The sequence below is a fragment of the Erpetoichthys calabaricus genome, chromosome 8, assembly GCF_900747795.2.
Source record: "Erpetoichthys calabaricus chromosome 8, fErpCal1.3, whole genome shotgun sequence".
NCBI classification, from domain to species: Eukaryota; Metazoa; Chordata; class Cladistia; order Polypteriformes; family Polypteridae; genus Erpetoichthys; species Erpetoichthys calabaricus.
The window spans coordinates 106,721,082-106,865,260 of NC_041401.2; the positions used below are offsets into that span (position 1 = coordinate 106,721,082).

The 144,179-nt window shown below is 38.0% G+C and overlaps 1 protein-coding gene across 1 annotated transcript; it reads right to left on the minus strand.

Annotated features, from left to right (window-relative positions):
* Positions 1 to 55,231: 55,231 nt before the first annotated feature.
* On the minus strand, positions 55,232 to 114,494 carry LOC114656579 (solute carrier family 22 member 6-A-like). The gene is made up of 10 exons (XM_051930252.1): positions 114,068 to 114,494; positions 102,461 to 102,564; positions 88,837 to 88,991; positions 76,189 to 76,357; positions 72,377 to 72,500; positions 70,982 to 71,097; positions 70,423 to 70,637; positions 63,024 to 63,132; positions 59,717 to 59,923; positions 55,232 to 55,347 (listed from the first exon to the last, which is right to left on the minus strand). The coding sequence occupies exons 1-10, from the start codon at positions 114,470 to 114,472 to the stop codon at positions 55,257 to 55,259; spliced, it is 1,695 nt and encodes a 564-aa protein (XP_051786212.1). The 5' UTR covers positions 114,473 to 114,494; the 3' UTR covers positions 55,232 to 55,256.
* Positions 114,495 to 144,179: the final 29,685 nt, after the last annotated feature.

The window sequence follows — 144,179 nt, forward strand, 5'->3', positions numbered from 1 at the left end:
TATGATGTGAAGTTCCATCTCAAATAGGATCATCAACCAGAAATTTAAATGCCATATACGGGATTAGAAGATCTGAAGTTAAAGGCAGAAACTCTTCAGTCTCTTAGTGCTAAAATGAATTCATACAAGATCAATGGTGACAGAAAACGACAAGAATATCCATCAGTAATAAAAGTTCATAAATGTCAAGTGGTGAAATTTGGCTATTGAAAAAGCTACTAAAGATAATTAGACAATGCTTTTTGAGAACTATAGTCTCTTCATCAGGGCTTAAATTTCAATAAACGTGTAAGTTTAAATTTTTAAACTTCTAAATTTCTTTTATGTAGCGCTTTGAGATTTGCTACAAATGTAAAAGTACCTTATAAATAAAATGAATTATTATTATTATTATTATTATTAAGGGTTTTTAACTACTGAATACTTTTATCACTATAAAATATATGTATTATAAAAGCAATAAAAAAGGTAAAAGTGTGCCACCTTAACAGCATTTGCATGCAGTATGCCCTGCAATGGTGTCTTAGCATACAACACTGTGTTTAAGTAAAACATCATACTCTACTTACAATAATCCAGTTAAGGGTTGGGGTGCAATGTCAGCATTGTGCATTCACACGACCATATTCAATCATACTGAATCAATTTAGTGCCACCTATCATAATAACACGCACATGTTAAGAATGTTGGAGGTTAACAGAAATTTCCAGAAAAAAATATTAATATGAAGACACTTGGAGAACAGGCATACTTCACAGAGACTGTGATTTTTGGGCTGTGACTCCAACTAATTGGTACACCACTATTCCAACCATTTTCCTATTTACCAAGAAAGAAATCTTTGCTTCATTTCTTATCGTATTTAATAATACATTTTATTGTGTTTTGCATGAGTTATTAAAGTGCAAATTGTTGCTTTTCTGAACTGATTGCAATTTACAGTCACATACTGTATATAAGTGTTGTCACTTACGTCCTGGCATCAAACATCTCAAATAAATTGTCTTTGCCTGCAGAATGACTGCTTTTCATAAAATTTTGATCCTGATAAGAGATGAGATAATCAGTTGTTTTTCAGCTCACACTTTAAATGTTCCACTTTAAATCACTCGTAATTACAGTCCAACATGATATATGTTTACATAGTCAGACTCTCTAATGCTATCATAAAACAATAACAGTCCTTAAAGATCTGTTACACTCCGAGTGATACCGTCCAGATATATCTGCCAAGTGCATTCAGACCACAACCAGATTTAATTGAGTATCACTTGTGTACACAATATCAATTTGAAACAGATGAAATCTGTAAAATAAGAGTGGTCGTTCATTTCTTTTGTTGGCAGGCGTTGACTTTTCAGACTAACTACTTCCATTAAGGTTGAGTGATTGCATCTATCAATTCATCCATTTATCTGAATGTACTTCATGGCCTCCATTACAGTTCATTATACTTATATGTTTAAAGTACTGAGAAATAAAATAAATTACATCCATAAGAAGCATTAGAAAATAGAAAACTGGTAGAATCAGAGCAAAAATAAGCAACAGTAGAGTGTAGCACAGATGCAAAATGTTCTTTGATGAAAATGAGAAAGAAAATAATAAATATTTTTTAATTAGGTCTTTTACATAATAAAAATATTGGTAACATTGAAATTGTTATTCCCTAAAACTTATTTTTAAGCTAGATGTAAAAACAAATTGAAAGGAAATCACATGCATTTTTCTCTGAAATATCGTAAGTGTCAAGGAAAATCGTTTGTTTACCACTGGAAGAGATAAGCACAGATCAGATAAGATAAACTTTATTAATCCCATATAGAAATTGAGATGCATACAGCGGCCAAAACATAAAAAACAAGAATACAGAATCACAGAACAAACAATACAGCCAATCAACTAATCAACTGATAAATAAGTAAATGTAAATAGTGCAGAGATTTCAAAATGAACTTGCCAAATACTTTGGGAGGAAACATTGAATTGTACACCATGGTGGAATGAGCCTGTGGCTAAAAGTGGTCCAAGAGAGTGCCTCCTTTAACTTTAACCTTTAACTTTAGCCTTTAACTGATGTACATATTCTTGCATTACTATTCTTACACACTAATAACATAAACACCTAAAAAATAATACAATCTTCTGTTTCAAGCCATTATAATATTAAAAAAAGACATAAAATATATTGTACATGTAAATTAAATTGTATGAATACATTAAACTATGCTTACAAACCTTTTTACAACTCCACTAAAATTGTAATGGGTCATGTATTTATTATGAAACTTTTATTCCTAACGTCCATCCAGTCTTTCATTTTCTAATGCTGCTTATCCAGTTAAGTTTTTGGGAAGTGGGAGTCTATCCTGTCAGCATTAGTGAAAGCTACAAAAAAAGTACTGAAAACAATAAACAATTATTTTACACATGAATAATGAGAAGATATCAAAAGATAATAAATACAATCAAAAACCTAACAGCAATACTGGGGTAGCAAGTAATAAATTATTAAAGGCTCAAAAATACCATCAAAATACTTGTAATATTCTAAAAAGTTATTATGTGATGCTCCACTTCAAGTAAGGCCATCAACCAGTAAATCAATGCCTTATATGAGATTGGAAGATCTGTAGTATGAGGCAAAAGCTCTTTCGTTTCTTTGTGCTAAATAGAGTTCATACATGATTGGTGGTAATAAAGAATGATAAGAATGTTCATCAGTAATAAATAGTTCATAAATGTCAAGTTTGTTTTTTTCCCCAGCAGCAGCACAACCCTGTATTTTTTACATTTTTAATGTATGCTAACATTTAAAGTGAAAGCATATGCTAACAATATATGCTGCGTCCCAAGAAATGTATGCATTTTCACATTGACTCAAGCTGTATTAAGATATCTGTAGTTTTTGGGGGTAGGGCAGTAGGGATGTGTTATCAGACTGTCAAGCTGATGAGCCATTAGTGAGAACAAAAGGATTCAGACACCACTTTGTGTAGCCTTAGCAGTTATAGTACTGAAAAACTGCATGGCGCTTCAAGTGTTAAAGACATATTATCCAATATTCCAAAAAGGTGTGATGTGAAGTTTCATTTCATGTAGGATCATTTACCAGAAAATCAAATGTTACATATGGAATTAGAAGATCAGGAGTAAGAAGCATAAGCTCGTCAGTCTCTTAGTGCTGAATAGATCGGTGGCGATAGAAAACAACAAGAATATCCATTTGTACTAAACAGTCAATAAATGTCAATTGATGAATGTTGGTAATTGAAAAAGCTACTATAGAGAATTAGTCAATGTTTTTTCAGAACTATAGTTTCAGGGCTTGTATTATAGTATGATAAAGATGTAAGTTTGTTTTGGTTTTTTTTTTAACAACCCCGCATTTTTCATCATATAATATATGCATTATAAAAGAAAAAAAAATGAAAAGCAAAGGTAAGTGTGGTATCCTAAACAGGGTGTGCTTACAGTATATCATGCAATAATGACAATAGTAAGTGAAACTGTATTTAAATAAAACATCATACTATGCTTATAATGAGTAAATATATAAATACAAAAGTAATTGGTAACAAAATATTATCAAATATAGTAACAATATTATCAAAAACTCAAATAGCATTGCTTTGTTCCAATGTTTACCTACAAAGGTTACAGAAGAAAAAATGGTTATGAAAGAACAGAAAACAAATAAAAAAGGAAAAATGAATTGCTTGATTTAATAATCAAATTAACAAATGACAATGATACAACACATCAAAGTACCACAAAATTGTACTTGAGGAAAAATGTTAACATTTGGCCCCCATTACAGCACAAACTACTGCCTTTACTCCTAGGATACATTTTATCAGAAGCAGGACTAGTAACCTCACCGAGACTACCGGAAGTCACAGAACCCTAGATCCTCAATTTTGAAATCCACCAGATTTGAAATATGCATCTCTGCAATGTAGTGCAATTCAATTAACGTGTGAGTATTCTCACGGAATTCTCTAAAACAACAGATATTTTGTAAAATGTGTGTGTATGCTACTCTTGTGTTCTAAAATTCTGGTTCATATTGTATTTTGTTTTGTTTTGATTGGGATAATGGATAAAGACAAAATCGTATGTAAACTTTACCTTGGGTGTTACAGTTAGAGCAGTGGAAAAGGTCAATGACACCTTAATATTTAGGACATTGCCCTTGTAAGCACTGGTACAGCTTAAACAGGAAAAATGTACTGTATATACCAAACTGCCTCCTTATTTTACAGCACTTGGCAAAGGCCAGTACAAACTACGTACTATGAGCTAGTCCATCACAGGGTCCACTCACACACAAATACACACATATACTTACCTACTCACAATCATACCAAATTAGAACTGTAAATTAACCTAACATGCAGTTATGTAAAATCAGTCATCTTTCATTTGTAATTATTAAACTTGTCAGGGAGTGTTTCAAAGCTGTAGCAGCCTCAATATTGATGCACAATGTATCCCAATTACTGGAAGGTTTAATCTGCATAGTAGTGGATAGACAGGCAATTTAAACTAAGAAACTGAATACATTTTATGAAAGCATAGTAGCAATAAATAAAATGTGAGAGGCTGATGGGGAGCTGAGAAAGAGAATCAATAGAGAATAACAATTTACTGTAAGACTGCTGCTAAATTAAATATGTTCATTGTGGAGAAATGAAACGGATATTATTACAGATTATATTTGAAACTCAACACATTTTGCAAAATTGATGCCTGTAAACGGCATAACAGTTTAGCTGCTACATTTTCCTAGAAAAATAAAAATGCAAATCATGCCATAGCACTCATTACAAATAATTTGTTAAAGGTCTGACATAGTAATGCCCTAGTCTGGAAATGGTGCTACTTTGTATTGGTCGTGGCTTCCTTCAGTCTTGAATCAATTGAACCCTTGTAATTAATTTGTGGTTCTTTTCAAATCAGGCATTTTTAAAAATAAATTTGGTGGAAGTATATGTTTATTAAAATATTTTTCGTGATTTTATATAAACCATTATATTAGTTTTTAAAGCTGTCCATCACAATTTCCATAACTGCCTCAGATTTTGTTATCAAGTTTATTAACTGTTAATTAAGCAAAATATCAACTTTGTTCCAATAGAAATTAAAAATCAAAAAAAGAGATCTCCTTAACAACTTTTTGGTTTCTCCAAGTCCACAATGAGATCAGAAAGAAATAAAATGAAGGCACTTTCTTTTGTCTCCTGTTTTTCAGAAAAAATGCCCCAGTAGTCTCACATGTGTCTGCTATTGAGTTTCAGCAGAGATCTCAGCCAAGTTATACAATGGCCTCCGATTTTCCAACATCTAAAATATTTAGCATGTTTATAAACATTCAAAGACATAACCCTCTCACATTTGATGATGTGAATTACTATTATCATCTGGTCCATGCTATCCATTGTGGAAATAAAGAGAAACAGTCATAACAAGGATTGGGGGTTCAAAATGTTACCCTGTTTCATGATGAATTTTATTGCTTCCAAATACAACTAAAGGTATTGAACTGTGCAGAGGATGTTCCAATCCTCTTTAGAAACTGGTTGTCAAATGAACACAAACTTGTGGTCTTTGAGCTGCTTATATCCTGAGGGGACCAGTAGTAGCAGGCTTTCTGGCAACTGGGTCTATGTGATGTCACTATTCTGCCAGTCTCTTTTCCTCCACTCTAAAGGGGAACAGTGGAAAGCTGTTACTGACTACGTAGCCTTTTTTGGTACATCTTTTTTTGTTGTTGCGGTTGATTATTTTACTGTTAACACTTGAAACACAATTAAATCAAACAAAAAAGCCTTTTTTTTGGGCCCTTCTTCTCATTTCTAGCCTAGTCCTTTAGAGCTATATAATGATATTTCCTTAGCAGTACAGACATTCTAAAAGGTTTGTCACACTTTGAGCTTCATTATTTTTGTGTATACATTAGGGTCATATTTCTGTGCCTAAAACTGCACAAATAATGTTACTGCCTTGGTTCAGTTATTTTACTGTTGCACTATGTGAGCAGTGTCTTGAGTTTTTTGCAGTTTGAAAGTATCTGCATTGTGTGTTCAGTAATATATAATTAAATGTATAGACAGTTGTTTGTGGGAATAAAACACTTTACTATAATTACAGATCTGTAGTCCTTTCTTCTGAAAAAAAATTATTGTTTGCTCTGATTTATATTGTGTGCTCCAATTAGATAATGTTCATTCTGGAGGAACAATTATGAAGTTTTGAAAGAGATCAAAACAAGACTAGAAAGATCTCAAAAAAAACTAACATTTCAAACCAATTTCTCAATTTTGACTCCTTGTACCTCAGTTGTACCTCATGTCTTCTTTTTATCTGAAGTTATTTCTCCTAATGAATTTTAGGAGAAATATCTGTGACAAAGTTGATTCTTAAATGAAATATAAATGAGAATCTCTATTAAGTCTGACGAGACATTAAAGATCAACCTTTGATGAGTAAATTTTCTTACAGGTGATTTGTAAATGTAAAAAAAAATCACATTACTCTTTCTTTTCATCTTTTATTCAGATTGCACACATTCTGTAAGCTGTATTTTTAGCACTGAGTAACACGATTTTCACTGTACATTTTAAAGATTTGTCATAAAGCAATACACTGAGGAATTATTGAGAGTAATGGATTTAAATGGATTTAAACACCAAAATCACAGTCAAAGTTGGGCATTTTCATTTGTAAATAAAGCGGTTTGAATGCAAGTAACGTTTAATAGTAAATTCATGCACAAGGCACCTAGTTAAAACATGTCCACAGAAGTAAGCATATTATTATTGGAATTATTTAACTGAATTACTAAACTGTTCTGTTACATTAATAATCTTAGTCTAATTCGGCCCCGTCACAATATCCTGAACACTTAAAAAATTTTAAGACAGTGAATTTGGGAATAAGCAAAATAGTATGACAGTTTTCTATACATTAACTGCTAATCCTTAAAGATGACTGCATTTTATTTAAGTGCAGATTAGGCGTAAGCACATAATGAATGTGTTATTATTCTACTGAATATCATTATTAGTGAAAATGTCTCATAGTAATGGGCCTTGAAATACGTAATGGACACACTCTAAAGTTTAGGAAAAAGTTAAATAAAAAAATGGTACATCAGGTTAATTATAAGCAATTCCATGATTTCTAATAAGGGTTATGTACATAAACATTGAATGTTTACATAAGTATAAGCAACAAAAAATAACTGATCATTATTCATAAAATATATTATTGACATACTTTTAACTGTATGGAATATTGTTTTTTCACTTATTTAGTGCATGTACAACCATAGAACCCAAGCTGCAGTCAATGAGGTTTGATTCTACCACTGTGTCCTGGATAATGGAATACTTAACTGGTAGACCACAGTTTGTGTAGCTTAAGGACAGTGTATCAGACATGGTCATGAGTAGCACACGGGTTCCACAGGAACTCTACTGGCTCCCATCCTGTTTACCCTGTAGACCACAGACCTTCAATACAGTACTGAATCATGACATCTGTAGAAATTTTCCGATAGCATAGTCATAGCAACAACAACATTTATTTATATAGCACATTTTCATACAAATAATGTAGCTCAAAGTGTTACATCAAGCTGTATCAATGGTGGGTAGGACACCAGTGTAGAACTTTGTTGAACTGTGCAAACTGAACCACAAACACCTCAGTATTAATAGACTATAGAGATAACCATAAACCTAAGGAGGGTCAAGCCCACTCTGCTCCCATTTCTCATTGATGGTGAAGATGTAGAAGTGGTGAGAACACACATACAACATACATTGGGTTGCATATGAACGACAGGCTTGAAAAGAGTACCAACAAAGAGGATGTATACAAGAAGGGTCGGAGTCTCCTCTGTTTTATGAGGAGTTCGAAGTTGTTTCGTATATGCAGGCCACTCTTCTACCAGTCTGTAGTATCCAGTATATATTTGTATATGGTAGTGAGCTGGGGAAATGGCATTAGTGTAGGTGATGCCAACAGATTAAATACAGTAATTAAAAGGGCTAGATCAATCTTGGGAGTCAGGTTGGACACATTGGAGGAAGTGGAAGAACACAGGTCACTCAGGGAGCTGCTTATTATCCTTGACAATGATTCTCAACATCTGTATGAGATTTTGGCTAAACAGAAGACCACCTTCATCAATGCCTATTTTGATTCAAAAAGCACTATTTGGGGTTTTTGTACCCTCAGCCATCAGTCTCTACAATTAGTCGCCAATTGGCCAAGGAGGCATTTTTCCGTGTTTGCTGAATGATGCTGCGCTGGTCTAGATGGTATCTTAACAGATAATGATCCCATGTCCAATATACTGTGCCAATGACATCCTGTTCTGTACAATTGTAGCTTATAATTATGTGTAATTCTAATCACTTTACACTTAGTAAATACCTACATTGTATTAATATACTTCTAGATAATTAGATTATTATAATTCTTGTTATATGAATATTTGTGTCTTTGTTTCTGCTGCCGTAACCCAGAGATTTCTTTCGGGATTAATAAAGAATCTATCTGGCTCATTTGAGGTAAATGGTAACCCACCAGGGCAAGGGGTTGCTGTTACTAACTCTGTTTCCTTTTCTCCCACAGTTCCCAGAAACCTCCCAATGAGGGAAATTAGCTCTGCCTCTTCTGGTCCTCCCATTATAAAAAGACCAGGTGCCTCCACTGACTTATCTTTTGATGAGTGAACGCTCTAGGAAAGCCTTTCTTTGTTCAGACAGCTAGAGTTAAAGCTGAATTTATTTTCTGTATTGTACCCTGCAGGCTTATGTGAAGTATTACCAGAAGACACCTATTTAAGTTTCTAGAGAAGTTTCAGAGAATTAAAAGGGAGCACCTGGCTGATTTAAAAAATATTTGTGATTTGTTCCGGCTCTGTTTGAACTTGTGTTCGGCCAGCTCACACTATCTATCTATCTATCTATCTATCTATCTATCTATCTATCTATCTATCTATCTATCTATCTATCTATCTATCTATCTATCTGTCTTAACCATTTGTTAATGCAGCATATTTAGCTAAGTTTTTTTCTTGGGGAACAGAAAATTATGGATCTGATTTATTTGGCAAGTTTGAAATCCTAGTGACTAAAATTGTTTCATTGTCTGTTCAGAACAACTCGCTTAAAATACAGATTATTTAAACAATTGCACTATATAATCTGTGTTAATAAGTGTTTTGGAAAGTTTTTTTACTTTAAAATGCCACTATAAATACTTACTTATAAATACGCTCTAACTACCGCCAGGTTTTTCCTGCTATGCACCTGTTTTTCTCCATATCATGACTTAACATGTTGTATATTTCCTTAGTGGCTTCCAATATACCAGTTATTTGGTGATGTCAGTAATTAAACTGCTAAGATTGCAGTTTGTAATAAATCATTAGAACTCTCTGAACTTAGTCTAAATCTACCCTAAACATAAGCAAATTAGAAGATGCAGCAAATGCAAAAAAAAAAAAATAAAATAAAATGTGTCTGAGAAATGGAAAACTCTGGAACCTTTTCAAAATGACATTAATGTTCACTTGTGCATGGAGCAAAGAATGCCAGATTGTGTGCATTTTGTGAGAAGTCATATCTTTTGATGTTAATACATGAATGTTATCACTAATAATTGCTGTAAACATGCCAGAGGGTTCAATTGGTGCCTGCTAGCATATTCCTGTTAGTAATGAACAATGAGGCTGAGTCAATGGAGTAATACTATACTGATTGGGGAAAGTAAGAGTAATGTTTTAATTGGTAATTTGCAGCTTTTCTTATGGAAGTATTGATTTGGCAGTCCCTAAAGTGCCATGCTGGTACTTTTGAGAAACATTTTTAAGATTCTTGCAAAAGTTGTGGACTAGTGTTTTTAAAGTCAGCATTGAAAATATACATATTAATGACAAGTGTTATTATAATTTTAATAATGCTTACATGAATTAAACATATGTCATTTTTAAAATTGTATATCATTACTCTTCACTCTTCAGTAATAATAATACAGAAGCTGTATGACCTTCAAATTTATGATGGTATTTTTGTTTTATTTTTTTTTATAAGTAACTTGCTGTTAAAAATATCAAGTGTCAGAACTGTTTATATTTTCTACCCCCTGGCACTGACACATTATCATTATTGATCTGTCTCACTGAACCATTTCCAAGCAAAGGTCAAACCTGAACTTGTTACTGCTAATTGTGAATGCACCCTTGCTGCATTTCAGACTCTGTTTGCTATGATGCATCTAACCTTTAAAAGAGACACTGTGTTTTTTAACAGTTGCTTCACTTGTCTGTTATATATCGTAAATTTATAAAATTCATAGTATTTACAATATTGTACAAGGACAAACATATTAGTAATTGTTTTATTATAAAACCAACCAAATGCAGTGCATATATCTTAAAAATAAACTTCAGTTGTTTCATTTATATTTCATGAAACAGAGTAGCCTTGCTTCATAATAATATAAATTGTTTAAGTTATACTTGATAATACTTATTAAGATGTAGATAAATGCCAGATGTGATGGTTAATTTATACTATTTGATAATAATAAATCCATAATGTGCTGCAAAAGTAACAACAGCAATAATACAGCAGGCAGAATGTAGCATCTTAATATTAGTTAAAAAACAAGAGAAAGAATGGAAATTGGAGTTGCGCTGATTATACTTGTATGGTTATCTCCAATTTCCAACTTATGTTAAACGAAGACTGTTCAAAACCAATTTTTAATATATTTTGCACTCACCTAGTGTCATGTAGAAAACTCATATCAATAAAGTAACACTACTATGTAATGTTTCAGCAGCAAAATTTCAGCATCATAAGTAACCAACCATACATGGAATTTTCCATTACATCTATCCATCCATACTTTTTCATACCTTGGTTTAGTCCCAGTCCTAGCAGCATCAGGCCCAACACAGGGCCATTTGAAGAACACCTAATTCAGTTTGTTACATGTTGCACTGTTCCTGTCTTTAAACACCCTTTCTTATTCACTTCTTCAACCTTAATATAAAGTTGAGGCAGTCACTTTCCTGAACTCACCTCCAGCTGTGGGAGCTGTGGTTGGAACCTTGCTTTCTCATTTTTGAATGACAGACTGAAAGCGCCACAGCAGATTCCACATCAGGGGGCTTTTAAACCCAGCTACATTGATTTAAATTCTGCAGCCTTTTTGCATTTCAGCTATTTTTCTTTTCTCACTTTCACTCTGTTAATTTCCAAAACAAACTTGTCTTGTTCATACCCATTTAGTACTAACTTCTGCAGGTGACACACTCTCCTGGTATTAGGTTCTGAGTTGTAATGCTCTAACAAATTGTCTATTATATATTTTTATTTTCAAAGAATTGATCTTTTTGAGTAAAGATTGTCTAAGCACTCACTTCTAACTCTGCTTTATTTCTCATTTCGAAGCTGCAATGAGAGTGATAGGAAAAAGAAAGCTAATGGAAATATGTAAAATGATTAAAAGTGTGCGTGTGCTGCAAGACATTTCACAGATCCTATGCAACTGCACTCTTGCTTTTACTGATACGAAATGGTGGTGGTGGGGGAGAAGGGCTACTGAGAAAAGGCAGCACACAAGCACACATCACTAAATAGAAAAGGGGAACACTCATGATGTGCAGCTGAAATCCCCCTTCCCAGCATTAAAAATTAACTAGCAATGCAAAGTGTGCCAAACCTGTAAGAACATTTAGTTTTCCCCAAGTGTTACAATTATTACTTTATAGAAAGTGGGATATTTGAATCTATAATGTTTGCATTTTAACGTTGCATACAATGCAAGTGTCCATATAACTGCTAATAAATCATGTTTTAATACGTATTAATGTTTTCATATGACACAGTGTAGACACATTCCACATGTATATTTTCAAACATGACTTCATGCTGGTCTCCTATCAATTAATTTATCTTGAAAATGACACACAGCAGCAGGATCGAGTAATACACAAATAATAACTGTTAGATCGGTGCCTTTTCAATACTGATGGTTGCCTGTAGCACTTGTTTATCCTTTTGGTATCACTTTAGAGTAGTTACCCTTCAGTATGTATTACTTAAGTTGTAATTACCTATATAATTACAAAGTAACTAGGTGTTATTATCTTGTACTTACTGTGTAATACAGTGTTACAGTATAATAAAGTACTTAATTGTAATTGTTATTCCAGAATTTTTATAAGTGTGTATATATATAAATTGTGGAATAACAAATACAATTGAGTACTTAATTATAATGTTACACTGTAATACATAGTAAGTACAAGGTAATAACACCTAGTCACTCTGTAATTACAGAGATAATTACAGTACATGGTAATTACAGTGTATTTGGGACACAATCTAAAATGATACCCTTTTTTTAAATTAGGATAGTTATATATGGAATAATGCACAAGATCATACCCCCTACATTTCATGTAGTCCATCATGGACATTAGAGACACGTTGGGTACTGATTTGCACTCTTACTGGCTTTCTGAAAAATAATGACATTTTCAGCTGCTTGCATGAAGCTTCTAAAAATGATCCAAAATTAAAAGTAAAAAAAAAACCCTAAATTTGGGAAAATATCTTTTAAAATACCCAATGTGAAAGCCACTGATATAGATATTAACCTTCTGCAGAGGAATATAGACAGGAGCAGCACCAGAAGGGGTTGACAGGGATAGCAGTGAGGGGCAGAAATTGTTCTGAAGGGAGCTGAGAAAAAAGATACACAGTATGATGCATTTATGGCAAGCATTTCATTTCAGAGTTAAACATATTTATATTTAAATGAACTAAAACAAATTTCTCCTAAGAGTGTGTGAAAAAAAAGTTTAATTTAGCCTGTGGTGGCCTAAAATTATAATGTGTATTGTTTTGGGTTTTTTTGCAGTGGCTTTGGCATTTTCAGGAGTAGCTTAAATCCCCACAAGCCCACACACCCTGAACCTAAATACAGACCAGCATGAAAAACATGTATTGTACACATGCACTCAAAATCAATGAAGCACTTAAATGAAACTTGTCTGCAAGCACCACAGGTGACTCTCCACGAGTGATCCACTTACTCAATGTTTTCAGTTTACTAAATCCCAATGAGCAAGGCTTCTTAACTAACACTTCCATTAAATACGTTGAAGTCTAACTAGCTCACACTTTCACTTTGCTTATTCTATGTAATAAGATAGGAACATATGAAAAACGCATGGTCCACCCAAATAACATTTAAGATAATGAATTGCATTGTTCAGGTAGACTGAAATAGACAACCAATACAGACCTACTAATCTAAACAGTGGATGCTTAGATGCACAGGAGGTTTGCATTATTTGTATCATAAAAGATAGAAAAAATGGCTACTTACAATCCGATGATCAATTCTATTTTAAGAACAGAAAACCATCCAATATTGATGTTCTGCCTGATCTGTGTTATCTCTAACAGAAAAAAAAACATTTGTTCCCTCTTTGTAAATTATTTTTGTTTGGCAAAGCATGAGATACATATATAGGAATATTGCAAAACCTGGAGACTGTGGTTGCACAATTTACTGAAAATCTTGTGGCAATCCAATCCTTGTGATCTTTTTAATGTTAATCTGCTGCTGTTGATTTAAACCTACTGAGCTTTAGCAGTGTTTTCATTTTTGGAAACACATAACAGACTAAAGAAATATAAGCATCTTGTAATGTTCCAAACAGTAATTTCATGGGAGCAAAACTAGTATAGAGTTGTTATCATTCTTGGCTGTTGCTTGCATCAGTTTGTTGCGCTGATATCTCATGGATCCAGTGTTCTGTCTTTGAATCCTGCATCAGGTCATTTTCTGTTTAGTTTGCATTAAATGTGACTGTATAGGTTTCCTCCCACATTGCCAAAGACATGAAGCTTAGGTTTGACTGGTGATTCTAAAATGCCCCCATGTGCATAAGTGTGCTTTGTGATAAATTGACATCCTAGCCAGGTCTGTTTTGCCTGCCTTAGTCCTATTTCTGTCAGTATAGGCACTGGTCCCCTGTGATCCTAAAATGGATTAAGCAAATTTCAGAAAGTTATATCATGTTATATCTTAACCAATCCACAACCATGACCATGGTCACATTCAAAATTCTCTTATTTTAAATGTACTGCCATTATAATTAATTATTCAGGGCCCTTTCTGTTATAATGTATAATTCATCATTGTACTTGCCTAGTTTGTGTATTTCTCCCTCCTTAAAATTATTTTTGCCATTTATTTTCAAACTAAATGTACATCTTTATATCTGAACATTGAGTAACTTTTGACTCCAACAAATATAATGTAGACAATAGTGAAGAAAAAGCTTACTGCATAATTTCTGTCTTTCTCTTGTCACAAAAACAACCAAGAGAAATCAAAAAGGCTTGGGGCAGACACCCATATAATGTGCCCTGCCTGCAAAAGGTAATGGTTGAGAGTTGTTCACAGGTGAGAGTCCAAAACAGAACTGAATTAGGTTGAGATAATCGTGGACTTCAGAAAATCACATCCTACCCACATCCCACTCAGCATCAACGGTTTAGATGTGAAGACTGTTAGGAGTACAAAGTTCCTCGGTGTGCACATAACTGAGGAACTTATGAGGACACATAACACCTCATCACTAATCAAGAAAGCTCAGCAGAGACTACACTTCCTGAGGCAGCCGAAGCAAGCAAATCTTCCCCTTTCCATCCTTACCATGTTCTACAGAGGCACCATTGAGAGAGTTCTGACTAGCTGCATCACGGTCTGGTATGGCAACTGCAACATATCCGACCGCAAGCACCTGCAAAGGATAGTGAAGACAGCAGAGAACATTATTAGGGTGCCTCTCCCTTCACTACAGGACATATTTTACAAACACAGTGTCCGCAAGGCCTGCAGCATTGTGCAGGACTCTTTACACCCCTGTGGTGTTGTGGGTCCACAGCTCTCTCAGCAAAGGGCAGTTTTTAAATGAATAATCACCACGCTCGCAGCTTAGCGAGTGGGCATGGTAGTTGTGGCTAAAGCTAGGTCTCAAGGCAATCTGCGGTGTGGGCGTTTCTCACCTAAGTGCACAGATGAGAGACTGCCCACAACTGTGATTGCTCCAGGGAATGCTAATGTGCAGCAGCTGCTATGCCCTCTTGATATGAATAGAAGCATGAGCCGGCTAGAAGGGAGGAAAATGGAAAAGAACAAGAAAGGCAAGAAGATGGAGGTTGCTGGAGAGCGAGGAGCAGGAGAGAAGAGAGAGAGAGAGAGCCGATGCGAGCGAGTGAATGCTTGCAGGCAGCTGAACAGAAGCCTGGGTGTTAGGCCGACACCTGGGAGTCGCAGTAGTGGTCGCTCCCGCTGAGTGATCGAATAGCGGGAGTGACCAGTGAAGGGTGACTGGCCGCGTAAGGCCAGGATGGCAGCGGGAGTCGGGAGGCTTGGTGGAGAAGTCCTTGACATGAGCGTCCTGGTTGTTAAGGACTCCAAGTCTCAGGCCTGGGATGAGTGCGTGACCGAAGCCAGGATCGGGAGGCCTCCAGACCTGTGTGAATGAGAGGGCAGCTGCAGAGAGAGCGTCTCGCCTGCTGCAGGGCCCAAACGGGAGAAGCAGGTGAGACGCTAGTGTAAAAGAAGCACCGGGCTTGTAATTGTTTTAAAGGACTGCTTCCAGCATTGTTTTATCCTCATTGTCTTTTAAAGGATTGTTTTTGTAATTATTTTAAACCTCCACATTTCTTTTATGGATTATTTATTGAACTTTGGACACTGCACTGTTGCACTTTGTTTTTGTTGTTTGTTTAATAAAGCACTTTGTACTTTTTCTTCATCCCCTTGCTATGTTGTGCCTCACTGTCTAGCTCATCAATAACATTACCGACGGTGTAGGGTTCAAGGGCTCCCTAACAGCAGATGGGAGCATGGAGCTGAACTCGCATTGTCACAACCCCTCATATGGACTTTTCACACTTTTGCCATCCAAGAGAAGATACTGCAGCATCAGAGCCTGATCTGCCAGGCTGTAGGATAGTTTTTACCCCCAAGCTGTCAGACTCCTTAACACTTTGCTGCCCCCTGGGATCTTCCACTCTGCCTCCACCACCTCTAAAAATAGAACTTTTATACATGCAAGCCACTGTCCTGCAAAGACTAATGTGAATGTAAAAAAGAACTGAAAATCTCATACTGACCTTTAAGTATTTTGACGCTCTTGATATCCTTCTGCTGTGAAACATTCTAACCTGTCATTGTTTACACATGTCTTAAAACATATATTATCATACACTGATAATTTCTATATTATCATTAGCTGTTATTTATTTATTTATTATATTACATATCTATTGACTATATTTATGTATCTAGATTGCAGATACCATACATTGCATCAGTGTTCATATTGCTTACTACACGTCAATATTGTTGCTACTTCTTTGTCTTGTCTTTACACAATGTCTTGTCTTGTTTGTGTGTTAATTTTAAATTTTGTTATTTTTAATTCTATTTTTAATTTATTATTTGCACTTCATGTTGTTACACTGTGGACCCTGAGCTTCGCAATTTCATCTATCTGTATACTTATATATGGTTGAGATGACAATAAAGTTTGCTTTGACGTTTTGTTAAAGATGGTGGCTTTATATGCAGAGAACGGAAGTGACGTCATCAGTAGCACCAGAACCGGAAGTGACATCATCAATGGTCCCGGAACCCTACGGGATTTCCTGTGGATGGTCTGCAAGGGATTGAGGAAGAAAGTCAGTGCACCTCACCGCCCCCTGGTCTGGCTTGGAATTACTATCATTGGACATTTAGCTGTCTCTGAATCGCACGTGTGTGATACTCTTTTAGGTCTGCTTTTAGCCTGCAATATATGAGCAGGGAAACTTTGCTTTCGCATAGTCTAAACTTAACATAACTTTTTTAGGTTTTGTTTTTTATTGTTCTTTGTGCCAAACCTTTAATACTTTGCCATCATTTAAGTAATGCTGTGATATCCTGTGTAGTGGGAAAAGTGGCCCCAGCCTACACTCTGGACATCTGATAGTTTATGAACCGAACTGGATCAGTGGAGAGATGAGACAAAGACAAAATTGAAGGGTGAATGGTGTAAGTTTATTTACAAGACTGCTGTACAACAAAAAAATGCAATAGTGTCAGGTGGGTTTTGAGGCACAGTCCTTCAACACTGACACTTCTTCAGAAATAAATAAAAACAAAAAAGAGAAAAAATATGGTGTATTTACAAAAACTGCGCATTCCTACGAAAACTGTACGCATACTCCAACAATGAAGGTAGTCTTCCTTTATCTCTGGCTCAAGAGACTCCTCCAACAGGAAAAAAATGCACAAGATAAAAAACCAAGTGTGTTTATATACAAAAAGAAAAAACAACTGCACCAAACCCCAAATCAAAAACTATCCCAACACAAAATAACTATATATACCTCCACCAAAAATTATTACTAGGAGATATATAACTATATATACAAAATAATATATACAAAGCCGCCAAAATCACTACTGCTCCTCCACTAGCTCAGCAGTGCTTAATCCCACCTCGCCTTTAGGTCCACTGACGACACCTGTTGGCCGGCAACTCCTTAAATATAACTGGCAAGATTGTCAAGCCTGTCTACCCCCACGCACCTATCCAGGTAGATGCTAGCACGTTCACGCCATGCACTGCGGCACGCCCTGAGCAACTTTGTATTTAAACTCGAACCCCTGCTGGTCGCACAGGTATAAACTCCCCTGGACAGCCAATGGGTATGATGAGAGCAAGCATACCAGTGGCCTACTCACCAGTAAGTAAATTCACTTATTTACAATACGGGATCACCATCTCTGACTCAATTCTGTTTACATAAGCAAATGCCGACTTTTTCTTTCAGGCACGCTGCACCTTAAACTGCCTGAGCTGGGAAGGCTGCGACGACACCGGCATGTAAAACTGAACACATACAGTGGAGCCTGTACTGGCCATTATATCGGCTCCATGTGTGCTCAGACACACCACGTCTCACAGCGCTCACCCGCTAGATAGCCCCGCGTTCCCGCAGCAGCGCCTTCAACACACAAACAGTAAGTGCACTTCCTTGTAACCTTATAAATACAGCTACTTTAAAGTTTAAAGCTTCTTTAACTTAAAATTTGCTCAATATAAAACGACCTAACGAAAGCCACATTGACATGGTATCAGTTGATCAGACTAGACTTGCTAACGGCAAAATAAATAATATAATAAAGAACACATATTTTTATGGTAACCTGGGAATTATGGGCGAGGCTAGATGTAGTCCTGGGATGTCTTATCAGAAATGGGGTGAGAGAGAAGAAACTGTTACTGACAGCACCCCCTCTTGTCCCAAGGTGGTATCATTTACCTTCCTAGAGCCTAGAAAGTGGTCTCCAGGCACGCATGTGTGATAGAGGGAATAACAAAAATTTATTTTATGCCTAAGCACATAAATTACACATTCATTAAAATTAATAGTACTACACTAAAAAAAGATTTGATAGAGTTTAAAGTAAGCATCTTGCTTAAGCTGTAATTTAATCCTAAAACTCCAAGCTGAGGAAGTCTTCAATTTATTAACTTTTTTTTAAGAATTTAGTGAAAATTTTTGTCAAAAGTTTATTTTTGCTTAATGGACTGTTTTTTATATTTAGAAAATTCATTAGAAAATCTATTATTTCAGTGTCATATCTTACATTATTTTTAATTTAACACTTGAGTTCATTAAATTATTTTAGTAAAATAGTGCATCAATTCAGTTTATGAAAAGCAATCAACTTTCTGTTTCAGGCAAATGTACCAAATGGAATTTATTAAAGTTTATTATTAAATTTACGCCGTGGGGGTGTCACTTGTTGAGAGAGAATGCTTCTTGGAGTTGTTTTCTTTCTTTAAAATATTTTAAATCATATTGACATCTGTTCTTTTGTTCCACCTGTCTAACTTTAACAGACTGTAAAAGTACACCTAATGGAAGGAGTTCATATTAAATACTACTATAGGAAGGAATAGGAAAATATTTTATTTTTAGTTCACAAAATATCTAACTTTTCATTTAAAAATAGCTCCTGTAGTTTTATTTCTCCCTGAGAGACAACTGATAATAACGATAACATTTATTTATATAGCATGTTTTCATACAAATAATATAGCTCAAAGTGCTTTGCAAGATGAAGAACGAAAAAAAGAAAAAAATATAAAAATTTGGCTATGCTAATTAACAAAGAATAGAGTAAGGTCTGATGGCCAAGGAGGACAGAAAAAAACAAAAAAAAAACTCCAGATGGCTGGCAAAAAAAACAAAATCTGCAGGGGTTCCAAGGCCATAAGACCGCAGAGCCCCCTCTAGGCTTTCATCCTAACATAAATGATGTAATCAGTCCTCATGGTTTTCAGGCTTCACGTAGAAGAATTAGACAATGATGGTCATGTGGATATCTAGCCTTCAGTCCTTCAATGTAGGGACTGCATGTGCTTTGATTGGGTGGTGGTGGCACAGATCACCACCACAGAAAACCGGAAAAAGAACAGCAGAGAAAGTAGGCGTTAGTACTGATTTTGGAGACATGAAAAAAAAGATAATTAAATGCTGTAAAGTTTTTTCAAAAATAAGTCCAAAAAGACACAAAAAAAGGTTTGGGGACCGTCCCCGTATATTGCCCTAAGACAATATCAAAATAAAGAAATGATCACAAGTCTTTTAAATTCAGAACAAATGACAGTTTTACTTTTGAAACATGATTTTTTAAATACAGAAAGGATTATGGGAAAAGGAAATGGTTGGCATCAAAACAGGAACCGGAAATAACATCATCAGGAGGAGTCGGAAGTGATGTGATATTGCAGAGTTGGAAGTGAGGTTAGTGGAGATGGCCGGAAGTGACGTAATCGGCGGCCATCTTGAACCCGGAAGCGGGGCAATTATTTTTCCTCTGGTTTTCTGTAAAGAGAAGAGATTTAGGTAAGCACCATGTGACACCCATATCTTGCGATATTTCACTCACCTTTAGGCTCTTTGACTGCCTCCTAATCGCACGTGTGTGACATGACCCCCCTCTTAGCCCAGACCCATCGGGTTGGGCGACCTGCACCGATAGGTCGTGGACCCAGGAGAGAGCATCCGCATTGGCCTACGATAAATGACACTAAAACGGTAAGGTTGCAAATCCAAAAAACACCTAGTGACATGTGGATTCAACTCCTTATGAAGGGACATCCACTGTAAAGCGGCATGATCTGTCACGAGAGTAAACTCATGTCCCAATAGATAATACCTTAAAGATCTTATAGCCCACTTAATCACCAAGGCTTCCCTCTCCACTGCAGCATACTTGGTCTCCCGGTCCAGCAGTTTCCGGCTAAGGTACATAATGGGGTGTTCAGCACCATCGACTCATTGTCTCAGCACGGCACCCAACCCTGTGGCCGATGCGTCGGTCTGGAGGATGAAAGGAAGAGAAAAGTTAGGAGATCTCAAAACAGGTGCTGACGTAAGGGCCAGTTTTAAGTCACTGAATGCTTTATCAGCCGAGCTATCCCATACCACTTTTAAAGGTGCTCGTTTCTTTATGAGACTAGATAAGGGCGCAGCAATTTCGGAGAAATGAGGTACAAAACGGCGATAGTAGCCTGCCAACCCCAAAAAAGCTTGCACTTGCCTCTTAGATATCGGACGGAGCCAATTAATGATGGCATCTATTTTATTACATTGTGGTTTAACAGTACCCCCATCCACCAGGTAGCCTAAATATTTGGCTTCAGAAAATCCAAAAAAACATTTCTTTGGATTAATACGAAGCCCAGCTAACGCTAGCGTGGAGAGAACCGTTTTAACCTGCAGTACATGATCCTTCCATGTGCCGGAATAAATGATTACATCATCCAGGTAGGCGGCACTAAATTAATTGTGGGGCCGTAGCAGTGTGTCTACCAGACACTGGAAGGTAGCTGGCGCCCCGTGCAAACCAAAAGGAAGAACCCTGTACTGCCAATGTCCACTCGGTGTACTAAATGCGTTTTTTTCTTTAGCGGAGGTCGTTAAGGGAATTTGCCAATACCCTTTCGTCATATCAAGAGTAGTTAGGAAGTGCGCATTCCCCAGTCGATCGAGTAAATTATCCACTCGTGGCATGGGATACGCGTCAAACTTAGAGACCTGATTAAGTCGACGAAAGTCGTTGCAAAACCTCCATGACCCGTCAGGCTTAGGAATTAGGACAATTGGACTAGACCAAGGGCTATAGCTTTCTTCAATAACCCCTAATTCTAGCATTCGCCTAATTTCCAACTCTACTTCCACTTTCTTTGCCTCCAGGAGCCTATAGGGTTTTTCTCTGACAATTACTCCAGGGTCAGTAATGATGTCATGCACAATCAACGCAGTACGCCCAGGAATTTCATCCACAACTTTGGGGACAGACAAGATAGCATTTTTGAGATCTTGTCATTGTTCTGGCGTCAAGTCGGGGCTGAAATTAAGGTGGGCTTGAGAACATAAACAGAGAACGAGGAGGGATCTAGTTCCCTATCCTTCCACGGCTTCAACAAGTTAATATGATATACACATTCGGTCGGTCGACGATTGGGTTGTTTAACCAAATAATCGACAAGACCTTTCCTTTCCTTAATTTCATAGGGACCTTGCCAAAGGGCTAATAATTTGGAATGAGAAGTTGGGACGAGAACCATAACACGATCACCTGGGACAAATTCCCGGAGGGTGGAGTTACGGTTATAATAACGCGACTGCGCTGCTTGGGCTCTTTCCAAATTTTCTTTTAGAATAGGTCTAATTTTCTCCAATCTATCGCGTAATTGCGCGATGTATTCGAGAATATTTGAAGTAGGAAGGACCTCCTCTTCCCAACCTTCTTTTAGCATATCCAATAGACCTCTGGGTTGTCTTCCATAATAATTCAAAAGGAGAAAAACCCGTAGAGGACTGTGGGACTTCCCGGTATGCAAACAAAACGAGAGGGAGTAACTGATCCCAGTTTCTCCCATCCTCGTTAACCACCTTGCGTAGCATCTGCTTTAACGTCTGATTAAAACGTTCCACCAATCCGTCAGTTTGCGGGTGATAGACTGACGTTTTCAGGTGTTTGATCTGGAGTAATTTAGCCACCTTGATCCTTGATCCTTGATCCGTGAGAATCTCTTTGGGGATCCCAACACGAGCGAATATCCCTACTAGTTCCCGTGCGATATTTTTTGTATTAGCTGAGCACAATGGAACAGCTTCAGGGAATCGAGTGGCATAATCTACTAGAACTAATATTTAAAGGTAATTGTAATTAGGTATTGTAATTATGATCCAGTCTGAACATGTTTGTTTTAAGTAATTATTATTATCCTTTTTGCTGTTTCAAATTATTTATTCTTTTCATGAATGCTACTCTGTTGTTTATAATAACAGTGGCATTGTTAAACCACGAGAACCTGAAACCCAACTGAAGTGCAACAACTTGTGTTTGATTTTTGAAAATAAAATAAGGCTACTTTCACATTGCAGTTTGGTTCCTATTTTTCATTGATATGTGACACAGATATGGTCATCTTTGAGAAATGTGATCAGCAAAAAACAACGTGGAATCACAACAGTTTGAAAAGGATTTACAGTCATCCCTCACCTACCGCGGGGGTTACATTCCAGAACCCCCCCGCGAAAGGTGAAAATCCACGAAGTAAAAACCATATGTTTATATGGTTATTTTTATATATTTTAAGCTCCCACACTTATAAACATTTCCTGCACAGTTATACAGCATAAACCCTTTGTATTCTCTTAGATATTAGGTAAGATTCATTGAAATTATGTATGTAAACACACTGTTTATATACAGTAAAACCTAAATACTGTATTATAGATAAGATATCGAGCGTCTCCGATATCACATATGTTACATGTTATGTTACAGCCATTACGATAGACAGGCCACCAGCAATAAATAAGTACAATGCAAGAAAAATTGTATACTGTACAGTAAAATGTGTGTACAGTGACACTAAACATACGTACATGTACTAAGTACTGTACATAGAAAATTAATTATGGTTACTCACCAACAATGACATGATGACTTGTCCAATAATGATGAGTTTAATTTTACTGCACAATAAAGGAGAGCGTTACAGCTCTTCTAAAGGAGCCTCTTCAGGTGATTGTGTAGCACCGCCGTTGTTCTTCTTCTGGCAGTCTTCAATCCAAATCCCTAAAGCAGATTCCATCCGGACTACCGTCTTATTACATCCACTTACAACTCGTTTTGCACCCTGGTTAAAGGACACTGTGGTCGTAGATCTTATATTCTTTTCCTCCTTTTTAAATAAAAAGAATCATGGACTCATTGATACTGTAATGGCATCCTACAGCAGTATAGCTGTTCCCTTCCTTCAACATATCCAAAACTTTTACCTTTTCTGCAGTCGTTAGCATCTTCCATTGGCGCTTGGGCACGGCCCCTGAAGCAGTAGCCGGAGCAGATCGTTTTGGAGTCATAACGAAGGGCTTGACTATGCACAAAGATAAACACAAAACAGCACAAAAGTTAACTCTTTACACAGCGAAACACATTGTATGTTGAATGAGCGAGACGAGACTTCCTGGTTAACGCAGCGGAATCGAATTCTGTGCTCCATCACTGAGCCAATCAGCACACAGGAACTTAACTGCATGCTCTGATTGGGTAGCTTCTCAGCCATCTCCCAATAGCGTCCCTTGTATGAAATCAACTGGGCAAACCAACTGAGGAAGCATGTACCAGAAGTAAAAAGACCCATTGTCCAAGCAGAAGCCCGCAAATCAGCGAAAAATCCGCGTTATATATTTAGATATGCTTACTTATAAAATCCGTGATAGAGTGAAGCCACGAAAGTCAAAGCACGATATAGCGAGGGATTACTGCACACTACTTTCATAACCACTGTTTACATCCAAAACCTCTGTATTTTGCTACCACCACTCCTGACTCTTTTCTCGTGTCCACATGTTTCTATATACAGATATGTCAGTGATAGATGCACTCAAAGCAAATCTATGATTTTTCGTTTTCTGCTTCATTTCCTTGCCATCGTAAGCTGGTATATTCACAGATACCTTGTGAAACAGCAGAGCAATGAGCATCTGTTCAGATTTGGATTTCCTGGAAAAATAAGACATAAAGCAAAAACACAAATCTGAATCAGTCACCTTTAGCTACAGCATTGAACACATCCTAAAATTCTTTTGATTGTTCAAACAAAAGCATGTTTTTTTTCGATTGTTCAGTAACAGCATCCAAAAAACAATAAATACAGAAAAACTCTAGATTTAATAATGTTTAATCGGGGTTTACTTGGTGGAGAGAAAGTGTTTGTAAAACTGGAGGGAGTAAAAGGCAAAAATGGGAATATATAAATAAAACCAAAGCAAATAATGTTATACTATTTAAACTTTATTAAATAATGTGCAGTAATTCTGTTAAGAATTTTCTTCCATTCCCATTGTGGCCCTCCTGGCTGGCATCACTTAAGTATGTCAGTATAGATTCATGAAAAATTGATCAGACTGAAATTTACTTGAATTCAAGACCAAAAGTTGTTATACTAAAACTACAAGCCTGTTGAAACCATATGGCACTCAAACACAAGTTCATAATTTTGCTGTCTCTATTGCAAAAATAGGAATGCGTTTTATGAAGAAGATCGAATACCTTGAATATTGTAGACATCAGCATGTTTTTTATGTTATTATCCCTTCCCTGGATGATACCTGTGATGTTATAAGATATATCATTTGAAAAAAAACAGCTTCTGGAAGTTTGTACCCTTAGGAAGTCATTCAATAAGAAAGTAGAATCGGCTGCTTAGAACACTGAATTTTCAACAGCTTTTAATGCAATTAGAATTCATTTCAGAGTTGTCCAGGTTAACCTTTCACAGCCTGTCTCCCAACCCACATAATTTGCTTATTGATATACCATCATTGCTCATCAACTGCCAAGTGTTAATAAACTGATAAACACTGATTTTTTAAAAAAGTATTTGCTTTTAAGCAAAATTCTCCACAATATTCATAAAGAACAGCTGCTACTTTTCTTCTTTTGAAAACATGGTCTTTTCCTGAGTTTCTTTCTTTTTTTACAATTCCTGTATTGGATTTACTGTACTTCAGGTACTGCACATGCAGGTGCAGTGTGTATGTTTGTCCATTCATACTGAAGCAAATGCTGTGCATTATCCTTAAGTGTATGTCTGCTGTTCCTCAAAAAATGATAATATGAATCATTTTCACCATTTGGAGTTTACTCCTCAACACCTCTCTCATTGCATTAGTGATGTGTTCCTCTAGTCTTTTAGTAGTAAAGGCGCAAGTGACAACTTACATTCATGGGGCGCTGCTCATTTGGCTCAACTTGACAAAGCACTTACAATGTCAAAGATGGCTCATCTCTGACAAAGGTTCTTTCTTACACAAGTATGTCTAAAACTCAAGCTATTTGTTTTTCTTTTATTTTGGAGACATGTACTTTAAATTATACATCATTACATTGGTTAATGTCTCACCTAGATGCTCTAAATATATTAACACATAACATAAACTTTTGATAAACACTGGGCTTGCAGATTAGTTACTGACTTGACAATGTGAAAACTGAGAGGCATGCTAAATTAATAGGCTTACACCTTGTTTTGTTATGAATGATAGTTTTTAAAAACTGAAAAATGGTGTCAAACTTTATACGTTTTGTAGTGTCATTATTTTCATGTATACAGTGAAGAATGAAATTCTTATTTGCATGTGCTAATCAACATACAGTATATCACCACTCTCTAGTGTTAAAATTAGTGAGTTTTATTATCTTAACCTCCTTAATGTTACATTTTTCTTTAAAAAACATATAAAAAGCATTACATTTTTTGGTTTGAAAAATTACATTTTTATTAAATCTATTCTTTCTACTGTAAAACGTGAAAAACACTAAAAGTACAAAGTCAGAAGTGTAGAAAGTATAATAGTGATATGAATAATAATAATAATGATTAATAGTAATAATAATAATATGAACAGCACACTGCACATGTGTGAGAGATGCAAGCGTCACTTTTGGATCCACCAGAATCACTTTTGGTTTCATTGACTGTTTCAGTTTCACCACCTGAAGACAGATTCACTTCGTCATCACTGCGAGGCAGAGAGCCGTTTCTTACAAGATGCCATTATGAGGCTAGGAGAAGATGCATCTACACCATTGCCCAGGTAGCGCTAGGCCCTGATGCTTATACAAGACACGCCTATACCGTTGCCTGAGTAATGCTTGGCAGAAACACTGTTGGCATTTTTACAGCCCAAGTAAACTTTGGGTTTTATGTGAGACGCGTCTATACAGTTTCCCAAGTGACACTCAGGACTAACGCTTTTAGCTCTGTTTTCACCGCCCAAGTGATGCTTGTGTCTAACACAAAGGAGGTTAACTTAAAACTTCTGTTGTCCTTCACTGAAAATTCTCAGAAAAATATTTGCTGTCTGGCTGCAAAGATAAGGCTCTCAAGACAGAAAAATGAACTGAACTGAACAGTACTGTGGTGTGAATAAATGTAATCCTTTTTGAATAAATATGGGAGTGTGCTCTGTGAAGGAATGGAGCTCCTTTCTTACTTTCTTTCTGATGCTGCCTTCGATAGACTTTTGTCCCTTGCGGCCTTCTTGCTGGAGTAAGTGGGTCTGTAAAACAGGTGAATGGATAACACAAATCTCATTAAAATATCCATCCATCCATCCATTATCCAACCTGCTATATCCTAACTACAGGGTCACAGGGGTCTGCTGGAGCCAGTCCCAGCCAACACAGGGCGCAAGGTAAAATATTATTGAAATAATGGATAATTTTTACATTACTGTTAGTAACATGATCGTTTTAATTGTTTTTACATTATTTCTTAGTTTTTCAGTCCTGTCTCATTGCCATTTTGTTTTCCATGGATACAGCTATATCATTTTACCAGGGATTCTTCAACTGATTAATCTGAGGACCCCAATAAGAAAATTGTTATTGTACTGGAATCTAAGAAGAGAATTAATACTGCAGTAACAGCAAAGCCAAACATGGGCAAAAAGCAATGGTCATATAATAAAAAACAGCAAAGTTTGTGTTTCTATTCAAACATAACTCTCAAATGAACATTAATAAAATAGAAAATAGGAAAGTGGAAGGATATATTGTTAATAAAACAATATAATAATTGTTTTATTCAATAATTCAAAACAGGTAATACATTCCTAGGCACCATTTCCACTGTAATTATTTTATACAAAAACAATTTTCACACATGTGTGCATGGGAGAGAGTTTACAGGCTCAAATAAATGTGTTTCTCAACTAGACCAGGGGTTGGCACTACCTTTTAACTATTTTCTCCCTTTCCCCTGCAGACCAGCAGAACATCCTGTGTACTAACCACTCTTCACAACACTCAACACTTTCTCATCCGGGCATTCAGAACCCACCTTTCAATGATATCACATCCTCTTCCAGTCGTCCAGAACCCATTTCTCCTCTGGTCATCACGATTCTGCCTTTCAAACATCATCATTTCCTTAATCCCACCTCTCCCTGTCAGTTTTATAACGACCCTCAGTCTTGTTGTGAACTCAAGTCTGTGAAGACATCTAACCTTATCGCTTTGCTTGATTACCAAATATATGGAATCCCCAAATCTTTACTTGTTTCCTTGCCTAGTTTCACAATCTTTAAAATGTGAAGAATGCACATTTGAAAAGTAATTACTGAGTTTGTTTTTTTTCCAACTGAATGCTTCAAAAAACTGTCTAAAAACTGTCATGTCATGTCCAAGGTTTTGAGAGGGGTGATGCTGTCATTGGCAGAAATATTTGTTATGTGTTCATCTCACAGAAACAAATGCTCTCTGCTACATTATGTATAGGCTATAGCTCAGAATGTAGTATTATATCATTTTAAATATAGGGGGTGGTGTATTACTCAAGCATTCATGTCTTGACAAACTAGGGTGTGTTTACTACACAGTCAAGACGCGGTCCATAACAAATACATCTGAGATCTAGTTCTGGATTTATAGCAATAGCATACATTGCTAGTCACATGACATGATGGTTGTCAAGCTACCTCTATAAAATATGGTGGCATCCTTATGGGAGTTGCTCAAATTCTCTGTAATTTAGTAGAGGCTAAATGGTGAAACAACCCAGATTTTTTCAAAATAGATTTCCAGTTATAACATTAGGAATGATTTCAGACTTTCAATTTTATTTAATGGTTTTCATACTCTGTCTCTTTTTGAAAAGCAATAACAAAATCTACCTGGATTTTGACTGCTCATTTGCTTTGGAGTTTTCATTTCCTCATCAGTTAATTTTTCTCTTTTTTGGAGCAGTCATTACAATCAGGATCAATTACACAAATGTGCATATATAATATGTGCAGCTGTAAATGATCCCAGGAGCATTGTGCGCAAGTTATAGACATAGTGTCCATCGATCATAGGGCACACTCACCTGAAATTTTCAATTTCTTGCTCTCTTCAATACAATGAAAACATGCAGAATCACACATCATAGCAAAGTATAATTCTCAAACTGCTTGATGCACTTAAGAGATATGAGGAGCAGAGTCTATCCTTCAATATTGAACAAACAGCTGGGATACAGACAGGATATCAGTTCATTGCACAGTCCACTCTTACACATCCCCAAACAAGACCAATTTAGAGTTGGTAATTAGCCTCACCTGAATGTCTGTGGGATATGAACTGAAGTGCCTACGACAAAATCTTTGGAATAAAGGAGAGACAGTGAAACTTCAACATAAACACAGATCGAACTCAGTAATGAAATCCAAAACACTGGACAAATGGTTCATCAAATGTGAACCAAATTAAACAGGTATAGAAGTTAGGGAGTTTGTCATCATTTGTCATCACCAATATAATGTTTGCAGACATTCCACAGTCTGGCTAATATCTTTACTGAATGTGTGTGACATATTTAGTCATGCTAATCGGACATAAAACCACAGTGAAAAGGAACAAGGTGAGGTAGACAGTACCATGCCGCACCAAAGGAGGTGGATGTGAGCCCAACAGCTGCTTGTTGCTGCTGTTCTTCTACACAGAGGCTCTAGGCGCCAATAAGTAAACAATATCAAAAAGTCAAGTGGACTGTAGCGGCCCGTTTATTTTTATTTTTTGTTCCGACTAACTGCCAAAATAGAAGATTAAGATTTTTAAAACTAAAGGAAAATAAGGAGGACATTTACAACAAAGTGATGGAGATTTTCGTGGAGAAGGAAAGGCGCATGGACTTCATTTACAAATAAAGGTAAGACCATAAACGGTTTTCAATTTTATAAAAAGTGGGATCAGACTCAAAATAAAACAATCCAATATTTAAAAAGTAAATTTTGACCTTAAATAAAATATTCTTTTGCTTTTCTTGTTATCCTTTTGTTCAACAGTCCGTATTAAAATTGATTAAAGCATCAGAATTAAAAGCTTTTAAAAACAACTAAGGAGTCAGTGCCTCACCAGCCATGAACCTCACTGCATGTCACAGTGTTAACAAGATACTCTCTGTTAGTCAGTCATTCTCCAACCCGATATATCCTAGCACAGGGTCACGGGGGTCTGCTGGGGCAATCCCAGCCAACACATGGCGCAAGGCAGGAACAAATCCCTGGGCAGGGTGCCAGCCCACCAAAGGGCACACACGGGACAATTTAGAATCGCAAATACACCTAACCTGCATGTCTTTGGGAGGAAACTGGAGTACCCGGAGGAAATCCACACAGGGAGAACATGCAAACTCCACACAGGAAGGACCCAGGAAGCGAACCCGGGACTTCTTACTCCGAGGCAGCAGCACTACCACTGAGCCCCCGTGCCGTCCCTCTCTGTTAGTCATTTTCATTATTTATCAGCCTGAGTTGTGTGAGGGTAGGCTGTTGGGTGAATGTGACTTTTATAAATAGGTCTTTATAAGTGGGTCTTTTTATGAATGGGTCTTTATAAAGTCTGTGATTGATGTAGTGAGGAGGTCAGTCGATTGACAGAGCGAGAGTGAGAGACAGCGAGCAAAGCACACCAGGCGTGTGAGAGCTGGGTGGCTTAGCAATTGGCTGCATCATAGGTGCAGATGGATGATGCCATTGGCCAATAAAGCCTCCTGAAAGGAAGAACATTGTTTTTGTTGATTTTGGGTTATTTTAGATGCCAATTTTGATTTTTTTTTTTAAGGTTGCTACAATATATTACCCGTAGACTTTGTTTATGTCAGTGTAAGAGCCTTTGATTTTTCATTTTGACTTTTCAGTTTTCTTTCTAAAAAATCACTGGAGAAATATTTTTCTTTGTGTATATTTTTGTTAATTTTTATTGTAAATACTTATTACACCATGAAATATGAGTTAAAGTTACTGTGTGGAGTCCATCCATCCATCCTCTTCCGCTTATCCGAGGTCGAGTCGCAGGGGGAGCAGCTTGAGCAGAGATGCCCAGACTTCCCTCTTCCCGGCCACTTCTTCTAGCTCTTCCGGGGGAATCCCAAGGCGTTCCCAGGCCAGCTGTGAGACATAGTCCCTCCAGTGTGTCCTGGGTCTTCCCCGGGGCCTCCTCCCGGTTGGACGTGCCCGGAACACCTCACCAGGGAGGCGTCCAGGAGGCATCCTGATCAGATGCCCGAGCCACCTCATCTGACTCCTCTCGATGCGGAGGAGCAGCGGCTGTACTCTGAGCCCCTCTCGGATGACTGAGCTTCTCACCCTATCTTTAAGGGAAAGCCCAGACACCCTGCGGAGGAAACTCATTTCAGCTGCTTGTATTCGCAATCTCGTTCTTTCGGTCACTACCCATAGCTCATGACCATAGGTGAGGGTAGGAACATAGATCGACTGGTAAATTGAGAGCTTTGCCTTATGGCTCAGCTCCTTTTTCACCACGACAGACCAATGCAGAGCCCGCATCACTGTGGATGCTGCACCGATCCGCCTGTCGATCTCACGCTCCATTCTTCCCTCACTCGTGAACAAGACCCCGAGACACTTGAACTCCTCCACTTGGGGCAGGATCTCGCTCCCAACCCTGAGAGGGCACTCCACTCTTTTCCGGCTGAGGATCATGGTCTCGGATTTGGAGGTGCTGATTCCCATCCCAGCCGCTTCACACTCAGCTGCGAACCGATCCAGAGAGAGCTGAAGATCACGGCCTGATGAAGCAAACAGGACAACATCATCTGCAAAAAGCAGTGACCCAATCCTGAGTCCACCAAGCCGGACCCCCTCAACACCCTGGCTGCGCCTAGAAATTCTGTCTATAAAAGTTATGAACAGAATCGGTGACAAAGGGCAGCCCTGGCGGAGTCCAACTCTCACTGGAAACGGGTTCGACTTACTGCCGGCAATGCGGACCAAGCTCTGACATCGATCATACAGGGACCGAACAGCTCTTATCAGGGGGTCTGGTACCCCATATTCTCGGAGCACCCCCCACAGGATTCCCCAAGGGACACGGTCGAACGCCTTTTCCAAGTCCACAAAACACATGTAGACTGGTTGGGTGAACTCCCATGCACCCTACAGGACCCTGCTAAGGGTGTAGAGCTGGTCCACTGTTCCGCTACCAGGACGAAAACCACACTGTTCCTCCTGAATCCGAGGTTCAACTATCCGACGGACCCTCCTCTCCAGAACCCCCGAATAGACTTTTCCAGGGAGGCTGAGGAGTGTGATCCCTCTGTAGTTGGAACACTCCCTCCGGTCCCCCTTCTTAAAGAGGGGGACCACCACCTCAGTCTGCCAATCCAGAGGCACTGTCCCTGATGTCCATGCGATGTTGCAGAGACGTGTCAACCAAGACATCCCTACAACATCCAGAGCCTTGAGGAACTCTGGGCGTATCTCATCCACCCCCGGGGCCCTGCCACCAAGGAGTTTTTTGACCACCTTGGTGACCTCAGTCCCAGAGATGGGGGAGCCCACCTCCGAGTCCCAAGGCTCTGCTTCCTCATTGGAAGGCATGTTAGTGGGATTGAGGAGGTCTTCGAAATACTCCCCCCACTGACCCACAATGTCCCGAGTCGAGGTCAGCAGTGCATCATCCCCACCATACATAATGTTGACACTGCACTGCTTCCCCTTCCTGAGACGCCGGACGGTGGACCAGAATCTCCTCGAAGCCGTCCGAAAGTCATTCTCCATGGCCTCCCCAAACTCCTCCCATGCCCGAATTTTTGCCTCAGCAACCACCGAAGCTGCATTCCGCTTGGCCTGCCGGTACCTATCAGCTGCCTCCAGAGTCCCACAGGACAAAAGGGACCGGTAGGACTCCTTCTTCAGCCTGACGGCATCCTTCACCGCTGGTGATCACCAACAGGTTCGAGGATTGCTGCCACGACAGGCACCAACTACCTTACGGCCACAGCTCCGGTCAGCTGCCTCAACAATAGAGGCACGGAACATGGCCCATTCGGACTCAATGTCCCCCACCTCCCTCGGGACATGGTCGAAGTTCTGCCGGAGGTGGGAGTTGAAACTACTTCTGACAGGGGGCTCTGCCAGATGTTCCCAGCAGACCCTCACAACACGTTTGGGCCTACCAGGCCTGACCGGCATCCTCCCCCACCATCGGAACCAACTCACCACCAGGTGGTGATCAGTTGACAGCTCCGCCCCTCTCTTCACCCGAGTGTCCAAGACATGTGGCTGCAGGTCCGACGACACGACCACAAAGTCGATCATCGAACTGAGGCCTAGGGTGTCCTGGTGCCAAGTGCACATATGAACACCCCTATGCTTGAACATGGTGTTTGTTATGGACAATCCGTGATGAGCACAGAAGTCCAATAACAAAACACCACTCAGGTTCAGATCGGGGGGGCCATTCCTCCCAATCACGCCCTTCCAGGTCTCACTGTCATTGCCCACGTGAGCATTGAAGTCTCCCAGCAGTACAAGGGAGTCCCCAGAAGGTACTGTGTGGAGTAAAGTTACATTTTTTATTCATCTGCGATCTGTTTTGACTGTCATTGTTACCTTTGGTCTTGGTGGATCCTGAACTACTAGCAGGGTATCTGTCCTGACAGGTGTTCTGTGGCATTTTTGGTGGTAGTGATGGGATTGACCAAAGGTGCCTGGAAGACTGGTATAAGAGTAATGATGGCACCTAAGAAGGTGCGTGCAGCAGTTACTATTTCATCTCAGAATGCACAACTCCAGACACAGTCCCCAGAGTCATCAGGACTGATGTCTTTAGGAGACAAGACATTGGAAAAGATTTTATAACGACTTTAACAGAATCCAAAGAAGAAACAACAGGAGCAAAGATGTTAATACTTGCAGCATCAGTTTATATTACTGCAAGCTGAAATAAAACAGTGGGTGTGTGGGAAGCTCTTAGAGGTCCCAGGAGCAAGTGATATGCATCTGTAGCTGAAAGTCCATCAGTCACGGAGGTGACAAATTCCAGCTCAGCCAGCATCCCTGCAAATGGACAACATAGGCTGAAGCCCCAAGGCTTCTCCCCTATAGGTAAGACAAGGACAAATTGGAATTACAATCAGCAGTTCCAACCAATCAACCAAACAATGAGTTGTTTATTGTGCTGCATATCTTAGACAGAGCTTATTGCACGGTTGCATTTTCGACTGGTTGCATTCAGTGACGTAAACACAAAAGCACAAAGTGATTGAAAATGGTGAAAAAATCCACACTGTACACTATATATTTTTCAGGTGCAGCTATTACTTTTTAACTAGTTCACTTCATTCATAAGTAAAAAAATGGAAGTTCGTAGTTGAAAATTAATAAGTGAAGTTTAGTTAAAAAGAAAAATTTGCGGGTTTTATGACAACATTCATATCCACAGAATTGCTGTAAGTCATGATCTTTCTGGCTAGATCACTGTTTCTGTTTTGGGCACAGTATCTTTAATGAATCTCTTTCTACTGCTCCCAAGAAGAGAAAAGCATGCGCACAAGTAATGTTACTGGCTGCTAGGAAATAACACATTTCTTAAATGTTAAACAAAATATATTTGCAAAATATTGTAATCATAATTGTGAATTAAACAACAGAGGAAACACTTCTATAGTATGGAGTGGGGAATAATCAACCTTTTAAAAAGGAAAACTATAAAATTCTTCAGAGGATGCCGTGAAGGTTGATATACTGGGTTTTTACTGGAAGCAATATGCCCTCTGGCAATTACTAATGGAATTGCAAGGACCTAAAAAACTGCAAAAATGACTAAAAATTAAACCACAGTGACTTGAAGGAGCTATGCAGCAATGCGGTAAAATGCAGCAGAGAACAACTGAATTGCAGTAGGAGTGAGTGCCATTCCGGTGTGTTCACCTGTACTCTTAATGAAAAAGCAGTAGTTGGTGGTAGAGGCAAAAGCTAAAATGAGGAATATTCAGGATCATAGTGCATTTTAGTCAGTTCTTAACAGGAACAGAATCAAAAATTCAAATGATTTTCAGAGCAGAAGGCTATACAGACTAACTGCCTTAGCTCATTTCCAGCAGCAGGTAAATGGAAAAGATGGAAGCCAGCAGGTACCTTCATTGATGGGCCTGCTGTGCACTCCTACTGGAACAAGAACTGCAGGCACTAATGCTGGGGCTTGGCTAATTGAAAAGATACGGCAGTTAAGGTTTGGTTGAGGTTTGGTCGAGAGATGCACAGATAAGATGAGGAATGAGTAGATGAATAGTTGTTTGAATCTGCTTGTCAGATAGAAAGAAAAAAAATAATGGACCAGGAGCTGAGCAGAATTGACTCACTAAATCTTTTCTGGCAGGTGACTACATTAAAATAATTGAGCTGCCATTAAGCCTTTTGACTAAAATGCACAAGTGACATACACAAGTCACATGAATGCTACTGCAGGAAACCAACCAGCAATCACTCTGTGAGATACAGATACTTGTGTGATAGAAAACAGAGTTCTTATTTTTCTATTAGAATACTAAAGGAAACTCTTTGGAATATTCTCCCAGTTGTTATTGTTTTTATTTCAAAGTTAGCACCTCTGACACCAGCAATGCTGAATTGTTTAAACATTTGGGAAAATACCTTATAGTGTGGTACTTTCCTAATTGTCAAATATATTATAAGTTAGATTACATATAGTCTGTCACTTGTGAAATTGTGTTATATAATTCTTACTTTTTCAAAAATAGCAATGTTGTAATATTTAACTCATTTCCATTTTACACCATCAAACATTTCAGTTTTTCTCTGGGAAGGAAAAAAAATCCTTTTGACAATCAATCAATAATACATTTCTTGTTCTGTATGTTGAACAAATCTCATAGCCAATAGTCTCTACAAAAATAATAAAAAGCATAAAAATATTAAAGGTCAGCTAGACAGAAAGCTTCACATTTATATGGCACATCAATTTCCTTTGAACTGAATGGGTGGATGCTGCGCAGGTGGTAAATGAGCCAAAATGTTAAGATAGCATTTGTGCACTATTTTCAAATACTTGAGATCTTCTGCTTATGTGTTTTTTACTCTTTCATATATTCAGGATTCATCTCAAATAAATTGAATAATTATCTGTTAAGGAAAAAATATCTAATAACATTTAAGACAAAATATAAAAGCATGTGGTAATAAATAAATTAGATTTTTATTTTAAAGTTTACATTTACGTAGAAAGCTGTAATAAGAGCTATTCAGATTTATTGTTTCAAAAAAGAAATATAGTACAGAAAGAAAGTTCAGCAGTGAGACCACTAATCTATATCTTGATGTCAAAAAGAATATGAGGAGATGGAAAATCAATTATTTTACTTGCCATTTATCACAGCTAAACATTTATTAACATGGTTAGCTGTTGTACTAGCTTGATGCACTATATAAGTGTGGCTTTGAAATGACTAGTGAACCCTGGGGAAACAGTTCCTTTACCTTTTCCTATAAAAGTGTCTAAGGTACAGAGACAGAAATAAACAGGTACTTACTTTTATCAGAATCTTGCCATTTCTTTTATTCTGTTGTAGCCCTTTATGTGAACGGCATTTTTAAGTGTCCCATACTCTTTGTTTTGGGTGTTGTTAACATTATTTCATATTGTCAAAATTGTTCATTGTTTATTTTTATTTCACAACTAACTACAGTTAAATACTCTAAAGACTATAAAAGAAGGATCAAAGTGTGTATGTACACCAATCAGCCACAACATTAAAACCATTGACAGGTAAAGTGTATATGGATTATGTCGTTACTTTCACATATACGAAGTATAGGGAAAGTATTGTAATCGCCCAAAGATTCAATGTTGAGATTTTGATGAATCTCGACATTTTAGACCTCCCTGACTTTCTCATATATGAAGTATAGGGAAAGTATTGGCATCCTCCCAAAATTACATTTCAAGATTTTGATGAATCTCGACGTTTTAGACCTCCCTGAGTCCGAAAATGCAATTTTTGGAATTATGTCTGTGTGTCTGTCTGTGTGTGTGTCTCTGTGTGTGTGTGTATGTAAACACAATAACTTGAGTACACTTTCACTTAGGTCAACCAAATTTGGCATACAAGCATCAGGTGTCACACGTGCGCATGGGAGCCAGCCACAGGGACCAAAAGAAGGTAATTCCATGCCCAGCCAAGTGGTGGTGGAGTGCATTCTTATTTTGTCCCCGCAGACCAGACACGGGGAAATTCCACCTGAATAAGAAGACATCACTTCCGCCTCAGCTCTGAGGATGTCACTTCCTGTCCCGTCCCAGAGGACGACATCACTTCTGCAAACCTCCCTATAAAAACCCACTCCCGTACTCTGTTGATCAGTTTTGTTTTGTACTTGGTTCTGTACATTATTGGGCTGAATATTCTGTTTATTTTGCAGCCAAGGTACAGTACACAGGTGGTTGCCCTTTACCTTTTATTCATGCAGCTGCAGAGTTTGATTTATTCAACTTTACTTTCTTAATAATTGTTTAATATATTATTAATTTGATTTGTTGTTGATGGCTCATTACTGTACATTATATAAAAATATAATCATTGTCTTGCAGTTTACTCCTCAAATAAGCATCCCCATATCTGAGTATATGAGAAAGTCTAGGTGAGACCACTCCTGATTTTTACAATAGCACCTGTCAAAGGGTGGGATATATAAGGCAGCAATAAACAGTCAGTTATTGAAAATGATGGGTTGGAAGCAAGAAACCTGAGCAAGAATAAAGATCTGGGTGTCTTTGACATGGGTCAAATTGTAATAGCTAGACGACTGAGTCAGAGCATCCCCAAAACGGCAGATCTTGTAGGGTGTTCACAGTATGTCTTGGTTATTACCTACCAAATGTGGTCGAAGGAAGGACACCCAGTAAACTGGCAACATAATTATGAGCACACAAGGCTCATTGATGCACATGGGGAGTGAAGGCTAGCTTGTCTAGTCCAGGCCCACTGAAGATTTACTATAGAAGAAATTTCTGAAAAACTCTGAATGCTGGCCATGAGAGAAAAGGTCAGAACACACAGTGCAGACCACAGGCCAGTCAGAGTACCCATGCTCATTCCTGTCCACTGCTGAAAAGAGCTTACAATGGCCACATGAGCATCAGAACCGGAACATGGAGCAATGGAAGAATGCGGCCCTGTTCAATGAATCAAATTTTCTTTTAGATTATGTGGATGGCCAGGTGTGTGTGCATCGTTTATTAGGGGAAGAGATGGCAGAAGAATACATTATAGGAAGAAGGTAAGTCTACAGGGACAGTGTGATGCTATCCTGGGAAACAGGGTTCTGGCATTCATGTAGGTGTTCATAAAGATTGTTGCAGATGGTAATATTAGGAAGGTGGCTTTAATGCAAGTTTTTATAAAAGGCAAAGGAAAGGCTGTCAAACTCAGGTCCTGAAGAGTCACAGTGGTGGGAGGTTTTCATTCTTGTCATTTTATTAATTAGGAACCAACTATCTTAGCTGCCAGTCATTAGCTAGATGATAAAGTAGAAAAGTAAAAAGTAATTAGAAAATATTGTATTTAAATTACCAGACTTTTATTACCCCTGAACTTGTTGTACATTCTGTACATAACTATTTTTGGTATTAGAAAGACTCTTGCAATAAATACAATAACTCCAGTGAAAATATGGAGTTACTTAGAATGGCTTGGGGCCATGTTAAAAACAGTGAAGAAACTGATAGATTAAACAAAATGTCACATGTAATGAGAAAGACTGGAATTCTGTTTTCTTAGTTAATTCGCAAACATACTTGCCCAGGTGTTATTTACAAACTCTGCTTTAAACTTAAAGTGGGCAATAATTACTTTATTCAGCCTAAATAAATCTAGTGATTACAATTTTATATGTGATTTGAGTTAGCAGCAAGGTTATGACCATTCCCGTTAAAGACATATCAAAGGTGCCAGTAGATTAATGTGAGCAACAAAGTAGAGCCAAGAGATGATCAACAAGATGAAAGAGTAAGCCAGGAAGGAAACAGAAGTCAAAACTGGAAAGTCAATAAATCAAAATAAGTAAAACCAAAGGGAAAAGAAGAAGAATGAAATACAAGAGAATGAAACAGAAATCAAAACAAGAAAAATCCCACACTAGGGACTGCTTGAAAAATAAGCTAATTAACACTATATTTCTTGTAAGTGATATAAACCAGCAGGGTATTGGACATGCTACAAGGTGTTGTATTTATACAAGACATTGGTGACATCACATATTTAAATCTCATGATAAAGAGAATGTGAACCTAACAATTTTGAAGATAAAATGACATCTTGTCTTATATGTAAACGTCTACGAGTGGAAGTGTGTGTGTCTGTCCGACCCGGAAGTAAGAGGTGGAGTCGGGGTAAGGAAACAGAAACTCTCTTAGCCGCTAATAACACAAGTGAGGCCGGCACGTCAGCAAAACAAAACCTCCATAGAAAGACAAAGTCGCTTAGCCGCTAACATCAGCAAAACTCTATACTTTTTACTTTCCCTCCCACTGCTAATGCACAAGCAATGCAAGCACGTCGGCAAAATGAATCCTCCTAGGAAAGAGATGTCCAGAGTAGTTCTTTTCAATTACCTGACATCTCTACATTCAGTTTTTTTTCTGACGATTTCAATAGTTTCTAGGATCCCAGGCTTTTCTACAGCACAGGCTTACACAGCTAATAGATATTAAAAACAGAGATGGAACTCAAAATCAACGACTTTAAAACTGGAAAGTAAAACTCCATTAAAAAAAAAACAACTAGACAAAAACATACTTATTAAAAAGCACAATATTACAATTCCAGTGTGGAGGAAAAGCTGGCAGTTACATGTCAAAACTCTTACGACAATAAGTATTTAAAGTATTATTTGTATAATGTGTTTAATAATTATTTCAAGTATGTGGCTTGAAAAATAACTCAAAGAAACAGAAACTGTGCTTTATAGATATGTTGGCTTTATTCAGCCCTAAGATTTGGACAGTGTGTTATTTGGTTCAGACATCTTTGCAATCCACACTAATTAGCAAATGCAAAACAAAAGGAAATTATTTACAGTTGTTGCTGTGTTTAAGAGATTTTATACTTCAACCTGTCAATAAAAACATCTAAATTTCCACTTCAACGTCTTGATGGGAGTAATGGGCAGTTCTATAATCTTCTATAGGTGAGTGAAATGGATATTTTTAAAGTTAAAAACAGTCTTGTGTTTTTCCTGATAACAGTGTCTTGTTTAATTTACCATTATGGACAATAATACAAATGTAGTGTGAACACTGACAGCACACTATTAAAAAAAATAAAGTTTAAAAACTGAGATTTTCTTTTCTAGAAGAGAAAGAAACTTGAAGTACTGAAAGGCTAACATTTTCTAAATATTTTTTTCTAAAAAGTTAATTACTATAGGGTATTTGCATTCCAAACCTACGATACAACTGTTTCACATGGAAATTGTAGTCCAAAAAGATGTCTTATTTAGGCACAGTACATTTTCACTAGGTTCAAAAACATTCTTAAAAGATCTTTTCTTCCATCATTCTTCTTCTTCTCTACAAGCAAATGTTATCCGCTTCTGCTTACAAAACCTACTCTCCTAGCTCCTTTACAATTTGGTACTGAAAGTAATTCTGGTACATCAGTATTGTAGTTGGGAAACATTTCTCGATCAAGTGGAATTTCAAAATAATAGGGGAGCCTTCTACCAGGTGCATCCTCCAGCGGCACAAGGTGACCCCCAACAGGGCCACCTGTGAAAACTACATCTGCCATGCAGTCCTGTGTATGTCCACACTGGAACACTGCTGGACAGTTCCTGCTACCTAGTATAATGGGGGAACACTGTCTTTCTCTGTGCCATCCTAACTGGGAAAGGTACCTCCATCCAACCCTGCCCATGTATGCCCATCTATGTTCAGTTGGGTGGATATTCTAAATATTCAGCAAAATGGTAAATTATTCAGCAATAAGTTTGTGATGTAATTTTTCAAGTGGCACACAACAAATAACATGAGGTAAAAACATTATGATTAAAAACTCAACATGAATGGGAACCAGGGAGGTCCATGCATAATATTCAAAGAGAGAACCAGCTTCAGCCTCAGCTTCAAGTTAAACAACAAATTCAAACTCAAAAGACATGACATATTGACAGAGGGAGTAATACAATACAATACAATACAATTGATTTTTTGTATAGCCCAAAATCACACAAGAAGTGCCACAATGGGCTTTAACAAGCCCTGCCTCTTGACAGCCTCCCAGCCTTGACTCTCTAAGAAGACAAGGAAAAACTCCCAAAAAAAAAAAAAACCTTGTAGGGAAAAATGGAAGAAACCTTGGGAAAGGCAGTTCAAAGAGAGACCCCTTTCTAGGTAGGTTGGGCGTGCAGTGGGTGTCAATAAGAAGGGGGTCAATACAATACAATACAATACACAGAACAGAACAAATCCTCAATACAGTATAAAAATAAAAATTTTAGAAGTACGGAGTAGAATTTAACAGTAGATGATATCACATAATATGATTTGGATTTGTTTAGAGTCCTGGAGACCTCATTCATCAAGCTGCCTCCCCAATTTGGCCATTCCACAGCTGAAATAGCGCTAATCTGATGAAAGGACTCCTCTTTCCCACGATTCCTGCAATCCTCCATCAGGGATGACTTTACCTTAGGCAGGCAAAACAACTTGGCAGGTGGGCCGTAGCTCCAAGTGCCACATTTGAGTACTGAGAAGAGAAACAGAATAGACAAGGGTTAGTAACAAATTATAACTATCATGTTACTTATGTTTTAGTGCTAATGACTAACAACAGAGATGCGGTCTGTACAGTTAATCAGCAGCTCTAGTCAGGATATGCTAAACTGAAGTAGTGAGTCTTCAGCCGGGATTTAAAAGCTGAGAGTGAAGCGGCACCTCTTATAGTAGCAGGCAGACCACTCCACAGTTTAGGGGCCCTGTAACTAAAAGCTCGACCTCTCACTGTTATTTTATTAATTCTTGGAATCATAAGCAGACCAGCATCTTGAGATCTTAATGTGCGCTTAGGTTTGTAAGTCATGATAAGTTCAGACAAGTAATCCAGACCTTGGCCATTTAATGCTTTATATGTTAAAAGGAGGATTTTGAAATCTGCCCTAAACTTAACCGGGAGCCAGTTTAAGGATTTAAGAACTGGAGTTATGTGTTCGTATTTTCTTGTTCTTGTAATAATTCTTGCAGCAGTATGTTGGATTAACTGGAGGCTATATAAAGAACAGTTTGAACATCCAGTGAACACCGCATTCCAGTAGTCAATCCTACTAGAAATAAATGCATGAATTAATTTCTCAGAATCCTGTTTATTTAGGAAGTGCCTTAATTTCCCAACATTTTTAAGATGGAAGAAACATGATTTGGACAACTTTGTAATATGCGCTTTAAACAACATGCTAGAGTCAAAGATAACTCCTAGATTGCGGGCTGATTCAGTAAAATCATGGTGATTCCAACTGAGTTAATTGATGACAGAATATTGTGGTGATCAGCGTCATTCCCTCCAACAATTAACATCCCTGTTTTATCTGTGTTTTAAGACAAATAGTTCTCATCCATCAACTCCTTTAATTCACTAACACAACTAATTAAAGACAACATCGGAGAAACTTCATTTGATCTAAATGAAAGGTATAACTGGGTGTCATCTGCATACGAGTGAAAATTAACATTATGTTTCCTAATGATAGATCCCAGTGGAAGCATGTAAATTGAGAATAGTAAAGGTCCCAGTACTGAGCTCTGCGGGACACCATATCTCACTTCTGTGTATAATGATGGAGTACTGTCAGCACATTTCTGTACATATTGGAATCGATTTGATAAATAAGAACTAAACCAAGCAAGCACAGTGCCTGTGAGCCCAACATCATTTTCTAGCCTGTGCAGTAAAATAGTATGGTCAATGGTATCAAATGCTGCACTTAAGTCTAACAACATAATTACAGTGGAGTGTCCTTCATTAGAGGATATCAGAATGTCATTTACAACCCGTGTTAGTGTTGTTTCTGTATTATGATCAGTGCAGAAACCAAACTGGAATTTCTCAAATAAATTGTAATGTGTAAGGTGTGACTGAAGCTGATTGGCGACTACTTTTTCTAGTATTTTAGAGAGAAAGGGTAAATTTGAAATAGGCCTATAATTATTTAGTATGTGTGGGACTAGGTCTGACTTTTTAAGTAATGGTTTAATGACTTGACACTTTTAGTGCATCAGGTACTGAGTCATGCAATAATGAACTATGAAATGACAAGTCTGACTGGGGAAAGAGAGTCAGAAGCAGAAATTCTTACACTGTAGGTTTACCATGCATCATGCAACATCATACATGTTTCCTTGAAAGAAAACAGTAAAGACACAGAAGGATGTTATGGTTATTGGGAAAAAGGCCAGCTGTGAACTCAAAATGGGACAAGTTGTGAATAGAGTAGGTAAAAGTTGGCCAGCTCTATACAGAAGACAGGTATTGACAAGCATTAGAGAGAATAAAGATTTGGCAGCTTGAGCTTGTGAATGGCTATGGACCTACAGATTATATAGAAAAGAGGGAAACCCCCTCTGGCAGACTGACACTTATGAAATAGACAATTGGCAAGTGCTACGAGGAAACAGACATTGTAACACTCTGTTTTAGGGATACTTCCACAGTGTTTATCCCAAGATAAGACTCAAAAAAGGATATTAGCCATGGGTAAAAACCCTCATTCAGTAATTCAATGGACAGTTCTTGACCTGTTAAATAATTACAACACTTCTGCATATATCTAAAAAACCACCCTTGCATGGTGGTTTGCATAATTCATTAGCAGCATATAGGTATAGCATATATAAAAGTGCAAGCAATTTACACTTCCTGGTAATGAGGGATAAACTGTTACACAATAGCACTAAAATAAACAGAGATACTCATTATAACTTTAATTAATGCAAATGTATTGAGCTTCTTTTAAACAGTATAGAGCTATATTTTGATTTTCTGATATATTGTACAAATTAAATGAATCAATGACGTTTACAAGAATATACACGTACATTTAACAGATAACACTGTAACAGTAGAAGTGTGATTTTTTTTTGTAGATTGTGTTTTCTGCCATTTTTGACACACAATACAATGGTTCACAGCTAATTGGAGGATCAGCCCCAAGAACCGTGGACCCAGAGATAGCCAACAACCTAGCTGGAGGATCAGCTTTGAACAGCTGCTCAAAGTAGCCAGCCCAGCAGGTCACAACTACAGTGTCATCCGTAAGGACCATTCCATCAGCCACCCCGACTGCAACTGTCTGAGGAACAGATTTGGATGTGTGCAATGCTTCGATTCCTTTGTAAGTAGGACGTGGGTCGCTAGACCACAGATGGTGTGTCACTTGCTCACAGATTCCTCTAACAAATGCCTCCAAATCTGCCCTCAGAGGCCTCGCAGCCATCCTTCTCAATTCCCGGTACAAACCAGAGTTGACATTGAGCCGTGCGCTGCAACTCCCCTAGATGATATCCAGGGTGCCATGCGAGATGAAACATCTCATTCTGGGAATGCCGGTAACACCAATACAACCCTGAGCAACCTTCAGGTTCTTGTCACAGAAGGTCTCCCACATCACATTAGGGTCAGCAGTCGCATCCAAATCCGCAAGTTCCTCACACAAACTGTGTGCAAACACATTAGAAACAGCATGGTCTTGGAGTCTGGCCAAGTCCAAGCTCATTTTCCTAGTAGGTGGTAGGCTAATGGACCTAAGCTGGATCTTCAGAGTAGCAACAACAAGTCTGTGGTCAGAATTCACAAATTGGGCACTTCCGTAGATCCTGCAGTTTTGCAAGAGCCTCCCACGTCTGCCCACGAGGATGTAATCGATCTCCTTCACTGCAACATCAGTATTGGAGTACCAAGTCCAACAATGCGGCTCAAGGCGCTGGAACCAGGATCCAGCAATTCGCAGTACCTGACCTTTTGCAAAGTCAAGGAATGTGGAGCCACTTTCACCTCATAGCCAGCCCTGGCAGTGCCAGTGGTTGCACTGAAATCACCCATGACCAGAGGAGTGTCACCTCATGGACACCCATCAACCACTGAGTGAGTTGCAAATAAAATGTCTCCCTCACTGAGACATCACATACCAAGGTCAGAGCATGCACCGAGACAACAGCCAAGACACCCAGGGAGTGCCGTAATACGCTCGTTGAAAGGAGTGACATCTGACACCAATGGAAGAAGTGATTCCGCTACAACAACAGCTACTCCCTGAGTATGACAACCGTCAGAGTGACCAGACCAATAAAAGGTGTATCAACCTACAGAGAGTCGTCCCAGGTCTGTGCACCTCAGAGAGTGCCACCACTGAAATGCAGAGTTTACACAGCGCCTCCAACAGCAGAGGAAGATGATCATCATGCCAGAGAGAAAAGACGTTCCACGCACCTACCCGGATGGGCCGCCTCAAATTGGGACCCGAGTGCTGCTGTGTAGCGGGCAACACCTCAGCACCACACCAGGCGCCTCATGTATAACGCCGTGCATAGAACTCACTCTATAACATGGCGTAAGCACAAAAGTGGAAATGTGCTTGTGCACAAAAAATCCAGATGCATAAATCTGTGCGAACGCCAACTTCCACGTTCTTCCGCTACATAAATCCCTGTCAGTGTGAAAAGTAACGCACGTGCACGCGCCTTCTGTCCTGCCCCAACTCCTCCCACAATTATGCCTCTTTGAATATGCAAATCAATATAAATAGCCCTTAAGCTCAGCCTTCTGTGAAAATACAATGGCAAAAGGAAGAGGGAAAATAGAAGTATTTCAGTGAATACCAAGTGGAGGCAAGGAAAACATACTATTTGTTAGTTTAAACAGTGGTATAAGCAACAAAAGGAAGTTGATTGAGAGACATAGCGTGTCGGAGAAACTCAAAAGCTCAAATTCACAAAGTCGCACAGCACCCGAAATAAAAAAGAAGTTGTCACATATCAAAGTCGCCGTGAAAAGGCGAGTCGTAGCCCACCATCTGAGTGTCATATGAAAGTTTATTAGGGTACAGAGAAAAAAAAAGGCACACAGTGGGAAAAAAGCATGAAATTTCAACTTTAATCTCTAAATTTCCACTTTAATCACATAGTTTATTTTTTCATTAAAGTTCAACATCATAAACTTCATCCTAAATCGGTTAATTTACTAGTTTCTCAATCCCATCGTAACTAAAGTAACGCGTTAAATGCTTTGTTTTGTATTTGATCTTCTATGTGTTCTGTATGTGAATCACTACATGCTTCCGGGCTTTCTCTTCCTCCGACAGGACACAGAATCCATTACATTCGTGATATTACAGTTCTCTGAATAATTAAAATACTGAGATGTATATGTGATATCATTTTCACGATGATAGGAGTTAAAGCATGTTATTAAACATGGGAACACGGAGGCGCAGTGATTGTTCATGTCTCACGCAAGATGCTTGCTGCGCCATGCGCAACCTCGATGAAATACTTTATTGCAACAGTACTGTCTCTTTCAAACGTACTAACCTCCAATTCCTGTCCTTACTTTTCTTTCTCCAAATACCCAATCGCCACACAATCAGCTCTGTAATAGACATTAAGCCATCTGTAAGCTTAGAATGCCGATTCTTCAAAACAATTAAGGAACATCAAAATATCTTCATAGTACGTGTTTAATTATTCTATCCATCTATCCTTCCAGTGTCACGTCAGCACCAGCAACAATACAGTGCGAGGCAGGAACAATCCGTGAACAGAGCGCCAACATATTTTGCTGCATTTCATCTTAAAAATGATATCGTTATCATATGTACATACGTGCTTTATAAAGTGGCTCAGGTTCTGCAATATTATAACTGTATCGCAAGTTTACAGTGAGGTAATTGTACTTACAAGTACAAACAGTTCTGCAAGGAGCACTTGATGCACTGATTGAGTGCATTTAGAGTTCTTAGGATGAAACTGTTTCTGAACTGTGAGGTCAGTACAGGAAAGGCTCTGAAGCATTTGTCATATGAGAGCAGTTCAATAGACAGCATGGCTGAGGCAGCGTGTGCTTGATGCTGTATACTGATAATTCTCTTTCCGATCAGCTGCTGTACAGCTGTGATTCATACTCAGATACAGTGATATAAATACTCCGAGTGGTGCAGTGAGAGTAATATGGAAAAAGATGATCCAATGTGGCAACACCTAACGGGAGCAGCTGAAAGAAGAAGAAGAAGGTGCAGTAAGAGTAACAATGCTAAAGCAGTTATGGTATTTGGAGTAGTTTGACCAATCTGTGGACCATTATATTGTTACAGGTTAATTACAATCAGATGCATTAAACTAATTAACAATATGCAGTTAATTTCAGTGTATTTATAAAGCCGCGTCAGGGATGTGGATCTAAAAAAGAAAGGGTAACCACACAGGAACAGTAACACTGCTTTGACGCTGGGTGCCACCAGTCTGCAAAACCGAGCAGAGAACTTGTGTACGACAGGGTATGAGCTACCGTGGAAATGTGCGTGGCTTTACGCCAAGTTTAGGTTTTATACATCGCGATTTGAGCATGGAAACGTTCGTACGCAACATTTTTGTGCATACGCACCCTTTATACATGAGGCCCCAGTTCTAATCCCCAGACGACCTGACCCCATTGGCTCTCCAATGATTTTGACACTTCTGGGGATAGGGCTCATGAGGGTTTTCCCCCATCCCATTCATGATGCGAGCAGCCTTCCTATGGGTGGCTACAGCAGAACAACTCCCGCGGAGAGCAAAAAGGAGTCCTTTGTGTCGTCTCACATCTGTGTGAAGTTTTTTTACGGTGGCTGGAGCTGCCACCAAGCCCCATGATTTCTCTGCAAGTTGGAGGACCGCTTGCAGGGCCAGATGCAGTTTAACGTCATACCCAGGATGTACTAAAAGGCGCTTTAGAAATTAAAAATATACTGCATTTATGCTCATATTTAGTTGTTTTTATTGGCCACAATTATTGCACCCAATTAATTTTAAATAAAAATTTAATACATTTTAACTCCATAGTTCTGCTCTCTTGCCTGTATCTTGCTATATGGAAGGTGATTGAATATATCAGGTACCATTTTCAATAAAATTGATTAAGACACATCATTAATTAATGTAGGTGTGAAGATGTCATGATATAAATAGTAATTGTTAATGTCAGTATATTGTTTGCATACTCTAAATTTCATAGTTTGCATAATTGTTTTATTAATGTGTGTTTTTTAAGTTCACTGTGCATGGAATAAGTTCATTTTAACCCTATAACTCCACACTTTCTTCAAGAAGTGAACAGAAAAAGTTGATAGTTCTATTAGATATTGCCTATATAATAAAATGGAAGAAATGATGAGGGCCGGATGCAGTTTAACGTCATACCCTGCCAACTGCAATAATTATTGCTGGCCTTCTGATAACTGTCACTTAGTTTCTGTTGAAAAGACATCCAATGATATTGCCAGCATCTTTTCTTTTAAAGTAAAGTCTCCTTATCTATTTTAAAGGGTCCTTTACAAACCTCATGATTTTTTTGATGATGTAGACATTCTCAAAACGAATGGTAATGTTTGTTTTCAATTTCTCTAAAGAGCCTGGCATTTTCCTATATGGTACAATTTGATCTACATTTCACAGGTACAACGTAAAGTACATTTCCAGGCCAAAAATCAGCAGGAAATTGTTTTGTTGAAATGCAAGGAGATGTACTACATTGGTGATCATTTTCTCTCTATCCTGCTGTTGTATGATAAGTTGATTCAAGTGCAAATGCAGGAGCACTATTCGATACTAGCCTTTAATTCCAGATAAATTCTAGCCCATCCTTCTTGAAATATGATAAAACCTTAAGGAAAAATCTCACCTGTTGTGCGTCCTCCAAAGGAATGAGTTCAAGTATTTATTCCCGAAAGCATTTGCTATCAAAAAATCTAACAAAGAGGCACAACTGTGCTACACCTTTGATGTAGGTTGATTCACCCACTGTGAGGGACATCATGACCACCTTTTTTAGTCTGTGCAACAGAGTCTTGAAAACATCCAATGCAAGGATCTCCACCCTCCTTTTTGTGATAACAGAATTTTCTTGATTGAATCTATGACGCTACTTTAGAATATTTTCATCAGTAATGACTTTCTTAATATATGCAATCCAACACTCCTTAATTGTCTATGCAACCATAAATGAACATTTTTAAAAAAAAAATAATATCCTCACCTTTCATAACAATGCCAATGCAGCCATTTGTTACTCATTACATGCCCAAAACAATGTACTGTATTTAAAGTGTTCCTAATAGCACTTGTCCCCAAATTTTCTGACAGCAGGAATTGAAGCCTAGTGGAAAGTTTGCATCAAAGTTAGGGTGGGTTGTCCTGAAATGACGCTGTATATAATATTCCTTCATCACTGATAAGCTCTCATTGCGCAGTAAACACAGATTTAATTTAATTTCAGCTAAATTAAACACATCTTTCTGTCCACTGAATGTTATATTGTCTGTTATCAGCATGAAGCTTTCTTTTTTTTATCACTAGTTTTAGTAAGTGAAGTAATTGAAAGCTTATCTTGAAAAGCCAGTTTTATTGTAAGTTTTGCATTTTTGAAAAAATCAAACACCTGTTTTGTGATGTTTACTATAATATAAAACACTGCCAATCTAAGTAGACACTAGATATATAAGAGAACACACGCTGTTAGAGTTTAGAATTTTTGGATGAGATGTGCAGTAGACAGCCTGTGCCATCACTTAACAGAGAGATCAGGGTGATCAAGCTAAACAAAAGGCCATAATTTAGAAAGGACAAAACGGGCAGGCCTTAAAGAAGTACAAACTCTTTGTCACTTGTTTTGAGACAACTAGGGACAAAGAGTCAACAAGGATTCACAGAAAGATAGGACCAACATGTGGATAAACAAACTGAAAACATTCAGGGAACAGAATTTACAGACGAGGTTAATAGTAAGACCTATAGCAAAACACTTAAGAGAAGTGAAATACATATGGTGTAAATTGTGTGAATTGAAACTATTTTGATGATTGGATGACAGTGTAATACTTTTACAAATAGTTCAAATATGATAAAGTGACACAGGATGGAAGATCATGTAGCCAGATTGAGTTTAACATGTAAAGACATATAGGATGCTTTGCACAGTGCAAGATACAAAGTGCCTACTGATTGCATAAGGTAGAGAGAAAATGAGAATATATAATGAGCAGATGAAGAAGGAGATGGCGTAATAGAGCTATTCTGCCCAGAAAGAACCAGGAGGTAGGTGGGAATGCTACAGGACCAGGAGATGGAGTTTTTCAATATAGTCAAAATAAAATCAAACCAAAATTCTAAACCAGAGATTGGTTCTGTCTTTCACCTAAGCCTAAACAGAAACCAGAATATTCAATAGTCAAAGCCCATGATCGGTACAGTAAAGTCAAACACACTTGCTTATCTCAGGTTTATAACTGATTATAATCTCAGTTATACTGGAGGTGCATTGTGTTGACCTTTATAGTGTCACACTAGTGAGTTACAGGTCATGACCTCTAAGTCCACATACCCTAACACTGGATCATTACATCACAGTCACAAAGCCAAAACATGATGGTGTCTATGAAAAGCAAAATGACATTGGACACCAAACATTTTAAGAACCTAAAGAAACTATCATGAAACAAACAACAAATGTTGGATTTGACTTCCTTGGATAACAAGCACCTAGCAATGGCATATAATTTTTACCTATAACCCATAAGAGACACAGGAATAATCAATAAAAATATCATTCATAACAAGAGCCATTCCACATGTCTAGAATTAATTTCAGTTAAAGATAAAAGAAAAGGGAGGTGGAGGAAGAGAGAATAGACAACCTGTATCTCAATGACTTGAACATCTGGGGTCCTGTATCATCAAGGACATCACCAAGTGTGTCCTGATGTACACAGGGTGGAATGGAAATAAAATATACATCAATTTATAAAGCAAAAGGTCACCTCCTTGTATAAGTATTTTAAAATCTAATAATACCTGTCCTTCTGCATAGGCTTTATAGATTATTACCTTGTAAGAAAGATTTCTCAAAGGGCCCAACAATCTAATACTCTCTGCAATTAAGATCAGCAATGGTTTAACTTTGTGAAGGGCCACCTTGTGCAAGAAATTAGCCCTTGGTACAATTTTATAAAATGCACTGTCTATTTAAAATACTATAATCATCCTTGGTTATGTAGGAGCAACATATATTCTTCAAGAGCATCCTCCTGGGAGAGGGCAGATATATTGCAATGGTCCCACACACATTAGAAGAATATTTTTAAATAGTATAACCTACTTTTTTTCTCATGTGTATCTGCATTGCCTTGGTGGGCAACCTAGGGTTTCACCTTTCTCTTTATGGTCCTGGAGCATGCTTATAGTGTATGTAATGAGACCATGTCTTCTTATTATATATTTTTAGAGCTAAATTATTTATGATCAAAATCTGGAAGAGACTGTTCCTAATTTGGAAATAACAAAGTTGAGTCAAAGCTATTTATCAATGGTACATAAAAATAAATACATCCATCTGTAAGCATTAACACTAGAATTACCAAAGCCTATGAAAAAACTTGTAAATCTGTCCCACCTTAAATCCCTTTGCACCTCTCCTTCACCATCTTTTGTGTTGTAAATGTGTCGATAAGCAGCAAGCAGCCTGCTATCACATCCCCCCACTGCCACGCAAAGATTTCTCAATTCAAGTCTGTTTACCTGTGTGCCAATTGCTTAGAGTTGTATACAGTAAACACTGTATCGTTATTTGGAACACATTTCATGTGTGTTCCGTGTCTTCAACAATCTATGTAAACACATCATTAAAACAGAAACATTTTTCATGTTTTAGTAATATTTGAAAAATTTAGACATGAAGTGTATAATGTGTGAAGCCTGAAGTCCAAATATCAAATAAACACTCAGAAAAGGTACAAGTATAACAAAAGAAGTGTCGCGCAAACACAGGAAGTCTACTTGTGATTTTACAAAAAAGTAAAGTCTACTTGTGACTTTATACTGTAGGAAGATAAGTAAATAAATCAAGGTAAATAAAATTCGATCTAGCTTTTATATAAGCAACATATAAATGTTTCTTATGTAAAGACAATCGCAAAACATAATCAGAAACGTGACTTTGCACAATATGTCGGCGAGCTCTATAAGCTGCTTCGTTGGAGAACAGGTGTGGGCAGACTGACTGGCAGGATGATGCCCTACCTCTTGGTGCACCGAAACGGTGGCATTTTTCTCCTTTACGCCTGGTGCAGCTGCGTTGTTCTTATATGTGAGTGGGCGTTTCTTGCAGGGAGGGCTTCTGTTCTCTTTTTCCGATGTAGAACCCTCATCCTCATCCGAGTTCATCTCTGTTATAGCACGTCTTTATTTGAAAACAGCAGTGTCAGATCAGGGGGAGCATGAATGTGACGGAGAGAATAAAACTGAATAAAAAAAGTACCATACATTTACACCAGCTGTTACAGACTCAAATCAAATGTATGTTTTTATTGTATAATAGTAACAATAAGAACAGCTCACTACTCCAAATGTTTATTTTGAAAAGCAGGGAGGCTTGAACTCGCGACCCTTTGAAGGGAGTCAGTAGCTCTTACCACTGTACTACCAAAGAAGTCGCTACAACGACCCACACTAACCCGATTTCTTTTTCTTTGGTTATGGTCTTCAATAAAAGCGCACTTGTTCTGTTATATCTGTACCTTTTCTTAAAGTGCGTATTTGATATTTGGACTTCAGTCTTCACACATTATACACTTCATGTCAAAATGTTGTCTTTAGTACTAAAAACATGAAAAAAGTTTGTCTTTTAGGTATGTGTTCAACATTTCTTTCATTTCCTGTCATTCTACACTTGCATAGATTTTTGTAGACACGGAACACACATGAAATGCATGTGTTCCAAATAACTATATTTTTTTAGCCTATACAGCTCTAGGTAGCTGACTCACTGATAAACAAGGCTTGAGCTGGGAGAGGTTTTTGCACTGTCTCCGGTGGTGGGAGGATGGGATAGTAGGCTGCTTGCTGCTTGGGCTTACTTATAAGACAAAAGACGCTGAATGGAGAGGTGTGAGCGGATTTAAGGTGGGCCGGATTTACGAGTTTTTTCGTAAGCTTTGGTAATTCTACTGTTAAGGTGTTAGTTACCTGTAGAGAATCAGATCTTACCACCTCTGTCAATTCCTTGTAATATAGAACTACTCAGACGGCCATCAAGTGCATGTTAATGTATATAGTTTTGTTTGGATTAAGGTATATACAGCATAAATGGGTACATCAACCTGTGAGTATTCTGTAAAGAAACAGATCTCCAAGGCCATGTCAGTTCTTTGTGGCAATGTGAATCAGATATCAAATGAATATGAGCTTTTATAAGATTTGGAGTGGTGGGAGTAGTCCACTGAGATTATTTCACGTGCTCTTTTAGTTTCTCCCAAAGGCCCCTTAGGACTGCAAGAGGAGCTTTGACAAAGTAAATAATCATGCATGATGTTTCTCTTTTGACTCTGCTGTGAGTTTGTGTTGAATTATGTTGGTGCAATAGTGGATGGATACTTGGTCAATGTGTCCTTGATTGTTTAGCTTTTTGTTTCAACTATTCTTGATGACTGAGGGTGATAGGGACAATCTCAACAAATTTAATTGTTCAACAGCATCTGTTCCTGTTCATTGTGTTCCTCGGTCTGAGGTCTGTAACATGTGGAAGAAAAGTAAAGCCACAATATTAATTAACAAAAGGAAGACTTAAAAATTCTCTAACGTTTAATAAATTCTGTAAACTAATAAAAAACAAATCATTCTTTCAGAACATTTTCATAGACAAATACTCCTTAGGTAGCTAACAAAATACAAGAACAACAATTTTTTTTATAAAGCACATGAAAAAATAGCCAACATTGACCAAAGAGCTGTACGATCAAAAAAAAAAAAAAAGGTAATTACATAAAAATCAGTCACATACAATTAAACATAAAGGAAAATAGAAAAATTTAAAGTAGCAGCAGCAAGATAACAATATGAGAAAAAGTGACTCATTTAAACCATTGATTTAAAAGCCAGTGTGAAGAAGTAAGTCTTCAGTAATGACTTAAATGTGACTAAAGAGGGGGCCATTCTGATATACTCCGTTAAACTATTCTACAGCTACCGAAAAAACCTGCTCACCTCTCAGTTTATATTTTGATCTAGGGACCACTAGGAGCAACTGGCTAGACAACCTAAATGCCCTCTTTGGGGTGTACATTTTTAAAAGATCAGAGAATTAGGAAATTGCCAATCCATTTAGGCATTTGAAAACCAATAACAAAATTTTAAAATCAATTCAGAAACAAACTGGAAGCCAGTGAAGGGAGGTGAGTACTGGGGAAATAAGGGCACATTTGCGAGTGGGAGTTAAAAATGGGTTGCAGCATTCTGCACCATCTGTAGGCGATGTAAGGATGCCTGATCAACCCCAAGGTACAGACTATTATGATAATTTAACCTAGAGGTTATAAACTGTGAATGTGAAAAATGTGAAAAATGCCCCACAAACAAAATGAATATCACACTTTAATGCTGAAGTGCCTATAAATCCTGACAACTACTCCCATAAATAACAAACATGTAAACTGTTTTTCTGTCAGTTTGAATGTTCACCAATTCATAGAAAACCAGCTGAAGTGATTTTCATGATATTTTGTATGTGTGTTGCTATTGCTCAAACTTAAAATATTGCCTATATGGTGTATCAGGAAGAGGGCTTGTAATGGGAGGGGGGCAACCCAAAAACCAGCCTCAACGTGGAGAATACAATTTCCATCAGGCAGCAGGAGTGCATTAGAGCTGATAGGAGAACATCATCTTCACCTTGCACAAACTTTTCTTCAAAGCAGGATCTCATTTTCTTTTAAAGTATTTTGGATAACAACTTCATTGTCTTTCTGGATTACAGAATTTTTTCTAAGAGTAAATTTTTGTCTTATCATGAGTTGGGTTTAGCCAAGTTAAAGTTCCAAATTTATACCTGGGCAACACTGGGTACTTTAGGTAGGTAGTGTATGATAATATTCACAAAGGTTTGTTCTTTCATGCTGGAAAGCCATTGATTACACTTTTTAATAAAAGACTTTCACCCAAACTCAATTAGGACACTCTGCATCTTCATTAAAAACAAATAAATGTTACATTTTTTCTTATATCCTCATTAATTTGAAATTATTACATTCTTTGCCAAAACCTTTTAACACACTTAATATTTTTCATTTAATCCAACATTAATTCATTTTATTTCTTGGGCTTAATTAAAAATTGAAAATGTTGCTGTTAAGACTATGTGTGCTTGGTTTTAATCATTTTCCTTATTAAATGACTATCATAATTTGACAAATGTGCCTAAAATTATACAGGCAAACTTCGAACATTAATAGGATGTCATGAGTAACAGTAGCATCATTAAGCAAAGTTTACATTTTCTTTCTCTGTTTTGAAGATCAATAATAAAAGTAAATGCTCAAATTTTAAGAATATCTTTTAATGACATTGAAGGGAAAATTAAAATAAGTGATCTCAAGCATGAGCTGACAATTACAAACGTGTTCAATATAAACACATCCTACAATTGTAATATGTTTTTTTGCAGGGATTCATAAAAGAAGCAGCATTATAGGTAATGGGATAGGACTGATACTTTGATCTCCTGAAGGCTGAGTGAATCCTTCTGCAGTTCATTTAAATTCTCTTTTTTCTTTGACCTGAAAAACAAATGCAATTTTGTATATTATGTTCAGTAAGATTTAGTGTTTCCTGCAACAGAAACAACTTCAGTAATATATAATAATATATACTGCCCATGATCAATAAATAAGTTGAAGGTAAATATAAATATTAGTGAGTATTCATATGTCATAGAAGTAAGATTAGTAGTGAGGAAAATGTCAAATATGAGATTAGTATGAAAATAAGTAAAACAATACATGCTGTGAGATGGTAAAATTATATTTGTGGAAACACAAAGACTAAGCAAATATAAGAAAAGCTAACAAATGGGACTGATAAATGGTTATTCCAAGAAAATGTTCTTAAAAATTAATTAAGATAGATTAAGAAAAAAAATCTTTTTAACTTCAAACCCTAACATTAAAGACAATGAATGATTCGAATTTTTATTGAAATATACACATATAAGAAACAAAAATTGCAGTAACTTCACAAATTTAAACAGTTAACTTAATTACTGTTGTTTGCATTATTGCTCCATAGTATAAACCGAGAATAACACTATTCAATTATGGAACACATTTTCATACAAAAGTGTAGCTCAAAATGCTTTACAAACTGCAAAGCAAATACAGGTGCTGGTCATAAAATTAGAATATCATGACAAAGTTGATTTATTTCAGTAATTCCATTTAAAAAGTGAAACTTGTATATTAGATTCATTCATTACACACAGACTGATGTATTTCAGATGTTTATTTCTTTTAATTTTGATGATTATAACTGACAACTAATGAAAGTCCCAAATTCAGTATCTCAGAAAATTAGAATATTGTGAAAAGATTCAATATTGAAGACACCTGGTGCCACACTCTAATCAGCTAATTAACTCAAAACACCTGCAAAAGCCTTTAAATGGTCTCTCAGTCTAGTTCTGTAGGCTACACAATCATGGGGAAGACTGCTGACTTGACAGTTGTCCAAAAGACGACCATTGACACCTTGCACAAGGAGGGCAAGACACAAAAGGTCATTGCTAAAGAGGCTGGCTGTTCACAGAGATCTGTGTCCAAGCACATTAATAGAGAGGTGAAGGGAAGGACAAGATGTGGTAGAAAAAAGTGTACAAGCAATAGGGATAACCGCACCCTGGAGAGGATTGTGAAACAAAACCCATTCAAAAATGTGGGGGAGATTCACAAAGAGTGGACTGCAGCTGGAGTCAGTGCTTCAAGAACCACCACGCACAGACGTATGGAAGACATGGGTTTCAGCTGTCGCATTCCTTGTGTCAAACCACTTTTGAACAAGAGACAGCGTCAGAAGCGTCTCGCCTTTGGACTGCTGCTGAGTGGTCCAAAGTTATGTTCTCTGATGAAAGTAAATTTTGCATTTCCTTTGGAAATCAAGGTCCCAGAGTCTGAAGGAAGAGAGAAGAGGCACAGAATCCACGTTCCGTGAGGTCCAGTGTAAAGTTTCCATAGTCAGTGATGGTTTGGGGTGCCATGTCATCTGCTGGTGTTGGTCCATTGTGTTTTCTGAGGTCCAAGGTCAACGCAGCCATCTACCAGGAAGTTTTAGAGCACTTCATGCTTCCTGCTGCTGACGAACTTTATGGAGATGCAGATTTCATTTTCCAACAGGACCTGGCACCTGCACACAGTGCCAAAGCTACCAGTACCTGGTTTAAGGACCATGGTATCCCTGTTCTTGATTGGCCAGCAAACTCGCCTGACCTTAACCCCATAGAAAATCTTTGGGGTATTGTGAAGAGGAAGATGCAATACACCAGACCCAACAATTCAGAAGAGCTGAAGGCCACTATCAGAGCAACATGGGCTCTCATAACACCTGAGCAGTGCCACAGACTGATCGACTCCATGCCACGCCGCATTGCTGCAGTATTCCAGGCCAAAGGAGCCCCAACTAAATATTGAGTGCTGTACATGCTCATACTTTTCATGTTCATACCTTTCAGTTGGCCAACATTTCTAAAAATCCTTTTTTTGCATTGGTCTTAATTGATATTCGAATTTTCCGAGATACTGAATTTGGGACTTTCATTAGTTGTCAGTTATAATCATCAACATTAAAAGAAATAAACATTTGAAATACATCAGTCTGTGTGTAATGAATGAATCTAATATACAAGTTTCACTTTTTGAATGGAATTACTAAAATAAATCAACTTTGTCATGATATTCTAATTTTATGACTAGCACCTGTATAAGGTGAAAAAACACGCAAAAGGTTGAAATAGAAGAATCAATTAACAGGAGTAAAGTGAAGTAAATTCTTGTGTTACCATAACTTCAGAATATGTGCACAACAGATGGATGATTTTGTTTCCTATTATATATATCTTTATACATTTTTTGAAGGGCTCCGTCTTAATTACTTAATTGACTGTACTGCTGTCCTGCTCAGCCTATTTTGTTCACTAATAAATTCAGTATTTATCTTATCTAATCACAATATCTCTACACTTATATTTACATTGTCAATGGCTTGATTGGTTAGGAAACACTAAATGTACTGTACAATCAGACAACTATCATCATATATCACTATAACTTGTGCACCCAGGACATTTGCAAATATTTGAAAAAAAAAAAATCTATGAAAAATGAATAAAGAAACAGCATCATGTTCACAAATAATATAACTAAGCGAGCAAGCAGACAATAATTATTTAACTATTTTAACAATATGTGAATCAATGTTAGGTAAGCATATATAATGCCAAAACAGCATATGATCTTTATCTGAATTTTTCTCTTATGACAAAGTTTTCCAGTGAATTTGCTGATATTTTCTAGAATGCTCTAGTATAGAAAGGAGTCTTACTGTAAAATAGGATATGATTTGGCTTCCTTCCTTTGGCTTTTTGTTTTTTGCTGCTAGAGCTTTGACATGTGCTGAACCTGATTCCGTTCTTTAAAAATTGATTTAAAATGTACTTGAAATGTATTTAAAGACTTTTGTTTATTTTCACATCTTTTTTCAATGCCATATTTTATGTAGGGAATCACCAGTTTTTGGGAATTAACAGCTTCAATTACTATAGGTTCTGACTGGGAGTATGCAATGACCATATCCAATTGTACGACCGGTATAAAATCATTCTACATTCTACAGTCATTCGATATTTGGTTTGTACTTCGGTTTATGCTCATTTTGACTTTCCAAAATACAAGCTTCTTGCTTTACTTTTCTCAACTACACTTGAAGGTTATGAACTTTTGCTCAGTGTAAAATTTCATTTCATCTCCTGTCTCCTGTCTAAAAATATTTATGCCTTTTCTACTAAAAGGCCAACACTAACAATCAACAACTAACCCACTATTACCCACTAACAATCAACAACTAACCCACTATTACCCAATACAGTACATTGTGTTGGCCTCTGGAACAAACAGTAAACTTGGGTGCAGGGTATGGAATGCTGCAAATCCAAAGTTAATCTGGAAATTACTTTTGCATCACTCGATAAAATTTCATCTATAGTGAAGAACAGATTAGCAACTGATAAGAACCTGCTTTAAGGCTTAAACAGCATTTAAGGAATAAACATAATGATATGTGACTCTATGACTTTCTAATCTATGCAAATATACAGTAAAGGCATCCACTAGGGTTTTATTAAAAAAATACATATACTATTGTGTGCCACAGAACCCCAAACCCCAAGCATGAACACACAAACACAGTCCCGAGTTCAAATCAAAGGGGTGTTTATTACAAAACACCTTGTACGAACAATTAAATAGTTTTCTTCTTCCTCCTCTCTCCCTCTCTCTCCACCACAGTGCTACTCTTCCAGTCGAGTGTTGACTATCTCCGCTCACCGCTCTGACTTGCCTGGACAAGGCAGTGTGGTCTGTTTTATTGAGTACTTCTAGTAATGTGACATAACCAGTTGGAAGCACTTCCAGGTTATGAGAACGCCAAGGAGATCCTCCCCCCCCCCGGCAGTGCCCTCTATTGTCCATTAGGTACCCCTACAGGGCTGCTCCTCCAGACTCCAACTCCCGTTCTGAACTACAGGTGTCCAAACTGGGACTTTACAGTATATGAGGGACACTGCCACCTATTAAAATGGGAGATAAACTGCTCCCTGTTGTGCTCCCCTGCCAGTTCTTTTTCTCTTCAGGCATCCCACCTGGGACGGGGACCATATGGTGTCCTGACTGGTTATTGTCCATATTTAGTCCATCCTTCCATTGTGGCATCCCAGCAAGGTAAGGACTCCACCTCTGGCTTGGGTGTGATGCCCAACTGTCCTCTGGGGCATCTACAATGTATACACATAAGCACACACACACAAACAACAGCAACACACACCCATAAATGTTATTAGTGTTTAGTAAATGTTATATAAAAGCTAAAATACAGAAGACTTACGTTTGAAGCTCAACATCTTTTATTGTGTCAGGCAAGGGTACATTCAGTGTCTCAGGCAACATGAAGGCAGAAAATCCAGCAAATATAGGAATAATTCCAAATACAATGGAAGGGAGATAAGAAAAATATTCATCAAGCATGAGAACCACTGGTGCTGACATTGAGCCAATACGAGCCATTGTAGAGCCAAATCCCATTCCAGTTTGCCTATGAGAAGACACATGCAATACACCATTTCTTGTTACAACATGTACATACAATGAAACCATAAATAATCTTACAGTAGGGTTTCTTTCAAAAGTAATACACAATATACATTTTAGTAATAGTAACTTTTATTGAATGTTTATAAATAAGTTAAAATTTAGCAAATTCATGTCAATCAAAGCTTGTATTTCTCTACCTTTGACTATTTGTAAATGGTGTAAGCCAGACTATTACTGTTTGTCTTAAGTACTTTTATGATAAAGAAATATATTTCATTATTTCACTGTTGGTAACCCAATGTGATGCTCCTGTTGCACCACTAGCAAGACAAATAAAAGAGAATCAGCTGCCTGATTATGTAGTAATTATTCTATAATTCCTAAATTACCTTTTTCATGAGTGGTAGAGGTTAAAATTTCTTTTTACTGAATAAGTTTAAAAATTGTTAATTATTACTAAATGTATAGCAAACTATATATATAAACTATTAAATTATAACTGTTCTTGCTTGCAAGGTTATTTATTGGATTGCATTTGAGTCATAAACTTTAATTTTTTATTATTATTATGAGCATAAGTTATGATCTAACAACAACTGCAAATTCAAGGACCTGAGTAAGACCACTTACAGGCCCCAGGGTGACCTGATGAATAGAGCTTGGTAGCAGAGAGTCGATTTTACTTTAAACAATGCAATGCAATGAAGTGAAGAGTGGTGGTGGGATGTTCACCCTTGGTGATTTTGCCATGCACAGGAATCGTAAGCAGTGAAAAGGCCCCTTGCCATCACGGGTCCCTGGATGTGTACTCACAATGCCCTGATGGTAGATCTGACGGTGAATATACTTTAATTTGTGTAGTTTGTATGGTTTGTGTTCTTTGCCTGATATGAAGTAATATTTTTTGGTATCAAACTTGTAATAGAAGTTATTCATATCATGTATAAAATTAAGTTCATTATCAACTATAATATAGTAATATATCTGTAATACTGCAGCACAGACTGCAGAAAGCATCTGTATGGAGGTACGCGGTGAGGGTTTGAGATGTTGCAGTGAGAGTTCTGCAGGACTATAAGAAACAGCACCTGAAGCTTCTGGGTGCTTTTTGGCAATGGAACTGTTTAAAAGAATCATTCAAAATTGATTTAAATTGCTATGAATTAAACTTTCTGTTGACTTTAGAACCTGAAAGAAGAATTGCCTCATCATATTTGGACTTGAATAAATGACTGCCAACAATAAACAGAAAAGTTACTAATTACTTTAACTTAATGAAACATACTATTGATATCTTCTGTTAACCATATTCTCAAAAAGTGGTTCTCAGATTAAAAATAAATAAATACATACATCTGTTAATTGATTTTTAGCATCTCATTCTGTTTCCTAGTGGCTTTGCTATATCACAGAATCAAAAAGCATGTGACACTGAGTGAGATTGCAAACATAGTGACCTCATGTAGGTGGTGAATGGTATTGGCTTTTTCAAAAATCTAAGGTTTTGATTTAAAAAAAGTAATATAGTGTAATTAGTTCAGTTCAGGTTTATTGCCATATGTACAGAGTATGATGAAATTCTTCTTTGCATGCTTGAATAACACGCAGCGCACATCCTTTTCTACTTATATTATTTAATATGTTATCTTAGTTGATAGGTTAAATAAAGTTTAACAGCACAAAAGATACAATAATTGGCCAAAAGTAGCTTGAACCTGGGCCTGAATGGAGCCCCACTGGTTCCACAGTCTATAAGTAAGCGGTTTTCTTTCCCTCCTAAAAGCCTTAGGGGGAGTATACACCAAAATGGCAATCTTGGGCGGCCTGACATGAATATAAGGAATGAGATTAGAGACAAAGTAATGCAAAATAAACTTGTTGGAGATCCCAGTCAAATGATTTCAACCTCAAGACGTGGATTCAGCATGTCTTTATCTTCACCTTACAGATTAACAAAATGAATGGAAAAACAACGTAACGAAACATTTAATGAACACCTTAGTGTGTTCATCACAGAGGCAAGTAAGTAAATACATGAGGTAGAATGCAAAAAGTAAACAAAGAGAAAAAAATAGCCACTAGAAAAATAGCAAACTGCAATGCACACAGAGAGATGAAAGTAGTAGGATGAGTTAAATGGTGTGACATTAAAAAAATGAATCAACTCAGGGAATGCAACACTGCTTCATAGCAAACAGCTTACACAATTAAATATGGCAGAATATTTTGAACAAACTTAAATAAATTAAGAGTCAAATAAATAAATGTATTGTGAAATGTGACAACAAATAAATAATAACAATACAATGAGCATAAATTATCAAATGTGACATGAAATAATTTTGTTTCTTTTTTCATTGTTTATTTATTGAATTATTTAGTTATACATTTATTTCAGTTACACCACAACATGAAATACACCTTGAAATGAAAATGCTCATTATAATTAATCAGAATTGGCTCTAGCGATTACTGTAATATTTACTAGTACTTGTAATATTTATACTTTTTTATCATTGCTTTTATTATTACAGTAACTTTTCCTGCAATTTAACTCTTATTAATTATCACTTTAATTACTCATTCTATAATCATTTGCCTTGCAGAATGGGAACATTTGATTGACAGATGGTTGTCATATACTTGTGCAACTGACAGTTGTATCTCGGGCTTGAAATCCCCTCTACAATGGTATTATATTCTGCACAAACACCTGATTCCCTCTTAATTGATGGTAGTATTCAGTTCAGGACAGACCATGAGATCTAAAAAGCACAGCTAGTGTATGACATGGTTTCATGACTCTTTATTCTCATGAGGAGCATTAGCTGTATTGAAACTTGGATCCCTAGTACAATGCAGTATCAGTAGCAGTAAAGAAATGAAATTAGTCTATACATGCCTCCACAGTGGGCCAGTTAACCTAGTAGCAGATCTTTTTACTGTGATTGGATACTGGGTTTACTGGGAAAATGCAAACCCCAGATAGACAGGCTATAGCTGGGAATTAAACTGTGGTGTTTGTTCTGTTACATGAAATTATGAACTTACAAAATCTTTTATAAAACATTATTGTTTGTAGCCTGTTTGAAACAGCTCACCTGATCATGGTGGGATATAGCTCCCCAGTGTAGATATATATACTTGTGAAGGCAGCACCCATGAAGCCTGTTCCAATCATTGCTAAAACTGTCTGCAGAATCTTCATGTCTACAGGAACAAGAATTGAAAAACAATCTTTTTGACTGAAAAATGAAACAAAAATAGAAATAAAATATATTGAGATGCAGACTGAACTTGCACCTTAACCTTCAGTAACTGTATGTTTTTAAATGCCATCATAATTATGTATATAAAAAGCTAGCTTATTGTGACTGCCCGTTACTGCTGACCATCAGAGAGTATGTGGGTGTTAAAATTACATGGGGATAAACAGACACAACATAAAAATGCTCAACCAATGAATTTCAGGTATACTCAACCAGCTTTCAGTCTTTAATCTTTTTTTAAAGGTGAAGATGTTAGAAATAGTTTCAGAATAGCCTTTATTGTATTGTTCTGCTATGCTTTTGAAATTTAATTTAGGTTTATGCATTGGTTAAGCATAACATTGTATAACAACATTCCAGCTTAAAGGAAAGCTATTGTACAAGTGGCCAGTGTCCTCAGTGTGACATGTAACTCTTAATTCAGGTTTCATCCTTTCTTATTTGCATAAAATCAGGGAGTCAGAATATATTATTTTGATACTATATAAGACTAGCTGTGTAAGCCCCATGCTGTAAAAAGCCTGAGGTCCTAGAAACTATTGAAATCGTCAGAAAAAAAAACTGAAGTGTAGAGATGTCAGGTAATTGAAAGGAGCTACTCTGGGCATCTCTCTCCTAGGAGGTTTCGTTTTGCCGATATGCTCACATCGTTTGTGCATTAACGGCTAAGCGACTTTGTCTTTCTTTGAATGTTTCGTTTTGCCAACGTGCTCCCCTCGCTTCTATATTAGTGGTAGGAGAAAAAGTAAAAGGGATACTGTTTTACAGATGTGTTCGCCTCGCTTCTGTATTAGCATCTAAGCAAGTGACTTTCTTTGGAGGTTTTGTTTTGCCGATGTGCTGACCTCGCATATCCTTGGAGGTGGAGCCCTTACCACCTCCCATTTCCGGGCTGGACAGACACACACACTTCCACATGTATATGTTTATATACAAGAAATTATATAAAATATTTTGATATTATCTAAGAATGCTGATTCCATTTCTGATATTCACTTTTTGTTTTAAAGTATTTTTAATGCTTTGGACAAGGCCTAGTAGAAGGATCACTTGAGAGGTATAGGTAAGTAGTTGCTTTGATTGCAATGCATAACAACTTTCCAGTGAGTACTGTCTTACTCAATATGTTGGTGCAAGAAAGTGCAAAACATGTTCCTCCTCCTCTCTCATGTTGGTACAAGAAGAAGACGTGACACTGTGTTCACCATGTGGACCAGGTCTGTTTCACTTGTTTTGGAATATGGTGGGAAGAAACAGACCAAGATGCATGTTTCTCATATTCTTGGTTTCAAAACAAAAAAAAAAACCACTCTTCCTATTATTGCTCATTTATCATGTGTAATGATTTGGGTTCATTTTAAATTTTAAATTTTGTCATTCTTCTGGACTTTTTTAAGACTTTTTATTTTTGTATGTATGTTTTTTTGTGGTGCTGATTCCATTTCTGATATTCACTTTTTGTTTTGAAGTATTGTTAATTCTATTACAAAGTCTTCATAGTTTTTCTGATACCATTTTGTTTTTTCATGGGTGCCGTCATTTTATACATTCTTTATATACGTTATATATTTCTAGGGATTTTCCAATGATGGATGACCCGAAGTCATGACCTTTGCTGTAATCAGGTAATCAGTATAAAAGTCATTACCAAGCACTTCCTGATCACCTAAGATTGCACATTTCACTAAACACGTTTCTGTGTGCATCTTTTTGTTTAAGATCTCCCTGTTTAAATCTTTGTTTGTTTTCTCTAGTACATTTTGGATTCATTATTTGGTTTAATTTGACTTTCTTTTTTTTTTTTGACTAGGTTTCACCTTCTGGTCCCAAATCAAATCCAAACTGAGTACTGGTATACCTAGACAGGAGCCCATTGTGTCTCCTGTTCTAATGCTCCATCTTACTCATCACATGTGAAAATGTATATCAGAACATAAGGAGTTTGGCAAATGAGAGTCAGTCAAGGCTGTTTGGTTAGCTAATAACTAAGTTGCCTCAATATCACTTCTACTTTTCAACAATAGAACTTCCATACATTTTTGCAGCACTAAAACAGCCAGGGCTACACCAAGTGGTATCAGAGTCCTTTTATTCTCAATAATTTCCCATCAGCTCTTCATCTTGATAACACATTTCTACTGCTATACACCCTAAATCCACAGGTAACCTAATATTTATTTCAAGCACCCATGCCATGTCCATAATAAAATGCCATCTGCCTCTTTCGTGCCCATACATTCTGAACACAAAATCTGAGCATTGATTGCAGAAAAGTCTAGCAAGTTACAAGACACAGCGGCAGGCCACCTGCACCTCAATCCTTTCACCATGTGGAGCCTTGTCATCTGGTCCAGCACATCCATATTAAAGTGATCAAATATAGAACTGTAAGTTTTTTTGTTTTTTCTTTTTTTTAATAGAAATACAATCGCTGTCGTCTTGTTTTATTCAGTGTACCAAGAAGTTTTTTTTCCCAAATAGGACATTGGCAAGGGAAAGCAATATAAAAAATTGTCCATGGTGACATTTCTTCTTTTTGCAGTGAAAGGTTCAACAAGTCCCATCACCACAGTTTCTGACAGTTGTTTTACTGGTAGCCTACTGAAATGTTTCCCTAAATACGGAATTGCATTTAGCATGTACTTGTTATTCACATCAGCATTCATCCAGAATTTAATTCCAATCTTGTCAAGTTTGTTTGCCATGTATTGAATGAAGAGGCACTGGCCTTTTGGAGTAATTGTTCATCAACTGTTATGTTCTGCCCAGGCTTAAAACACAGTTCTTCAAAAAAAACATGCCTGTTTTATGTTAATGTTAATAGATATACAGTAGGCCATACCAGGAATGCTGTACTTGGGGTTTGACATTTTATTATACATAATTTATACTATATTGCATGCCTCAAAATGTAACCCTGGTATAAGACAAGGTTCTTCTGTTTATGTAGAATAAAAACAGTACCCTACTTCTGTCTCTCTGCAGGCAGGCAAAATGGCATGGGAGTCAAAAGAAATGTGAAACATGATATAAAACAAACAGTGGATGAGTGAACCAAAGAAGAACATAAAATAAAATATTTAAACAAAATTCATCCTTCTTTCATTTTACTACTACACAAGCATTTTGGCATGCTTTCTTTTTCAGTCTCTTACCACAAGTCTTCCTTTCTCTGTGATAATGTGTCTTCACCCCAGACACTCACCAACTTTAGACTCATTAGGCTTCTAAATCTTATTTTTGTGTCACACCCTATCAGGTATTCATATGGCATTCTTCAGCGTTAGCTCTTTAAAACCAAAATTTAAACTTGGCATCTGATCGTCTGTGAATAAATTACACAATATACATATGCTTTTGCTTGTCCAAAAGAACCACTGGAACTAAAAGATCTTCCTTAAGGAATACTGTTTTTCATCTCACTCATTGCTAACTGACCATATTCCATTTTAACTGTGGTCTTTGTATGCTAATAGATCTCTGTTTGGATGAATTTGAAAACAGTTTTTAAAATTTTAGTAATTTCTGTACTATTTATGTATCTATCTATGTACTGTATGTAATTTATGTATTTACTAGATTATGTATGCTATTGGTTATGTGCTTTTCTATTTTTTTATTGTAATAATAGATCTGTTTAAGAGCTCAGGGCCTGTTTTCAATAAATAAAGCTATAAAAATAAACTTAAAAAGTCACTTGACTTTCACTTTCTTAGATGGCCAGGAAACACACATTAATGTAAATAGCAAAGATTTAAAATTCATGACTTAAAAAATATGTGTATTTGTGGTTTGAGAATGCCAGACACAGCAGTCTGAGTTCATTGCAAATGACTACATGTATGGGAGAGTAAAATATTCAGAAACCCTTTAAAACTTCACCTTTGCTCCAGATACTCCATGCAGTGCCATCAATAAGCTATCAAGACAGATGGCTATTAGAGTCCTATTATCAGTATTATAAATCTTGTTCTCTCTGCCAGCTGTGGAAAGAACCAAACTATTCTGAGTCCAATAATGTTCAGGCACCTTTTGAAGATACATCTCTTTACAAAGCATCTTGAAACTGTTTGGAGCTACTTAGGCTTTCAGCCATTCTGCTTTTACATATTGTAAGCTGGAGCGCTGATCGCACCCTCAGAGGACACAGACGCCCCTGGGAAAACCCCTGAAACAGCTGACAGTCTACCTTCACATTGCTCCTTACCCTTCTTACTTGCACTATAACGCACGATAAACCTCTCGCTCGGTACTTCGCTTACTTAAAAGCCTTGTACAGCGCCTGTCAGTTTTGGAATTGATTGTTTTGGTTCTCTCTCTCTCTCTGACATTCTCTGCTCCTGGCGGAACTGTCATCTCTGACTTGTCATGGAGCATGTTTAAACTTTTGAAAAGAGACAAATGTTTGTTTGCAGTGCTTTGGATAAAGTTCCTTTTTTTCTACAACCTCCTGTGTCTCTGTGCAAATCTGTGACCCAAGCGTGACAATATCTATAGCTGGACTGACCCAAATCAGGGGTGAACACATAATGATTCTGTTTTTGACTGTTCGCCTTCATTAAACTTTTTGACACAACATTATACTAAGCTTCTTGTATTCTCTTTCAACTCATACTATATTGTTTATTAACGATATACGTTCTAATTACTCAAATGTATTTTATATATGTTTGTGATTAGTTTCTGCTGTTTATCTAGTGTGATGAACGGCCAGCAGCTCAACCCAGCCTGGCTGCCCAAAGAGTGGAACGATGGGGGAAAGCAGCTACTTTGGGATACTGCCTCCCCTAGAACACTAGATGGCAGCTTCCCTGAAGCATGACGATGCCCCAGATTCCCGCGGGGCATCATAGAATTTGGAGTTCTGCATCGTAGACCTGCTGGGTACTGTAGGCACTGCCAGGGGACACTATGAGAAGACTCTTATTTTCTACATAGCCTGGAAGTACTAGAAGGTCATGGGAACAGAAGCCCAGAAGTACTTCCGGGCTGAAGAAAAACGTAAGTTCTCTATCCGACCTGGAAGTGCTGACAAATCACAGGATGGTAGTACTTCCGGGTCGGACACTATTTAAAGGACTGCTGTAAACCCAGCAGGCAAGCCAGAGTCAGGTGGAGATGGACAAAGCTTGCTGGGAGGTGTGGAGGAGAAAGAGAAAGGAAAAAGAATATTATATGTACTGTGTGATTGTTTGTTACTTGTGGCTGTGGTGATGGAGAGCACTGTGAAGAAAAGAAAAGGAATAAAACGTGTTCTTGGTGCTTTCAACTCATGTTGTCATTGTCTGTCTATTGGGTTAGAGGAGCGACAGTGCCCTCTAGTGTTACATTAAATATTGATTTTTATGTATGTAAATGTTTCAAAGGTTTTGTATTGTCATTTTATTACTAATGTAAACATGGCAAAAGTTTCTCGCCACAATAGTCTCTTCAGTATCCTAATCGTTCACCAAACAACAGGAAAAATACAGCCAGAATAGGCAACTCAAAATTCAACACAACAAAGTATTTGGTACTGGCAACGTCGCTTGGGAACTTGTTCAGTATAGGTAATAAACTTATAAATGAACTTATGAAAAATATTTTAAAATGTGTAGTTTATACCTTGCTCTTTTCTAATCAAAACAAAGTGCTTTTGACTTGTTGCAGAGCAATTTTGTGACATTGTGTTTTTCTGGTTGCTGTTATCTGTGCACATATTTTTTGTGAACTGAAAATAAGGTTGGCCTTTATTTGTATTCTACTTACCCATCACCCCCACTAAACCCCCCTCCCTTGAAAACCGTGTACCCATCCTAAATGTTTTGGTTTCAGATAATAAGGTTTTCAATAACATAGTATCTTGAACTCTTATTGAGTGTGAAAACTGTTGAAATTACACCCCTGAGGGTTTTAGTTTATAGTTGTAAATATTAAAACATTAAAACAATTTTGTTGAAAACAGGCCATTTAGCCCAATTCTGTTCACCTAATTTCTCCATAATTACATCAAGTTGAGTTTTAAAGTTCCCTTAAAAACTGCTATCTGCCACACTACTTGGCAACATATTCCATGTGTTAACGTTTATGTGAAATCTGCCCTGAGCTGTGAGGCAGCAGTGCTAACCACTGCACCACCTTGACTCCTTCAGATAAAAGTATACTCTCAGTCCACTATACTCTGACTCCTTTATCTCTATCTGTGTCTTTCATGATCCTATCACAATGACTAACTAACACCCACACAGCCTGTAATGTAAGGGAGCAATTTTATATACTCGTAGGGGCTGTCCATGTCACTAAATGATTGGTGCTACATAGAACGGAGCAAAAAATGCTTAATCAGACAGTGAAGACACAACATACAATGAATGAATCTATGCAGAACAACAGCGTATTTTGATAATATTCTCACTGTGGTCAGCTAATGTACCTCTCAATGTACCTTTTTTTTTTTTTAAACACATGCTGGGTAAAAATCTGGCTGGAGTACTAATCGAGTAGGGACATCACATATGTTGATATGCACCATTAATTATTCACACTTACGCAAAACAGACTGAGGTGGAGTACGCTTACAATAAGCATGCATTACACAAATCCAGCAGTTTGCACAGATTAGTCAGTGACATTCCCATCAAATATGGCTGACATGCTGGCTTTGCAAAGCATTACTGGGTGCATATGGAGTACCTAAAAAAAGTTAGTCTAAGGTGAATTTTCAGGGTAAAATTTGGCAAACAAGGTCACCTACACACCCAGCAAATTCTTTGCAAAAACACTTGAGTAAATTTTACAAATCAACACTAAGTGTGACTACATACAGTATGCAGAAAAAATGATACTTTCATATGAACTAATAGCTATAGGCAACAACACCTAAATAATCTTACTATTTTTTCTTCCCATTGATTTTATAATATATTAAAACAAGTAAATACTCGTTTTCATTTTGAATTTGAAAGTTAAAACAGTTAGCATTTTTTTCCCATTATATTTCTGTTCTTAAATGTATATTAGATATACAGGTATAACATAAAATACATATTTAAAAATTCCCCATCCAACCACATACCACATAAATCTTACTTTACCGATAAACTCAAAGATGAAGGTGTGTCTTTTTTATTACCTTTCTACTTCATGTAATTCTACAAATGTACATACTTTCTTTTCATACTGCCTTACTGTAAATCATTAATTATATTTTTAGTGAACAAATCTAATTAAAAGTAAACAGGAGCATGCTGACCTTCAGGTACAAAGATAATGGCAAGTACCACACCGCCTGCTATAATAAGCATTCCTCCCTGGGTAATTCGGCGTCCAAGCAAATTTAATGAGGTCAAGTTGATGAACAAAGAAGGGAAGTCCATTAATGCAAAGATGATTTGAGCCAAATACATGCTTAGTCCAAATTTCTGCAGATCCATAACCAAGCCGTAGTATCCTAGACTGCATGAACACCTGGATTAAAAAAAAAATAGTAATTTATATTTCAGTACATACTTATGCTAACCATGCTTATTTTATTAGTTAACCACAGAATATGTAACAGTATATTGTAGATATGTTTGAACAACTATTATTTCAAGCAATTGTTATGCAATCAGTCAATCACTTTTCAGTTAAAAAATAAAGAAACTGGTGAATACTTGTTGCAAAATTCATAACATTGTGCTATTTTTATGTTATGTTTATGTTTGGAAAAATCAGCATACTAAAACATCTTCTTTACAGTATATAATACACGAGAATCCTTATATTAGACAAGAGTCTATAGATTTTAAAAAATTAGTTTAAAATCATACCAAAGCATCATAAGGCAAATGGTTATTTTCCTTAGCTGTGGTGTGCGTACAAGATCAAAGTGTGTATGAGATGTCTTATTCACGTGAATTTCTTTATCCATGTGCATATGTAGCACCTAAAAAAAATTAAACAGGTTTAAGTAAAATTTATTATTGCAAGATATATAGGGTGGTCCAGATCTAATTATGCAATTTTCATTACGCAATAACTTATTAAGTTTATTACATAGAGAATTCACAGCACCTGCCCTGCACATAGAGATTTCACTTAAAATTCTTTTTGTTGCTGATAGATGGTAGCACCTGCCCTGCATTCCAAAATGGCAGGGAGATGGTTGTCAGTCGAACAGTTGCATGATTAGATCTGGACCACCCTGGTATTCATAGCAAGACACATTCTGTCGCTATTATCTTTGTTTGGCATTATAACCCCTGAATGAAGTGTAAAAATAACGGGAGTTTTTTGGATGTATTAAATATACAGTACGTTAGAAAGAAATTCAGGCACCCTATTTTGGACCTCCCCCCCATCTTTAATTGGCTGCTGAAGAGAGGAGGCACTTATTGTGTTGGATAGTCAATTTAATGTTAAGTTTGTAAACAAGATTTTTTTTTCCTTCCCAAACAGATTAGTGTACCACATTAATGATGCCATGGTCTAAAGAGAGCTGACATAACTTCAAGAAAAGTGCTGTCAGTGATCATTCGTCTCAAGATGTTTACAAAACGATAGCAAAACATTATGGATTGAATAATCTTTTGTAAAACTAACACTCAGGCAATGGATTAGTAGAAAAGTACTCTGGTGGTTTATCCTTCAAAATGCATCTTATCTGCAGAGTAACAAGAATACTCATGAGAATAGCCAACCAATTCAGATGAAAGATGTTTTCAAGGATTTACCTACATTTAAACAGCACTGGAAATTGATTCAGAGCAATCAAAATATTCTTAATTGTGATGTCTTGGCAATATTCAATATTTTTCAAGTTTCTAATGTTCAAATATGAATTGATATAATTGAAAATATGGATAAAACATATATCTATATGCTTATAAATTCAGATGAAAATATTAAATGTATTAGTAAAATGTAATTTTATCTGTTGCAGAAATACAAATAACATAACACAGCATTCTTAAACCCACTTAATCAAAAGTCAGGGTTTTGGGGGGGGGCAACATGCAGTGCTGCCGCTCTTCAAGCACTAAAGTTAATTAAAAAAAAAACCTATTAGGTGTAAATAACAAAAGCACATTGTTTAATCTATGACACATTAAAATCCTTAACTATGTAAAAATAACAACCAAATTGTGAGCAATTTGCTAATCAAAGCCAGAAATGAGTATGCGAAGAATCAAAGGAATCGCTGAGAAGCATCAGGTACAGTTCACCTCCACAGTGATTTTCTTCCCCTCTTCTGGAAGTCGGTTAACTCTGGCCACTCGCTGGATCTCTCTCACAGCTTTATCATAGTGATTGTTCAGGACAAGCCAGCGAGCAGACTCAGGAATCCACCTAGGGAGGAATATAGATACAATTCATCTCATGAAATAAAATTAAATGTTGCATTTGATTGCATGAATGATTGATTCTGCTAAGAAGCAAACCTACCTGTTTAACTCAAGTTTGGCATGACTCTGCTCAATTTGAATGCATTCCTAATATTATGCTAAGCTGTATACAGTATGTAAGAGATTTAGTTTAATATTAATGTTTACAACAAAACAAATGCTAGAGACCAGAAAATGGCATGACTGTAACATTTTTGTTACAAAAAATTTGCTACGGTAACTCCTTTGCTGTTGTTTCACATGCTAATGCAGACTGAACGTAACTAAACACTTTCAGTTGATCAGGCATTAGCCTGTTGCAGATCCTTTCTGGTGTGTGAGCATTCTCTCTGATAGACTGCGTCACTGTCTAGGGTTGGTTGCTGCCTTGCGCCCAATGCTCGCAGAAAATAAATGGATGAATGTATAAATCGAGAACAAAACAAGTAAATAATTGGAGTGCATGCAGACCTAACCAAAACTAAAAAAAGTATTGCCAGTTTGGCATACTGGTTAAGGCTTTACTCCTCAAATCCTGAGGTTGAGGGGTCCAAATCTCACTACTGACCCTCTGTGACCAAACAAAGGAAATGTAACCAATTGAATCTAAAATGTTGTAAGTCGCCTTGTATGAAGACGTCAGCCACATACAGTAAGTAAATAGCCATTAGCTGAATAAAAGCTATCCTTGAATTTTTGCTGAGGTTTTTGAGGTTGGCTCATTTCATTGTATGATCAGAAGGCTATTAGAGAATGCATAAAAGCATAATATAAAAAGAATATCATTACCTCTACCACTATAAAATTTCATTATTCTATTCCTAATATAAAAATGATGCATTTGTACTCCATAATCAGGTTATTATTCCTGAGAGCATAATTCTCTAGAAAATAATGCACCCACAAACTTTTTAAAAATATGTTTAATTAAAAGTTAGCAAACAAAATGGAAGTAAATAAATACATACATACACTCACTGGCCACTTTATTAGGTACACCTTGCTAGTACTGGGATGAACTCCCTTTTGCCTTTAGGACTGTCATAATTCATCATGGCATAGATTCAACGAGATGCTGGAAACATTCCTCAGGGATTTTGGTCCATATTTAAATGATATAATAATGCAGTTGCTGCAGATTGGTCGACTGCACATCCATGATGTGAATCTCCCATTCCACCGTATCCCAAAGGTGCTCTATTGGATTGAGATCTGGTGACTGTGGAGGCCATTGAGTACAGTGAACTCATTGTCATGTTCAAGAAACCAGTTTGAGATGATTTGAGCTTTGTGACATGACGCATTATCCTGCTGGAAGTAGCCATTAAAGGATGAGTACACTGTGGTCATAAAGGGATGGACATGGTCAACAACAATACTCAGGTAGGGTGTGGCATTTAAACAATGCTCAGTTGGTACTATGGGGCCCAAAGTGTGTCAAGAAAATACATCCAAAACACAAACACACATTACATCACCAAACACAGCCTAAACTGTTGATACAAGGCAGGATAAATCCATGCTTTTATGTTGATGGCACCAAATTCTGACCCTACCATCTGAATGTCAAAGCAGAAATTGAGACTTATCAGATCAGGTAACATTTTTCCAGTCTTCTATTGTGCAGTTTTGGTGAGCCCATGCAGATTGTAGCCTTGGTTGCCTGTTCTTAGTTGAAAGGAGTAGCACCTGCTTCAAGGTTCGACATGCTGAACATTTAGAGATCTCTTCTGCATACCTCAGTTGTAATGAGTGGTTATTTGTGCTACTGTTGTCTTTCTATCAGCTTAAACCAGTCTGGACATTCTCCTCTGATCTCTGACAAAAACAAAGCATTTTTTGCCAAGAGAACTGCCACTTACTGGATATTTTCCCTTTTTCAGACCATTCTCTGTAAACCTTAGAGATGGTTGTGTGTGAAAATCAATGTAGATCACATAGTTTCTGAAATACTCAAACCAGCCCGTCTGGCACCAACAACCATGCCACTTTCAAAGTCACTCAAATCACCTTTCTTCCCCTTTCTGATGCTCAGTTTTAACTTCAGCAGGTTGTCTTAACAATGTCTACATTCTGAAATGTATTGGGTTTCTTGCATGTGATTGGATAATTAGATATTTACGTTAATAAGCAGTTGAACAGTTGTACCTAATAAAGTGACCAGTGACTGTACATACATAGACACACGCTAACAGAATGCTTTCTTATCTGCTATTATATTATAAAATCTTTGTATATGAAAGAAATATTAATTGAATAAATGAGAAAAAAAAAAAAAATTTTCAGTAATTTTGTTTCTACCTAATAATTCCTGTGAAATATATTAATTGTCCCAAGCACAAGTAAAGAACTGAAAAAAAGACACCCCCCCTCCATTTATGATTAATGTCATGTGCCATGATGTGCAAAATGTCCAGGAACAGCTACAGATGATGCAGATTTTCTTCACAAGGAAATAATGCTAAGAAAATATCAAATTAACTAATTAATTATTCTAATGCAAGTAACAAAACAGCAGGATTGACTCAAAGCTGCTTTCAAAACAGAAGGATTACATCTGGATCAAAGAAACAAAAACAGATCTAGAAACTATGTTTGGTGGCTTATCACCTTTTGTTTATAGATGAAATGGACTGTTACTGGCAAGTGAATTTTGGTTCTCAGTCATGCTACTCAAAACCGTGGTGCTATTTTCATCCATTTTATGTCACAATTCTCAAAATGGGTATTCAAAATTATTCAACTTTTAATGGCTACATCCTACTAACGTTTTCATGTCTAATGCCTGAGTGTAGTTGTCTGTGGTATTAACACGGTCTCTTTTTGTTTTCTTTCTGTCTTCCTGAAAAATCTTCCTTGTTTAATGTGACTTTTTTGGAACTTTAAGTTACAAAGGCATATAGGAAATATATCAAGAGCATTGAAAAGTGGTGGTGTAGTGGTTTGCACTTCAAACACTAGGGTTGTGGGTTCAAATCCCACTACTGATGCAATGTGTGTAAAGTTGTTACTTTATTAAATGCACAGTACATTTTAATTCTTTTACAATGTTTTCTCTGTTTATCACTTCCAATGAAGACCTGAAGACTTGAAGATGTTTCTTTTTGCAATAAATTTAGATTTCTTTTAGTATATGAAATTAACTTTCAGTAATTAATCATTTACATATATGAACCAAAATGCTTGAAAATATTTACGTTCTTGTTCTTGTAAGATTTCTTTAAGATAATAATTTTGGAAACTGGTAGAAATACGCAAAATTGCCACACTCAATGACATTTAATGGAATCACTGCAGAAAGCCAGGAGGGAACATGGATGACCTGGTCAAGGGCAAATGAAATCTGTGCAGACTGCAACTTTATTTTTCATTCTTTCCTGTTACCAGCTGGCATATGCTTAATTCATTAATTCTTGTCTATTTATTATACATAAACCAATCAAGAACAAACATGATATTTAAGTAGTAGTAGTAATAGTAGTGTGTATAGCTGTACACAAATATATATGGTATTTTCTTTTTAGCATTCTGCTTTTCCTGTATTGCTGCATGTTATTCTGTGTTTTATATATTAAAGTGCACTTTCTAAGAATAAATTGAATTGATTTGAATTTGCCATAACAAAATGTAAACAAAACTAATAAATTACATACCAGCTGCATACAAAAAAGAAGAAGAAAGGCACAGAAATTGACAGCTGCAGTTTCCTCCATGTTCGGATGTTATATGCAATCCCTGCCAGTAGCAGCTGTCCAACAGTGAAGCCAAAAGAGCCAAGAGTGCCAATGCATGCACGTGATTTGGTAGGAATCCATTCCATCACTGGTAATAAAAAGGAAGGTCAAATAAATATCTACCATAATATCTAATATATACTGTAGATCAAAAAAAGGTTTATTTTAGACAAAACTGTACTTTCAGCTAGCAGTGCATTGCAAAGGACCTGCAAATAATAAACCATTTCATAAAAATGTAAAACCTATATTATAATCTCTTTTAAGAATTACAACAAATAACAAGAAAAAAACATTTTTTTACAATGATAAATTTGGTAACACTTTAGTACAGGGACTGAAAAAATGCACATTTACTCTTATGTAATAAGACATTAGAAAATACTTCTTTTTATGTTAATAACACAAAGCATTAGTAAAGTGGTTATTCATCTGTACAATTTGGAATTGTAAAATAACTTCACTTTAGTATTGTGAGAAGTGGCTAAACCGAGACATACTGCATTTCCCTTGATATTGTAGTTTTTCAGTATGAGATATGTGAATCCTTCATATTCATAAGTCATTTTCAAATGCTCCTAACATGTCATATTGCATAGATGAATAACCACTTTACTGATGATTTATAAGTGTAATTAAGACCAGAAAAATCCTTTGTTAAGGTCTTATTACATAAGAGTAAATGAGTGACAGCTGCATTTTTGCAGTGCCTAAACTAAAGTGTTACCATATATTTATATGCTTTTTTTTTCAGACTGCATACAAAATGAATTAGGAATGGCGCTATATACCTTAACATTTGTAAAGAATCCCCTGTAATGCCACCAGAGGTCATTATAACTTGAGATAAAATTACATCTTTAAGTATCAAAAATAATGGTTGTATTTAACCAACTAATACAAGCAGAGGATAAAACGAAGTAGAACACAAAGTACTGAAGTATTATCAGACAGAAAACAAAATTCCCATTGAGCCTAACTGGACCAGCCATTCCCCTGACTATCAGATACAGTGGAACCTCGGTTTGCGAGCATAATTCGTTCCGGAAATGTGCTCGTAGTCCAAAGCACTCGTATATCAAAGTGAATTTCCCCATAAGAAATAATGGAAACTCAGATGATTTGTTCCACAACCCAAAACTATTCATATAAAAATGATTAATACAAAATATAAAGTAAAAATACATAAAACAAATTAACCTGCACTTTACCTTTGAAAAGAATCATGGCTGGTGTGAGTGAGTTTCTAAACTCTTGTGGGATTGCACCCAACGGGACGACACGCGGAAGAGCGTCCCAAAGCAATCGCAGTCTCCCAGCTCTGTAGCAGTTCACTGTAAAAGCGAATCCGAAAAGATCGCGGACATGTTATAAGCGCCTGCCATCGATGGGTGATACAAGGAACAAGGAACATTATAAATGTGCAGGGCCCTGCCTGACTGCTGTGTCTGTGTATAAATAACCACGCTGTTGCTGTTTCAAGCTGAATAAAGTTGGTGTTGCTAAAGTACTGAGACTCAGCTTCGTGTTTTAGGGTGCAAGACGGGGATTCACACGTCACAGCACACACACGAACACACACACACACACAAGCAAGCGAGCACACACACATACACACGCGCGTGCACACACAGTCACAATGCTAATGCTGCAGTAAACAGTATACGCTCGTACGGATGTTGACTATATGAGTGAGGCACGCCGACTCAGACGGAGTGTAGGAGATGATTGCCCACAATCCCACAGCGAGAGAGAGAGAAGAACCATCAGCTCAATTGTGATCACATGACGCTCAGCAGACAAAGCGTATACATACTTCTCGTACTGCAAGACCTCGCTCGTTTATCAAGTCAAAATTTATTAAAAATTTTTGCTCGTCTTGCAAAACACTCGTAAACCAAGTTACTCGCAAACCGAGGTTCCACTGTATTACAATCCCTCACCTTTTTCCACCCGATGACACCATCAATAGGGTCTTTGTCAATTCTCATCTATTGTCTCTTTCTTATCTGCTTCTCTTGCTAGTGACCCTTCACCACACTCATCTCAAATACTTAAATTGCATAGGACATTGTTTAAACCCTATATATACGGAACTTACAGAGAAATTCTGGTAGCAACTTTGACTTGGTAGTAGAATCACAAGGTAGCCACCAATGTGACCTTTGCCGTCTCTGAGCTACTTGCTCGTACCTACCTCTGCCATGTGGGGTATGCCTACAGCCACTTTTTTCCCCAAGTTTGCTGTGACCTCACTTGATGATGCCTATGATGACATCCTCTGCACCAAAAATCATGACTTGTATGGGTACTGTGTAAATGCCAGTGCCACTGTAAGGTTGCTGTCTGTCTCTCTCTGGCACTCTCTCATTGGCCATTATTAAGGTGTAATCTTGTCCCATGTCCCAGTCTGCCAGCTGATCTAGAGTATAGAGTATATTTATACTATACTTTTAAAGACTGTATATGCATGATTAGTTCATACCAGTCATATATAGAAGATTCAATAGGATCATCATCATCAGTTTAAATCCTAATTATTAGCTAGTAAATGTGTGTGACATGCGGGCCTCACTGGGTACACCTGTATGATATAAGCATCTGTCTACTATACTTCTTTAATGTTAAGAAAAAGCAATTTAGAAATGAGTGCTTAGAAAAACAAACAAATGTCTATAATTTAACACAGCAATTAATATGAAAGATACACATTTTATTTAAGACTAGCAAAATACCCGCGCTTCGCAGCGGAGAAGTAGTGTGTTAAAGAGGTTATGTAAACATATATATACATATACATATATACATATATATACATATCTACATATACACATATCTACATATACATATATATACATATATATATATATATACATATACACATCCACATATATATACATATATATATATATATATATATATATATACACATATGAACATATATATATACACATACATATACACACATACATAAACACACACATATACATATATACATATATACATACATACATAGTGCGTTGTAACACGGGCTGTGATTGTTACATGGGAGGGAGACGACAAATCACAGCTTCCCGCTTTGTAATCGGGCCTGTGATTGGTGCTTTGACTGATGCCTAGATCCCACAGTATGTCCCCTTAGGAGAGGCGTTAGGCAAGTGTAATTGAATAGCGGTGCTGCAAGTCTAGCTGTACACCTGTTTTTAAGGCTTATTGACTGAAAGGGGCTTTCATGAAAAACTTAGGGCTTTGCTACAGGATACACCCTCCACAAGTTAAGGAAGTAAAAATAAAGGTATATATTTCTGTTTTATTTAAACCTTTTAAGTTTGTATGCGGGCGGCATGGTGGCGCAGTGAAAGGTGCCAGTTAGGAGACCCGGGTTCGCTTCCCTGCGTGGAGTTTGAATGTTCTCCCCGTGTCTGTCTGGGTTTCCTCCGGGTACTGCGGTTTCCTCCCACAGTCCAAAGACATGCAGGTTAGGTGCATTGGCGATTGTAAATTGTCCCTGGTGTGTGGGTGTGTGCGCCCTGCGGTGGGCTGGCACCTTGCCCGGGGTTTTTTTCCTGCCTTGTGCCCTGTGTTGGCAGGGATTGGCTCCTGTATTTAGGATATAGCGGGTTGGATAATGGATGGATGGACATTTGTATGCATAGCCCTATTTGCCCGTTTTCGTCTTTTTTCTTTCTTCAGTAATATTTCAGCAAACCCGGAGCTTGTCAGTTCAAATCCTGGTACTGACACCACTGTGTGACCCTGAGGAAGTCACTTCACCTGCCTGTGCTACAAGAAACAAAAGTAATGTAACAAATTGTACCTCAGATGTTGCAAGTTGTTTGAATAAAGGCATAAGTAAAATAGATAAATATGTATTACTAGCAAAATACCCGCGCTTCGCAGCGGAGAAGTAGTGTGTTAAAGAGGTTATGTAAACATATATATACATAAACATATATACTTATATACATATCTACATATACACATATCTACATATATAGATATATATATATACATATAGACATCCACATATATATACATATATCAACATATAAATACACATACATATACACACATACATACATACACACATATATATATATATAAACATATATATATATATACACATACAGACACATATATATATATACATATAGCAAAATACCCACGCTTTGCAGCGGAGAAGTAGTGTGTTAAAGAGGTTATGTAACCATATATATACATAAACATATATACATATATATACATATCTACATATACACATATCTACATATACATATATATATATATATATATATATATATATATACATATACATATACAAATATACATATCTACATATATATATATATATATATATATATATATATATATATATATATAAATATAGACATACATATATACATACATACATTCACATATATATATATATATATATATATCAAAATACCCGCGCTTCGCAGCGGCGAAGTACTGCTTTAAAATTTTAAATAATAAACTGAGGGAAATTATACCAATAATTATTTGTTAAGGATCTCTTTGTATACCATGTTGTCAGTTCGCCCCTCCGGTTGTAATATGACCAAGTTGTGCGCTGAGCTTACTCTTGAGCATGCAACGTATACTTGGCCACGTGAAAAGCAAATCAAGAACAGCAAGACCGCGCCAGCTGCGGAGCTCAGCTCGGAGCGAAATGAAGTGAATAAAATGAGGTGAATGGGAGGGGAGATGATCACGTGACTCCAACACCCGCCTTAACTCTCCATCCCTCCACAAACACACAAACACAGTCTCTCGGATCCCAACTCTCCTTTATATATATAGATAAATAGCATAATACCTGCGCTTCGCAGCGGAGAAATAGTGTGTTAAAGAGGTTATGAAAAAGAAAAGGAAACATTTTAAAAATAACGTAACATGATTGTCAATGTAATTGTGTTGTCATTGTTATGAGTGTTGCTGTCTTTTATATATATAATATACACACACACACACACATAAACATATATATACATATACATATATATATACATATCTACATATACACATATCTACATATACATACGTATATACACATATACATAAACATATATATACATATACAAATTTACATATCTACATATATATATATATAGACATACATATATACATACATACATTCACATATATATATATATATATAAACTGTATATATATATATATATATATATACATATATATATATATACATATATATATATATATATATATATATATATATATATATATACTGTATATATATATATCTACTTAGTGGCTCCTGTATTTAGGATATAGCAGGTTGGATAATGGATGGATGGACATTTGTATGCATAGCCCCATTTGCCCGTTTTCGTTTTTTTTCTTTCTTCAGTAATATTTCAGCAAACCCGGAGCTTGTCAGTTCAAATCGTGGTACTGACACCACTGTGTGACCCTGAGGAAGTCACTTCACCTGCCTGTGCTGCAAAAAACAAAAGTAATGTAACAAATTGTACCTCAGATGTTGTAAGTTGGTGGAATAAAGGCATAAGTAAAATAGATAAATATGTATTATACACATAGGAACTATTCATTTATATTCAGTTAAGTCATCTTTAGCAAACTTTTATAAATGAGGGTTTCTGATTTTTAGATAGTGCAAACTGTTTCTTCTTCATTGACGTTTTCTCTTGGAGAGCTTTTTTTCATTTCATTGAAAATGAAAGCAGCAGCTGCCAAAATATGTAGCTTTCTTATTAATTTTTCAACATTGTGTAAAATAAATGTATAAAGTAACATAAAAGGTTTAAATACTGGTTATTCTTTTACACTAAAATATTACTACAGAGATACAAAAAAAGTAAAATGGATATGTTCTTTTTCTTTAAGGAGATTAAATATTACTGAAGAAAGAAAAAAAAAATTAAACAGCCAAATGGGGCTATGCATACGAACTTAAAAGGTTTAAATAAAACAGAAATATATATTTTATTTTTACTTGCTTAACTTGTGGAGGGTGTATCCTGTAGCAAAGCCCTAAATTTTTTCGTGAAAGCCCGTTTCAGTCAATAAGTCTTAAAAAAACGTGTAAAGATATTGACAATAAGCTAAGTCATCTGCAGCAAAGATTTATAAATGAGGGTTTCTCCTTTTTAGACAATAAGCTACGCAAACCCAGGAAGACATGGAATCGTTTAAATCAAGTATCATTACATCTTCCTTTCTTAAAGAGAAGTAAGGCAGTACTTATAAGCTTACATATTTATATATAAACATACATATATATATATATATATATATATATATATATATATATATCTGAAGCCGTGCAAGCACACTCTTGAGAATGCAACGTATAGTTGTACAGAAGAAAAGCAATCTTGCCTCAAATGAATGGCAACCTTTTGTAGGTCTATGAAGTTAATTTAAACTTTAGGTTTACACGGTGCTTTCTTTCCGAAGTACCTGCACTCATGAATATGTCTGTATGTGTCAGTCAGTCAAATCCACGCGCTTCGCACCGGCGAAGTACTGCTTTTAAATTTTTATTAAGAAGAAAATAAAACGTTTTTAAATTGAGGGAAAATATACTAATAACAGTTTGTTAAGGATCAGTTTTTTTGTGAAGCTGCCTTTACTCGAGTGATCACTTCGACCTGACTTGGTGGCCAAGTATAAGCGTTACCTGGAAGTAACCACCCATACAATCAGATTGTGAATCAGACTACGAATGCCGTGAATGTAATTGAACACTCACTGCACTTGCTTACGGTAATCGAACCTCGGACGTCAGCGCTAGAGGGGCTTAGCAGTGGTGAAGTATTGCTTTTAAATTTTAATTAAGAACAAAAGAAAACCTCAGAGGTTCGATTCCCGAAAGGGAGAGAAGTGAGTGTCCGGTTACCTAGCAGGTAACGCTTATGGTCGGACAGCAAGTGACGTAACATCAGCCACGGTGCCTTCAGTTGTGAGAAGCAGATCATAGAATGATTGAAAATAGTTTTGCATTTACCTTTTTAGTAAAAGGCGAGCTTTTAAGCCTGAGAAATCACCCCGTAAATGCACACGTTTAATTGCACATGTGTTAATATGTATGGTTACACAGTATTAAAAGACAGTGAAGAACGTGATTTACCTTTGTTCCCGCATTTGATAAAAGGCGAGCTTTTAAGCCTGAAAAATCACCCCGTAAATGCACATGTTTAATTGCACGTGTTAATATGTATGCTTACACAGTATTAAAAGACACTCAAAAATTAACGTCATTTACCATCAGCCACGGTGCCTTCAGTTGTGAGAAGCAGATCATAGAATGATTGAAAATAGTTTTGCATTTACCTTTTTAGTAAAAGGCGAGCTTTTAAGCCTGAGAAATCACCCTGTAAATGCACACGTTTAATTGCACGTGTTAATATGTATGGTTACACAGTATTAAAAGACAGTGAACAACGTCAGTTACCTTTGTTCCCGCGTTTGATAAAAGGCGAGCTTTTAAGCCTGAGAAATCACCCCGTAAATGCACACGTTTAATTGCACATGTGTTAATATGTATGCTTACACAGTATTAAAAGACAGTCAAAAATTAACGTCATTTACCTTCGTTCCCGCGTTTGACTCGTGCTGTAAATCTCTTCCTTGTTTTTAGGTCACGTGATTACGTAGGAGGTGTGATGACGTGATACGTGACTCCGCCTCCTCCATTACAGTATATGGACAAAAAATATGTTCCAGTTATGACCATTATGCGTAGAATTTCGAAATGAAACCTGCCTAACTTTTGTAAGTAAGCTGTAAGGAATGAGCCTGCCAAATTTCAGCCTTCCACCTACACGGGAAGTTCGAGAATTAGTGATGAGTGAGTCAGTCAGTCAGTCAGTCAATCAGTCAGTCAGTGAGTCAGTGAGGGCTTTGCCTTTTATTAATATGTATAGATACACATAGGAACTATTAATTTATTTTCAGTTAAGTCATCTGCAGCAAACCTTTATAAATGAGGGTTTCTCCTTTTTAGATAGTGCAAACTGTTTCTTCTTCATTGAGGTTTTCTCTTGGAGAGCTTTTTTCATTTCATTGAAAATTAAAGCAGCAGCTGCCAAAATATGTAGCTTTCTTATTAATTTTTCAACATTGTGTAAAATAACTTTATAAAGTAACATAAAAGGTTTAAATACTGGTTATCCTTTTACACTAAAATATTACTAAAGAGATACAAAAAAAGTAAAATGCATATGTTGTTTTTCTTTAAGGAGATTAAATATTACTGAAGAAAGAAAAAAAAAACTAAAACAGCCAAATGGGGCTATGCATACGAACTTAAAAGGTTTAAATAAAACAGAAATACAGTCATCCCTCACCTATCGCGGGGGTTATGTTCCAGAGCCCCCCACGATAAGCGAAAATCCGCGAAGTACCGACCTATATTTATTTTATTATTTATATATATTTTAAGGCTTTATAAACCTTTCCCACACTCTTATAAACACTTCCTATGCTCTTAAACACTTTCTACACTCTTAACACCGCAGAACAACACTATACGCAGTGATCAGACGTTGATGTGTCCGCCACTCGCTTTGTGAAGAGGGGGGCAGGTGAACGCACATTAAGCAGAGGTGGACTTTGTGCTGCTTCTGCCAAAATGCCTGCTTGTCGCTTTGCGCGTTCTGAAGGAGGAGGAGGAGTGTGTGTGTGCGGGTGTGTGAGGGCTGAACGCATGTTAACTCAAACCCCCCTCTCCGAGGCGCGGTACGCTCCTGCCACTTCGCGTTGTGGGGGGGTTTAGCGGGCTTGCTGAATGCACGCTAAGGAGAAGTGGACTTTGTGCTGCTTGTCGCTCTGCGTGTCAATAAGCCTGTACAGCAGCTGTTTTCCTGTCTCACTGCCTTGTCTTGCATGAACTTAAAATGTTTTATAATAGAGAGATGTTACTCATATCCTTAGTACGACATCCACATATCATATGTGTTAACAAAGTGTGTTTTATAAGTTTACATGTGTTTAAAGCGTGTGGGATGGGTATTTTAAGGCTTAAACTATAAAAATGTTTATTTATATGGTCTTTCTATATCGCGGATTTTCACCTATCACTGATGGGTCTAAAACTAACTTCCGCGATAGGCGGGTGATCACTTGTATTTAAAAAACCCGCGATACAGTGAAAGCCCGTTTCAGTCAATAAGTCTTAAAAACAGGTGTAAAGATATTGACAATAAGCTACGCAAACCCACCAAGACATGGAATCGTTTAAATCAAGTATCATTACACCTTCCTTTCTTAAACAGAAGTAAGGCAGTATTTATAAGCTTAGTAATGTTATACATTTCAAATGCTACTTCGATAAACTTTATCACTTCAAACAACTGAACTATCCAGAACATTTCAGGCATACATCCAGCATTCAAACTATGTATAAAAAGCACAACTGTTAAAGGAATTCAGCATTTCTTAATTGAAAATGTTCCTTTAATCGTCAACATGTCTCAATGAGTCGTTGTGGTGGTTTTACTTGACGTTTTGATCTTCTGGTTAATTGTGTTTGCAGTTGAGATGTTCTTTCCTGATTTATACTTGTTTTCTCGTTAATATTTGTTTCGCTGGTGTTACTGTTCTGATTAGGGGTTATTGGTCCTTTAATGTCTCGATGGTTTCTTCTTAGAACAGCTCCTATTACGCAATTCCGTCACATACTGGTCTATTGTTTCGCCGCTTTTCTGGAAACGTAAAAAACTTGTGACGCTCAAACGTCACATTGCGCTTTGGGTTACAATACGCTTCGAATTTTTCAACTATTTTGTTCAATTTCATATTGTCTCCATCTTCTTCAAACTGAAAATTGTTATACAACTCTAGTGCCTCTTCGCCAATACATGTAGAAGCATAGACGCTTTCATTTTTTCACTTTTCCTATCTGCTTCAATCGCAGCAAGATACAACTCGAATCTCTGTTTAAATCTTTTCCAATTTTCAGCTACATTTCCCTTTAACTGGAGATTTGGTGGGGGCTGTAATCCTTCCATATTTTTTTTTCTCTTTTGCTAGAACGTCTTAGCGCTTTCTGACCACGTTTTCGGGTTACTCACAGACACGAGACTCGTTCAAAAGCTGAACCTCTTCGTCACATTCCTCTTCCAATCCGCCACTTCTGACACCATGTAGTGATCTTGTTAGGTTCGTAGTTTAATCAATACACAGGATTGAAAGATATAATAACTTTTTAATAGACAGACTTTAGAGACATTTACTGTACATATTATTACTCGTTCTTTAGTTCACGCCCATTCTCCTACTTGCATCGGCATTCACAGGCATTACTAATCATTCTGTAAGTATTCCTTAATAGACCTTACTAATCAACTATCATTACAAAATCCAACATGGTTTGTGCCCTTCAGAATGAAAACAGTTTGCATTTACTTTTTTAATAAAAGGCGAGCTTTTAAGCCTGAGAAATCACCCCGTAAATGCACACGTTTAATTGCACACGTGTTAATATGTATGCTTACACAGTATTAAACCCACCAAGACATGGAATTGTTTAAATCAAGGTGCTGTGCTACCTTCTTCCAGATCGGCCCCAAGGCGTTTCACGTGATTACGTAGGAGGCGTGATGACGCGATACGCGACTCCGCCCCCGTCCATTACAGTATATGGACAAAAAATAGGTTCCAGTTATGACCGTTACGCTTTGAATTTCAAAATGAAACTTGCCTAACTTTTGTAAGTAAGCTGTAAGGAATGAGCCTGCCAAATTTCAGCCTTCCACCTACACAGGAAGTTGGAGAATTAGTGATGAGTCAGTCAGTCAGTCAGTCAGTCAGTCAGTCAGTGAGGGCTTTGCCTTTTATTAGTATAGATTGCCATTATTAACTCTTCACAGAGGTTTGTGATCTGGGTGCAAGTACAATCAAGATCAGAATTTTTCAATAAGAAACATCCTTTACCATGAAAAAAATATGTCGTGCCTTTCCCCCTCATTGATTGGTCAAGAGTCCTGTCTCCAATTCAAAAGCACAGAATTATGAGAGTGCGCCTTTCCTGTTTACTGTGAAAGCTACCTTTCCTTGAAGTAACTGTTAATAATATTCCAGCAAACAATATACGCTGTTTACACGTTGTGAGCATACAACTGGATAATGGACATGTGGATTATGTGACATGAGTAATGTGAGAATTATTTTTTCCCATGGATGTTTTTCAGACTGCATGCCATTGTGCAGCATAGGTCACCTTTAGGATTTATTATATCATAAGTATGTTTCTCTCTTTCTACATTAAAACATGAGAATTGTTTTCAGATATACCATAGACTATAAACTACATAGGATAAGTAACATATACGCTATGTAAAAAATATAATTTTTGAGTGTAGTATTCCTTTAAGCAACTAAGAATTATAGAATACATTTTTAAGCAAAAAAAGGTCACAGAAGAAGGCTTTCAGTTAACGACAAACCAAGATACAACTTTCTTAAAAGATCATAAATGTAGATACTCTTCTATTATTAAAATGTCACTAACAATGTGCAGTCTCACAACTACAGAATCATGGATTCAAATCCCAGGCTTGGCACTGTCTGCTTACATGGCTGTCACTTTGTTGTTGTAGGTTCTCTCACAAAAACATGCATATTAGGCTGGTTTCCAACTCAAAATTACCATTGTCGTGTGGGCAATGGAATCGTAACCTGTAATGACTTGGTCAAGATAGGCACTCTTATAAAACAAAAATAACTTGGAATATGTGAATTTGTAAAATCAAGGGATAAGGGTGTAAAACTTTTGTTCTTCATTTGAAATTCTCATGCTTTAGGCTAATTTTCCAAGTTTCATGAACACATTTAATTTCTATTCAAACTTGTTCTGTCAGTAACAATTTCAAAGAAATAATTTAAAAAGTATTGCAAACATATAACATACAGTACATCACACATAAAAACAATAAAGTGTACAATATGCAGAACAAAAGTATCACATTTGATTGTTCACACATTACTGAATGACAGATGGACAATCAAAATACTTTAGGGGTTCTCCCAGGGGTAAAAACTGTTTTTGACCTGCTGCTATAAATATTGATGTAATAATACTGTATGCCAGACTGTGAGTGCCATATGTGTCAAAGATGGTTGTTATCCACTGTTATGGCAAGGGCTTTATTAAGGCAGCACATTTTTGATGCCTTGAAGTTATGAGAAATTCTATCATTTCTGAAGCAAACATCACAATTCTCTAGGCTGCCTTACTATCCTTTGTGGTTGTGTTGCCGTATCACACAGCGATGCCTTCAGTTATGGTACTTCACACAGCTGAAATATGATCCTTTTAATGAATTCAAAAGAAACACTATAAAAAATATAAACAAAGCAAAAGTTATGTATTATAAAAATAATGGGAAACATGTTTTCACAACATTACCCAAAAAAGTAATTGGTCAAATATACATAAGGTCACATGTATTTGAAATGTATTTATATATTTTTGGAAATTCTGGCATGAATTTTTAAAACCTTTCTCAGAGAAATATCTTGATAGACACTAAGAATATATAAAAGCTTTAAAATCAAACTTACTAAGGGATACTGAATTGAGGGAAATTCCAGCTACAGCCATGCCACACAGGAACCGTAAACAGCAAAATGCAAAGTATGATGGAGAGAAAGCTGTGGAGGTTCCAGAAACAGCAAGCAAAAAGTATGACCAAGTCAGTACTGTCCTGCGGCCAAATCTGCAGGATGACATCATTATAGATATTTTATAATGTAATGAATAATTCAGTCAAAGATACAATATACTAATATTACTTATTTGGCTGATGCTTTTATCCAAGGTGACTTACAACATTTAATTATACTTCTTTTGTTTTTCCAGTTAAGTTACCGGCAGGTAAAGAGACCTGCTCATGGTCCCACGACATCAGTAGCAGGATCTGAACCCACCACCTCAGGGTTTGAAGTCCAAAGCCTTAGCTACTACACCACACTGCCTGCTTGGCATAACAACATTAATACAAGCATTATGCATCAAAAAATTCCATCTAACTGAATAGTTTTCTGCTTTTCTCTACCTGATTTGGAGTGATATATACTTTATATATTAGCATAGTCTAATTTAACATTTCACATACAGTATATTAGGATAACAGAAAATGCTTAGCAGTGAACTGTCATGTTTATGTTAGAACAGTATGCATAAATTCTTGTTCAATTCAAAACAATATTGTACAGTTTGTCACAAAGAGAATGACATTTTTTTCATTTTTAGGTAGTGTAAGACAGTGATTTTAAAACTGGGGGCAATGACCTCCTGGGGGCCTGCCACACTGCACCTGGGGGACTGTGACACTCTTGGCAAGGTTAACATTCTGAAAAACAATCTGTTCCAATTCTGATGATTTTCTTTAATTTCCTCATGTAGTTATTAAATATACATAATCGATAATGTTCTTCAATTTTTGCTTGGATGTAGTCCGATATCATTGTAGTTGGAGTCTAGTATTGCCATTCTCAGCTGGACAGATGGGGAGTGAGCCTTAAAAAGGACCAGTCTTTTACAAAGCGGCTGAACTGAGTCTCTATTGTCATGCTAGACTGCATCTTAGTTACATTGCTCCTTCTCCCAGTGTTCTTGCAGCAAGTCTCCACTCCTATCCTGTTTACCTTGTTCTCCTATTCCATTCCCACCACCAATGCCAATTCGTGCTTTTGAAATTCAAAGTTACAGCTCCGTCACTCTTCTAAATCTTTGAACCGATCCACGCCAGGAAGAAGACTGCCTGGGAATAACTTAACAAGAGTAACAGATTTTTGCAAAACAGTGAGGTGTAAACAGGTGAGTCTGGAAAACATCTCACTCTCTCTCTCTCTCTGTCACAGGACTGCTGCACCAATGCTACAATACTTTAGTTTTGGTAAACTTGATTGCTACATCATCATTTTCAAAACAATTTTAGAATTTGGCAGATTAGTGCAGAGTACACGAGGAAGAAAGTCAAATGTTAACAGCTGTTAATAATAAAACTCAAGTATCTGACATTTCATTTTAGTGATATTAATACCATATTAATCAACAGCAGAAAGCTTTTAACGTTGCCAATGTTTTTCAACATTCATCCTTTGTTAAAAAATAAACACAGAAGCAAGCTGAACCTAGAAGCCGTACTGGGTAGCCATGAAACAGGATCATCATTTACATTGACACAGAACCATTTGTGAGTTGTTTTTCTATTTTGTTGATCATTAGCTGTATGCTGACTTGTTAGTGAATGTTCTCCTGCTTTTGATCTGAATTTAAATATAATTGTATCATTTTTATAAACGTAAAGTATTGAAAGGCCTTTCTCGTTACATATCAAATACAATTACTTCTTTTACATTAAAATAATTAATTATAAAAACATTTGGTATATATTTGCAAAGTTAAAAAAATAGACATTATCAGTATGCTTTAGTTGGGTCTAGTGAGAATTCAGTACTTAACAATTTAAGATAAAAAACAAGAAAATGTTATTTCTTCAAAACATTTCAACTTCTGGAGGTGTTATGTCAGGAAAAGAGGCTTGAGTACACCGACCTCAATCTATCCAATGATATTTGATCGTATATTCAACAATAGTCTACAATTGTAAAGCATTTCTTGATTGGATGTGCTACTGTCCAAGATCATGCTGTGGGACTGCTGTTAGCAGAAACCAAGATCCTGGATAATGCTTGGCTTTGCAATATTGGGTTTATATTATTGGGGGGCCCTGACCAGGTGGTACAACATTTTAAAATGTTTGGGAACCCCTGGTATAAGACATCACCTGGCTATTGACTTATGACATTGGAGTTAGGATTCTTCCAGGTAAGCAATGCAAGCAAAATAGATGATTTCTGGTAGGAGGGCAGTTGTGTGTTCTCTCCTCAGTGATTTTACAATAAGGCGCCCTGTGGAGGACTGATGTATATCATAATATAAAGGATTGGATTTCCTTGCTTATTTGAGAGCTGCTGAAAAATTTTGTGTGTACCATAGAGGGAACATTGAACAGTAGGCTAACAGCAATTGCTTTATTTTAAAAACAGAAAATATTTTCGTTTCTATCCTTTTAAATTTTGTTTCAGTTTGTTGTCAAGTATACAATTTTAACATGCTTTTTCAGTCACTGTAATTATAATTCTTGTTAGTTTTAAAAACCCTGAGAAAGGTGCTTTAGGAGGATATTACTTTTAATAATATTAATTCTATAGTTAAAGTGAAGAGAATATTAACACCCTGGTCATTTCTCTCCATCATATTTCAGAAAAAAAAATTAAAGTGATCTTTAAGTTTTCTTGTAACAGTTCAGCATAAAGTAATCTAGTTTAGTGGGGAATGCAAAGGAATACATTGTTAAGAGTATATTCTTATTAAGATTAATTAAATCCAGAGATCTTATGAAATTAACCTAACAGGTTTAAAACAAATGAAAATAATTGATATAGTTTCTGTTTGTGTCCTTCTCTTATGATTATATCTAACTGCTTCTGATGATGATGAACTTCAGTGATGTATCTCAGATCCTCAGATCTCTGTCTTTTGACATCATACATCTTTCACCAGGTGACCCAGCTGAAGCTGATCAGACCCTTGCATGTGTCCAGAAGGCTAACTAATTACTTGCCCCAAGTGCTCTCCTCTCGTGAGCCACAGCTACCTTTAGGTTCTGTCCACCACTTTGATGGTGTTTTGGATGGCTCTCCTCTTCCAGTCTCTCTCAGTGCCCATTTAACTGATGGTTTTACTCAACAATCGAAATGCAAAACCCCTGCGGCATTGGAAATTCCATCTTGCTGACAGCCTGTGATCAGCCCCTCATACCTGGTAAGCTTCCTTTCAAAGATCTCTTCCAGGCATTTTTTAGTTGTTCATGATCCACCAACAGCTGCCAGTCCTTTGCAGAGGTCAGGATGTTTGTCGGAGTTCTTCCTGCCAACTTATCTCCAGGGGCCTCATGCATAACGGCGTGCGTAGAATTCGCACTATAACATGACATAAGCACAAAAGCCGAAATGTGCCTACACACAGAAAAATCCAGGTGCAGGAATCTGTGCGTACGCAAACTTCCACGTTCTTCCGCTACATAAATCCCGATCAGCGTGAAAAGTAACGCTCGTGCATGCGCCTGCTGTCCCGCCCCAGCTCCTCCCAGGATTACGCCTCTTTGAATATGCAAAGCAATATAAATAGCCCTTAAGCTCAGTGTTCTGTGAAAAGATAATTGGGAAAAGCAAGAGGGAAAATGGAAGAATTTCAGCGAATACCAAGTGGAGGCAAGAAAAAACGTACTATTTGTTGGTTTAAACAGTGATATAAACAACAAAAGGAAGCTAATCAACTGACATAGTGTGTCGGAGAAACTCTAAAGCTCAAGTTCACAAAGTCGCACAGTGCCCGAAATAAAAAAGAAGTTGTCATATATCAAAGTCACCGTGAAAAGGCGAGACGTAGCCCACCATCTGAGTGTCATATGAAAGCTTATTAGGGTACAAAGAAAAAAAAAGGCACACAGTGGGGAAAAAGCACGGAATGTCAACTTCAATCTCGAAATTTCCACTTTAATTACGTAGTTTATTTTGTCATTACAGTAGAACATCAGAAAAGCCAAGCAAAATGACACCTTTTATTGACTAACTAAAAAGATTACAATATGCAAGCTTTCGAGGCAACTCAGGCCCCTTCTTCAGGCAAGATGTAATACAGAAACTGGAGTTTCCTATGTTTATATACACACTCTAGGACAAGAAACAACATTGGTAAATATTTAAATGAGAAATTTTGAATGTAAAAAATTAATAGATTCATTCAGGCTAGGGTTAATTTAACAAGAGAGAAAAGAACAATGTATTGTCAAGATCTCTGGATAAGATAACTGTCCAACAAAGTCTTTTGAAGTTTGTAATGAGTTTTTTCAAAACAATGTGGGTCTGTAGACAGGTTGTCTGTCATTCTGAGAGATGTAAACAATCCTCATATCTGGCCATAAAACTCTTGTCTTTATTCAATCCATGTTGTAAAGTATTAAATTTTAGCATGAGTTTAACTTTCCATTCTTTTCTCTCTTGCTGTGTTTTGAAGTTGCCCATAAGCACTGTGACTTTAACACTAGAATTACCAGAGCCTACGAAAAAACTCGTAAATCCGTCCCACCTTAAATCGCGTCTTAAAGCCGTTTGCACATCTCCGCCAGAGTCTTTTGTCATCTAAATGTGCTGATAAACAAAAGCTACTAGCAGCCAGCTATTCCATCCCCCCACCGACTTAGAATGAACTCCTAGCTCATGCCTTGCCTTGATTTGATTATTTGGGATTGAAGTGGAGTTTTACAGTGGAAATAATTCGAGCGTTATTTGGAATACACGCATTTCATGTGTGTTCCGTTTCTACAGTATAGTAGTAGTCTGTGCAAACACATTTTTAAAACAGAAACGTTTTTCATATTCTAATAGTAAATGACAAAATGTAGGCATAAACTATATAACATATGAAGCCTGAAGTCCATATATCAAAGAAACACTTTCACAAAAGGTACAAATAAGAGAACACGTGCGTTTTTCTTCAAAAGTATAACTGCACAAAAAAAAAAGCCGCGTTAGCATGCCACATTGACACTCTTACTACAACTGCTGCGGTGGTGTAATGGTATCAGCTCCTGACTGGGAATCAGAGGGTGGCGAGTTTGATCCCGCACGGCTCCACTTCGAGAAATGAACTCCTCTTATTCTTACATTTTTAGAATAACAACATAAATTTCATTTCAGTCTGTAACAGCCGGTGTAACTTATGATACTGGTAAAGGTTAGCTTTTTTTTTTTTTTTTTTTAATTCACTTTTCATTCTCGCAGTCGATGCATACTAACGCCCCCCCACCCAAAAGGGTTCTGACACATAAACGCTGGCGAAGCTGCCTTCCTTCGTATCTCACCGTCACTTGATTTTCTTTTTATTCAGTGTTATTGAGTGTTCCTGCCAGTCCCCACATGTTGCTGTATGCTGTTTCTTTTGTACTCCAGGACATGCAGAGGAGAGAATGATTTCACATTATTTATGCTGTTTTCACATAAAGACTGCAGTATACTCGTGACTGCATTCTCGTACCAATGCACTTTTTCCATCACCTTTTCCTGTAAGAAGCAATGTACTCACTTCTCTCTATGCTGTGGTTTCTATTACACACCTGAAAGAGACAATATATGTGAAAACTTCATCGCACGAATGCAATATTATTTGAAAACGAACAGCGTCAGATCAGGTGTGAAAATTTTATGTGAGATACGAAGAAGGCAGCTTCGCCAGCGTTTATGTGTCAGAACCCTTTTGGGGGGGGGGGGGCGTTAGTATGCATCGACTGCGAGAATGAAAAGTGAATTAAACAAAAAAAAAAAAAAAGCTAACCTTTACCAGTATCTCACATAAAATTTTCATACCTGATCTGACGCTGTTCGTTTTCAAATAATATTGCATTAGTGCGATGAAGTTTTCACATATATTGTCTCTTTCAGGTGTGTAATAGAAACCACAGCATAGAGAGAAGTGAGTACATTGCTTCTTACAGGAAAAGGTGATGGAAAAAGTGCATTGGTACGAGAATGCAGTCATGAGTATACTGCAGTCTTTATGTGAAAACAGCATAAATAATGTGAAATCATTCTCTCCTCTGCATGTCCTGGAGTACAAAAGAAACAGCATACAGCAACATGTGGGGACTGGCAGGAACACTCAATAACACTGAATAAAAAGAAAATCAAGTGACGGTGAGATACGAAGGAAGGCAGCTTCGCCAGCGTTTATGTGTCAGAACCCTTTTGTAGGGGGGGGGGGGGGGGCGTTAGTATGCATCGACTGCGAGAATGAAAAGTGAATTAAAAAAAAAAAAAAAAAAAGCTAACCTTTACCAGTATCATAAGTTACACCGGCTGTTACAGACTGAAATGAAATTTATGTTGTTATTCTAAAAATGTAAGAATAAGAGGAGTTCATTTCTCGAAGTGGAGCCATGCGGGATCAAACTCGCCACCCTCTGATCCCCAGTCAGGAGCTGATACCATTACGCCACCGCGGCAGTTATAGTAAGAGTGTCAATGTGGCATGCTGACGCGGCTTTTTTTTTTGTGCAGTTATACTTTTGAAGAAAAACGCACGTGTTCTCTTATTTGTACCTTTTGTGAAAGTGTTTCTTTGATATATGGACTTCAGGCTTCATACGTTATATAGTTTATGCCTACATTTTGTCATTTACTATTAGAATATGAAAAACGTTTCTGTTTTAAAAATGTGTTTGCATAGACTACTACTATACTGTAGAAACGGAACACACATGAAATGCGTGTATTCCAAATAACGCACGAATTATTTCCACTGTAAAACTTCACTTCAATCCCAAATAATCAAATCAAGGCAAGGCATGAGCTAGGAGTTCATTCTAAGTCGGTGGGGGGATGGAATAGCTGGCTGCTAGTAGCTTTTGTTTATCAGCACATTTAGATGACAAAAGACTCTGGCAGAGATGTGCAAACGGCTTTAAGACGCGATTTAAGGTGGGACGGATTTGCGAGTTTTTTCGTAGGCTCTGGTAATTCTAGTGTTAAAATCCTTCTCACAGTGTCCATGGCTGTTGAAGTGGGCCGCCACAGGAACATCTGTGTGGCCATGTTTAATGTGGAACCTGTGTAAATTCATTCTCTGGCGGAGTGTTTGTCCAGTTTCTCCCACATAGAGTGCAGTTTCAGGACATTTCATGCAGAAAATTAGGTAGACTACATTAGATGATCTGCAGGAAAATGATCCCTTGATGTGATGTTCAAGTCGGCAGTGTGGTATAACTATACGGTCTGTATCATAGATGTGGGCACATGTTTTGCATCTTTTCTGTAGGCATGGAGATGTGCCATTTTCTGTTGGTTCACTTAGGGAGCCTCGGACAATTAATTGTTGAAGGTTTGGTGGTTGTCTGTATGCCAGGACGGGAGGTTCAGGAAATACATTTTTCAGTGTTTGGTCATTGTTTAGTATTGGCTGAAGTTCTTTTATAATTTTTCGAAGTGTTTCAAGATGTGGGTTGTAGGTGACAACAAGGGGGATGCGATCCTTGTTGTCTTTGTTTTTATATTCCAGAAGGTTGTCTCTGGGTATGGCAGTAGCTCTTCTTATTTGATTGTCTGTTTTTTTCGGGGTGTAACCTTGTCTGATGAAATCTTGTCTGAGCTCCTGCAGTTGTTGATCCCGGTCTGTTGGGTCTGAGCAAATACGATTGTACCGTATTGCTTGGCTGAAAATAATGGAGCGCCTTATATGCTTGGGGTGGAAGCTATCACTTTTCAGGTAGGTCCGTCTGTCTGTCGGTTTGTGAAAAATAGAAATTACAAGGGTGTTGTCTTTCAGTTGAACGGTGGTGTCAAGGAAGCTGACTTCTGTTTTTGAGTAATTCAGCTTCAGCTTTATGTTGGGGTGAAAACAATTATATTCATTATGAAAATGGAGGTGGTCCTTTTCACTGGCAGTCCAGATTATGAAGATGTCATCTATGTAACGGAGATACAACATTGGTTTTACGATGCACATTGACATGAAATCTTCCTCCAATTTTGCCATAAAAAGATTTGCATAGTGAGGTGCAAACCGACATCCCATTGCAGTCCCCATTTGTTGCAAGTAGCAATCCTGTCCAAAAGAGAATAGATTATGTGTCAGAGTGAATTTTATCATTTCAATTACTGACTTTGTGGGTAAATCATGTTGTTTGAGGTACATTTCACATGCCAATATGCCATCATCATGGGGGATGTTAGTGTAAAGTGCCTCAACATCCATTGTGGCCAGTAAGGTTCCCTCAGGTAAGGGGCCTAAAGCAGACAGTTTTTTTAAGAAGTCAGTGGTGTCCTGGATGTAGCTGGTTGTATTACGGGTGAGGGGTTTAAGGATGTGCTCCACCCAACCTGAAACATTTTCTGTAAGGGAGCCAATTCCTGAGATTATAGGCCTTCCTGGGTTCCCTTCTTTGTGGATTTTAGGAAGCATGTAGAAGTAACCCATTTTGGGGTTCTCAGGACACCACTGACTTCTTAAAAAAACTGTCTGCTTTAGGCCCCTTACCTGAGGGAACCTTACTGGCCACAATGGATGTTGAGGCACTTTACACTAACATCCCCCATGATGATGGCATATTGGCATGTGAAATGTACCTCAAACAACATGATTTACCCACAAAGTCAGTAATTGAAATGATAAAATTCACTCTGACACATAATCTATTCTCTTTTGGACAGGATTGCTACTTGCAACAAATGGGGACTGCAATGGGATGTCGGTTTGCACCTCACTATGCAAATCTTTTTATGGCAAAATTGGAGGAAGATTTCATGTCAATGTGCATCGTAAAACCAATGTTGTATCTCTGTTACATAGATGACATCTTCATAATCTGGACTGCCAGTGAAAAGGACCACCTCCATTTTCATAATGAATATAATTGTTTTCACCCCAACATAAAGCTGAAGCTGAATTACTCAAAAACAGAAGTCAGCTTCCTTGACACCACCGTTCAACTGAAAGACAACACCCTTGTAACTTCTATTTTTCACAAACCGACAGACAGACGGACCTACCTGAAAAGTGACAGCTTCCACCCCAAGCATATAAGGCGCTCCATTATTTTCAGCCAAGCAATACGGTACAATCGTATTTGCTCAGACCCAACAGACCGGGATCAACAACTGCAGGAGCTCAGACAAGATTTCATCAGACAAGGTTACACCCCGAAAACAACAGACACTCAAATAAGAAGAGCTACTGCCATACCCAGAGACAACCTTCTGGAATATAAAAACAAAGACAACAAGGATCGCGTCCCCCTTGTTGTCACCTACAACCCACATCTTGAAACACTTCGAAAAATTATAAAAGAACTTCAGCCAATACTAAACAATGACCAAACACTGAAAAATGTATTTCCTGAACCTCCCGTCCTGGCATACAGACAACCACCAAACCTTCAACAATTAATTGTCCAAGGCTCCCTAAGTGAACCAACAGAAAATGGCACATCTCCATGCCTACAGAAAAGATGCAAAACATGTGCCCACATCTATGATACAGACCGTATAGTTATACCACACTGCCGACTTGAACATCACATCAAGGGATCATTTTCTTGCAGATCATCTAATGTAGTCTACCTAATTTTCTGCATGAAATGTCCTGACACTGCACTCTATGTGGGAGAAACTGGACAAACACTCCGCCAGAGAATGAATTTACACAGGTTCCACATTAAACATGGCCACACAGATGTTCCTGTGGCGGCCCACTTCAACAGCCATGGACACTGTGAGAAGGACTTTAAAGTCACAGTGCTTATGGGCAACTTCAAAACACAGCAAGAGAGAAAAGAATGGGAAGTCAAACTCATGCTAAAATTTAATACTTTACAACATGGATTGAATAAAGACAAGAGTTTTATGGCCAGATATGAGGATTGTTTACATCTCTCAGAATGACAGACAACCTGTCTACAGACCCACATTGTTTTGCAAAAACTCATTACAAACTTCAAAAGACTTTGTTGGACAGTTATCTTATCCAGAGATCTTGACAATACATTGTTCTTTTCTCTCTTGTTAAATTAACCCTAGCCTGAATAAATCTATTAATTTTTTACATTCAAAATTTCTCATTTAAATATTTACCAATGTTGTTTCTTGTCCTAGAGTGTGTATATAAACATAGGAAACTCCAGGTTCTGTATTACATCTTGCCTGAAGAAGGGGCCTGAGTTGCCTCGAAAGCTTGCATATTGTAATCTTTTTAGTTAGCCAATAAAAGGTGTCATTTTGCTTGGCTTTTCTCTACATTCATAATGGCTAACACGGTACAACACCCTAGTACTACAGTAGAACATCATAAACTTCATCTTAAAATCATTTAATTAACCAGTTTCTCAAATCACATCATAATTAAAGTAGCACGTTAAATGCTTTGTTTTGTATGTGTTCTTCTATGTGCTCTATGTGTGTGAATCACTAAGTGCTTCTTAAACCAGCTTTCTCTTCCTCCGACAGGACACAGAATCCATTACATTCGTGATATTGCAGCTCTCTGAATAACTAAAATACTGAGATGTATTTGTGATATCATTTTCATGATGCTAGGAGTTAAAGCACATTATTAAACATGGGAACACGGTGGCGCAGTGATTGTGACCTTCGATGAAATAATTTATTGTAGCAGTACTCAGGGGCGGCTCTAGGCTCGTGGCGGCCCCTTCGCCCGCCAATGTCAATATGGTATCTTATGCACGGCAGATGGCCACGTCCGTTGCGGACACTGCATAGCCACCTTGTGCTCATGACACAAGCGTTTAACTTTTGCTGAAATATGCCGCTATGTTTTTAGCTGTGTCATTATTTTCTCTTTCTCTTTTATATTCAATATATATTGGTGTGGAGGCCCCTGGGATTTGGCTGCCCTGTGCAGGTGCACAGTTTGCACATGCCTGAGGCCGCCCCTGCAGTACTGTCTCTTTCAAATGTACTAACCTCCAATTCCTGTCCTTCCTTTTCTTTCTCCAAGTAACCGATCGCCACACAATCAGCTCTGTAATAGACGTTAAGCCATCTGTAAACTTATAACGCAGATTCTTCAAAACTTTTAAGGAACATTGAAATATCTTCGTAGTACATGCTTAATTATTCTATCGTTCACACCTGTCCCAGTGAAGCATACAGTGCTTTTATCTGTATAATATAATAAACATATTTTGCTGCATTTCATCTTAAACATGATATTGTCATCATATGTAAATACTCACTTTATAAAGTGGCCCCGGTTGTGCAATATTATAACTGTAGTGTAAGTTTACAATGAGGTGATTGTACTTATAAGTCCAAACAGTTCTACAAGAAGCAGTTGATGGACTGATTGAGTGCGTTTAGAGCTCTTGGGATGAAACTGTTTCTGAACCGCGAGGTCCGTACAGGAAAGGTTTGAATTGTTTGCTGTGTGAGAAGCAGTTCAAATAGGAAGCATGGCTGAGGCAGCATGTACTTGATGCTGTATACCGATAATTCTCTTTCCGATCAGCTGCTCCAAGTGGTGCAGTGAGAGTAATATGGCAAAAGATGATCTGCTGTGGCAACCCCTAACGGGAGCAGCTGAAAGAAGAAGAAGAAGGTGCAGTGAGAGTAACAACGTTAAAGCAGTTATGGTATTTGGAATAGTTTGACCATTCCGTGGACCATTATATTGTTACTGGTTAATTACAATCAGATGCATTAAACTAATAAACAATATGCGGTTAATTTCAGTGTATTTATAAAGCCGGGTTAGGGTAGTGGATCTGAAAAAGAATGATAAACCACACAGGAACAGTAGCACTGCTTTGACGCTGGGTGCCACCAGTCTGCAAAACCAAGCGGAGAACTTGCATACGACAGGGTATGAGGTACCGTGGAAATGTGCATGGCTTTACTCCAAGTTTAGGTTTTATACATCGCGATTTGAACATGGAAACGTTCCTACGCAACATTTCTGTGCGTACGCACCGTTTATACATGAAGCCCCGGGTGTGAAGGTGATAAACCCACTTGGGAGGGTGAGATTGTTTCGCCCATTCCACTCCTTCGCTAACTGCTCTAGGGATTGCCTTTAAGACCAAATTATACCTCCATCTGGACCATCTTTCACACAGAGTTGCCTTGCCTGAATCACATAAGGTAAGATGGGGTCTCTACTTTGCCCCATCTTTGTAGGTTGGATGGGCTGTGAAGCAGATAATACACAGCCTGGGTGAGAAACTTGATGCAGTGTGCCTCAGCTCTGCACAGCTCGGACTAGATCACCTTCCTCTATACAACATTCTCCTGTATTCACCATGCACCCTCCTGCCTTATTCCCATCGCCCTGCACAATCTCTCCACTTAAACTACCAGTTTTACCTACTCTCTTTATCAATGTTAAGGTGTACAGCTGGAAAGGACTCTAGTCCAGCTCATCCCTGAGTGACCACCCCACCAAATTCTTGTGATGCAGCCTTGCCTCAGCTTCCAAAACAGCCTTTACTGCCCTCTGCCATCCACTTCCTGCCTATTTCTCACCGAAATGGTTATTTTATCTCTGTTGTGCAAAACATCTTTATTAGGGGTGCCACAATACTAATTATAACATTCTGTTACCAGTTACATGAATGTGGCATGTAACGCCACCTTTCAGCCATTACATAACATGGTGGTGTGCTGATTTGCACAAGTTTTGTATTGAAGATTTAAAGAATTATGACAAATGTGTTTAACAGAGAAAAGGCAGCAATTAAGATTTTTTTTTACATTAATATCCTTTCCAGCTACTCTTTTAATGTTCTATTTAAAAATAACAATTCAGGAGACAATACATTAATATGCAAGGGCAGAAAAATACACAGAGAAATGAAACTCCATGGAATAAATTACATGAGAGTAACATGCAACTTTCTGTATTTCTTGGAAAAGAAAAAAACTATAACCAGTATTGTATTTTTTATACATTTGCACTAAAAGCAATGAAAAAGCATTGTGAATTTGTAACCTAGTGGCTAAGGCAGTGGATTTTAAACCTCAAAGTTTAAGGGTCAATCATGCTTCAAATGTAAGAACATATTAAAACTGTAATACGGAGCAGATCAGTAATGAAGCATGCTGGAATAATGTTAAATAAAGAAAGGTGCTGAATATGTAACATTTAATAAAGCTAAAATTCAGGAATTGGCCTACAGTTAAAGAAAAGGTATAAAAATAAAAAAGCTGGGTATTTTAGTTTAATTTTTATTTATCTGTTTACAAACTAAACACACTGGACACATTTATAATACAATCAGAATCCTAAAACAAATATAAAAGTCAATGTTTTATGGAATATTTGACAAAACTACAAAACTGCATTGATCATAATGTAAAAAAAACACTTTAAAACTGCTGTCTAAAGTTTACAGGGATTGCTAAATCAGAACTAAATTTAATTAGAACTACATAATATGCTTCTCAGTTCATTCAAAATGTAGCCAAAGCTGAAAAGTCACTTTATAAGTCACTGTAAATAAGTTATACTAAGAATAACCTGAAGCTGATAAATTGAACCGACTTTTAACTTAAGTGTCTCTGGAGCAGCATATTTGACTTTTTAATTGGTTTAGAATATTGTATTACTTACTTGTCTGAAAGCCTGCCTAAAATGATGGCTCCAGCAAGTACACCTCCCATGTAGACAGTCTGGCTCATCTGCTTTAAAGGCTTTCGACTGCAAACCAAATCCCACTGAAAAAGTAAAATACACTAAATAGCCCAGAGGTCTTTAACATTTAGCTTATAGTCTTAGACCTCCAAACTACAGATAGGTTTTCCTAAAAGGAAGACAGAGGACAACTGAAAGGGAAGTGCTTAGCTCAATAGCCCAGTTGCCCACAGAGATCCAAAGCTGAGTTGACATTTATACAAGGATAAACAAACATAATGCAAAATTTAACTTCATTAATGTTGACATCAACATACGTACTGAAGTCATCTCCATAATAACTTGCTCACAGATGCTCATTCTCATCAGCGTCTCCATCTCTGACTTTTTTAAAGTCAGTCTTTACAAATGCTACCCAGTGTTCAATGATTTACCCAGTTATTCCTACCACTGTATATCATAACAGCCCTGTTTTCAACCAACTATTCTACATCTCAGTAAAGCAGTTTAAATCTTTTTTTTCCTGCAGATGTGTGCCTAATATTAATTTTACATATATTAAGCAAACTGCACAGTATTATATGCTCCTGAAGCAACACAAATGACAAATTCCTTGTCCATTTGTTAATTCGTTACAATAATTATCTTATTTTAGTTGAAGTGTATTGTATTGGAATTTATCTGATGAATTTGTCTTAACAGGAAGATGTTACTTGTCAGGAATGAAAAGCACAGTTAGCCTTGCCACATGGATAGTGGCAGCAATAGATAGGCCTTGCCACTGACTACAGTACTAATGTTGGAAAGGTCATTTATAATAGCGTTTATGACAGCACTCTCTTGCAATATGTAGATGCATTATACTGTAGATTAAGAAGAGAACACTGGGGCAGATGAACACAGAGGCATGACCACGGGAGGGCTGGGTTGGGCATGCCCCCCCAGAGACAAGCCGTGCCCCCCCTGCGAAATGCTCTGTCTGTCCAATGAAAACTCTGGAGAAGAATAACATTTGATTTTCAAAACTGAGTTGCTTTCCAATCGGCCCGTTTGAATTTGGGGCGTATCTGTCAGTGCCTCCTCCACTAGACAGGCACCGTGCTGCTCACAGTTCACTTCGTCGCACATTTTGCAGCACGTTTTGAACCTGTTGACCACATTCTTTAATTAAAACAGCGTATACGTTCCATTCTTCTTTTATTTTCTGGTTGGTAACACCAAAGGCTATGCATAGGTGGCTTATTAAAAAGCAGACATCTTCAACCTCTGTCCCTCCGCAAGCTGCTGGCTCCATGGTTGAGCCCAGCACTGCTGCTACCAACACGGAGCACAGCGCACCCACATCGGGAACTTAAACTCCAAAAGATGTAGATAAGCCTACACAATCCTCCAGCTCTGCGCCCATGTCAGGTACTCCAAACCTCTGCCTTCAACAAAATATACAGTCTGGTCTGCCTGACATAAATATGGATCGCCCATCCCAGCACATTTTAATTAATTATCCCAAGCGCGCATTTGGAAAGACACTCAGATGTTTTAGTGCAAGCTGGTATCAGTCTCGACCATGGCTTGAATATGCTGTTGTCCGTGATTGCAGCTTTTGCTTTGCCTGCCACAAATTTAGTGTTTCCAATTCGGACCGCGAGGACATATTCACCAAACACGGCTACACTAATTGGAAAAAAGCTCTAGAAAAAAACGGTTCGGCTTCCACAAACACGCGTCTAGTATCCCACACATCAGAGCCATGTCTGCATCACAGCACTCGTCATTGGTGTGTCTTCAGCTGCATGCGAAAGCTCTTTCTCTACTTTGAACCGCATTCTCACTCCACTCCGCCGAACAATGCTGCATTCAAGGAAGAGAAATTTAGTCATTCTGGCACATGAGAAAAACGTCACAGAAAATCTAGACATGAATGAATTTATTTCAGAATTTGCCAAGAGTAACCTCAGACTGGTCCTGTAGATAATATCCACGTTAAACACTGGAAACTGATGTCCTATAGCCTCCCATGACTACAATAAGCCACGTTTCTGTTCTTGCTCTCATATGTTGTACACATTTGACTTTATTGATATTTACCTTGTAAATGTAGTTCTATATTTGTTCACAAAAAATAATAATACAAGTTCCATTGCCTCTGTTAATTTTATTGAACAACTAGTCATTAAGCCCATTACAATAATGGGCGCTAGAACAGTAGTGCATGAACATTAGTAGGAACAGTCTATATTAAATGGCAAGGGACTTTGACCTCATTCTTTTTGTTGGTCGTATTTTTCTTTGTCTTTCAGCCTTTCTTTTGTTGATGTTTACTTGCTGAGCTGACCATTCTTCGTGGGCTGCCGCCATGTATTGTGTGTCTTTAATTTTCTGTGACAGTAATACTGTCTTGTACGTCCACTGGCTTGTACGTCTGTAATATACCTTTAATTTTCTCTGGCGGTAATACAGGCGTGCGCGTCAGTAATATGCCTTTAATTTTCTCTGACAGTAATACTGGCTTGTATGTGGCTGTAATATGCGTCACTGTATTGTGTACCTTTAATTTCCTCTCGCAGTAATACTGGTTTGTATTTCCGTAAAACGCCTGTAGCTTTATCTGACAGTAATATCGTGCATCGCACCGTGCCCCATGCATGCGTACTTCACCAGAAGACATACACACATGGACACCTGGACACACACAGGAATTTTATTAAAGAGGATAGGTTATGATTTATGCCACAATTTTTGCTTTTATATGTTATATAAAACTATGTTGTTATAATTATTTGACCCCCCCTACAAAAATGGGGATGGATGGATGGATGGATATTTTTTGCCTCCCCAGACAAGCCAAATGCCCACCCACACATGATGTTCTGGTCAAACCTCTGGATGAACATGGATCAGGAGTGCAGTTACACTGGGGAAACTCCAGTTTTTTGGATTACCCTGGTCATGAAACTAAAACTTTTGCAAAATTATCCTGCACAGAGGTATCATCTGATAAATTTCACTACGTTTAACGTGGACAGTATAAGGTTAAGAACGTAAGTCTGAGAGTGGACTATATTAAAGATAAGATAGTTTGCTTTTGTATTTAAACGGAATGCTATGTAAACTTCTACACTCATGTGCTAATTGCAGGGGCCATGTTTGTTAAATAGGTGCACATGTGGTTCTTCTATATGACTTCTATTGTATAATTATTTTCTTATTGTTGTGCATATGTTTCCTTAGAATGCTGTATGAAGCTTTGCATGCATACACAAAATTCTCACTTTAAGGTTTTCCAATGCTGTTTCTGTCCTATTGTCTATATAACCAATGGGAACTCCAGTTTCTGTATTACATCCTGCCTGAAGAAGGGGCATGAGTTGCCTTGAAAGCTTGTATACTATAGTCTTTTTAGTTAACCAGTAAAAGGTGTCATTTTGCTTGACTTCTCACTACATCCACAATGGCTAACACGGTACAACACCATATCACATGACAAAACAGAAAGTCTTTTCATCTGCTTTTTAATTAAAAGTACTTCCATTATTAAAGTGGACAATATTTTTCAGTTTCCTGTAATAGAATATAAAAAATATTAAAAACAGTAATAGCAGCTGGACCTGCTGTATCCAAATGTTAATGCCTTTAAATGTATATCTGGACAGGTCTGGCCATCTTATTGCCAACCTACAAGCCTTTAATTGACAGCAACAGCTGTTTTTTGTTTGCTGTAATATTTGTATATTTTCTTCTCTCTTGAGTGTCTTTAAAGTTTTAATTTCCCATCAGGAACAAGTTATCTATCTATCTATCTATCTATCTATCTATCTATCTATCTATCTATCTATCTATCTATCTATCTATCTATCTATCTATCTATCTATCTATCTATCTATCTATCTATCTATTGTCACGCATGTGTGTCTGAGGATCTCTTTGCTGGCTCATTTGAGGTAAACGGTAACCCACCAGGGCAAGGGGTTGCTGTTACTAACTCTGTTTCCTTTTCTCCCACAGTTCCCAGAAACCTCCCAATGAGGGAAATTAGCTCTGCCTCTTCTGTTCCTCCCATTATAAAAAGACCAGGGGCCTCATGTATAAACGGTGCGTACGCACAGAAATGTTGTGTACGAACCTTTCCACACTCAAATAGCGATGTATAAAGCCTAAACTTGGTGTAAAGCCACGCACATTTCCACGGTAACTCATTCCTTGGCGTACGCAATTTATCCGCCTGGTTTTGCAGACTGGCGGCACCCAGTGTCAAAGCAGTGCTACTGTTCCTGTATGGTTACCCTTTCTTAGATCCACATCCACGGCGGCGGCTTTATCAAATACACTGAAATTAAGCGCATATCGTTCATAAATTTAATGCATCTGATTGTAATTAACCTGTAACAATATAATGGTCCACAGAATGGTCAAACTACTGTTCCTGTGTGCTCATCCTTTCTTTCTTAGCTCCACATTCCTGACGCGGCTTTATAAATACACTGAAATTAACTGCATATTGTTTATTAGTGTAATGCATCTGATTGTAATTAACCTGCAGCAATGTAATGGTCCAGGGAATAGCCATAGTATTCCAAATACCAGAACTGCTTTAGCGTTGTTACGCTCACTGCACCTTGTTCTTCTTTTTGCTGTTCCCGTTAAGGGTTGCCACTGCGGATCATCTTTTTCCATATTACTCTCACTGCACCACTCGGAGTATTTATATCACTGTATCTGAGTGTGAATCACAGCAGCAGATGATCGGAAAGAGAATTATCGGTATACAGTTTCAAGTACACACTACCTCAACCACGGCAAAAAGCGTCAAAGCCTTTCCTGTACGGACCTCGCGTTTCAGAAACAGTTTCATCCCAAGAACTATAAACGCACTCAATCACCTCACTGTAAACTTGCACTACAGTTATAATATTGCACAACCTGCGCTACTTTATAAAGCGTGTATGATGGCAATATCATTTTTAAGATGAAATGCAGCAAAATGTGTTGCTTATAGTATACAGATAAAACTTTAACTTCATTTAAATAATCTGTATTGCTAATAATTAAACATGTGAGGACACGGTGCCGCAGCGTATAGCTAGTTCAAGGATAGCTCCTGCCTTGCGCTGTATTCTTGCTGGTGCTGACGCGACACTGGAAGGATTGACGAATAGAATAATTAAACATGTACTACGAAGATATTTCAATGTTCCTTAAAAGTTTTGAAGAATCGGCGTTCTAAGCTTACAAATGGCTTAACGTCTATTACAGAGCTGATTGTGTGGCGATTGGAGAAAGAAAAGTATGGACAGGAATTGGAGGTTAGTACGTTTGAAAGAGACAGTACTGCTGTAATAAATTATTTCATCGAAGGTCGCACATGGTGCAGCAAGCGTCTTGCGTGAGCTATGAACAATCACTGCGCCACCGTGTTCCCATGTTTAATAACATGCTTTCATTCCGATCATCATGAAAATGATATCACGTATACATCTCAGTATTTTAATTATTCAGAGAGCTGTAATATCTCGAATGTAATGCATTCTGTGTCCTGTCGGAGAAAGAGAAAGAACGGAAGCACGTAGTGATTCACACACATAGAGCACATAGAAGATCAAACACAGAAAAAAGCATTTAACATGCTACTTGAGAAACTACTAAAATAAACGATTTTAAGATGAAGTTTATAATGTTCTACTTTAATGGCAAAATAAACTACATGATTAAAGTGGAAATTTCGAGATTAAAGTTGACATTTCGTGCTTTTTTCCCACTGTGTGCCTATGTTTTTTGTTTGTACCCTAATATGCTTTCATATGACACTCAGACGGTGGGCTACAACTCGCCTTTTCACAGCGACTTTGATATGTGATTTCTTTTTTATTTCGGGCACTGTGCGACTTTGTGAATTTGATCTTTCGAGTTTTTCCGACACTTTGTCACTCGATCAACTTTCTTTTGTTGATTATACCACTGATTAAACTAACAAATAGTATGTTTATCCTTTGCCTCCACTTGGTATTCGCTGAAATTCTTATATTTCCCCTGTGCTTTTCCCATTGTCTTTTCACAGAAGGCTATTTATATTGATTTGCATATTCAAAAAGGCGTAATTCTGGGAGGAGTTGGGGCGGGACAGAAGGCGCGTGCACGTGCGTTACTTTTCACGCAAATCGGGATTTATGTAGTGGAAGAACGTGAAAGTATGCGTGCGCACAGATTCCTGCATCTGGATTTTTCTATGCGTACGCACAATCCCGCTTTTGTGCTTACGCCATGTTATAGTGTGAGTTCTACGCACGGCGTTATACATGAGGCCCCAGGTGTCTCCACTGACTTGTCTTTTGATGAGTGAATGCTCTAGGAAAGCCTTTCTTTGTTCCGACAGCTAGAGTTAAAGCTGAATTTATTTTCTGTATTGTACCCTGCAGGCTTATGTTAAGTATTACCAGAAGACACCTATTTAAGTTTATAGAGAAGTTTCAGAGAATTAAAAGGGAGCACCTGGCTGATTTAAAAAATATTTGTGATTTGTTCCGGCTCTGTTTGAACTTGTGTTCGGCCAGCTCACACTATCTATCTATCTATCTATCTATCTATCTATCTATCTATCTATCTATCTATCTATCTATCTATCTATCTATCTATCTATCTATCTATCTATCTATCTAAAGTAGTGCCCAGCTTTCATTTAAGTAAACCAGTATTTGCATTCATAAATATCACATTACAATGGAAGACTTAAATTTAATTTGCGATAGACTTGGCCATTCCTCCAGTGTAATAGCATATTGGGAATGTTATAATCTTGGAGATTTCAGCATAAGGCTTATAAAAAATGATATCATCATTTCTCATTTATCTACCATGTACAGATTCTAATTTTATTCTGACATTTTCTCTACTGTAACTGAAAAATACTGCTGAAACTCAACACTAAAAATAAAAATCGAAACATTATTATATCTGTATTATTGAGTGAGTGAATTCCAAGATAATTCAGGGTATTTTCATTTACACAAACTATGTAAAGCTGTTTCTGTAACATGCTTTTAAAATCCGCTTTGTTAGAAAATCCCTCTGTTAGGTTTATAACATTGGATATTATAGTATTTATATTTACTTATATTTGCTATCAATATATTGCTTATATTTGTTATCATTAGCTTCTAAAAAAATTACTAGAGTAATACTTAACAGATGAGTAAAATTGGTTCAAATTTCAAATGTCACAAACTCCAGGAGCTTTAATTGTACAAATCTAACCCTTTCCTACATTTGCCCAAATTTAAAGTTTTCTATGTGAAACCAGACTTGTCAGTTTTACATGAATCCATTATTCAAGAACTCTTGTATAAACAGCCTTTGTTGTTCTGAGAGTACAGAGTATCTTACAAAAGTGATAAGAATTTTTTTATTGTCTAGCATGTGTACAAATCCAGAATTGCAACATTAATGGATTGATGTTACTTGTCAATTAATTGCAACTTAGAGACCATATTACTTTCCCAATTGTACTATTTAAATATATGATATACTGCATGTGTTTTCACTACATTCGGCACTTGTTAATGGTTATCATCATGAAAATTAGCTTGCCTTCAACAACCAAATGAATGACACAAATTTACCATTTGTAGATTCGTATTCAGGTGTGCCTGCACTGTTGTTTTACGTGTCTCTGCAATGCATTTCTGCTGACGTAGTATATATTGTATTACTAGAGAGACATGCTTTGTGCTTTGAAGCACTGAAGCACAAAATACTTTTTATTTTGTTGTTATCAAATGGAGCAGCTTATTTCTATGCTGGCATACACATGTTAAACAGCTGCTTCGTTTGAAACAACTGTTGTAAAAACTGCCAGTGGTGCAGTTTCCTCAAACATTCTAGCGTCCTTTACAGGTGATTCTGTATATGTGCTATAGTTAGAAAATGGATGGATGCTTAAACAGACATCTGTAGATGTTCAATCAGAGACAAAGCCTCTGTTTTGTATTAGGACTGTGTAGACAGAATAATAGCACTGCGAGTCATTTTCACATGTTGTTTTTACTCACGCCTCATTACATTTTACAATGCCTGCCGAAGTAATATTTCTAATTGCAGTTACTCATCAGTGCTGTATCAACTTTCACTAAAAACTGGTACTGTTAAGTTTTGGGCATTTTGGTATCAGATTGGGAAGGAGGTAACGGTTCTTGTGACCTTAGGCATGTACAAACTGTGCATCCGCACAGGGCCGCCAAGCCAATATATATTGAATATAAAACAGAAAGAGAAAATAACGACACAGCTGATGGCAATGTGGCCGAAAAACATTGTGTTTCTTGTTAATTAGTACGCTGTATTTACTAATGTCGCTAGAGTTGGAGCAGTAAGCTATATGTAGTATTATAACGTTCTGCTGTAATGAGAATATCATGGGCCGCCACTTGGTTTTCAAGTTACGGACACGCGCATATAGAAGCGAAGCTAGTGCAAGTGGGCGAGTCGTCTTACAAGTTAATGTTTCACCTAGTTTTAATAAAGTATTAGTTTTAGCACAATAGTCATAGTGAATATCTGGTCGGATAAGGGACACAACACATTCGCATACCCATTCTAAGCAAAATGAAGAGATTTCGAGTACACGAATCTGGTTATTCGAAACGAAAGAGAAAGGCGGCTCAGGAGGCTTTCATTGCATCACAGGAAGGAGCAATCCTGAACTTTATCACCCAAGGGAAACCTAAAGATGGAGATTCCTCCGGCCAGAGTACTGCTGATACGCAAAGTGATACAAGCATTGATTCTTTCTCTGCCCAGTGCCACCACGAGCCTAGAGCCGTCCCTGTTGTGACATCCCTAGTCAGGTGGAATTTACCACTATAGAAAAGCAGAAAGAAGAATTACAATTTTTTTTATAAGATAACATTCCATAATAAAACATATGTTACTTTCTGTCTGTTTCATTTAGCATTGTTTAGAATGGGGTAGGGTTAGAGGCAGTAAATGTAGAGCTCAAGTATCAGGAAGCTATTTGCTCTCAAGTCTCACTTGAATTCAAAAGTTTATTTTTTAAACGGTTTATTATTATACTAAAATAGAGCTGACAATTTGCTTAAGCATGGGGATGAGTTACTAACAGTATGAGTGAGTAGTCCATCATTCAAATGAGCAGCTTCAGAGCCAACTGCAGGAGAGCCAATAAAAAATGGCAAATCTGGAAGTCGCACTAAATTACAACTAGTATGGCAATAACAATCTGTCCTTTTAAGGATATTGAGCTACCTACAAGAGTGATATACTTTAAAACAGCATGAGTCAATTAGGTTGGTGCTGGTAAGCATCAATATGGTGCTGCATTGCTGTTAGAGAGAGGTTGGGAGCATGCACTGATAGTATGTTGCTGCACCCCCTCACACAATGAACCACCTGGGTTGGGACCTGAGTGCAGTAGGTGACACCTCAGCACCACACTGGGACAGTGGGTTTTTTTTTACAGTGGCTGCCAATCTTGCCACCAACCCCCAAGTTTTCCCTGTAAGTTGGAGGACCTGCTTGTAGGGTTGAATGCAGATTAATGTCTGACAGGACAAAGCAATTGTGGGTTAAGGGCCTTGCTCAAGGGCCCAATGGAGTACAGTCACTTCTGGTGTTTACAAGATTTGAACTGGCAACCCTCTGATTGCCAGCACACATCCCTAGCCTCAGAGCCATGACTCTACACTATTGCTGTTAGAAGTGGGAAAAATATAAGACCTAGCAAAGTGGCGAATGCTGCAGGGAGTTCGTAAAATTGACTTGCTGGGCTTTTCTCAGAAGTTACTGGAGAGTTCTGGGATCTGGAATGATGACTGCAGGATCAATACAGCTGAGAGACTGCTACCTCTGCAGCTCCACCAGCACTTCTCCAGTCCCTTAGGTCCTCTGGCCTGGGTGCGTTGGTGCTGGCAGAGCTTCAAAAAGAATTGGCTTGGATCGTCTCAAAAATGTGGTAGCTCATGTTTCCACTGACTCCATGTGAGGAGTGTGAGGTAGAACTGGCACCAAGACTGCATATGCAAAGGACAAGGTAAATGTAGAGTCTGAAAGCTGAGATCTAGACCGAAAACACCAGTTGCACCATTGGTTTGTGAAGGAAGACTGACTGTTACATCTGCAGCTGTACACAAAAATTTTCTCCTACTTACATTTAACAGGAGGATTACCACACAGACATGCAGGATTAAACACTTCTGCTACACCACATGATAAAAAGCTGTGCTCAACATCCCTGACGTTCAATATAAAAACACAGTGCTCAGCATTCCTGCTGGTAACTAGTTGCACAACCTCAGTGAAAATGAAGACTACCTTGCAATTTCAAAGACTTTGTGTGTTTTTGCATGGAGTGGTCACTGGGAATAGCAACTTTGAGGGGCAAGCTATGTAATATCTCTGACAAGTTGCAGCAACAGAATGAGATGGCATTCCATCAAATAACTGAGCAGCTTCAGAGCCAGCTGCATGGGGCCATTCTTTTAAGGATAGCAATCTTCCTAAATTAGTGATGTAAAAGTGTGTGAATCCATTGGGCCAGTGCTGGCACTATAATATTTTATACTTGTTATTTGGGAGACTACTTTCTGACTAATGGATTTATTTCAAACAAAACTATGAAGCAGTTGACTGATTCTAACATTTATCAGATCTCCCTCGTAACTTTTTGCTTTCACTTATTGTATTCTAGAATACATAAACTTATGTTTTACTGTGGCGGCACGGTGGCGCAGTGGGTAGCGCTGCTGCCTCGCAGTTGGGAGACCTGGGGACCTGGGTTCGCTTCCCGTGTCCTCCCTGCATGGAGTTTGCATGTTCTCCCCGTGTCTGCGTGGGTTTCCTCCGGGCACTCCGGTTTCCTCCCACAATCCAAAGACATGCAGGTCAGGTGGATTGGTGATTCTAAATTGGCCCTAGTGTGTGCTTGGTGTGTTTGTGTGTGTCCTGCGGTGGGTTGGCACCCTGCCCAGGATTGGTTCCCTGCCTTGTGCCCTGTGTTGGCTGGGATTGGCTCCAGCAGACCCCCGTGACCCTGTGTTCGGATTCAGCGGGTTGGAAAATGGATGGATGGATGTTTTACTGTTCTAAGAAAATTTGTACAGTAAAAATGGAAAAATCAGAATACTACCTGTGGTAAGATTTTTCTTTTCTTTTACAATAATAGGGAAAAGTAAAAAGCAAATATGAAATAAGAATGACTCTACATTGTAAAACATAAAAACAATTAAAGTTTTAAAAGGTAAGCAACAATTATTTTTAAAAATAGAAGTAACCTTAATGTTTAAAATAATCAAACTGTTTGGTAGATCCTTCAGAAATGTAATACAGTAGATTTAAAGTAAAACCACAAAATCAATGCAAAAATACAAACTAGGAAGACAGTTTAAAATCAGATGGATGAGAAACTGGAATTTTAATAATCTTAGTTAATGCTGTTTATTACAGATAGAATGTGTGCTGCTGTACTCAGAATATTAACAATCTAGCATCTGCAGAACCTAATTTGTATTTACTGTATTATACATGTTTTCTTAGAGGAAGACTGATAAAAAACATAGGAAAAACAATATTCAGTGACCTTACCTCTGAAACAATTGTTTCTAAAAATTCACGCCTGTCATAATCCCATCCATCTCGGCACTTTTCAGTTGTCTGATTAATTTTATGATGAGTGGTTTCGTTCAATATTAATAGATTCCATTGAGGGTTCAGATATCTTTCACATTTGCTAGGCTTATTGTTTTTTTCTAAAGGTATAAAAGCCTTTAAAATAGATTTATTACTGAGTTCAGAAAAGGAGAAAATCCAGTTGCTAACAGTACTTGTCTGGTTTGGAATCCGGCAGTGGTGATTTGGAATTGCAGCCGAAAAGTTCTGAAGAAGGGCATGGCAAGCTGTAAGGAAGCCTGGAATAGTGAGCAGAATTGCATTTAGCAACTGGAAGAGTCCTAGGCCTCCAATATTATCCAGCAGATCTAAGAAAGCCATAGCAAAATCAACCTAGAAAAGAAAATACAGCACAGGACCTGCACAATGCACTTGCTTTGCAGTTTTACTAAATATAAAGCATGTACAAAGTTCAAAAAAATTAAATACAAGTGATGAATTCATAACCTATTAGATGAAAGACTGGTTAATAAGGCACTGCTTGCAGCCGTTTCTACTCCTTAATCTGTCAAGTTAATCTTCTACTTTTCTTTTACTGATTAATGGGCTTTTTGCATAACATAAAATGCAGGTTATATTTTATCCTGAATATATTTGTATAAAGCAATTTAAGCAGCTTGTTTTATTTAGGAATGTTGAGCAGTAGATGTAAAATCAAGTTTTAAAGCCCTGATAACCTTTTTAATTATGGTAGCAACAAAACATCAGCTGCCAGTGCAATTCCTTCAGATTATTCATTTCATTTTTTAAATGTACATGAGCATTTTTTTGTTTTATAGTCTGTTGCTTGTTTTCATATTAGAATGTGAGATAAGAAACGGGAAATATTTTGTGAAGAATCTAAAACCTTACCTTAAATGTAATTAGCTTGATGCATCATTTGCATTTTGACATGTACTATATATGTCATGTTAAATGTTACATATTAAAATAACAAATGAGAATATATGTAGCATATATCAATTATCAAAATTCCTAAAAGTTCTTCATGAAGTTGCAGCTTTATGATACAATAAACAGGCTTAGTAAATGGTTATAGCCTGGTATGGTTAAAGATACATTTTTAGATCTTGTCCATTCATGTATTTTCTAATCTGCCTATCCAGTTCAGGGTGTTGAAGGGATGTCAGGAATACCCAATAAACAATTCATATATTGTGTTTTACAAATTATGGTATTTTTAAAAAATGTGTATTTAAATATTGTCCTTAATGTGAAATCAAACAATATGCTATAAAAATGTGAAATAAGTATTTGCATTCAGTAACTTTCAGAATGTTTAGGAAAACAAAAGGGCAATAAGAAGTAATTTGAAAATCAGAGTATAACTTGGTTGATTTTATAACATTATACAAAATCCAGTGTCACAAAAAAACGACAAGAAGACATCAAAAAAGGTTTGGGGCAGTTGTGAGATGTTCACAAGTTAGAATCCAAAGCAGAGCTAATGTCGCTTGCCAAAGATGGTGGCTTTATTTGCTGAGACTGGAAGTGGAGTCACAAAAAGGGCCCGGAACCAGAAGTGATGTCATCAAAGGGGCTGGAACTGGAAGTGACATCATCAAATGACCGGGAACCGGTCGTGCAGGATTTCCCATGGATGGTCTGCAATGGATTGAGAAAGCAAGTCAGTGCACCTCGCCACCCCCTGGTTTGGTGTGGAATTACTATTATTCAGGCCCTTGAGCTGTCTCCCAATCGCACGTGTGTGACACCAGAAACATACTGCCAGACTTGAAGGATAATTTGGGTATTTTTAAAAATCATAGTTAGTTCTTTATAAACATGGTATAAATTAAATAGTGTTCTAAAATTAAGTGTTTCTAACAAAATTTTAAAATATCTAGCCTACATGAGCACTTTAAAATGGAGGGAATGGGGCACAGACACTTCACTGGAAAATAAAAGCCTAAAAACTTAACGAATACATCCACTTTTAAGCTGCAAAAGTCTCGATATAAGAAGATAAGGTTTCCGTGTTACCGATGCATGTTTCTGAATACAAAAAGGAACTGGAAATAATATTTTTATGGCATATTCTTAGCACCATTTTTCTCAAGGTTAGGATGCATTTTCTATTTGCTTGTGTGATAGTGGTGACTTTATGGGAGGAGATCCCACAGAAGATTACTGCGATTTCACCTTTTGAGAGGAAACCACACCCAGAGGGGTGAAAGGTTATTGCAGAGGAAGACAAGCAGTGAGGCAACGTGCACAGCTGCTCTTCTTTTAAAATGGCTGAATCTCATTATATTGATGTTTTTCATTAAGTTGTTTTACAATATGTGTGTAATCTCAATATGTGGATTGATGCTTGATTACTTTATTGGCTTGAAAAAGTTTTTAAGCTTTTTTTCCAGTAGTGCTCTGTGATATTTGTTAAAATGTATAGAACATGTTTAACTTTCCAACACAATTCTGCATGCAAATGCTTATGTAACATTTTTTGAAGAAATAACTTTGATTTGAAAAATACCAAACTTATCCTTTAACAGTGCTTGCACATTTATGTTGTCTAGACACATCAACTGAATAAGTGTAACTTAAATTTAGTTCAGTATTAATAATAATCCACAGTGTATGTGTAAGTAGTGAAGAGAAAATGGCATCTACAGCGCCCTCATATAATGAAAGGCAAGAAATATTGGGACTAGTATCTTTGCGCTAAGAGGACATACACAAAAAGTGAGGCAAAACAGTTGGAAGGTTCAGAATCCCAGATTTATGGATCATCCAGTGCCACTATTGATAAGTGTTCAGCTGCAGCTTGGTGGGAGACTGGCTGATTGCGGTTTGATGGGTTGGATGTGAGCCTCATGTGAGGAACTGTTCTTTATATCGATCTCATACATCTCATTTGCACATGCAATCTATCTTCTCCTCCCTCCCTCCCCATCCATCATGTCTCAGACCACTTTTCTTTTTTGTGTACTTCTACATTCTTCCCACTCCTCCTCCATCACCTTCAGTTATCACAATGTGACAAAATCTTTCTTCTCTGTGCCCTATCACCATTTCTGCCTCTGTCCTGTCTGCATTCCCTTCTCCTGATTTCTTTACCTAGTTCTTGGTGGACTCTGCAACATGCACTCTCTTTTCTTCTCTCTCTTCTTCTCTTGATGTTAAGTGTCCTCTTGTCTGTCACCCTGTTCATACTCTGTTCCACTCTCTGTTCTACTTGCAGGACACTGTGCACCGCTAAAAGTGCTAGGCTTAAGAAGAAACAACCAAATAAGTACAGGTCTCTCCTGTCTTCCCTCTCTGTATTTGCTTTCCTCCTTCTCTCCTGTAAGTGACTCTGACATTTCCATCCTGCTCTGTAACCACAGACCCACCTGTAATGTTATGCTGTGTCCCTAATGTGAAACACACATGCAGTTGACACACCCTTTGTTGTACACATGTAAGCAGGAGCAAATTATTAAATGGCACACTACGATAGGAAGGTTGCAGTACAAAGAAAAGTATATAAAATCTCAGCACCTACAGTCTGTCACCTATGCGAGATGGTTGGGGGATGACCTGCTTGGAGAGCCTCAAGTGTGGAGGTTGGCAAATAATTTTAAACATGGCACTTTAGCCCTGTGCATGTGCAGGGAGCTGGAAGCTGGAAACAGCAGGCACAGGGGAGTGTATGTTTGTTTTAGAATAGTTAAAATTTTGGGTTCATCTCTTTGTTAGATTCTACTTTAAGGTGTTTGCAGATTTAAGTTTTGATTTTGTTATTATTGATTTTATTTAGTCATCTTGGTGTGAGTTATGTGTATGTAGTAGTCATTTTCCCGCTAAAGGACATAATTATTTCCTTCTTGTTGCAGGATACGTTGTGTGGGAAATGTTCATTCCCTTGATAAGACTTGGAACGTTGTTCAATTGGGGTTGGTTAACCTGGCTGGCAGGTGGTGGAGAGAGATAGGGAGATGGAGAAAAGAGCTGAGCATTCACTAGGGAGAAAGTGGCTGAGTGGCTCAATGCCTGGCTGCTCATTAGCAGCCTAATGTACTCCTATCATGCAGTGAAAGCTTCTGATCTTCTGGGTGATGAGGAGTGTTGCTTTGTTTGTGGCTGGTCTTTGGTCTCTCCAAATGTCTCCTTCAACAAATCTCTTTTCTGCTTCTGCCTGTCTGCTGAGTGTCCCTTCTCTCTTGCTAGATATGCAGAGATTGGATAATATTTTGGAATTGCTTACCATTTGCTGTTGTACTGACAGAGTTTTGGATACTGATCTTTGTCTTAGAATAGGTATACTTATATAGTAGTAGTGCTACTCCCTCTTGTTCATTTTTTTTTCTTGCTCTCTGCTGCTTTTGATCCATGCATCTTCTAATCATTTATGTATGCATTTTAGCTTGCTGTGTAAGTCAATTTAAATAAAGACATCTGCTAAATTAATAAATAATAATAACAAATTATTTTGTTTTGCATTCCTTTCAATATGTTTAATATTCCTGTTGACTTTTTCTTCTAACAGAGATTTAATTAAAAACAATAAATGAGGCGAAGATGTCCAGTTTTACGAAAAGTGGGGACTTTGATTTCAGGCACAAGCAAAGATGTCTTTGTTACTGTGTAAAAGACAGAGGTAGACAAAGCAGTGAATGCTGAAAATGGGAATGAGAAGGAGGACTACATAATGATGACAATGAGGCCGATATTGAAAAACCAGACTTTCAGATTCAGAAGGTTTAATTGTTACTGAAATGCTGGTTCAATGCAGGAAGAACCAGACATGGAAAATATTCAGGAGATATAATGGTGTAGTAAATGTTCTAGTATTTCTATTTATGATAAATTTCAGTTCAGCTAGCATTAAATATATATATATATATATATATATATATATATATATATATATATATATATATATATATATATATATATATATATATATATATATACAGTATATTGTGGTATATGGCCGGCCATTCATCCCGGCCAATACTCCCAGGCCGCTAGAGGAGCCCTCTATGTAGCATGGAGGTGCCTAGAATGCCAGCAGGGAATCATGGACAATGGAGTGTTTATTCACAGCCCTGCTGGATACCATGGGGGCCGCAAGAGGACACTGCAGGGAGGATCAAGGACTATTTTCCCTACAGCCCGGAAGTACGTCCCAGTCACTTGGACAGAAGAAATGATATACTTCCGGGTTGAAGAAAAGGAGTTTTCATTCGACACGGAAGTGTTGCCAGTCACATGGACAATGAGAAGAGAAGCACTTCTGGGTGAGGGACTATAAAGGACTCTGGGAAATCCCAGACGGACGAGCTGAGTCGGGAGGAAGGGTGACAATGCGTCTGGGAGTGGAGGATTGTTTATTGATTATTGTTTACTATATTGATTATTAGTATTGTGGAGTGGAGGGTGCTTGGTGCACTTGACTATTATAATAAAGTCAAGAATTGGACTTTTATCTGATGTCTGCCATCTGATCTGAGGGGTCAAGGGAGCAATAGCGCCCCCTATCTGTCACTATATATATGTATATATAGTGAGATACGCCCAAACACCACCAGACAGACCACGTCTTTATAAAAAGCACACGTCTATTCACAGTCCTCACACAGCACACAGCATCAATCACCCCTAATACGGGCATTTCTCAGTGTTCGTAGGCCGCCTTTCCTCTCTCCATGGGAGCTTCGTCCTGCTCCCACTCCCGACTCTAGCTCCCAGACTGTAGGAAGGCGGCCCCTTTTATGTTCACCCAGACGTGCTCCAGGTGCTCAATGATGCTCTTCCGGCAGCACTTCCTGGAGTGGCGGAAGTGCTGCTCTTGCACCCGGAAGCACTCCGGGCATCCCTGGAAGGATCTTCCTCCATCTTCCTGGGTGTGGCGGAAGTGAATGTTTCCCGGGTTCTCTGAGGCTCGGGGCACCCCCTGGTGGTGGCCACTGGCCCCAATGGGTTTGAGCCTCCTTGCTCCTTTCCCATGCTCCCCTCAAGATCCAGGGCGGTTGCCCCCTTGTGGCCCGGGGGACATATACGCCATCTCCCGGTCCTTCCAGGCGTCCTGGCTGGGTCTGTCCCCAGCCTCCTGTGACAATATATATATATATATATATATATATATATATATATATATATATATATATATTAATTACTATGTTTAAGTTAATATATTTAGTTACTTAAGTTAATATATTTTGAATTAAATTCATATAATATTTGCTTTTATTAGTAAGACCACTTTAGCTTTGGCAACCCAGTACCAAGTAAAGCTTCACTTCAAAGATGTTTTAGATTGTTGCAGCCTGGTTCTGTTCACACACAAACTTTTTTTAAGCACAGTTTTAATGGAATATTCCTGGCAATAAATTAAGCTTCATTTTGTCCTTTTAGACCTGTCCTTCTCCTTAAATTCTGACATGATTTCTTAGTCTTAAACCAGTGTCTACAAGTTACGTCCAGGGCAATGGCTAATGTTGTAGATTTTTTATCCTAACTAATGAATCATTCTTATTGCCAAATTAGCTGGCCTTTTAACAATTTATGTAAAGATTTTTTTTGTTGTTATTTTTAATTTACTTTTATATGTGGCAATTGTACACTTATTTATATTTCAAAACAGAGAGCAGACACTGATGCCAATGTAATTGAATGTAAAAGGGATCACAGCTATCTCAGAGTTCCATCTACTAAAGTGCTCCTTAGCAAACAGTGCCTTGAATAAACAGAATACTATAAAATATATATGCCAGCAAAGAATGCCTTGCATAAACAGAATATTAAAAATTATATATGAGAACACAACCTTAAAAATAAGATCAATAAAACAAGCTCATCCTTGTACAATGCACAAATGCTTATTATTATGTATTCCTATAAAATGTTAACAAGTGTACTTTGAAATTTCTCAGAAGAGGTTTAATTATAACCAGAAGTTGTTTGAACAAAAACAGACACAGGGACATCCCAGGTGTGAATCGGAAGACCTCTGTCTTAAGCCAAGTGAAAAATTTAACAACAAAATAGTCAAAATTGGCTCTTTGAGTACAGAAGGTTAATTATTGCTGCTCTAGAATCAGGAGGTAGAGGCGAACAGTTATTGCAAGGAACTGTCAATAATATGGATATTATTTGAATAAAAAGAGATAGAATGTGTAATTTTAAATTGTCATTGATTTTTAAAAGATTAAGATAATACCATTTGCAGGGTGGATAGTATATCAGCGACAGGATGAAAATGTTTAAAGGTCCCTCTGGCATACTGTATTAATATATTAAAGCAAAACAGATGTTGCACTGCAATTACTGTATCTTGCAAATAAAGTTTACATTTTTTATGTATTTAAAGTATATGTTGATTTTCGAGTTCTATACGGTAGTGAGATATTCTTGCAATGAGCTTCCATGGTCAAGCAAAATGACAATTCTGAACCTTCTGTAAAAGACTGAGCAGACCCCTGAAGGATTAAAATATCTACAGAATGAGCAGGCATTCTAGCACTAATACACTTTTTAAAACTAAAGTATGTTAATCACTTTTAAGCGCAGAAAGCAAAATCACCAGAGGCGCCATAATTTGCTGCAAAGCCACAATTATAAATATTTAATTAGCTTTGTCTTAATAAGCATCTAGTTGCCATGCAACAGTGGTGCAGCTTTCCTGCCACCACAGTCAACTTGGATATAATATAGCTAAGGTAAGCGTCAGCTTCATTTGAAACTCTTTCTTCCCAATTGCTGCTCAGTGACAAGATACAATTTTTCTAACTATAAAGGAAAAACCTACAGTAAAAAATAAAAAAGAAATGTCAAGTTTACTTCTTTTAAACCTGTGTAGAATTTGCCAGCACAATAATTTCAACTATGCTGATTTTACTAATCTTATAATCCATTCTATCATATAATAATAAAGTAGAAGCAACAAAGGACACAAATGACAACAAAGCAAAATTCCGATGCTTAGAGAAATAGCCAAAGACAAAATAACCAATATGTTCCATCTCTTTTCTCCATTTATTTAAAAATTAATTGGCTAATAGTCTGAAACTGGCTATGTCTGCCACTAATGAGTGCTTATTACCACACGCACTTTACACTGAGCTTATTTATTCTAGGCACTTCCATCTGAATGAATGATCTGTACTTTGATACATGTAACACTGGTTAATTTGACATTTGTACAAAGAACGTTTTGTAGTAACTGTTTATTTTAATTGATTCTTTGCTAACATACATAGCTGTAAAGACCAATTTAAAAATGTTATAAAAAGTATAGATTATGGTTTGAATTAGGAACAGTCAAGATAAATAATAGAATAGGGTGGCAGGTTGTTACAATAGGTTGCATTGTGACCTACTATAGTCAGCTTCCTGAATTTAAATCTGCATTGGGTCAGTGTGAATGTGGAGTTTGCTCATTCTCGTCTTGTCTGCTCAAGGTGCAAGGTTATAATTTTGTCAAGTTTACACAAGAAAAACATGAAATTTGCCTTCTCATTTGCATCCAATAACAGATAGCCATGAAATAAAGTGAAAAAACAGAGACAAGACAGGTTGAAATTCTGTTGAAACTCATAGAAATTCTAAAATGTTTATGATTCTAAAATCATTTGAAAAACAGTTTTTTTTCTTAAAACCACGTCTAGCACTTTGATAGTTTATTTAAACTAAAGAGGGCACATGATGTATAAGAAAAACTTCATAATTCTGGAATTTATTATCTCTGTTATTCCTTATTAAAAATATGTATGGCACTGGGGAGAAAGACATTTCCTGAGCCATCGTGTGGGTTTTCAGTGTGTCTAACCTACCTTATTTACTGAAGTTCAGTGTGTAATGGATGTCTATCATCAATTGAGATGATTTAGTTTTTTTTTAATATTTGCCATTTGACACATACTTACCAAATCACCCATGTCAGCTCCAATAATTTTAGCTGCATATTTGATAATCAGCAGGAGCTTTTTTAAATTTTTGCTTGTCAGACAACTAATCCGGGCAATGAAGCTGAAAGTGATGACGGACTGGACCACATTTCGATAAAAGGACAACATGAGAATATTGTCCACTTTACAGAGGAGAAATTAGCACCAATTTCATTTAGGGTATATATTTTTTGTGTTTGTGTTACAATTAGGGCTGGGTAAATTAATGCGTTATTATCACGTTAATTAATTAACGGCGACAATTATTTTATTGTGTGTTAACGCAGTTTTTGTTATTATTATTTTGAAAGCCTCAGTCTCACTAGTGATCAAGAGATCAGTGATCTTCTTGTTACAGCTCTTTTCGATACGCTTTTGCTAGAAGGAAAGTTAGCTTTGTTGATTTTACTTTGATTCCCTGCACGTGCATGAGTAGCAAAGAGCAAACAGCTTCTAAAATGGTATGTGGAGAGATACAAAAGTGAATGCTCAAAGCAAAATAATCCGTGAATCAGACTCTGACTTGTTGGACTCTGATTTTTATGCAAGTGGAGATGTATATCGGAAACGAATGTGAGGTACCAGCTGATTGGTCCCCAGCTGAACACGTTTGTGTAGCTGATGCACCTATGGCAACATTCAGCTGGGAGGACAGACACGAAGACAGAAGGTACAAACCATATTGCATCTCACTGCAACTGCCACCCCTGCCCACCTGTCTTACAAAGACAGCCAGGCAGCCACCCCACCGCACATTCCTGCTGGCAGTTGAGCCGCTTCTGCTGCAGAGAGGCACCGACAGCAGGCAAAACAGGCAGCAACAGACATTTTATGTTATGTGTAAAACCATTGCTTTGTGCGCTTTTCAGAAAACTGAGTTTTTTGGAAAAAATATTAGCCATCAAAGAGTTGCTACTGAACATAGACTATTTATGTTGCTCCCTGATAAAAAAAAAATGTTTCTGCTGGTATCTGTTCAGTTAAAAAAAGAAAACAGATTTAGAAATGTTAACTTGCTGTTGCTTGGAAGGAGCCTGTTATAATGTTATGATCATGGCTCCGGACTCTGAGGGTAACTTGTTTTTCTATGACAAACTAGATAAAACGTTAATGCTCTGGCAGTGGCAAAAAGCTTTGGTTTTACATTTGATTTGTTTACATTAATGTTTAAGTTGAGATTTACAAGAAATATTTTAACTGCTGCTATGTAAAGGGAATACTGCTGTTAAAAAGCACCTTATTTGTTTAAAGTGTTTTCAAACCAAATACACACAATACACTACTCTTGAGTTCATTATTGAATTTTGCACATAATGTGATTGTTGTGATTGTCTGCCATTAATTACGATTAAAAATTTTAATCGTTGCCCAGCACTAATTATAATTAAGATTATTATCTACTGTATGTCAGCATCCATATCACATGAACTTCAGAACAGATCATCTACCTGAAACTAAGCATGTTTGGGCTCTGCCAGTATGTGGGTGGGAAAACATTAATGAAAAGAAAAGGTTGCTTCTGGAAGAGGTGTTGGTGAGGCCATCGGGGGCACTTACCCTGTGGTCTGAGTGTAGATCCCAATGTCCCAGTGCAGTGACATGGAACACAATGCTGAGTAAGGTCCGATGGCCAGGGTGGACAGAAAAAACAAAAAAAAAACTCCAGAAGGCTGGAGAAAAAAATAAAATCTGTAGGGGTTCCAGGCCACGAGACCGCCCAGTCCCCTCTGGGCATTCTACCTAACATAAATGAAATAGTCCTCTTTGTAGTTCGGGTTTTTCACGGAGTCACTTGATGCTGATGGTCATACAGACTTCTGGCTTTTAATCCATCCATCATTGTTGGAACATCATGGTGCTTTGGGTAGATGGTGGTGGCGCACGCCACCACCAACAGGACACCGGAAAAGGAAACAGAAGAGAGAGTAGGGGTTAGTACAGATTTTGAATGAATAGTTATTATAATGAATTGGATATACAGAGTATCAGGATTAAATTACAGTGAAGTTATGAGAAGGCCATGTTAAAATAATGTGTTTTCAGTAGTTTTTTAAAGTGCTCCACTGTATTAGCCTGGCGAATTCCTACTGGCAGGCTATTCCAGATTTTAGGTGCATAACAGCAGAAGGTCGCCTCACCACTTCTTTATTTAATTTGAGAAAGTTACTATTCATCCATTCTGAGATACAAGTTAGACATTGTGTTAGCGAATCAAGAGATTTGGGGTCATCAGGTGCTATTGATAAATACAGCTGTGTGTCATCAGCATAGCTGTGGTAGCTCATGTTGTGCCCTGAGATAATCTGACCTAATGGAAGCATGTAGATTGAGAAGAGCAGTGGACCCAGGATAGAGCCTTGTGGAACACCATATAGAATAGCATGTGTCTTTGAGTTATAATTACCACAACTAACAAAGATCTATAATAATAATACAGACAGTACCTTTATCCAGTTTATATTGCAGCACAGTAAATATGGCAGGTGTCTCAAGAAGAATATGAGTTAGTACATCCTCTCAGCACAGAATAATCAACCAGCATGCTGAGAAAAGTTGTCTGCTGCAATGAATTTTGAAATATTAAAGACTAAGACTGTTTCTTTTTTTTTGTCATACTCATGTGTGAGGCATTACTACGTATAGAATTTGTTTGGGTTTGTAGTTGAACTTTTCTACAAGGGGCAGTCAAAAACTTTCCGGAATTGAGATATAGCGGGAGAGTGAGAGTTCAGATTAAGTACACGTTGTTGTGTTGTCAGCACGTCTGAAGACCAGTTACAACAGGTCTGGATTGGTTTCGGCATGAAATATTGTTTAAATTACCATTTGAGTTAGATGTGTGCATATTCATGTGGTGCAATGTCGCAGTTCGAACAACATGCTAACATCAAGTTCATGTGCAAATAGGGGAAATAAGATTCAGTACTGCAGTGCCGCTAGCGTATCTGAAGCTGATGTTTTTCTTGTACCATGGAGAAAAGAACTGCATAAAATACTCCAGATGCAGTCTTACTAGTGCATTATGTAGTTTGTATATGCAACCATAAACCTGAACTTAATCACCTTTTATCCATTTCAGGACTGATTGCTGTTTTGTGCTTGATGCTGCTGGTGAGCCTTTACTAGTAAAAGAGTGTGTGGAAAATTATTACCTTTTTTCAGTTCCCTTCTTTTTAGTATATAACAGGGATCCAGTTTGTGGAGATTCTCATTCCCAGGTCAAACATATTTGGTACTCTCAAATGTCATAGTAATACGTTAAAATATAACATAAAAAAAACACAGCAGGACAACAGTTAAATTTCACATTAATCCATATTTTCATTTTTTTTTCCAAAATAAAATTAAAATCCAGTATATTTATTAACTGCCTCTTTAGGGTACCTATGTTGAAGAGTATTCTGTAAGTGTTAAAGTGAGTTGCAGTTTAATGGTAACTTTTTTGTGTGCCATTAGTTAAATAATGGATCATTTGTGCATACACTGTAATTAATTATTTTCTAAAAATGAACATGCACTTTAGTAGTGTAAGCAAAGGTAACATTTTAAAATTGTAATTATTTTTAATTATTTGCCAAAAGCATAATGGCAAACAATGTAAACTATTAATGCATATCTTGAGAATTGCTGCTTACTTGAAATTGTATTACAGAATAACAGAATAAAAACAAACATTTGAAAAACTCAAGAATTATTCTATATTAAGCAATAAGAAACCATAAACCTGGAGTAAAAGTATTAGCAATAGGAGAATGTAAAAAAAATATTAGTTTCATGTTCAATTTAAGGGGTATAATTGAGACTATTAGACACTACGCTAATTCTTTGAATATAATTTACATTTCCGGGTATGTGTATACTTTGGCATTTGCCCGGGAAATAATAAAGTAAATGGGCCTTTCTTATAATTATCCACTGTATGTTGTGTATAAAGAGTCTAGGGCATTAGTTACATATTATTAAATAGCATATTGTAAGAATTTCAGGTTTATCTTCAATAACCATGCAGCCTGTCTTTGTCCTACAAAAATACCTCGGAGACAGAAAGATCCAGATGGAAGGAGACTCTGATAGTATCCTGAGGGTGGCTGTGAGTGATCACTTTTCTGCTCATACTGATGAGTCATCTCCTTTCTGCTATTTCTATTTCCCTTATGCTCTGCCTAATGGCAGGTTCTATGCATCAATATTTATGAATCAGTGCCTAGGGAACAGCATTTGAGGTGGTATCTCTCTGTATACATAAACAGAATAGAGAAAGATTTGGTCATTGCCTGTTATTTCCTAAGACTAAATATATTTTCAGTCCCATTAGACAGGAATGAAATAAACTGTTTCCCATGACTGCTGTTGTTTTGGTATATATTTTATACAAAGGTTCAATTGTTAAAGAACATTGGAAGTTTCAATCTCATTGTTCAGAAATTGACTCATTTCTGTTGTACTGATAAACAACTTCATATTGTTGATATATTTTCCTAAGACTAAATATATTTTCAGTCCCATTAGACAGGAATGAAAAATTGTTTCCCATGACGGCTGTTGTTTTGGTATATTTTTATACAAAAGTTCAATTGTTAAAGAACAGTGGAAATTTCAGTCTCATCGTTCAGAAATGGATTCATCTCTGTTGTACTGATAAACAACTTCATTTTCATATTCACCGTCGCCAATTTTTGAATGTTTGAACATTTGTTCCTGTAACAACTTTTCCCATCTCAATGAATCAAACGTCTTTATTATAGTTATATTTCTTGAAATGTTTACAAGGAGGAATTTATGGCTGGTACCCAGTGTAGAGGCCTAAGGGCTAAAGTTATATGCTCTGTGTTTTTGGTCCACCAGGCCATTTTTTTTGGCCCCTCTATGGGAGGTTCCATTTTGTAACTTGTGTTTGTAAGGTTGCTAGACAGGACAACAATGAGTGTGCAACACATGAGGTCCACGTGTTTGTGGTTCTTTGCCTCAAGAAAAACCTTCTAACATTTGTGCAAAAATTGCGCCTAACAAGTTTACAACAGTGTTCAGGTGTTCTTCTTGCAGAATTTACAGTATATTAAACAAACAACTGGAATGTACTATATTAATTCTTTTATAATTTTAAACCAATTGATCATGTCCCCTCTAAATCTCCATTTGCTTAAACTGAAAAAGTTTAATTGCTTAAAGCTCTTCTCATAGCTCATACCTTGTAGTTACGGAATCAGATTTTCAATAGCACTCATACTGTATGTCATTTTTGTGAAATGGAGACCAACATTTTACATACAGTAGTACTCCAGGTTAGGCCTCATTGGTGCATCATATACCGTAACTTAAAGCATAAGCTCCCTTGACTTATATGGTGATACAAAACTTAACATTCTATTAGCCTTCTTGATCTCTTCTGTACAATGTCCAGTTGTAGATACTGATAGTCAGTCCACTATGACTCATAGATCCTTCTCGTAATTTTATACTTTCAAGTTTAAGATCTCTTGTAACATTTTACTGCCTACTTGTAATAGAGGTACACCTTCAATAATCTGGTACCACTGTGACCTGAGGAGTGCCAGGTTAGTGAAAATACCAAATCACAGAATGATCACCTCTAAACAGTAGCAAAACACCTCAACATACCTTTACAACATCTTGTAAATAAGTACAAGTAGGTTAATAAAGGAACATTAAATGAAAAAGCAAGTGAAATTTTAATGAAATAATGAACCTCTATTGGAAATGTACTGAAAAATCCAAAATTAAAAAGGTACAATAGCAGCATTTTTTATTTTTGGTATTGGAAGTAAGCGCCAGGCATCTCTCGGAAGTAAGCGTCAGGCATCTCTCAATTAAATCTCACTCACATCAGGTCAGTTAGAAGTCACCAAAATAGACTTCACATTTCAGAAGATGTCACGTAGTATCTATAGAACAGTCATAAACAAATTCGGGTTAAATTAAACAATTACAGACAGAGAGCACAAGTTGTAATTTGAACCATGGAAACTAAAGCTGCTTCTATATCCAAAAAACTATTTTTTATTATTGTATGTTCAGTTGATGCTTTTGCCCAAGACAACTTACATTATCACAAAAAAGTATATTTTTTATTATTGCAGCATTGGTAACTTAAGTAATATAGTTAGAAACACACAGCGATTTGGGGACAGGAATGTAGCAACATGTTGTTTTGAAGTTTATTGGACCACCAATTATTACCTAAGAGCTGGTTGTTGCAATGTTTATAGTGGAAATGTGATGACGCCTATTACCCTGTCCATTTGACATCACACACCACTTCTATATGAATAGCATGGATGTTTTTACTAAATTCAACATAATAGTGTTCATGCCTAAAAAGTACAATATGTCATAAAAAATAAACTATTTTAATGGCAGTTTAATTGACTCAAGCAAAAGTAACTTCATAATATACAAAAAGAACATGATCCAAAGCTAAGATTTATGACATTAGCATATTAGCCACTACACAGTGCTCCCTGACACCAAGTTCTAGAGAAACTAATCTGTGATATAAACAATTAATATCAAATGTACCCAAAAATCTAAATTTCCAAATAGTAATATTAATATGCTTTTAGAAGAAGTATTTTTTATATAAATGTAAAGAATTATTATATTATTATTATAAACACTTTTCACACTATAGTTTTTAATTCACCTTACTTTGTATATTCTGCTGTCTTAACTGCACTAAATAGTGACAATTAACAAGGAGCAGACACAGGTGTAAAGGACAATGAATGCTAAAATACATCTGTTTAAGGTTAAGTTTCTGCCTCAGATGTTACGCAAACAATTGTTTAAATTGAACAGCATAATCAGAAAAACATATTCATTGCCATAGATATTGCACACAAATACAAGTTCTACTAAATAAGTAAAAACTCTGTTGACTATTTCTATATTAACATAACAAAAGTAGATAATGGGAAATTAACTAAGAATGGTGTCTAATTAAGGTTAGCAGATAAGTTATTTATCTCTGTGCAGTGGGGAATATTAACATGATGGTAAAACTTCTTGTTAATATGAAGGATTCACAGGACATATACTAAATGCAGTATGTGATATCAAGAGAAACATGTTTCAGTTAAGCTAACTTTGACCACTCCAAAATCAAGTATTATTAGTACAGTAGGTCACATTGCAGAGATGAATAAACTGATTGTGCATTGTAAGTGTTTTTAACACCAGAAGAAATCTTTGTTATGATCTTATGAGTAACAGATGCATTATTGCAGTACTTAAACTAAAGTCTTACTCAATTTCCATATGCTATATTTCCATTGACTGAATGCACATTTTTAAGTGACGAAAACAGAAACTCTTTATGAGTTTTGTCCATAGCAGCTTATTTCCATCAATCTAATGTTTAGTGATAAAATTAATCAAAATGAAGCAATTGGTCACATTCACTAATATTCAGTCATTGGAATATGTCATAAGTTCTAAGTTTAGATCCATTTTAATGAAAGTCTCTGTCAATTACATTTTAGAATGTCAAGATCAACATTTGAAATGCTGTGCTTTTGCTCAGGACCATTTATTGGACCTATAGGTACCCACACATCACCAGTTCCAACCCCAAAGCATATTGCTATAGCTTTGTACAAACTGGCTAGTTGCACAGAGTGCAGAGCTTTGAGAGAGACGTCTGAGGTCCATGCAAAGCTATTTATGAGAGAGAAAGAGGGAGAATTATACCCAGATGCATCAAGTTACCAAATGTTGTGGAAACAAATGAGATGGCATACTGCCGTTATTTAGTACTCTTTATGCCACGGGTGTATGAAATGCGTATACTTATTCTTCCTCCAAATGAAAGTTACTGCAGTTATGTTAACCATAAAGGAAAGCCATCTAAAATGATGTAGGTGCTTTTTGTGAACAAGTCCTTATTCAGAGACATTTATGTTGTGACACATGGATGAGCCCATTATACAGTTCCTTTCACTGGATCAGACTTTTATAGGTATGTAGAACAATTCATTTCATTACCCTCTAAATATTATGAACACTTAAAAACACACACAAGCTGTATTATCAAGTGAAATTATTTGTTTTTTTTATGGATCCCAATGAGGAAAATTGGTTACTTAGTTTTTCTGAAATTTGTATTGCACAACACGAAAAGAAGGCGATTTTGTCAGGCTGTATGTTTTGTTACAGGGAAAGGCATAATGAAAATTCTGTTACATAACAAATTTATGCGTAAATTCTTTATCTTTCCTGTTAATGTTTTCACTACTTTTTCCATGATATTTCAAGAATCAACAAACAATATGATCCACTTAACTTCCTTAGTGCTAGACCCAAGTGTCACTTGGGCAATGGTATGGATGTGTCTTGTGTAAGATCCGAGGATTACTCGGGGTGCAGTGCCAACAGCATTACTGCCAAGCATTACTTAGGCAATGGTATGGGCGTGTCGTGCATTAGAAACGCCTCTCATCAGCAGTACTGACGAACTGAATCTGTCTTCAATCAGTAAAATTGAAACAGTCAGTGAAACCGAAAGTGACTCTCGCATCACTCGCACATATTCAGTGTGTTGTTCATATTATTATTATTATTATTTGTATTATTATTACACTTTGTACACTTCATATTTTGTACTTCAAGTGTTTTGTACATTTTAAATTAGAAACATGAGATTTAATAAAAATGTAATTTTTCAAGCCAAAAAATGCAATGCTTTTTGCATGTTTGTTTTGAGAAAAAATGTAATGCTAATAAGGTTAAATAGAATGAAATAATTTTTTATCAATATTTGCAGAATTTTACCAACAATAACTGTTGCCATTGCCTAAATTGACGACATTTCAATGTGTTAAAACATTTTTTTTTCCTTCATTAAATCTTTTGGATAGAAACGTGGCTAATATGGTACATGTTCACATTTCCTTCCTACTTTTTGCTTCTTAGCAAGAAGAATAACAATTGTTAAATGACTGTGTAATTTTAGGACATATTCTCAATAAATTGTAATGAAAAGCAACATCATTTTAAAATAAAAAATGTGTATTTTGTAAGCTGAAAATAAGTTAGAAAGCTATACGTAACACTATATCAGAGGTCAACAATATGAGATCATAATATTCACAATGGATATTAATGATGGAAAGGTACAGAGCATGAACCAAAGCCTTTAATAAGTTAAATTCTTCTTTTTTGATACCGGTCATTAAACAATGCATTGAACTCACTGACTTGTCCAGTTTTTTAATAAAATTTGATAAAAGTGAATCAAGAAGTAGTTTTAAAGAAGTCAAACAGTGATAAAAGTAATTGAAAAGTGAAGAGGGCATCTGACAAAAATTAATGATTTCATTTTTTCTTTTACCGTTACAGCAAAGCTTAAATTAAAAGGATCACTGGAATCATGGATAGCATTTAAGAACCTCCATTAAAGCATACAAGGCCACTTGAACTATGCTTGCCAAGCTTAAGCACAGATTCTGTAATAAAACAATGGAAAAAAATATCATTTTTCTGTTTGTGTATTAAAAAATACACTTGCATTTTATGATTTGTCTTATTTTTTACACTGGAAAGAAATGGCTGATAGCAGTAAGAGGTAGTAGCTTTTATTTAGATTTACTTCTAATAATACTGCTTCCTGAAACAAAAAGGAGAATAAAAAGAAGGCATTTGTATAAGAAATCAAAATTGTATGCTAATGGAGTGCCACTTATATGAAGATTAGAGGGAAGTCAAGGATTTATATTCTGCTGTCTTGTTAATGCTCAGTCAATACAATTCAGAAATTCAGTGACTTTATAATATATATACACATATAAAAAGTTGTGGCCGTAAAGATGACTTGCTTGTCTGGAAGGACTGTACAGTCCAATACGCAGCTTCTGTTGTAACCGCTAAAATTTTTTGTTGAGGCAGCTGAAGCAATGAGAAAGTCTGTGTTTGGCTAGAAGCTCATGGTGCACTAGAAATTTCTAGTCCTCCAGGCTCACAATGACTAAAACCATTAAAATACAATCGGCCACATTCTGGCTTGCTCATTCTGCCTTTTGTCATGAAGAGAACTCTTTCTACTTCTCATCCTGGCTGCCTCAGGGGAATGGAACTCTCTGTGCTGTGAAGAGCCTGTGTCAATCTACTGTGTGGCCTGAGGTGCACTTTGCAGTTTCTCTGCTTCAGATGTGAAATAAAGTGTGGGATTGCAGACGTTCAAAAAGGGGTCACTCTGAAGTCCTTTAAGCACCACAGAACCCAGTTAATCAACAGAGTATACAAAAAAAAATCAGTTTGTGTTACATTAATATTCTGAAAGTCAAACAAATTTGCACAATAAGAGTCTGAGTACATTAATTGTTCTTGTATTATATTCTAATTAATGACATATATTTGGCAAGAACTTTTTCTAAACTATTCATCATTTCTTCCATTTTATTATATAGACAATATCTAATAGAACTATCAACTTTTTCTGCTCACTTCTTGAAGAAAGTGTGGAGTTATCTGGTTAAAATGAATTTATTCCATGCACAGTGAACTTATAAAATACACATTAATAAAACAATAATGCAAACTATGAAATTTAGAGTATGCAAACAATATATTGACATTAACAATTACTATGTATATCATGACATCTTTACATTCGTTCTCCATTGGACCGAGCCCGGACGTGACGTCAGAGGGGTCGGAGCCAGTCAGGTCTCCTTCCATTGGCTCGGTCCCGGAAATGATGTCACGAGGGCCAGGTGGAATCTCCCGGGAACGGTCTGCAGGCAAGAGAGAAAAAGAGTCAGTGCACTCTGCCACATCCCAGTATGTCTCAGAACTGCCGTCCCTCAAGCCCTTTAGCTTCCTCCCATGCGCACGTGTGTGACAAGGCCCCCCCCCTCAGCCCAGACCCGTCGGGTCGGGCAACCCTAACCGAGAGGTCGTGAACCCGGGAAAGAGCATCAGCGTTGGCATGGAGAGAGCCACGACGATGAATGAGCGAAAACTTGTACGGCTGTAGGTCAAGAAACCACCTGGTGACCCGCGGATTTGACTCCTTGTGCAGGGCCATCCACTGTAAGGGTGCATGGTCTGTGACAAGGGTGAACTCCCGGCCCAACAGGTAGTACCTCAGCTGAGTTATCGCCCACTTAATCGCCAAGGCTTCCCTTTCCACCGCTGCATACCTGGTCTCCCGGTCCAACAGTTTCCGGCTCAGGTACATGATGGGGTGCTCCACACCATCGACGCTTTGGCTCAGCACTGCTCCCAAGCCTGTGTCCGAAGCGTCCGTCTGGAGAATGAAAGGCAAAGAAAAGTTAGGTGCCATCAAAATAGGTGCGGACGTAAGGGCCTGTTTCAAGTCACTAAATGCAGCGCCTGTCTTCTCAGTCCATACCACAATGTTCGGGACCCTCTTCCTTGTTAAATCAGTCAAGGGCGCCGCTCTCTCTGAGAACCGAGGTACAAACCGGCGGTAGTACCCCGCTAACCCGAGAAAGGCTTGGACCTGCCGCTTGGTTCGCGGACGGGGCCATTTCAAAATGGCGTCTACTTTGGAGCACTGTGGCCGCACAGTACCCCGACCCACCAGGTAGCCCAAATACTTGGCTTCGGTTAATCCAAAGAAACATTTCTATATAAATGTAATGAATCATTATTATTATTATTATTATTATTATTTCTTGGGATTAATCCTGAGCCCGGCCTCACCAAGTGTCCGCAATACCGATTGGACCTGCTGTAGGTGTTCCTTCCATGTGCCGGAATAGATGACCACGTCATCCAGGTAGGCAGCACTGTATGAGTTATGAGGTCGGAGCACTTTGTCCACCAGACGCTGGAAGGTTGCAGGGGCCCCGTGTAACCCAAATGGAAGGACACGATACTGCCAGTGTCCGCTAGGGGTACTAAACGCCGTTTTCTCCTTAGCGGAGTCCGTTAAAGGAACCTGCCAGTACCCTTTCGTCATGTCAAGTCTCTCAAGGAGGTCATCCACTCGTGGCATTGGATAGGCATCAAATTGGGAGACCTGATTAAGCCGGCGGAAGTCATTGCAAAACCTCCAACTCCCGTCCAGCTTACCGACTAGCACAATGGGACTGGACCAGGGACTATAACTTTCCTCAATTACTCCTAGTTCCAGCATGCGCTTGATCTCAAGCTCCACTTCAGCCCTTTTTGCCTCGGGAAGACGGTACAGGCGTTCTCGGACAATAACCCCGGGCTCTGTCACAATGTTATGCTCAACCAGAGAGGTCCGTCCGGGGTGCTCACTGACTACCTGCTGAACGGCCCGGATAACTGTATCCAGCTCCTGCCGTTGTCGGGGACTCAAGTCCGCCCCGAAATTAAGGCTGGGGGTGTGAGCGAAGAGCGAGCGGGGCTGGCCGGAGGAGGGATCGGGATCCCTGTCCTTCCACGGTTTCAGCAGATTCACATGATAAACCCGCTTCTTTGCCGACGATTCGGCTGACTCACCAAATAGTCGACCAGTCCCTTCCTCTCCTTAACTTCATAGGGGCCTTGCCAATGGGCGAGCAACTTCGAGTGGGAGGTAGGCACTAGGACCATGACTCGATCCCCCGGGCGGAACTCCCGGAGTGACGTGCCACGGTTATAGTAACGGGCCTGTGCTGTCTGAGCCTCCTCCACGTGACTTTTAAGGAGGGGCCGTATCTTTCCAAATCTATCGCGTATACTCTAATATGTTTGTCGAGGGAAGAGCCTCTTCTTCCCATCCTTCTTTTAAAATATCCAATATGCCCCGGGGTTGTCGCCCATACAGTAATTCAAAAGGGGAGAACCCCGTGGAGGCTTGAGGGACTTCCCGATAAGCAAAAAGGACGAGGGGGAGGAGCTGATCCCAGTTCCGTCCATCCTCGCTGACCACCTTACGTAGCATCTGTTTGAGAGTCTGATTGAACCTCTCGACTAAACCGTCGGTTTGAGGATGGTACACCGCGGTCTTTAAATGCTTTATTCTCAGTAACTTGGCAGTCTCCTTGAACGTCTCCGAGGTGAAAGGTGTCCCCTGGTCTGTCAAGACTTCCTTGGGGATACCTACGCGCGAAAAGACCCCTAGTAACTCCCGTGCAATTGCTTTAGAAGTAGCTGAGCGCAAAGGAACAGCTTTGGGGTATTTCGTAGCATAGTCCACGAGGACTAAGATGTACTTGTGTCCTCGGGCTGAGGGCTCTAGAGGTCCAACTATATCGACCCCAATTCTCTGGAAGGGAACATCAATCAGGGGAATGGGAATGAGAGGAGCATGGTCCCTTCTTGGAATTTGTCGCAGTTGACACTCCGGACAGGAAGTGCAAAAGCGACGAACCTCCTCATTGACTCCCGGCCAGTAGAAACGGAGCTTAATCCGCTCCAGGGTTTTTTCGGTGCCCAAGTGGCCACCTGGGAGATGGGCGTGTGCTAACTCACAGACCTGCCGCCGGAAGGTCTGTGGGATTAGCAGTTGCTTTCTCTCCTGCCCGTTATGCAATGCTACCCGATATATTAGGTCATTTTCCAACACAAAGTGAGGACCCTGTGGCATGGACTGGTTGGTGCGTTGGCCGTTAACAAGGACTACTGCATTTTTTGCATGTTTCAGGGAGTCGTCACTCCACTGCTCCCTTTTAAAGGAAGCTGGCGTCTCTCTAAATTGAAACCTTAAAAGGGAGAGAGGGTCGGTGCCGACCTCAATGGGTGTGGTTTCCTCCCGCTCCGCCGCGGCACTGGTGGATGACGTATTGGCATGCGACGGCCCGGGAGTAGCCACGTCACTCAGGCCGACTGCTTCATCTCTCTCTGCCGGCTGATTACACGGCGTGGAGGCAGCTTGAGACAGCTCATCCCCGTCTATAACTAGGCCCAAGTTATCCCCAGGAGTGGTATGTGACTCACTGATGTTTATTTCAGACCAGTCCCGCCCTAGTATCACCGGGTGGGTAGGCCCAGGATGGACAGCCATGGTTAACTTCCGAACTGAACCTCCATAGCTGATGACACAAATGGCGGTCCTGTACCAGCGGATGTCTCCGTGGACACAGGTTATACCAGTCCTATGTTTTAACCACTGTTGCAGTAGCACAAAACGGCGGGCAACAATGGATATGTTGCTGCCGGTATCTAATAACACAGATGTTTTATACCCGTTAACGATCAGCCTGTCTGTATGCAGGACCGCTAACGGGTTTGTCAGAGCACACCAACCCCTCCTCCCCCTCCACCTGCATCCCACCTTATTCCCAAGCAGTTCGTGCGCCCGCGGCGCCGGGGACGTCGGTGCAAGCTCTGGGTTGTACAGAGGGAGGCTAGGGTTTGGGACGTACTCCGGTTGAAGTCGGCCCAGGGGCGGCTCAGCTCTCCCAGGTCGGGAGGCCCCCCTTTGTTGTTCTACGAGCTCAATGAGCTCTGCCATATTTATGAAATCTTTACCCCAAACCGGCTGGGTGAAGCGCTGGGGTAGTGAATTTAAAAACAGGTAGCAAGCCACCTGTTCAAGCATGTGGTAGGGCGTACTTTCATGAGGCCGTAGCCACAGCCCTACCTTCGTCCATAGGCTCAAGGCCTGTTGAGGGGTTGGCCTCTCTGGGTCAAACCGCGAGGCTTTCACTCTACTCACCTGCCGGTCTGGGGCACCTCTAGGTGGAATTCGGGGCTCTGGCTTTACAGGGAGACGGGCACTCTCACCCGAGAGAGCACAAACAGCCCTCCTGGCCTCCCGCTTCCTAAGCAGCCCAATTCTGTGAGCCCCTCCCGCATACTCCCCGGCCCTCCTAGGTTGCCTAATAGAGTCTGCCGGAGGCAGACCCTGCACCGGGTCACCCTGAACCATGGGACACCCTCCCCGCCTGGAAACTCGGTCCCGGTACGCTCCCACCTGGATATGTTGCAGGTCCTGTCCCCTTCTCTTCCAGGATGTCTTCATCCTGCCGACTACGCCAGACGTGAAAGAATAAGACATACTCCGATCAAGGTTTGGGGCAGCCACCCGTATAATCTCAAAATCCTTGGCTGCAAAGTTGCAATGAAGAGTAATAGCACTGAAGTGCATACAAACGAGTCCAAAACCAGACCGAGGAATTAGGAAAGAGGGCAGGGTTTTAAAGGGGAAGACAGGAAGTGAGGTCATAAGGATCAGGGATGTGTTCGTTCTCCATTGGACCGAGCCCGGACGTGACGTCAGAGGGGTCGGAGCCAGTCAGGTCTCCTTCCATTGGCTCGGTCCCGGAAATGATGTCATGAGAGCCAGGTGGAATCTCCTGGGAACGGTCTGCAGGCAAGAGAGAAAAAGAGTCAGTGCACTCTGCCACCTCCCGGTATGTCTCAGAACTGCCGTCCCTCAAGCCCTTTAGCTGCCTCCCATGCGCACGTGTGTGACAAGATCTATATTAATTAATGATGTGTCTTAATTAATTTTATTGAAAATGGTACCTGATATATTTAATTCTATTTAATTATTTAAGCCCTCGGGAGCCCCATCCCCGGAAGAGTCGAAACCATTGGAGAGCCAATAGGTTCAGGTCTGTTGGGGATCGGAACTGGTGTGATGCTGAGGTGTCGCCTACTGCACAGCAGCACTCGGGTCCCAATTTGAGGCGGCCCATACGGGTGGTCACATGGAACTTCTTGTCTCTCTGGCAAGATGATCATCTTCCTCTGCTGTCAGAGGAGCTGCTTAAACTCCGCATTTCAGTGGCGGCACTCTCTGAGGTGCGCAGACCGGGGACTGGCCAGATCTCTGTAGGTGGATACACCTTTTATTGGTCTGGTCGGTCTGATGGCTGTCATACTCAGAGAGTAGCTGTTGCTGTAGCAGATTGGCTTCTTCCGATGGTGTCCGATGTCACTCCTTTCAACGAGCGTATTATGGGATTCAGATTACGGCACTCCCTGGGTACCTTGTCTGTTGTCTCAATGTATGCTTCGACCACGGTGAGTGATGTCTCAGCGAGGGAGACATTTTATTCGCAGCTTCACTCTGTGGTTGATGGGTGCCCATGGGGTGACACTCCTCTGGTCATGGGCGACTTCAGTGCAGCCACTGGCACTGACAGGGCTGGCTATGAGGATTGTCTCGGTCCCCATGGGTCTGGTGACTGTGGTGAAAGTGGCTCCATGTTCCATGACTTTGCAAAAGGTCAGGGACTGCGAATTGCTGGATCCTGGTTCCAGTGCCCTGAACCGCATCGTTGGACTTGGTACTCTAATACTGGTGGTGCGGCGAAGGAGATTGATCACATCCTTGTGGGCAGACGCTGGAGGCTCTTGCAAAACTGCAGGGTCTACAGAAGTGCCCAGTTTACAGTTTACAAGTGACATCAAGGGCCTTTTGAACCAGAAGAAAGGGGCTTTTAAAGACGGTGATCAGCATGAGCTCAAGCGCATGCAGAAGGAACTCCAAGTCCAGCTCAGGGCAGCAAAGGAGCAGTACAGGAGAAAGCTGGAGCAGAAGTTGCAGAATAACAGCATGAAGGAAGTGTGGGATGGGATGAAGATCATCACTGGCTGCAGCTCGAAGCAGGGTACCACCATCGAGAGAGACGTGAAGAGAGCAAACCAAATGAACAACTTCTTTAACAGGTTTGACCACCCTAACCCACTCTCACTCTCACCTCGGAGTACTGCACTCTCCACACATCCTTCTGCTGATACCAGCATAGGAGAGACATCCCCACCCATAATTACAACAGCGCAAGTGAGCAGAGAGCTGAGGAGACTTCGTGCCAGCAAAGCAGCGGGTCCAGATGGAGTATCGCCACGACTGCTGAAAGTCTGTGCATCGGAGCTGGGGGGGTCCTCTACAGCACATCTTCAACCTGAGCCTGGAACAGGGGAGAGTCCCGAGGCTTTGGAAAACATCTTGCCCCAAACATCATCACCCCAGTCCCAAAGGTATCACGTCCTAGTGAGCTGAATGACTTCCGGCCTGTTGCTCTGACATCACATGTGATGAAGACCATGGAGAGGCTGCTGCTTCACCACCTGAAGCCACAGGTTCAACACGCCCTCGACCCTCTGCAGTTTGCATATCAGGAGAAGGTGGGAGCGGAGGATGCCATCATCTATATGCTACATCGATCCCTCTCTCACTTGGACAAAGGCAGTGGTGCTGTAAGAATTATGTTTCTAGACTTCTCTAGCGCCTTCAACACAATCCAACCTCTGCTCCTTAGGGACAAGCTGACAGAGATGGGAGTAGATTCATACCTGGTGGCATGGATCGTGGACTATCTTAAAGACAGACCTCAGTATGTGCGTCTTGGGAACTACACGTCTGACATTGTGGTCAGCAACACAGGAGCGCCACAAGGGACTGTACTTTCTCCGATCCTGTTCAGCCTATATACATCGGACTTCCAACACAACTCGGAGTCCTGCCACATGCAAAAGTTCACTGATGACACTGCTATCGTGGGCTGCATCAGGAGTGGGTAGGAGGAGGAGTATAGGGACCTAATCAATGACTTTGTTAAATGGTGCGACTCAAACCACCTACACCTGAACACCAGCAAAACCAAGGAGCTGGTGGTGGATTTTAGGAGGCCCAGACCCCTCATGGACCCCGTGATCATCAGAGGTGACTGTGTGCAGATGGTGCAGACCTATAAATACCTGGGAGTGCAGCTGGATGATAAAATAGACTGGACTGCCAATACTGATGCCCCGTGTAAGAAAGGACAGAGCCGGCTATACTTCCTTAGAAGGCTGGTGTCCTTCAACATCTGCAATAAGATGCTGCAGATGTTCTATCAGACGAGCGCCCTCTTCTACACGGTGGTGTGCTGGGGAGGCAGCATTAAGAAGAAAGACACTGCACGCCTGGACAAACTGGTGAGGAAGACAGGCTCTATTCTTGGCATGAAGCTAGACAGTTTGACATCTGTGGCAGAGCGACGGGCGCTCAGCAGGCTCCTATCAATTATGAAAAATCCACTGCATCCACTAAACGGTGTCATCTCTAGACAGAGGAGCAGCTTCAGCGACAGACTGCTGTCACTGTCCTGCTCCACTGACAGACTGAGAAAATCGTTCCTCCCCCAAACTATGCGATTCTTCAATTCCACCCGGGGGGGTAAATGTTAACATTATATAAAGTTATTGTCTGTTTTTTACCTGCATTATTATCAATCTTTAATTTAATATTGTTTTTGTATCAGTAAGGTGATGCTGGAGTATGTGAATTTCCCCTTGGGATTAATAAAGTATCTATCTATCTATCTATCGACACTGCAGTTGTGACCTGCTGGGCTGGCTACTTTGAGCAGTTGTTCAAAGCTGATCCTCTGGCTAGAACGTTGGATATCTCTGGGTCCACGGTTCTTGAGGCTGATCCTCCAATTAACTGTGAACCACCCAATCTCACTGAGATTGCACAGGTGGTGAACCAGCTGATTGGGTTAAGGCTGCAGGGATCTGTGGTATCCGGGGTGAACTTCTCTAGGCTAAAAACCAAGATCCAGGCCTTTAATGACCTCTTTGGCACAGCCATCAGCAATGTGTCTGTTTGTGGCGAGAGTGTTGACCTTGCTGAGAGGTTTACTTACTCTTGCAGTGACATTCATGTCTCTGGTGACTCTTCCTGTGAAGTCAGTAGACGAATTAGAAGAGCATGGGGGGTCATGAGGTTGCTGGAAAGGGGTGTGTGGCGCTCCCTATATCTATGCAAAGGGACGAAGGTCCACTTCTTTAGAGTCTTGGTACTTCCTGTATTACTAAATGTTTGTAATACATAGACGCTATCCAGTGACCTGAGACGAAGACTGAACTCCTTTGGTACTGTATCTCTCCGGAAAATCCTTGGGTACCGTTGGTGTGACTTTGTGTTGAATGAGCGGTTACTCATGGAGTCCCGAATGAGGCACATTACCTACATTGTGAGGGACCGTCAGTTATGGCACTACGGCCATGTGGTTCGTTTCCCCGAGGGTGATCCAGCTCATAAGATCCTCATTGTTGGAGACTCAAGTGGCTGGACCAGGCCGTGTCTGCCTGGGGGGTTGCCAGCTGGGATCCCGAGCTGTTTCGACGTGTACTGGGTGCGGCAACGCACTGCACCAGTGCATGCTCCCCAACTTTACTTGACTTGACTTTTAGTACTCAATGATATCTACTGTAAGCCATGCCTGTAACTAGCCGACTTAAGGCTTCAGTATTTATTATGATATAATATTTATCTTTAAATGTTTAACATAGTTTGATGTTTTATAATATTATCTGTTAATGTTCTTAGTGGTTAGCTCTCTTGGTGACCCATTCTAAATTTTGCACTCTTGATGCTCATGTTGTACTCATTAAAACACATACAAAAGTACTAAAGGAATATTGCTATAGAAAGTTTGTAGGCTACAGTGGGACAGAAAGTGGGACTTATTTCAAACGCTTAGTTCAATGTTCCATTTATAGATGACGTAAGCCATAACTATGATTGAGTATATTATCTTCTGCACAATAATACTGCTACTACATGCCAAGACAATCTGCTAAGCAAGTAGCATTTTAAAAAAGTTACAGCAGAAGTGAGCACTAAAAAGTGTTTTACATGGAATTAGGAAAATACAGATTCATTTATCAGTGACATGGTAGTGCAGTGTGCTGGTCTTTCATAAATTCAGCATCCTGGGTTTAAATATTGTGTCTGGTCATTTTTCACATGTAGTTTGCATGTCCTTTCACATCCTCAAAAACATGCTGGCTAATTGGTGACTCTGCGTTGGACTCAGTGAAGTGTGAGTGTGCCATGCATTGGACTGGCATCCTGGCCAAGGCTGGTTCCCATCTTGTGACCAGTGTTGGCAAAATAGGCTCAAACCCCTGTGGCACCAAATGGAATGAACTAGGTTTAACAATGTTATATTAATTTGTAGGATGAACATTTTTTAGTATAATCAAAATAAAAATTGCACATTTGTTATATGTGATTCTTAAAGGTATGTTACATCTTAACACTTTGAGAAGTTTTTAATATTGTTTTAGTAACATGTATGCCTATATTAATTTATTCCATTGTACTTAACACTAGAATTCCTGAATCCTAGGAAAAACTTTTAATCCCTGCCCAACTTAAATTCCTTTGCACCTCTCCATTAGCGTCTTTTGTTTTGCAAAGCTGTCGATCAGCACAAGCAGCAAGCAGCTTGCTGTCCCATCCCCTGCCTTGACGGAGCTCAACTCGGGCAAAAAGTTCTCCCAGCTCAAGCCAAGGCTCCTTATCTGCATGTGAGCTGCCAAGAGCTGTGTAGGGTAAATAATACAGTATATCATTATTTGGAATACATGCATATCATTCTTCTTCATTCATTTCTATTCATTTCATTGCATTCTTGAATAAAAGCACATGTGTTTATTTGATATATGGACTAAAGTCTTCACACATCATACACTTCACGTCACTGTTAGTATAACATGGAAAAAGTTTCTACTTTAGGTATGTGTTCAACATTTCTTGCCTCACATTTCCTTTCATCCTACACTTACCCAGATCTTTTTAGACACAGAACACACATAAAATGCATGTATTCCAAATAATGATATACTGTATTATTTTCCCTATACAACTCCAGGCACCTCACACACAGATAAGGAGCCTTGGCTTGAGCTGGGAGAACTTTTTGCCCAAGTTGAGCTCCATCAAGGCAGGGGATGGGACAGCAGGCTGCATGCGCTGATCAACAAATTTACAAAACAAAAGACGCTGATGGACAGTTGTGAAGGAATTTAAGGTGGGCCAGGATTATGAGTTTTTTCGTAGGCTTCAGGGACTCTAGTGTTAATTACAATCAAATCCAATTTAAAATGTATGCTCACTGTAAAAACTGTTCATTTTTTGACCAACTCAGGACTCATTAACAGTTCCAGTGTTGCCATTGTCAAACAGGTTGTGGCAATTGGCATCCAATTCTTTGTCCTTGCAACCATTTTAATGATGCACTTGTTTTTCAGCAGTAGATTAGAACTGGGCAGTTTTTGCTCATTATGTGTAATCAGCAGACCGGGCATATAATTTACCAATCTCCAGTCGATATTATTATTAAAATAAAATGTAACATATGCACATGTGTAGAAAGCTCAGGGGGGATAGGGCTTTTTCCGTTGTGGCTCCAAGGCTCTGGAATTCACTGCCGATCCACATTAGACAGGCCTCCTCACTGCCCATTTTTAAGTCTGCTCTTAAGACTTACCTCTTT

Coding starts and splice junctions, on each gene's coding strand:
- LOC114656579 (XM_051930252.1), bottom strand. CDS start 114,472: ATGGCTTTCTTAGATCTGCTGGATAATATTGGAGGCCTAGGACTCTTC. Junction 71,098..72,376: donor GGAAGAAAATCACTGTGGAG/GTGAACTGTACC, acceptor AATTTTTTTTAG/GTGCTACATATGCACATGGA. Junction 63,133..70,422: donor CATTATCTTTGTACCTGAAG/GTCAGCATGCTC, acceptor TTGTTCCTGTAG/ACATGAAGATTCTGCAGACA.